A 122,473-nucleotide genomic window follows, 5' to 3' on the forward strand; every position below is an offset into this window, starting at 1 on the left:
CGGCAACACTGAGAGGTGAACAGCAACACTGAAGGTGAACAGCAACACTGAGAGGTGAACAGCAACACTGAGAGGTGAACAGCAACACTGAAGGTGAACAGCAACACTAAAGGTGAACAGCAACACTGAGAGGTGAACAGCAACACTGAGAGGTGAACAGCAACACTGAAGGTGAACAGCAACACTGAGAGGTGAACGGCAACACTGAGAGGTGAACAGCAACACTGAGAGGTGAACGGCAACACTGAGAGGTGAACAGCAACACTGAAGGTGAACAGCAACACAGAGGTGAACAGCAACACTGAGAGGTGAACAGCAACACTGAGAGGTGAACAGCAACACTGAAGGTGAACAGCAACACTGAAGGTGAACAGCAACACTGAGAGGTGAACAGCAACACTAAAGGTGAACGGCAACACTGAGAGGTGAACGGCAACACTGAGAGGTGAACAGCAACACTGAGAGGTGAACGGCAACACTGAGAGGTGAACAGCAACACTGAAGGTGAACAGCAACACTGAGAGGTGAACAGCAACACTGAGAGGTGAACAGCAACACTGAGAGGTGAACAGCAACACTGAAGGTGAACAGCAACACTAAAGGTGAACAGCAACACTGAGAGGTGAACAGCAACACTGAGAGGTGAACAGCAACACTGAAGGTGAACAGCAACACTGAGAGGTGAACGGCAACACTGAGAGGTGAACAGCAACACTGAGAGGTGAACGGCAACACTGAGAGGTGAACAGCAACACTGAAGGTGAACAGCAACACAGAGGTGAACAGCAACACTGAGAGGTGAACAGCAACACTGAGAGGTGAACAGCAACACTGAAGGTGAACAGCAACACTGAAGGTGAACAGCAACACTGAGAGGTGAACAGCAACACTAAAGGTGAACGGCAACACTGAGAGGTGAACGGCAACACTGAAGGTGAACAGCAACACTGAAGGTGAACAGCAACACTGAGAGGTGAACAGCAACACTAAAGGTGAACAGCAACACTGAGAGGTGAACGGCAACACTGAGAGGTGAACGGCAACACTGAAGGTGAACGGCAACACAGAGGTGAACAGCAACACTGAAGGTGAACAGCAACACTGAGAGGTGAACAGCTACACTGAGAGGTGAACAGCAACACTGAGAGGTGAACAGCTACACTGAGAGGTGAACAGCAACACTGAGAGGTGAACAGCTACACTGAGAGGTGAACAGCAACACTGAGAGGTGAACAGCTACACTGAAGGTGAACAGCAACACAGAGGTGAACAGCAACACTGAGAGGTGAACAGCAACACTGAGAGGTGAACAGCAACACTGAAGGTGAACAGCAACACAGAGGTGAACAGCTACACTGAGAGGTGAACAGCAACACTGAGAGGTGAACAGCTACACTGAGAGGTGAACAGCAACACTGAGAGGTGAACAGCAACACTGAGAGGTGAACAGCAACACTGAGAGGTGAACAGCAACACTGAGAGGTGAACAGCAACACTGAAGGTGAACAGCAACACTGAGAGGTGAACAGCAACACTGAGAGGTGGACAGCAACACTGAGAGGTGAACAGCAACACTGAGAGGTGGACAGCAACACTGAGAGGTGGACAGCAACACTGAGAGGTGAACAGCAACACTGAGAGGTGAACAGCAACACTGAAGGTGAACAGCAACACTGAGAGGTGAACAGCAACACTGAGAGGTGAACAGCAACACGGGCAGTATCACAGGCTGGGTGTCCTGCACGCTGAGCAGCTCTCATTACTGTATATGCTTCAGGCTCACAACTTTCATTTCCTGCAACTAACTTCATGAAAACAAGTTGAACTGGACTAGTCTAACGACCACAGATCACTAGAATCACACTGTGGGCCCCCGTGGTGCGGGAGACCCGGGTTCGGGTCCCGGCTGTGGTGGTTCCCCTGAATCCGCTACACTAGCTTTTCTCCACACCACGGTGGAGATCAGCTATTGCAACCACTGCTGTGTCGTATTCACTGTTGTGTTTGTGGCACAGCATCTCTTGTAGAGTTGTGTGGTGGGTGTTCGCCGTCCTATGTGGTTAGTTGGGATAATCCTGGTCATCAGCACTGTTGTTGTTTCCAGATCGAATTGAGAACTTGTGATTACTTCCCCTCACTAGCTGCATAGCACTGGGTTGGAGGGGAGAGTGGAGCATGTGTTCTGTTGATAATCAAATTTCCACAGGCAGCTGCTACACACTTCACTGTCCAAAGCAGAGTTGGTACTGACACGGAAGTTGCATAGAAATGCAAAAGTTACCGTTTCAACTCATCAAGCAAGAGCGGTAGTTGCGTATTGTATATGTCTAGACTCTAGAGTCTATGAGTATACATGCAGCCCTCTAAGGCTATCGCTAGCGGGTCTATCCCATGAACCCCCGCACAGCACTTCAAAAGCTTTAGTCCATGCCCACTTAATAATTGCAGGCCCCAACTATGGTCGTACTGGAGTTTCGATAAGGAATAGAGGCCATACAATCAGCGCCCATAACAGCTTTTCATTCAGCTCAGTCAACTCATGTTGACTGAGTTCAACTCAGTCCACTCCCAGATAAATGACAAGGGGAAGTGGGAAGTGGAGAGCTTTTCTTCCAGCTAATTGTGAAGCCCAGACTCGACATATGCAACACTAATACTGCTGTCTGCAAGGCGGCTTCCTCTCTGGAGTGGGCCAGCAAGAGCAGGTCATCAAGATAAAATAATACTCTCATCCCTTTCCTGCGTAACGGCTCCACAAATATGGGAAAAGTGCGAGGAGCCAGGAGTTAGCCGAACGGCATGTGGTCGTACTGATACTGTACTCCATGGAATAAAAACTGCAGGAATTTTCTTTGTTTTGGGATGGAGACGTGAAAATAGGTGTCCTTCAGATCCATGGATGTGAACCAGTCGCCCTGGTGAACATCTTCGAGTAACTTTTTGATTGTCAGCATGCAAAATTATCTGTTCATTATAAATTTGTTGAGCAGAGCAGATCTTTTTTAGGACCAAGGAATTGTAAGAATAAAATCCTAGCTTTTCCTCACCATGGGGAACCTTGGGAATTACGTCCTTTATTGGGAGGTCTTGCAGCTGCGATTGGAGAGCGAGGCAATGTTCCTGAGATGACAGGATTGTTTCTAGAAACCCGTTTAACCACATAGGGGGAAAAGTGAAGTGTAGTGAGTAGCCTGGTCATCCAACAGTTCATTGTAAAGGAGAAGTGGAGAAGTGCTCTGAGAGCAGGCGTGCAGGAGTCGGATGCAATGCAGTTGCAAGCGAGCCAAGCCAGTGACATTCGGCTTTGTGAGATCGATAACTGCTGTTTATTTTCTTACTCTCTTTTCTTACTTCTCCTCTATGTTCTGCTCTAACCTCTTCATTTGTCCTACTGATTTCACTATTTTCTGTGTTTAGTTCACTTTTCACAAGATTCGCTAGTTTTCTTTCTCGAGCAACTCTTGGGGTAGTAGGTAGTGTTTTGTTCCCAGTGTGTTTACTAGCTTCGAGCTTAGCCTAGCTTAGCAGTTAGCTTATCGCATTTGTAGCCAAAGCAGCCTCATTGGTGTTCCACAGTTACAGACGGGTTGTCTCTACTAGAGAGACGTGTCCGTGAGTTAGAGCAGCTTCTTTCGGCTAGGATTACGTTAGAGGTGACAAGCACACCAGATAGCCTTGGCCCCGGGCCTGACAGCACACCTGCTATTGTTAGCACTAGCTCAGCCTGGTCTGCAGTCACCTCTCCCGACTGCAAGCCGGTTTTTGCTCCTCTTCAGCCCTGTTAGTAGTCCTACTGGCCAGCGTACTGCTCTCGCTCTTTACAACAGAGTAAAGCAAAGCCCACTAGTAAGTAAGTAAGTAAAGTTCATTTGTACAGCATCTTTCACAGAAGTCACAAAGTGCTTCACAGTCAAATAAAAGAAGGATTAACAACAGATAAAAGTGTTTCACAGTCAATAAATAAAATAAAGATAAACAACAGCTAAAACACACCAGAGGGTAACAGGGATAAACACAGGTTAAAACATAATATACCAAAAGTGGGTTTGGGTTAGGGTTAGGGTTAGGGTTAGGATTAGGGTTAGGGTTAGATGGGTTTTTAACAGCTTTTTAAGAGTCCACACAGTCCACAGACCTAAGATTTATTGCGAGACTATTTCAAAGCGTAGGTGCTGCCGACTGGAAATCACAATCTCCCTGAGTCTTAAAACATGTCCGAAGGACACTTAGAAGACTCTGGTTAGAGGACCTAACAACTCAGCTCGTGGTGTGGGGGTGTAGAAGGTTCATGATTTAATGGGGAGCCTGGCCATGTATGGCTCTATAAGTGAGTGCCAACATTTTAAAATGAATTGGCTCTGTTGTCAAGTTGCTGAGCTTTTATTTACAGAGAGGCGGCTCAAAAAGAAAAGAACAACTAAAGTAGACATGTGATGAGAATGGCATTGCCTTTGTAAAACTAGGAATCTTTCACAACATCAGATGGTCTGCATGGAGGCAAGAGACTCTGTTGAAAATATGGCAGCTGTTACCTGCCATTCAAATTCAAGTGTCTACAAGTGATGACAGTGAGCTACAACATATCTGAACAGAGCGTTTTCAGTGTTTCCTAGCCAACATGCTGGACACTAGGACCAGTTTAGAGTTCACCTCCCTCAGGTTCCAGCAAGATAAACTGACTATTGGTGAAAGCAAAGATGAGCACATGGTAGCTGCTGGACAGCTGACACTACTGCTGGACAGTGACGACAAGTACAGGAAAGAGACTGTTTCAAATGCTGATGTTGACAGGGACAAGACTGATGTATTGAGAGGTTAAATTCACGAGTTTGAGCACAGATATGAACCCCTTAAGTCATGTGATCAATTTTTAATTTTTGATCCTTCAACTTGGCCTCAAGAAATGCAAGACCTCCATAGTTTTGGCAACACAACACTTGCTAACATCCCCCAGAAATATGAGGCCAGCTTGTCTGTTGACAGACTCCACTGTAAGAGAATGGATGTGTTTAAAGCAAGTAAGAAAACGTTTGGCGGCCTCCTCTGTGTATGACTTGGTCAACACAGTGAAGACGAGTAATCCAGATAGTTACTCCAACATTCATAGAGTCCTTCTGTTGTCTCTTACACTGCCCAAGCAGCATCTCCACGTGCTCCCTTGAGAACCAGACCAAAAAAGTTATGTGCACCCCTGCCCATGCAGCTCGGGCATATGAACAAGGTGGGGTGGTGCTTTAATATTTAAATCTATATTCAATTTAACTTCTAAGCTTAAATCTAAATTCCAATCTTTTGGGGCTCTTATACTAAGTCCATCTCCCTCAGACATGAACAGACTCTGCTCTGTCCAGACTGTGATACTCTTATCGATCGCCTGGCCCTTATTGCTTCTTGAAGAATTTGGGGAATTTGTCCCAGGTCTTGTTACTCATTCTCATGAGATTCTAATTCTTGGTGATATCAATATCTATTGAATAATGCTGGAGATTTTCTAAGTAAAGCCTTTCTGATGCTTGTTTATACTTTTGGGTTCACTCACTTTGTTCAAGAGTCGACTCATTGCAGTGGCAACACCCTTGATTTGGTTTTATCTAAAGGGATAGCTATTTCTGATCTGAATGTCTTGCCAACCACATCTGCTGTTTCAGATCATTCTATCATTAAATCTGAAGTATCATTGGCCTGTTCTGTTAATGTCGGCACAGATGTAACTGCCACTCGCCACATTGATCCATCCCCTGTAGCTGCATTTGGCCAGCAGCTGCCTGAAGTCTTGGCTCCTTTCACTGTGGTAACTGACTCTTGAAAATTTCACTAGTGACTTAAATGTGGTCCTCTCTAGTCTCGTCGATTCAGTTGCACCTCTCACTACCACAGCTAGGCAACTAAAGAGGCCTACACCCTGGTAACGAGACATGTGCTTTTAAGCGGGCCTGCAGGAAACTGGAACATAAATGGCGAAAATCAAAATTGGAGTTTTTTTTTCACCCATCTTGGCATGAGTGTTAATTGAAATACAAGCGTGCTTTATCTGCTGTGAAATCAGTGTATCTGTCTCACTTAATCAGTATTAATAAACATAATTCCAGATTTCGCTATGACACTGTAGGTAAATTTGCTAAAAAGAAGCCATCTATTAGCTGCTCACCATTCACAGCCCATGAGTTTCAAGACTTGCTCTGCCATAAGGTTGATGAGATCATCAACAAAATTAGTTCTTCAACTCCAGCTACTCCTGCAGATCCTGTCTTACCAAATTCATGAGTCACTGATAGTCCCTGTTATCACAGCTTTTGAGACCATCTCTCGATAATCTGAATAAGCTCGTGTCAGCTTCTTAACCAACTACTTGTCTCCTTCATAATTTACCAGCAAAACTTTGAAAGACCTCTGGCCTGCTAGACATTGTTAATTTATCATTTACTACTGGCACTGTTCCCAGCAGTTTTAAGACAGCTGTGGTCAAACCTCTACCTAAGAAACTGCACCTTGATCCAGGGTCTCTTAATAACTGTTGACCGGTCTCTAATCTTCCATTCTTTTCTTTCTTTTCTTTTCAAAATCTTTTTGACAAAAGAAATTATCAGGGTTGGGCAGCTGTATTCCACATACAGTATACATCAAAAAAGAAAGAAAGAAAAAGAAGCAATAACAACGACATTGATAACAGTGATAAAAGGAAATAAAACAGCCCTTCCTTCCCTCCCACCCCAATCCCCCCACCCCTTTCATTGTCCAGAGTAGTTTTAAGGCACAATATTTAGCAATAAGTAAAAAGTAAAGCTGCAGCTATTTCCATGGAGTCAGGTGTGCAGAAGTTAAATGCATGTCATGTTCTGTCATGTGGGTGTTACGGAAGTATGTTAAAAAGGGTTCCCAAGTTTTACAGAATTTCTTCTCAGAACCACTGACTGAGAAGTGCAACATCTCCAGGTCCATTCTTTCTAAAGTACTAGAGAGAGTTGTGTATCAACAACTTTCGACCCATATAGAAGAAAGTTGTCTATATGAATCTTTTCAATCGGCTTCCAGGACCTGTCACTCCACTGGAGCTGCTCTGCTGAGAGGGGTGAATGATCTTCTACTAGTTATGAACTCTGATTCCACTTCTGTGCTTCTACTACTGGACCTCAGTGCAGCCTCTGACACCACTGATCACTGTATACTATGAGACAGAATAAATTGTAATTGTTTTGGTGTATCGGGCTTAGCTCTGCCGTGGCTTAGGTCCTACTTATCTGGAAGAACACAATGTGTCTGTCCATCCATTGTCTTAACTGCTTATCCTGCGCCCCTGGACAGGCCGCCAGACCATCGCAGGGCCCACACACACACACACACACACACACACACACACACACACACACACACACACGATCCAAGATGGCGGCGCACTGGACGCAGCGGTTACTGCGGCCCCCTGTTCAGTGTCGTGGTTTCTTTGTTATTTACACGTTAGTTTTAAGTGTGTTTCCAAGTGTAGGTGCTGCGCTCTTCTACAGCCGTCAGGACCTGTTAACCCTCAGAACGGGTTACTCACTTCCCTCCTCCATCACGGACAACTCCCCCATCCATATGATCCGCTCACCGGCCTCGCAGTGGAAACGCTGCCCCCTGTCGGCAGCGTGAACAGAAGAGGCGGAAGCGGGGCGGGCTACATGCTAAGCTAAGTATATATATAGAAGAGGGGGAAGCGGGGCGGGCTACATGCTAAGCTAAGTATATATATAGAAGAGGCGGAAGCGGGGCGGGCTACATGCTAAGCTAAGTATATATATAGAAGAGGCGGAAGCGGGGCGGGCTACATGCTAAGCTAAGTATATATATAGAAGAGGGGGAAGCGGGGCGGGCTACATGCTAAGCTAAGTAGCGCTCCCTTCAGAGTGTCCCTCCCCAGCATCTTCATGGCTAATGTCTGGTGGTTAGCTAACAAAATGGATGAGATAAGACTCAGGCTGGCCTCTCAGAAAAGGCTGCAGAACTGCTGTCTGCTGATGTTTACGGAGACTTTGCTCAACAGCAACATGGCGACTCGGCAGTCGAGCTAGCGGGCCGCACAGCCTTCCGGGCCGACAGGCCAGCGGACTCCGGCAAGACCCGCGGAGGAGGTTTGAGTATTTATGTCAGTAACTCTTGGTGCAACAATATAAAGATGGTTGAAAGGCATTGCTCTGCTGATCTGGAGCTGTTTATGATTCAGTGCAGGCCTTTTTACCTGCCCAGGGAGCTAACGGCCATTACCATCGCCGCTGTATACATCCCCCATATGCTAATGCTAAGGTAGCACTGAAGCAGCTACAATGTGCCATCAGCACAACAGACCAAACACCCGGACAATGCCTTTATCATAGGTGGTGACTTTAATCAGGCTAACCTCAGGGCTGTATTGCCCAAATTCCATCAGCATGTCTCCTGCCCCACTAGGGGACAAAACACCCTGGACAATCTATATACAAACATCAAGGACTCATACAAAGCTACTCCCTGCCCTCATCTGGGGCATTCTGACCACCTCTGCCTGTTCCTGGTCCCAGCCTACAAACCCCTAATAAAACGGATCAAGACAGCAGTAAAGACAATCACTGTCCAGCTAGAAGGAGCAGTCTCTGAACTCCAGGACTGTTTTGAAAACACAGACTGGAGTATTTTTACACATTCAGCTACCAATGGCTCCCATACAGACATTAATGAACAGACATCTGCCATACTAGCCAACATTAACTTTTGCACTGAGAGTGTCACAACAAAAAAATCAGTCCGCACCTTTCCAAACCAGTAACCCTGGATGACCAGTGAGGTCCGGCAGCTGCTGAAAGTCCGGGATGCAGCGTTCAAGTCAGGTAACTGCGAGGCAGCGCAGCCAGATCAAACCTCAAAAAGGGCATCAGAACAGCCAAACATAAATATTCCCTACGAATAGAGGACCACTTTCACAATAACTCTGATCCTTGGCGAATGTGGCAAGGCATTCAGCCTATCACAGACTACAAAAGCTCTAATCGCGGTCCCACTGTCCATGATGCCTCCCTGCCAGACAAGCTAAATCATTTCTGTGCCCGCTTCAACAAGGACGATACTGACCCAGCCACAAAAATCCCCAGCTACCCAGAAAACCAGGTGCTCACTCTACCGATCGCAGAGGTCAGAGAATCACTGCGCAGAGTGAACACACGGAAGGCTGCCGGGCCAGACGGCATACCGGGTTGGGTCTACCGGGAATGCGCCGACCAGCTGGCTGAGGTCTTCACACCTGTATTTAACCTCTCACTGTCCCAATCTAAAGTCCCGGCATGCTTTAAGACCACCTCCATCATTCCTGTCCCCAAGAAACGAACATCCACATGTCTGAATGACTACCGACCCATAGCACTCACCCCCATTGCCATGAAGTGCTTTGAAAGTCTGGTTCTGGCTCACATCAAAAACATCCCCCCCCCACATTCGACCCACATCAGTTCACCTACCCTCCCAAAAGGTCTACTGAGGATGCCATTGCTACTGCCCTCGCATGTTGCTCTGACCCACCTTGAACTTAACAACACATACATCCGGATGCTGTTTATAGATTACAGCTCTGCCTTCAACACTATCATCCCCGCCAAACTAACCACCAAACTCCTCTCCCTTGGCCTCAACCCCTCCCTCTGTAACTGGACCCTGGACTTCCTGACCAACAGACCTCAGTTTGTTAGGTTAGGTGACCACTCCTCCTCCACCCTGACCCTCAGCACAGGTGCCCCTCAAGGCTGTGTTCTGAGCCCCCTCCTTTTCTCCCTCTTTACCCACGACTGCCTGCCAACTCACCCCTCAAATGCTATAGTTAAGTTTGCAGATGACACCACAGTCATTGGCCGTATCACCAACAATGATGAGACAGCCTACAGAGACGAGATTGAGCACCTCACATCATGGTGTACTACCAACAATCTTGTCCTTAATGTGCAGAAGACGAAGGAGCTGATTGTGGACTTCAGGAGGTCTAGAAGCTGCAGCCACTCCCCCATTCACATCAATGGGGTGGAAGTGGAGCGTGTTTCCAGCTTTAAATTCCTTGAAGTCCACATCAGCGAGGACAATTCGTGGACATTAAACACCCAGGCCCTTGTGAAAAAGGCCCAACAACGCCCGCCTTTCCTGGGGAGGCTGAGGAGCGCCCGTCTACCCCCCAAAATTCTCACCAACTTCTACCACTGCACCATAGAGAGCATCCTGACCATCTGCATCTCAGTGTGGTACGGCAACTGCACCTCAGTAGACCAGAAAGCTCTGCAGCGGGTCGTCAAGGCAGTCCAGCATATCACCGGTACCCAGCTCCCAGCCATAAAAGACATTTATCACAAACGCTGCCTTCGAAGGGGTCTGAGCATCAGCAGAGATCCCACCCACCCCAACCATGGACTGTTCTCCCCCCTGCGCTCTGGGAGGCGCTACAGGAGCCTCAGAGCCCGCACTACCAGGCTCAAAAACAGCTTCTTTCCACAAGCTGTTGTCCACCTGAATCTGGCCACCCACTGAATGTCTGTTGATATTTTGTACTCCAGCTCTCTTTTAACTTATTTTTAGCTTTTGGTCTTCATGTGTGTATCTCTTATATTGTGTTTGCTGTGTTTGTCTGTGTCTGTCTTGCACTGTTTGGTGAAGCCACAGCCCTCATTTCATTTTTAATATGTGCCTGCACATTGTTTTTAATGACAATAAATTGAATTGAATTGAATTCATACCTAGAGACAATTTAGTCCGGCCAATTCACCTGACCTACATGTCTTTGGACTGTGGGAGGAAACCGGAGCCCCCGGAGGAAACCCACACAGACACGGGGAGAACATGCAAACTCCACGCAGAGGACGACCCAGGATGACCCCCAAGGTTGGACTACACAGGGGCTTGAACCCAGGACCTTCTTGCTGTGAGGCGACCGCGCTAACCCCTGCGCCACCGTGCCGGCCACACTGTTAGTACAATGTGTCTGTTTTAATAACATTATATTGAAATGATCTTGCATTAAATATGGTGTACCTCAGGGCTCGGTTCTTTGGCTCTCTACTTTTCTCTCTATATTTCACCCCTTGGCCAAATAATACGCAGTCATGGAGTAAATTTCCATTGCTATGCGGATGATACTTAGCTGTATGTGCCTGTAAGTGCTGATGGCCATACTCAAATGATTAATTTAGAGTCCGGCTTGGCCGCTGTGGAAACTTGGATGTGACTACATTTCCTGCTTTTAAATTCAGATAAAACTGAGATTCTGGTTGTTGGCCCTGCTAGACACAGACACCAGTTTAATCAAATAATGATAACAATCGACAATGCTGTGATTTCACAAAGTGTGGCAGCCAAAAATCTGATGTTATATTTGATCCCAGCCTTTCCTTTGATAAGCACATTAAAGAAACCACCAACACTGCCTATTTTCTTTCTTTTCTTTTTTTCTAATTTTTTTTTATTTGGAATCACATATTAACAGCATTTTTACATAATCATCTTTAGTTGGATGCGTTTACAAAGTGATCCATCTTTTCCGCTTTGTACAGAGTAAGTATAGAACACAAAAATAGAAAATGGGGTGTTTTTCCATTTGAGATAAATGAAAAAAGAAAGAAAAAGTACAAAAAAAACTTACATAAATAAATTTAAACAAAAGAAGGACGTTTTGGGGAAATATACAATTTCCACTTCTCCCAAATTTCCTCAAATTTAGTTTCCTCAAGCCTCATGGAGAAGGTGATTGTTTCCATCACAAAATGTTCATACATGATATCATACCAGTCCTCTATAGATGGGGTGTCTGGCTTAAGCCATTTCTTTATAATTGCTTTTCTAGCAGCTACACTCAACAGTCCAAATAAGTAATATGTATTAATGTTTGTGGGTGTTACATGTAATAGACCAAAGAGAAGTTCACCCCAACTAAAGAAATTTTTGTCCCAAATATAGTCACTAATTCTTTATAAACCTTATGCCAAAAGGTATTTACTTTTGGGCAGGCCCAAAACAAGTGGTAGTGATCGGCTTCCTGGGAGCTACAATTTCTCCAGCAGCTGGAAGAGCCTGAGTGGTGAGATGTCTGAACAGCTGTGATAAAATATCTACCAAGACTCTTACAGCCAAACACTCTCCATGAAGTTGAGCTTGTTTTCCTCAATTGAGATTCACAATACTTTGTCCAAACTTCCTCTGGAATGGAACTGTTACTTTCCATTTCCCATTTTTGTTTTATGTAGGTGGTACTTGCTATCTTAAACTCCTTAAATTCCCTGTATAGCCTAGACATTATTTTAGCCCTGAATCCATCCTATAGACACTAACAAAAACTTTCAATAAATTATTTTCAAATGCCTTTTGACTCTCTGATATAAAACCATTAATGTGACGGCGTACCTGAAGAAATCTATAAAAGTCAATATTATTTAACCCGTGTAGTCTTTTCAACGTCTCAAAGTTGCTCAATGTCCCCTGATTAAAAAGGGTACAGTATGAGTAAGCCCATCCTTTATAACTCGCATCTAATTTGTTTGGGTTAGAGTCAAGGTCGTGAGAGCGCTATCTCTGAATTCTTATCTCTTCAAACCAGCCATTCTTAGTGATAGTATTTAGCCATGTTTTCAGAGATAAGTTAATACACTTATTACCTATTTCCATAAAGTTTTTAATTAGTCTTTTATCCCCTATCTGTGCCTGAATTGGAACTGCCCCGGGCATGTTTTCTTCAATTTCTTTCCATCTCGCTTGGTAATCAGAATTGCACCAACAAAACAAAATCCTCTCTTGGGCCTATACATAATAGTCCTTTAGGCAGAGGAGTGAAAGTCCTCCCTTGTTCTTCGCTAGCTGAAGAGTTTTAAATCTTATCCTTGGTTTTTTTCCCTTGCCAAATGTACCGCGATATTAATTTATCCCATTCACTGAATTGTTTATCAGTTATTTCAGTTGGAAGAGTTTGAAACAAATATAATACCCTAAGCAAGCGATTCAATTTTACTGACTCCATTCGTGACTCAAAACTTAATAATGGAATTAGATTCCATCTTTTTATGTCCTGCTTTATTTTATGACTTAACAGATTAAAGTTTAAGGCATACAACTTTGTTAATTCTTTTGGGATGTTTACTCCTAGATATCTCATGTGATCCAACTTCCAGTTTAGTTTGATTTTAGAGCTTATGATCTGGCTAGGCCTGCAATAGAAACTTCATATGAGTCTTTGGAATATTTAATTTATAACCTGAGACAGAACCAAAGTTATCTAAGAGTGACAATAATTTCAAAATTGAGCTTTCTGGGTTTGACAAGTAAATTAAAATGTTATCTGCAAATAGAGAAATTTTATATTCTTGACCAAGCATTTTTATACCTGTAATATTTTTTGTCCTGAATAATCCCCTGGCTTAACACTTCAATAAACATTACAAACAGTAATGGACTTGTTGGGCAGCCCTGTCTTGTCCCTATCTAGACTGCTTATTTTCACTTATGTAACATAGCTAAAATTCAGACTTTCCTCCATGGCTGATGCAAGCCAACAAGGAGAGGTTGTTTGCTGCCACCACTGCTTGGAAGGCACACTGGTGCACCCAATCCACCAAGCGAGCCATCACCTGGTCCCGGCAGGAAGGCGGTACCAGTCTCCAACCAACGACTGATCTGGCTTATTTTATTCCAAAAAAAAAGGCAGTCAGCTTGGGTGCCAGGGCAGGGCCAGGAGGAAAACCATGTTCAGAAAAGCCCTCCACCTTGGTGATGGGCATTTAGGGGGAGACAGGGGCCCGCAGGTCCCTGGGGTCTGCTGCCACCCCCTCTTGATACTTCTTGATGGCTGGGGAACAAGGTTAGGCAGAGTCTCGCCTGGCTGCTTGAACCAGAGGGAAAACCCTGCTCATCTCATCCAGAGAAGCGGTCTCCTACTCTGACGGCATGACAAGGCCGCTACCCTCTTCGTAATGTCCAGGAGCTCACAAACAATGCCTCCTATTGCTGGCAGGGCAGTGGAGGTGGAGAAGGAGACCCTAGGGTTCCCTGGGCATCCATTCAATGGGCCGCCATAGAGCTCTGGCTCCTCTGCCTGGAGGAGGGAGTCGGGGGGGGGGGGGTCCGCACAGTGATCTGTGAGTAGACAGAGTGGAGTTGTCCGACTCAAGCTCATTCAGCAGATCCAGCAGGTCTAGGGATAGGGCAAAAAAAGTGTCTTTCACTGGCCACACATCTTCGGCTGCAACAGCAAAGGTTTCCGGCCTGAGGCAGACATGCGTAATAGGGGCACATAGTTTGCCGGGTGAGCACCAGGCCGGCCTGCTCTCGACCCAGGCAGCCCTCGCAACGGCCATGTAGGTCAACGCCGGCGATGTGTCCTGTGTTGCAGACAGGACACAAGTGGATACTGGCTCTCATCTTGATAGAAGACATCTTCCTTTTCCTGTATTTTTTGATCCCCTGAAGTCTTCTCCAGTGCTTGCAGTGGTAGCTGAATAAAAATGGGAGCCATTTGTACAGCCTCGATTCAATATAAACTCAAGTACGGCCATAGGTGGGGCCCACAATAAGGTGGGCGTGGACTAATTTTTTTTTCCGTGTTGCGTGGGGGTGCAAGGGATAATCCCACTAGCGATAGTCTTAGAGGGTGAAGCCGATACAAAATAAAACTGTAAATTCTGCCTGTGTTTTTTGTATTGGCATACCGATAAGTTCCTTAGCATACGCATTGTCTCATTTACATAAAAAAGAAACTTGTTGCTGTGGCTGTCAGTGAACACATTCAGAGAAAACCACAATAACCACATTGTTTGTAATTAGCGTGTGGGCCAAAACATGGATAAAGCTCTGTGACATGGTAAAATCGGTTTTTAGAACACAATGGCGTCCAATGGCTTGCATAATGTCGCCTTCTCTGATGTTGGCCATAACGTGGCTGCTGGTGAGCAGGAGAAAATCAATGTTGATTTCGAGCTCCTCATAGACCATGTTGATAATGTTCGATTCGGGGTTGTACCGCACCACGAGGCGACATCGCTAACCGCTCGAGTAAAGGGGGCCAAACCCCTGGCAATCGGCCAGTGAGTCTTTTTGAAGGTTACAATAATACAAAAAACATGAAGATACATCGGCCTTATCCTTTAAGTTTGGCATATGTTTTATGATATGTCCAACTTATAGTGTGATTTTAATATTACACCATACAACAAAAAGCAAGCTCATGATGAAAACCATTTGACATTATAGTTTTTCAATATTCATTTACTTTTATATATTTTTTCTTCTAAGAATGCTCCGATTTATGAAACGGAAAACAATTCCCACCATTTTTTAAAGTGAAGTATTGGCTTACCGTTTTTTAATAAACTCTCCTTGTTTAAAAAAGAAAAAATCCTATTCCCTATTACAACAACAGACCAGTCACGGTTTTTTTTCTCATGAGGACACATATTTTATGGAAAAAAAACCCTTTATGCGGATTATAACGTGACACCTGATACATAATATTTGGATGACCGCCTCTGAGAACACCGTATCTTGGCATCCCTTAAACTTTATGACCATTTTATGGGGGACAACAACATGACCTAAGACACCAGATTTCTGATATGTCTGATCTTTTGGGTTCTCAACCACATCACAGAGATTCCTGGGGGGTGAACCTCTTGACCTCAAAGCCATAAATCCCTTTTTGACCCTTACTGGGTCATTATACTCCCTCAGTAGTGTCAAAACCACTGATTGGTGACCAAAACTAAAACCAACATATGAGCTGCATGGCTATTACTTAAGTATTCAAAAGCAACGATGATTTAGATTTCTTTTTAAATTTTAGACCTGTGATATAATTATTTTGAGAGTAACTAAATTTTGAAAATCACAATGGCTCACTAAGGCTAACCCTTACCCCAAATCATTTACTTATCCTATTACCTTCTGGTGTCAAAAACATTTTTGGGATGCAAACTTCTGGACCAAGTCATGCTTCAAAATTGTTATATCCAAATTCTTCATATATATTTGTGAATAAAATCAGATTGAGTAAATAACACCACTTGGGCAACAGTTTGTCCCCACTGGGAGACAGAAGTATGTTACGACGTGTTTCTTTCAAATCCCCTGGACAGTCAAACCTCTTGACAGTCACAGTACATTCCCTGCAACTGCCTACTGTTCTCATATTAGCTCAAACAAACTAAGAAACTGGTAGTTTGTAGTAAAACACTTTTGCTAGATCAGTCGTTCCTCTGGGGGAACCTTTAGCATGCTGTCCATCTCCAGGCGTGCTCCAGCCAACTCTTGGGTACTTGGGCTGTAGGCACCCTCAGACTGGCGCTTCTTCCTTGCAGTTAGTACCATAAAGGTCAGGCCGATGATGAGTATGAGCACACAGAAGCAGACCAGTGGGATAACCACAACTAGCCAGGGAACACGGTCCTTCTGTGCTTGTTTCTGTAAAGGGAAAAAGGCAAAGGTTCAATTTTACACAACCAATTAAGAATTGTAATAATTTTCATGTTTGTGGAAACTGACATGAAAATTTCATGCTTAATGAGTGTGTAAAACGTGTAGAATTTTTACAAAAATGAAATAGCATTTTTTTCCAGTAGTTTAAGAATGAAACAAGATAAGTGTGATTACATTGTGCAAATGTTAAGGAAATTGGGTCACTGGAAAAGTAGATAATTTATTTGGATATATCTTTGTCTCTAATGATTTACTAAGAACCCTTGGTAAAGAGTAAAATTCAAAACCAGGACAGAGATTTATAAGTTAGCTTGTTTGAACTGGTCTTCAGCATTAATACTCAGAGTGAAGTAGTGAATAAGGATTGTCTTTATGCATGCTCGATAATGCAGGTAAAGAAATGACAGAAAGTTAAATCAGTTCATTTGGACACAAAGTTTATTGGGAGAATAAACGTCGTGTCCAGATGAACTGATTCAATTTTCTGTGATGCATAAGGATTGTTACATCATATTTTCCGTTTTACTCCGAGTAGTATTGACCAGTCACGTTTGAGTAGGCAGCCATTTCCACAGGAACACGCCTCGGTTGTTTCGGACAGCCGATGATTGCTTATGGCATGAAACAGGCTTTTACTGTCTCATAAAGAATTTAGTTGATACTTGACTCACTGGATTATTTTGTTCCTTATTTGTTGAGCACTTTCCCGACCATTGAGTGTTTCTTTTAACAAAGTTATATATATATATATATATATATATATATATATATATATATATATATATATATATATATATATATATATATAGCGTTTCCATGGTGTTGTAAGTGCTCAACTAATGAGGAGCGGAATATCAACACAGATACAGGAAAAAAAGTTTTAATGCACTGCACTACAGGCCTGTTTCATGCGTCTCGCAATATATATATATATATATATATATATATATATATATATATATATATATATATATATATATATATATATATATATAAAATATAAGCAGGACGATTCTGAAGAGGGGGGTTTCCTTAAATTAGTGGAAGAACACTGGCCAAGTATTGGAATGGTTTAGGGGCATAGATGACAACAATAGGCATACGTTCATATGCTTTGATATTTGTGAGTTTTACCCCTCCATAACTAAAGAGCTACTAGACAAAACTATTGAATTTGCCTCAACATACACCAAAATATGGTCTCCATCATTCGTAAATGGAAGAAGTTTGGATCCACCAGGACTCTTCCTAGAGCTGGCCGCCCAGCCAAACTGAGCAATCGGGGAGAAGGGACTTGGTCAGGGAGGTGACCAAGAACCCAATGGTCACTCTGACAGAGCTCCAGCGTTCCTCTGTGGAGATGGGAGAACCTTCCAGAAGGACAACCATCTCTGCAGCACTCCACCAAGCAGGCCTTTATGGTAGAGTGGCCAGATGGAAGCCTCTGCTCAGTAAAAGGCACATGACAGCCCGCTTGGAGTTTGCCAGAAAGCACCTAAAGGACTCTCAGACCACGAGAAACAAGATTCTCTGGTCTGATGAAACCAAGATTGAACTCTTTGGCCTGAATGCCAAACGTCACGTCTGGAGGAAACCAGGCATCTCTCATCACCTTGCTAATACCATCCCTACAGTGAAGCATGGTGGTGGCAGCATCATGCTGTGGGGATGTTCTTCAGCGGCAGGAACTGGGAGACTAGTCAGGATCGAGGGAAAGATGAATGGAGCAAAGTACAGAGAGATCCTTGATGAAAACCTGCTCCAGAGCGCTCAGGGCCTCAGACTGGAGCGAAGGTTTACCTTTCAACACGACAACGACCCTAAGCACACAGCCAAGACAACGAAGGAGTGGCTTCGGGACAAGTCTGTGAATGTCCTTGAGTGGCCCAGCCAGAGCCCAGACTTGAACCCCATTGAACATCTCTGGAAAGACCTGAAAATGGCTTTGCAGCAACGCTCCCCATCTAACCTTACAGAGCTCGAGAGGATCTGCAGAGAAGAATGGGAGAAATACCCCAAATATACACTCACCGGCCACTTTATTAGGCACACCTGTCCAACTGCTAGTTAACACAAATTTCTAATCAGCCAATCACATGGCAGCAACTCAATGCATTTAGGCATGTAGACATGGTCAATACGATCTGCTGCAGTTGAAACCGAGCATCAGAATGGGGAAGAAAGGTGATTTAAGTGACTTTGAACGAGGCATGGTTGTTGGTGCCAGACGGGCTGGTCTGAGTATTTCAGAAACTGCTGATCTACTGGGATTTTCACGCACAACCATCTCTAGGGTTTACAGAGAATGGTCCGAAAAAGAGAAAATATCCAGTGAGCGGCAGTTCTGTGGACGAAAATGCCTTGTTGATGCCAGAGGTCAGAGGAGAATGGCCAGACTGGTTCGAGCTGATAGAAAGGCAACAGTAACTCAAATAACCACTCATTACAACCGAGGTATGCAGAAGAGCATCTCTGAACGCACAACACGTCGAACCTTGAGGCAGATGGGCTACAGCAGCAGAAGACCACACCGGGTGCCACTCCTGTCAGCTAAGAGCAGGAAACTGAGGCTACAATTCGCACAGGCTCACCAAAATTGGACAATAGAAGATTGGAAAAACGTTGCCTGGTCTGATGAGTCTCGATTTCTGCTGCAACATTCGGATGGTAGGGTCAGAATTTGGCGTCAACAACATGAAAGCATGGATCCATCCTGTCTTGTATCAACGGTTCAGGCTGGTGGTGGTGGTGTAATGGTGTGGGGGATATTTTCTTGGCACACTTTGGGCCCCTTTAGTACCAATTGAGCATCGTGTCAACGCCACAGCCTACCTGAGTATTGTTGCTGACCATGTCCATCCCTTTATGACCACAGTGTTCCCATCTTCTGATGGCTACTTCCAGCAGGATAACGCGCCATGTCATAAAGCTCGAATCATCTCAGACTGGTTTCTTGAACATGACAATGAGTTCACTGTACTCAAATGGCCTCCACAGGCACCAGATCTCAATCCAATAGAGCACCTTTGGGATGTGGTGGACCGGGAGATTCGCATCATGGATGTGCAGCCGACAAATCTGCAGCAACTGCGTGATGCTATCATGTCAATATGGACCAAACTCTCTGAGGAATGTTTCCAGTACCTTGTTGAATCTATGCCACGAAGGATTAAGGCAGTTCGGAAGGCAAAAGGGGGTCCAACCCGGTACTAGCAAGGTGTACCTAATAAAGTGGCCAGTGAGTGTAGGTGTGCCAAGCTTGTAGCTTCATACCCAAGAAGACTTGAGGCTGTAATCGCTGCCAAGGGTGCCTCAACCAAGTACTGAGTAAAGGGTGTGAATACTTATGTACATGCAATATTTCAGTTTTTTATTTTTAATAAATTTGCAAAAACCTTTTTCACTTTGTCATTATGGGGTATTGTATGTAGATTGATGAGAAAAAAAAGGAATTTAATCCATTTTGGAATAAGGCTGTAACATAACACAATGTGGGGGAAGTGAAGGGGTGTGAATACTTTCCGGATGCACTGTATGTCCCCAAAGCTGTTGAGGGAGGGGCATGCCCAGAACAAGTGTCCCACCGAGGCTGGACTATGGCTGCACCTCGGACACCCAGAGTCTGTGGTGGGAAAGATTCTGGCAAGCTTGTCCCCCGAGTAGTGAAGATGTTGAAGCACCTTAAATTGAATTAAACCATGTCGTATACACAATGAGGAAGTGTGTATACAAGTTAAGCTGTCCCGCCATGCCTCTTCAGAAAGCTCTACACCCAAATCTCTCTCCCATGCAGTTTTTGTTTTGTCCCAGGATATCTGTTTCAATCCCCGTATCAGTGTGTAAATTATAGAGACCCGTTTTTCCCAAAGGGATCCATCTCTAGAATAACATCTAATTGGCTCCTGTGTGGCAGATACGGAAATGAGGGAAACACTTTCTTGGCAAAACTATGGATTTGAAGGTATCTAAAAAATGGGATCTGGGTATGTTATGGTCTTTGGTAAGTGTTTCAAATGAGGTGAATGTTCCATCTTTAAATACATCACAGAAAAACACCAGTCCATTTCTATGCCAAAGTTGAAATGTGTTATCTAACACAGATGATGAGAAGAACTGATTATTTGCTACTGGAAAACGACTGCTAGCATGCTTTAATCCAAAATGCCTCCTAAACTGGAGCCATATCCTAAGTGAAGCTTTAACCACCGGGTTTGTTATTTGTATGTTACGCTTATGTGGTAGTGGAGAGGTGAATATCGGTAAAGGATTAGATAAGAGCTCCATGTGAACCCAATCTGTACCCTGTTGATTCTCATAGGTAAATGCCCAATGTAAAAGATTTACAATGTTCGCAGCCCAGTAGTAACAAATAAAGTTAGGCAAGCCTAATCTCCCCCCTGTCCCCGAGATTCCTCAGCAAAACCCGGGGAGATTCATCGCGCAGGTAAGCAGGATTCTTTAAAGGATAAAATGATCATTTAAAACGCGTATGAGGTCGTGCACTGACAACTAAGCGGCTGTTCACCCTCGGTCTCGCACTAGTTAAAGTGGTTACCTGGTAGGATCAGTGAACCTAGAAAAAAAAAGGGTAACAAGGGCAGCAAACTGCCCCCGGTAGATATGGAGGGTCCGGTCTACCAGATAATGATAAGGAAATATGGTGAAGACTCGGTAAAACATGTTTTAGACTGGATACAGGGTCATGAGGTTCCTGCTGAAGGAACTTTGAGCAAGAATAAACTAATGAAAGTCCGACAGTGCATGGAAAAGGGAAAAGCGGAGGTCTTAGAAAGGGAAAAGATTCCTACAACATGGTTAGAGTATGTGGCAGAGCAAGAAAGAATGTTGGGAATGTGGGAGAAAGAGTGTGAAAGTAGGGGAAGAAAAAAACTACAGAGGACTATGACACGAAACCATTGGTACCAAACCGCGCCTTGACTGACCCTGACTGACTTCTGTGTTTGACATGACTTGTCTGTGTGTGTGTTCATAGTTTGTTCCGTGGTGTTTGTCCGTCTGGCCATTTTGTGTTGTTTAGAAGTTGCAAGTCCTTGAGAGTGGCTTAAATGGGGATATAAAAGCTGGGGGAGGTTTTGTTTTGGCTTTTCCAAACCTTTGTTTTCCTGACAATTGGGGTGTGAGAGGGGTTTTTCAGAGACCACCTCGTTTAGCATCCTTATCAGACCCAACCCGGCTTTTGTTCCTGTTTGACAAACAACTGGCTTTAGAAAGTCACCGCCCTGAAGCATTGATTATTCAAATCCTTTCAAGACATCTACTTCTTTTCTTTCTGAGGTACCTCATATAAAATGGGATATATCCATTTGGTTTTTTTTTTGGAGCATTGAAAAAGTTCTTGTGTTTTTTTTCACTTTAAATTGATCCTGCCCTCACTTCTTTTAGGATTCCCCTAAACCGAAGGATTTCCTGTCCCTATTTCATTTTCTGAACTGTTAAGCAGAACTCTGTTATGTCCAACGCCACAGCTGCAATATTTTTAATTTTACTTGTTCTGTTTTTCTTTCTGTTACTGGGATTTTTTTTTAAAGAATAACTGGTGGGAACCAACTGCCTACCCACTTCACACCTTGGGGGGATGGATGGGGGGGTTGCCTTGAGAGTAACAGGGACAGTGTAAACCACAGTTATGTTGTTTTAAGCTGTTGTTGTTTTTCTTTCCATTAGAAGACACCCATTGGTTCATTTGTTTTTATGTTGACTTTCCTCTGTGTTAAATTGAACTTGTTTTGTTTTTCAACACTAAGGTGTGAATTTTAGGATTTTTTTTTTTTAGAGGGTATTAATTTCTTTGACAATTTCTTGTGTGGAGGACGATTACATTTTATTTGAATATGAACGGAACCTACTGAGTCCTGCGTTTTAAAGGTCTATGCTCTGGATATGTTTATGTTATTTTTTACCTTGAGTTTGAACCTCCTCATAAGACTCATTTTCGGTTTGATTTATTTGGTTTTAACTGATTACATCAATTTCTTTGTATTGTTAAACCCCACCCCCCCTCTTTTTGGGGCCTTGAAAGGGGCTTGTTGTTTCATTTAGTTAAGGTGGTGGTGGGCATTTGTTTTTTGTCTTCAAACAGCTCATTGTTTCAATGATTTACAAGATACCTTATGGTTTTATTAATTTAGGTTTATTTGAACGTTCAGGATGAGACAAGTATCTTTATAATCCCTCATCTGTTTTAGTTTTAAAGACAATTTATTTCAGATAAGTACAACATTACAGACTTCGGAACATTTGTGGACAGTTTGGATGAAATGAAAGTCCGATTCATTTCACTGCATGAAATTGTTTTTGGTTTACTAACAACTAACATACAAACTAATCATATCATAATTTCATTTTTTTCTTCATGGCCAAATGGGTTGACACAATGTGTTTTGTCCTTGTGTCAAAAGAGGGGTAGTGGGAATGAGGAATTGAAATCTAGAATGGTTGTGAGCCTTCTTCTGTACAGTTTCTTTGATTTTTACTTCATAGGAAACAAACGAATACAAACTTAGATCATGGCGGAAGTATCTGAAGAACACTGAATCAAGTGGACTACAAATCTTCAGTATCCTAGAATGACAGTGCTTTCAGTGTTGTGCAGTTTCATGCCTCTCCTTTTGTTTCTCCTGTTTCCTCTCCACTCTTGCTTTAACATCTGGATGCATCAAGTCCAGATGCAACTTTAGCTTCCTGCCCATCAGCATTTCACAGCTTTCTCGGCCATACCATTTGAGGCAGGATGGAACAGTGCTGTGCAGACATGGAGGATGCCGTTCCTTTCCATGAACTCCCTGAACAACTCACTGGTAAATGTTGCACCATTGTCTCTCACCAGCGTGTCAGGAAGTCCAAAAGTTGCAAGAACTTCATGCAGCTTGTCAATCGTCACTAGGGCTGTGATGTTGCTCATCAGGTGTACCTCTAGCCACTTAGAATGTGCATCTACAATGACTAGAAACTGCTGCCCCATAAAAGGCCCTGCAAAGTCCACAAGTAGTCTGAGCCATGGGCGGTCAGGCACTCCCATGGATGGAGTGGGGCGGGCAGTGTCATTTTTTGGTTTATCTGACACTGGGAACAAGATTTCACCTTGTTTTTTAGACCCTGGTCCATGTTAGGCCACCATGCATATGCCCTGGCTAAGCTTTTCATACGGGAGGCCCCTGGGTGGGCCTCATGGATCTCCTCCATTACTTGTGAATGCCCCTGAGGTGAGACCACCACTCTGGAGCCCCAGAGAACACAGCCATCTTGGATGCTCAGTTCATCTTTTCGTTTAGCATAAGGCCTCAGTCTCTCATCCTCTACCACAGGGGGCCAACCCTGCATGAGGAATCTTTTCACCTGAGACAGGACCAGGTCCCTCTCTGTCCACTGTTTGATTTGTTTGGCATTCACAGGGGAAGTTGACAGTCTCTCCAGCAAGAAAACTGTCTCTAGAGGCACCACGGTCTGGGTGGGTGTGTCAGGCAAAGGGAGACGACTCAGTGCATCCGCGTTTGCGTTGTCCTCCCCTGCTCTGTAGACTATAGTGTACTGGCAGGCTGACAGCGTGAGGGCCCAGCGCTGTACTCTCACTGATGCCATGGAATGAATACACTTAAGCTCACTAAAAAGGCTCATCAGCGGTTCGTGGTCAGTACAGATGGTAAATGCCCGACTGTAGAGGTACTGATGAAAATGATTAACAGCGAACACAACAGCTAGACCCTCCTTGTCTAGCTGGGAGTAGCCCTTCTCAGCTCATGTCAATGACAGTGTTGCGAATCCAATGGGTTTGTCTGACCCGTCCTTCATCACATGCGAAAGAACTGCCCCGACGCCATATGGCAAGGTGTCACAGGACAGGATGATCTCTTTGTCTGGGTCGAAATGAACCAGCAGCCTTGCTGAATGCAGTAGTGTTTTCACATTGGCGAGAGCTGTCTCCTGAGCAGACCCCCACTCCCAAAAAGAGCCCTTGCAGAGAAGTGAGTACAGGGGCGCCAGCCGTGTTGAGAGGTCTGGGAGGAACTTACCGAAGTTGTTCACCATGCCCAGAAATGACCTGACCTCAGGCACATTTTTGGGGCTTGGAGCTTCCTTGATGGCCCCTAACCTTGTCTTCCACTGGACGCAAACCCTGGGCCGTGATGGTGTGGCCCAGGTATGTCATGCTTGGTGCTTGGAAAATACAATTGCTATGCTTCAAGTGGAGCCCTGCCTCTGAGAGTCTCTTTAGCACTTGCTCGAGGTTGCTGAGGTGCTCCTCCTCGGTCTCTCCAGTGACCAGGATATCATCCATATAAACTGCTACATGGGGAATACCCTGCAACAGACTGTCCATTATCCTTTGGAAAATGGCCGGGCTGGAGGCCACTCCAAACACTAGGCGGTTGTACCTAAACAACCCCTTGTGGGTGTTGATTGCGGCGAACTCTTTAGAGTCCTCGTCCAACACCAACTGTTGGTAGACATGGCTCATGTCTAGTTTTGTAAATGTCTTAACGCCAGCCAGGGTTGCAAACAGGTCCTTCACTCTCGGGAGAGGGTATTCGTCTAGCTGGGAGGCCTGGTTGATGATGAGTTTGTAGTCTCCACAGATACATAATGTGCTGTCGCTTTTGAGAACTGGGACAATGGGGAACTGGACAGGATGCATGACTCCCAGCCTCTGCAATCTGTCCAGCTCCTCCTCCACTTTGTCTTTCATAGAATAGGCTACTCTTCTGGGCTTGAAAAAGCGAGGGGTAGCCTGAGGATCTACATGCAGTTTAACTGTAGTTCCCCACAGTGCCCCCAGATCATCTTTGAAAACCTCAGCATACTTTTGAATGACATCCTCAGTCACCCGTGTGTGTTTAATCTCACCCCAGTGCAGCTTAATTTCCTGGAGCTAGTCCCGTCCCAGTAGACTGGGCCCTCTACCTTTTACTACCAGGAGCTGTGCTCTTGCTACCTGGCTGTTATACTGAATGTCCTTTTAGATTGCAGTTGTGACACACTGCCTCCTTGAACTTGCAGTTGTTTGCATAATGTGCCCCTCCACACCTGAATCACTCCACTGCTCGAACCTATCTGCCTCCCTCCTACCCTGGTGCACTTCTCCCGCCTGCGCACCAGCACACGCTCTCTGAATGTCTTTTGCGTTGTTATCAGCCATTTCCATTCCTTGAGCCAATTCCAATGCTCTCTTGAAAGTTAACGTGGTCTCCCTCAGTAAACAACGCTGAATCTGTCGTCATTAATGCCAACTACAAATCTGTCACGGAGCACGTCCTCTGACGTCAGCCCGTACTCACAACGCTCTGGGAACTGACGTAACTGCCACAAACTGGGCTACGGACGGACCTGACTTCCGGACCAGAGTGTTGAATTTAAACCTCTGGACGATCACTGATGGCCTGGGATTGTGATGATCCTGAACGAGCTTGACTAGCTCCTCAAATGAAAGGTCGCCCGGTTTCCGTGGTGTCGCCAAATTCCTCATCAATATGTACGTCTTCGCACCACACACACTCAGTAGAACTGAGCGCTGTTTCTCCTCATCGGTAATTCCGTTAGCGGAGAGAAGTGTCCCAACCTTCCCACATATTCTGTCCAGTCCCCGTTCTCCTCCACAAACTCACGGATAGTCCCAAACGTGGCCCTGGTGCCGTTTCCTCCATTGGCGTTCTTATGCTACGTTCAGACCAAAGGCGGCGAGAGAGTTGGCGCCGCTTTGTTCGCCAGAGTTTGGCCACCAGCTCCGCCAGGTGTGTTCGAACAGAACGCGAATTCGTTGTGTTGACGTCACAACAAGCAGTCTAGTTACACGAACGCTGCTAGCAAGTTTGCTAGACCGCACACAACAAATACCACACACGAGCAGTTTGTGTTTACTTGTGATCATCATGGATGAGCGACAGAGATCAGTTGCGGTGGCTCTGCTTTATATCAACTTGCGCCGCCGAAACCGGCGTCAGCGTTCTGTTTGGGTTCACAGCATAAACCGGAGATGCGCCCAGCTTGGCGAATTTCACCAGAATTCTGGGTGGGGGGCGTGTATTCTTTCCCAACATGAAGGCGGGTCCTAACCCTACTTGAAGGTGATTGGCTGTCGCCTGGCGAAATATTCGCCCGAGTTGGACATTTTTGAACTCCCGCGAAGGCGCGTTCGTCGCTCGATTCGCCCAATTCGCGCCGCCCGTAATTTCGCCGCGAATTATTCCCGCCCATTCGCCTCCTCCCATTGACTTTGCATGCATTCGCGCCGCCCAAACAATTCGCGCCGCCTTTGGTCTGAACGTAGCATTACTTGAACTCATGACTGTAACGTTAGCTCAGCTAGCTAGCTAGCAAACACCGATCACATGTAGTTCTATTCGCCGAATCTCCAGCCTTCCATCTCCCGTGTTATCCAGAAATACAGTAACTTGGACGACACGTGCACTTTATAATAAGAAAGCTTTACTTAGCTGAATGGGACGGGTACACAGCCGAACTGCAGCGCCCTAACCGGGCGCCAACATCAACATGGCGCCTACACAACAGACTGACGGACACGACACATCTACTTCCTGTGCGACGCCCTAAAGGGTCCGGGGACCCCATTAAAGAAGAAGAAGAATACAACTAGTCCTGTTTAACTCAATAGAACACTCACAACTATATGTGTGTGTGTGTGTGTGTGTGTGTGTGTGTGTGTGTGTGTGTGTGTGTGTGTGTGTGTGTGTGTGTGTGTGTGTGTGTGTGTGTGTATCAGAAAACTCTTGATCTCGAAAAAATGGGATTCACGGTCTCTTTTCTAGAATGAGTGCTTTTCTTGTGCTTTATTCCCAAATTTGCCACCACAGTGTCTATGCTTGCTTGACCCGCATGTCAATCTAGCAAGAAGGGTCTTTACTGTTCTGCTCTTCCTGGGGTTTCTCCCATTTGTTTTGGGGTTTTTTTCCCCATGAAAAGGCTTTCTATTTTTCCTTTTCCTCGTCCAAATATAGGGTCTAATGATAAGTGTCATCCATTGTCATCTACTGTATCTACCTGTTTTTCATTGTATGAATGTGAAGCCTTCTGAGATTGCTGCTGTGTTTTTTTAATCAAGTTCTTCTTTTAGGCCTTTTATCATGTTTTAGGTTGTAGAGCCGAAGGAACGGAGAAGACCGTAGGTTCACACTTTAGCCGTGTAGGCAACTTTCTTTAATCCACGGTAAATCAGAGAGACAACCAAACCACAGCTCGACTGAGCGGAGGTGGCAAGAAGCCCCAGAAAACTGGCTGGACAACCATAACTTAACCCTGCGTTAACCTGCCAGGGCAACCATGACTTAACCCTTAGTTCCTGGGTTGAATTCTGTCCCCAATACGTGTCCACCACATGAGCCCCCCCAGAATTCGCCCTAGTAATCGAAGTCAGGCAGGCGCGGGGGGACGACAGGCCGTCCGCGGCGGCTCCGGATAACAGGGGCCGGAGTGTCTCCGGGAGGCATTGACGCGGGCCTGTGGAGGTCGGCCTGAGGAGCAGAAGAGGCAGCTCGGGCCTCCACGGGGGGAGGAGGCGGAGCCGGGGGACGACCGCGACGAGGAGGTTGGGCTAACTCCAACGGCTGCGTCAAGTCCAGGTGTGCGGGTTTAACTCGGTCCACTGAAACATGCTCGGCCGTGCCCCCAAAATCCACCACCAGGTGCTTAGTTCCCCGTTCCAGGACGCGGAAGGGGCCGTCATAAGGGGGTTGCAGAGGGGGGCGGTGTGCGTGGTGACGGATGAACACGTAGTCCGCTGACTGCAGACCTGGGGGCACCTGGGACACTGGAGCGCCGTGTTGGGCGGTAGGGACGGGTGTGAAAGCTCTGACCCCGTCCAGCAAGGAGGCTCGTTGGTCCACAGCTGACCAGGGACGCGTTGCATTGGGCATGAAATCGCCTGGGACTCGCAGCGGCGTGCCGTACACCAGCTCCGCAGAGGAGGCTTGTAGGTCTTCCTTCGGGGCGGTCCGCAGGCCCAGCATGACCCATGGGAGCTTGTCAACCCAGTTGCAGTCCTTGAGAGTAGCCCGAAGCGCAGCCTTCATGGACCGGTGGAAGCGCTCACATAGGCCGTTCGCCTGAGGGTGGTAGGCGGTAGTGCGGTGAAGCTTGACGGCCAGAGCCTCACCCACAGCATTCCATAGCTCTGAGGTAAACTGTGGCCCGCGGTCAGATGAAAGGTCGGAAGGCGTACCGAAACGTGAGACCCACGACCCAATAAAAGCCCGGGCCACATCAGCAGACGTCGTGGATGCCAGGGGAACAGCTTCAGGCCAGCGCGTAGTCCTGTCCACCACAGTGAAGAGGTAGGTGAACCCATGGGAGGGGGGTAGGGGACCAACCAGGTCGACGTGGACATGGTCAAATCGTCTCTCCGGCACTGCGAAGCGTTCCAGGGGCGCCTTAATGTGGCGGTGTATCTTAGCCCGCTGACAGGCAACACACGAGTCGGCCCACGGTTTCACGTCTCTCTTAAGTCCCTCCCACACAAACTTAGCAGAGGTCAGGCGCACGGATGGCTTACCGCCTGGATGAGAGAGGCCGTGCACAGCTTCAAATACGGGGCGTCTCCAGCTGTGCGGGACGATGGGCCTGGGCTGTCCTGTGGAGACGTCACACAGCAGGGTGACACCTGTGTCGCTGAAAGGAACGTCCTGCAGGCGGAGCCCCGTGTCGGAGGCCCGGAGACGGAGGATGCTCGGGTCCGTGGCCTGGTCAGCAGCCATCTGTGCATAGTCAAGGCCTAGGTGGACCGCTCCAATCACTGCCCTAGACAGGCAGTCAGCTACCTGGTTAGACTTACCAGCGACGTGCTGGATGTCGGTAGTGAATTCCGAAATGTAGGAGAGTTGTCGCTGCTGGCGAGCGGACCATGGCTCGGCCGTCTTGGACATGGCAAACGTGAGGGGCTTGTGGTCCACGTACGCAGTAAACTCGCGGCCCTCTAGCAGGAAACGGAAATGCCGGACGGCGAGCCAGAGACCGAGGAGTTCCCTGTCAAAAGTACTATACTTGCGCTCTCGGGGTGTAAGCTGGCGACTGAAAAAGGCCAAAGGCTGCCAAGCCCCCCCCACCCACTGTTCGTGAACCGCACCAACAGCATAGTCCGATGCATCCGTGGTTATGGAAATAGGCGCTGTAGGTGAAGGATGCGCTAGCAGGGTAGCCTGGGAGAGCGCAGCTTTAGTCTCGGTGAACGCACGGTCCCGCTCTGCTGTCCAGTCGACCGCCTGGTTGGGGGACATGCCTTTCAGCGCATCGTACAGTGGCCGGATGATAAAGGCGGCTCGGGGAATGAAGCGGTCGTAGAATGTCACCATCCCGATGAACTCCCTGAGCGCACGAGCTGTTTGGGGGCGCGGAAAGGCCACCACCGCTTCCACCTTTGAGGGCAGGGGGACTGCCCCGTCCCCAGTGATGCGGTGCCCGAGGAAATCAATGGCTGTCAGCCCGAACTGGCACTTCGCCGGGTTGACGATCAGCCCATGCTGGCTGAGGCGTGTGAAGAGGGCGTGAAGATGGGACAGGTGTTCTTCCTCGGAGGCGCTGGCGATGAGTATGTCGTCCAAATAGACAAAGATGAAAGGAAGGCCACGGAGCACTGAATCCATCAGCCGCTGAAAGGACTGGGCCGCGTTTTTGAGTCCAAATGGCATTCGTAGGAATTCAAATAGGCCGAATGGGGTAGTCACCGCTGTCTTGGGGATGTCTGAGGGGTGCACGGGAACTTGATGATAACCACGGACCAGGTCGACTTTTGAGAAGACGCATTTGCCAGACAGGTTTGCAGAAAAGTCCTGGATATGCGGGACAGGATAGCGGTCGGGCGTGGTGGCGTCATTTAGTCGGCGGTAGTCCCCGCATGGGCGCCAACCTCCATCAGGCTTAGCGACGATGTGGAGTGGGGACGCCCACGGGCTGTCAGAGCGGCGGATGATCCCCATGCGTTCCAGGTGCTCAAACTCAGACTTGGCAATGGCGAGTTTGGCGGGGTCGAGACGCCTGGCTCTGGCGTAGACCGGGGGCCCCTTCGTAGCAATGTGATGCTCCACCCCATGCTTAGCGGTGGGTGCAGAGAAGGTAGGCTGGGTGAGGTCAGGGAACTCAGCGAGGAGGCGGGTGAACTTGTCTGCCTCTGAGAGAGAGTTGGCTAGACCTGCATAGGCCGCTTCCCTCCGCGTACATGCGAAGGAGGAGAAGGTTAAGGCATCGACCAGACGGCTGTTCTGAATGTCCACTAGCAAACCGTAAGCGCACAAAAAATCAGCTCCGAGGAGGGGAAGTGTTACATTGGCCATGACGAACTCCCACGTGAAACGTTGTCCACCAAAACACAGTTCTACAGACCGCACGCCGTAGGTGTGGATAGGGCTGCCGTCAGCCGTCGCCAACTGGGGGCCCCGCTCCCCGCCCATGATGTCGACGTCAGTAGCAGGGAGCACGCTTCTCTGTGCGCCCGTGTCACAGAGAAATCGCCGACCGGAGACGGTGTCGAGGATGAAGAGTAGCCTGCTCGTATCGCCAACACTCATGGCCACTACTGAGTGTTGGCCCTCTCGTTTCCCGTCGGCCTGTAGTTGCAGGGGGAACGGCACCGTTTAGCTTTCGCACCAAATCGAGCGTGGTACATACAGAGTCCAGAGGGCTTGTAGCGGTCTGACGCTGTGGCGCCACCGTCGGGCCACGCCCGCGATGTCGGCGGGGGGCCAGTGAAGGTAGGAGCCAGCACCCCGGCATGGGAGGAACGTTGTGTAGCGACGAAGAATCGGTCAGCCTCCTTTGCCAGCTCACGGGGATCAGTGATGGTGGAGTTAGCGAGCGCGGTCTGGACGTGGGGCGGCATGTTGCGCAGAAACAGCTCCATAAACAGGAAACATGGCTTTTCTTGACCCAGTAGGTTTAACATCCTGCTCATTAGCTCCGATGGTTTGCCATCTCCCAAGCCCTGAATTGCGAAGAGGCGACGTGCTCTCTCCGTTGTTGACAGTTCAAAAGTTTCAAGGAGGAGATTTTTAAGTGCGGCGTATTTACCATCGGCCGGTGGGTTGGTTATGAAACCGCTTATCCTGGAAGCCGTAGCGCCCCCCAGCGCTGCCACTACGTAGTAGTATCTGGTCTCGTCTGCTGTTATGTCTCTGAGCGGCGCGAACTGTGCCTCAGCCTGCGCGAACCACGTAGCCGCGGAAGACTCCCAAAACTCCGGCAGTTTAATTGCAACGGCGTTCGTAGCCATAATGTGTGTGGTTTCAGAAAACTTATCCGAAAATCACGTCGGGGTCACCAGTGTAGAGCCGAAGGAACGGAGAAGACCGTAGGTTCACACTTTAGCCGTGTAGGCAACTTTCTTTAATCCACGGTAAATCCGAGAGACAACCAAACCACAGCTCGACTGAGCGGAGGTGGCAAGAAGCCCCAGAAAACTGGCTGGACAACCATAACTTAACCCTGCGGTAACCTGCCAGGGCAACCATGACTTAACCCTGCGGTAACCTGCCAGGGCAACCATGACTTAACCCTTAGTTCCTGGGTTGAATTCTGTCCCCAATACGTGTCCACCACAAGGTCATTTTTAACTCTGGTGATTTTATATTGTACCATAAAGAACTTTGTAACCTGGTTTTGACAAGCGCAATACAAACTAATGTAAACTACTAATAAGACCCGTTAGCCCCTAGCTAACGGGTCTGACCCTTTAGCCGAGCGGTTAATGATGTCGCCTGGTGGTACAGTACACCCGTATCGAATCCCGCACCGGGCCAGAAAATAACCGGTTACACTAGGTTTATTATTATTACTCGTATAAGGCTATATCAAGGAACTTGACATGTCTGGTAGATGCACAGTTAAATAATATTTCCTGAAAACAGATTATCATGAATATTGTGGATCCTTCAATTACACCCGCTGTGGAGGTGGAGTATGAAGTTGGCTGCAGACCGAGACCATACGAAAAGTTAGCTGCAGCTTGGCTGCAGTAATTGCAAGCAGTTAGATCATTCACAGCTAGACTGTCTTGCTGCATGCTCAATAATCCAGGTAAGAAAGTCAGAGAAGGCTGACTCGGTTCATCTGGGCACAACTTTCAAGAAAAGTTGTTTCCAGATGAACCGAGTCAGTCTTCTATTATCACAGCCAGGCTGTTTCTCTCTCTGCTTACGGTGGAACTGGGCCAGAGTTTTCTCCTGAGACCCAGACAGGCCCAGAGGATTAAGTCATCCAAGAAGTACTTAGTGAGAATAAGAAAAGCCTTTCGAGACTGGTGGCCCTGGTGTTGCATTAGTTAATAAAGGCCCAGTGTGCCTGCATCTGAGAGACAATCTTGGATAATCTGTCCATCCCCCAGTACACTCTTGTTACAGCGGTGGCCCTTAGGGGTGGCGTGGGGTGGGGTGGGGTGGGGTCGTTGATAAGAATCGTGATTCTTATCTTCTACGATTCTGAATAGATTCACAAATTCCAAAAATCAATTTTTAAAAAGGTTTTTTCCAGTCTTAAGTAGCCTCCTCGCTGCTGGCAATGTTGACTTTCCGCACGCCTCTTCTGGCTTCCGGAAAACACGACAGTGGCTCGTCAGTCGCTCTTGGTAGCCTTTCTAATCACGGAGCAGCGACACATTCAGCCGGTCTCGTCATCATTGAAGCCAAGCGAGGCGCCCAACTCGCTTGGCTTCAATGGGCCCAGCCATTTTGCACGCGCCCAAGCCATTGGGCGCATTTTTGATTTGACCGCCTCCCGGGGGAGAAGGAGCTTGACATGACTCATTCAATATGGAAGATGTGCAAAATGACAGTCAAGTATTTGGGGAACACTACACATGTTAAGTCTCACATCACATGCCACAACCCAGAGCTGAAAGACGTGGAACAATGACGTCCTGCAACATGAACACACAACCAGCACACACAATGCACCACTTTACCAAACTCCCAGCCAATTCTGAACGAGCAAAACTAAATAAAATAAAATAAAAACTAGATCCATCACCTGTTTCATTTCGATAGACCTGCGCCCCTACAGTGTAGTCGACAATGAAGGCTTTAGATTTATGATCCAGACAACTGAGCCAAAGTAGCACATACCATCACGTCGGGTTTTACCGAGGAAGGTTAGCTTTGCCTTTGTGTGTTCACATTATTGCAATCCATTGATTTAACTTTTCCGAATGTAAAAACGACATAATCTTGTACACACTTTAGTCTGCTTTCATGCCATAATTAGTCACACCGCCTTGCTTAGCTTGCAGCGAGCTGGAGTAGATCCTGAGATTAGCACCCCGGTGTACCAAATCTAGAATCGATTTTGAATCACAATTTCTTTTGAATCGAAAATTGATTTTGAATCGAACCGTGACTCCAAGAATCGAAATCGAATCGAATCGTGAGATTCCGAAAGATTCCCACCCCGGACAGCCAAGCAGGGGTGAAACGTATTAGAGAAGCTTCATTGGGACAAGGGCTTTGCTGTCTCACAGAGATGCAGGAGAAATGGACCGCCGGCCTTTCTAATGTAATTTGGGGGTAGGCGGAGGCCCGGGCTGCTGCAGCTCGCGACACCTCACTCACAGCCAGACCCTTGGGCCGCCAGGTTTTCCAGCCTGCAGATGCTAAGGATAGCATCTGGTGAAATGAAGAGGCATACCTGGCCACCTTGCAGTTAGCTGACGTAAGAATGGGCAGAGGGCTTGCTCCCCCATCTTGCCAGGTATGCCCCACGAGCAGTGAGATCCGTCAGCATACAGTCTGCCGGTGTCCTCTAAAACTACCTACACTGACATTTGGAAGGCCATCCTGGTTGGGTGGTCCTCTCACTGCCATTGCTTTGACGTAGCAATACAAATAGAGATATAGTTACTGAGACTGTCAAATCTGCAACCTGTTGTTAAATGATGAAAGAGAACAGATGACATATGAGTGGGCTGGACTGAGTGTCATGTGAGGATGAGATTGAAATGTATTTAGTACTTCAGAGAAGGTCTGACATACATTTGACTCACAGATTGGACCACTGTAGCCCGGTGGACATATGCACAGGAATCCTTTGAGACGATCCAAACAGGAACCCCCATTCTGGCAGGGACTAGACTCGCATTCGTTGACCTCTAGCTCACACCTTAAAGACAGTGCAAAGGTGAAATCCCCATACTCACGATAAAGGACTTCAGCTGCCAGAAGAAGAAATTGTATCATTTCATTCGCCAAATGTATATGAATGTTTATATTTGATCAAACGGACTTATCTTTTATTTGGGAAGTTGCAAGGCTGAGAAGAGTATTGAAGAGTTTACCTGGCGCCCGTAAAACCAGGCATGCAAGTGCAGTTGGCTCCCCACAGTCCGTCGTTGCAAATACCCTCATTTGCACACTGAACGTCCTCACCACACTGTATTGGAGGATACTCCCACCTGTTGGAGAAAGGCATTGAGCCATGCTTCAGTACTGATGCAACATTGTGTGTTGTCCTGAGTCGCACATGCTGCATCAGGAAAGTAGGACAGTTCTAGAATGTGTGTGCTGCATTATACAATAAAACAATGTTGCCCCTTTACTATGTTAAGGAGAGGTGACTGGTTTTACTCACTGGCAGAGTGGGCCACTGTACTCGTCAGGACACATACAAGTGTACATGTTTTGACCATCTTCACACATGCCCCCATGTTCACAAGCATGATGTTCGCATTCATCCAGATCCTCATCGCAGAGTTTACCAGCATATCCAGGATGACACTGGCACTCGAAATCAGCCAAGAAATCCTTGCACTTTCCATGAACACAAGGCCTAGATGCACAATCGTCTGTGTCTACCTGGCATAGTTGTCCCTCCCAACCAGCGTCACAGACACAGCCAAACTTATTAAAGAGGTCCTCACATGTACCCCCATTTTTACAGGGATTTGAATCACAAACTGGTGTGCTACTACAACCCATTTTAATGTTTTTATTTACAACCATATGAAACTGCGAGAGCTGCGGGGCCTTATGGTCATCGACAAAGGGAAGGTAAACTCCTCCTACCCTAATTGCGCCTAGACAACCTGTAAAACTCTCTGCAACAACCAACAAGGCCTCCTTCTCGTTGAGGAACTCAAGGCTTCCAGTGAACTCGGGCAAACTGCTCGCATCGGTGATTCCGTCCACACTGATGAGCCACTGAGAGGCTTTGCTCCCTTGTTCAGTCACTGTGATCGCTATACGATGCCAGCTCCCATCTGCCACTCGCAGTACTCCGGTTAAGACCAGGGTCTCCACACTGTTGCCAGTCTGGATCTCCACACGGACTAATGAATCCAGTAGTCCCACAATTAGCATATCAGCCCCGTGGATGGCACGCAGTAAGACTGCATTTTCTGAGCGAGTCCGGAGCTCGATGTAGATGGTGGTCACTGGCTCAGTCAGAGTGCCGCCAGCACTGTACTGCACAGGACTGTTCTCAAACGTGGCGTTGTACACACCTGGGAAGTGATGGGATAAGACATGAGACATACATGCTGACGCTATTTGAAGGGGTGTGCAAAAGACCGACATGACACCGTCGTAACCATGGCATAACACGACATGAACACGAAGGCGTCTTTATAAATGTTTATGACTGCTGTCATTAAGTGTCATTCGGCCAACTATGTCATTTTGAATGCAAAGTTGGCAGTGTTTGAGAGGCGTGTTTTCACGCTACAGCCCTGTGAAGTATACCACCCCAAAGAAGCTCTTCCCCCTCGGGCTGCTACAACACAGACATCTCAAGCAACGCCCACGTCGCGTTAAAAATGGCACAGTTGGGCGTCTGGGTGGTGTAGCGGTCTAGTCCACTGCCGACCAGCACAGGGATCGGCGGTTCGAATCCTGCAGACACAACTGGCCGTGTCTGCGGGTGGGAAGCCGGATGCGGGTATGTGTCCTGTTCGCTGCACTAGCGCCTCCTCTGGACGGTCAGGGTGCCTGCTCAGGGGGGGGGAGGGAACTGGGGGGAATAGCGTGATCCTCCCACATGCTACGTGCTCCTGGTGAAACTCCCCACTGTCAGGTGAAAAGAAGCGGCTGGTGACTCCACGTGCATCAGAGGAGGCACGTGGTAGTCTGCAGCCCTCCCCGGATCAACAGAGGGGGTGGAGCAGAGACCGGGACGGCTCGGAAGAGCGGGGTAATTGGTCGGGTACAATAGGGGAGACAAAGGGAGGGAAGGCAGGAAGGACATAATTGACCAAATGACACTTAATGACAACAGTCATAAACATTTTTAAAGACTCCTTCATGTTCACGACAGGTGTCATATCGTGTCAGTCTAATGCACAACCCTTCAAATGAAGTGTGACTACATAAATCAACGTCATTTGTTCAATGATACTACAAACATTACTGTTTATTCTACAGGACTATGAAAAACAATGGAATAATAATAAATACTAATCTCTGTGAAGATGTATTTTAGAAAGAAAAAATGTTGTCGTTTACTTCCTCAAAAGGGGCTTCCAATGTTCACTATGTGACAGACTATGGCCTCTTACTCATAGTATGTTTCTCCACCTCTGCTCGATTTAATTGGGAAGTTCTGCTGCAATTCTTACATTCATATCCATGGGAAAGGTCCACACAATGACCCCCGTTGACACAAGGATCGCTGACACACCACACTCTGGTCTCGCAGGTCTTTCCAGTGTACTGCTCAGCACACACACATGTGAAGTCATTGAATGTGATGGTGCACTCTCCTCCATTGTGACATGGCTCCACCTTTTGAGCAAAGTATGATGTAATCACAGAGCTTATGCATAAGGAAACAAGCAACTCCGATAAATAATAATATCTCTAGAGATGTAGAACGTAAACTAGAGATTTAGTCGGTGCTACTTAAATATCTAGAATCTCTAGAGCAGGGGTGGGCAGTCTTATCCAGAAGGGGCCAGTGTGGGTGAAGGTTTTTGTTCCAACCAAGCAATTACACACCTGTGTCTCCTACTCAAGTTCCTCCGCAAAGACTGCCCTGGTTGACTAGTGGGATCAGGTGTGTAACTGCTTGGTTGGAACAAAAACCTTCACCCATACTGGCCCCTTCTGGATAAGTTTGCTCTAGATATTTGAATAGCGTAAAAGCTCTGGATATTGAAAGTATCTATGGGATACAATGGTGTTGCTCCCATTTCAGTTACCGTGAATGCTTTTCTAATGAAAAGCTTCCTCGCGAAATAATTACAACGACTGCCCATTCTGACCTCACTCACTGCTCCTTAAAGTTTTTCTCGAGAAGTATGTGACCATGTTGGTGCACGTTGCACCAACATGAAGTGAGACTACTGTCACGTTGCACCAACATGAAGTGAGACTACTGTCACGTTGCACCAACATGAAGTAATACTACTGTCACGTTGCACCAACATGAAGTAATACTACTGTCACGCTGCACCAACATGAAGTGAGACTACTGTCACGTTGCACCAACGTGAAGTGAGACTACTGTCACGTTGCACCAACATGAAGTGAGACTACTGTCACGTTGCACCAACGTGAAGTGAGACTACTGTCACATTGCACCAACATGAAGTGAGACTACTGTCACGTTGCACCAACGTGAAGTGAGACTACTGTCACGTTGCACCAACGTGAAGTGAGACTACTGTCACGCTGCACCAACATGAAGTGAGACTACTGTCACGTTGCACCAACGTGAAGTGAGACTACTGTCACGCTGCACCAACATGAAGTGAGACTACTGTCACGCTGCACCAACATGAAGTGAGACTACTGTCACGTTGCACCAACATGAAGTGAGACTACTGTCACGTTGCACCAACATGAAGTGAGACTACTGTCACGTTGCACCAACGTGAAGTGAGACTACTGTCACGCTGCACCAACATGAAGTGAGACTACTGTCACGTTGCACCAACATGAAGTGAGACTACTGTCACGTTGCACCAACATGAAGTGAGACTACTGTCACGTTGCACCAACGTGAAGTGAGACTACTGTCACGCTGCACCAACGTGAAGTGACACTACTGTCACGTTGCACCAACATGAAGTGAGACTACTGTCACGTTGCACCAACATGAAGTGAGACTACTGTCACGTTGCACCAACGTGAAGTGAGACTACTGTCACGCTGCACCAACATGAAGTGAGACTACTGTCACGTTGCACCAACGTGAAGTGAGACTACTGTCACGCTGCACCAACATGAAGTGATACTACTGTCACGTTGCACCAACGTGAAGTGACACTACTGTCACGTTGCACCAACATGAAGTGACACTACTGTCATGCTGCACCAACATGAAGTGAGACTACTGTCACGTTGCACCAACATGAATTCAGACTACTGTCACGTTGCACCAACGTGAAGTGAGACTACTGTCACGTTGCACCAACATGAATTCAGACTACTGTCACGTTGCACCAACGTGAAGTGAGACTACTGTCACGTTGCACCAACATGAAGTGAGACTACTGTCACGTTGCACCAACATGAAGTGAGACTACTGTCACGTTGCACCAACATGAAGTGAGACTACTGTCACGCTGCACCAACATGAAGTGAGACTACTGTCACGTTGCACCAACATGAAGTGAGACTACTGTCACGTTGCACCAACATGAAGTGAGACTACTGTCACGCTGCACCAACATGAAGTGAGACTACTGTCACGTTGCACCAACATGAAGTGAGACTACTGTCACGCTGCACCAACATGAAGTGAGACTACTGTCACGTTGCACCAACATGAAGTGAGACTACTGTCACGTTGCACCAACGTGAAGTGACACTACTGTCACGTTGCACCAACATGAAGTGAGACTACTGTCACGTTGCACCAACGTGAAGTGAGACTACTGTCACGCTGCACCAACATGAAGTGAGACTACTGTCACGTTGCACCAACGTGAAGTGAGACTACTGTCACGCTGCACCAACATGAAGTGATACTACTGTCACGTTGCACCAACGTGAAGTGACACTACTGTCATGCTGCACCAACATGAAGTGAGACTACTGTCACGTTGCACCAACATGAATTCAGACTACTGTCACGTTGCACCAACGTGAAGTGAGACTACTGTCACGTTGCACCAACATGAATTCAGACTACTGTCACGTTGCACCAACGTGAAGTGAGACTACTGTCACGTTGCACCAACATGAAGTGAGACTACTGTCACGTTGCACCAACATGAAGTGAGACTACTGTCACGTTGCACCAACATGAAGTGAGACTACTGTCACGCTGCACCAACATGAAGTGAGACTACTGTCACGTTGCACCAACATGAAGTGAGACTACTGTCATGCTGCACCAACATGAAGTGAGACTACTGTCACGTTGCACCAACATGAAGTGAGACTACTGTCACGTTGCACCAACATGAAGTGAGACTACTGTCACGTTGCACCAACATGAAGTGAGACTACTGTCACGTTGCACCAACATGAAGTGAGACTACTGTCATGCTGCACCAACGTGAAGTGAGACTACTGTCACGCTGCACCAACATGAAGTGAGACTACTGTCACGTTGCACCAACATGAATTCAGACTACTGTCACGTTGCACCAACATGAAGTGAGACTACTGTCACATTGCACCAACGTGAAGTGAGACTACTGTCACGCTGCACCAACATGAAGTGAGACTACTGTCACGTTGCACCAACATGAAGTGAGACTACTGTCACGTTGCACCAACGTGAAGTGAGACTACTGTCATGCTGCACCAACATGAAGTGAGACTACTGTCACGTTGCACCAACATGAAGTAATACTACTGTCACGCTGCACCAACATGAAGTGAGACTACTGTCACGTTGCACCAACATGAAGTGAGACTACTGTCACGTTGCACCAACGTGAAGTGAGACTACTGTCACGCTGCACCAACATGAAGTGAGACTACTGTCATGCTGCACCAACGTGAAGTGAGACTACTGTCACGCTGCACCAACATGAAGTGAGACTACTGTCACGTTGCACCAACATGAAGTGAGACTACTGTCACGCTGCACCAACATGAAGTGAGACTACTGTCACGCTGCACCAACGTGAAGTGAGACTACTGTCACGTTGCACCAACATGAATTCAGACTACTGTCACGTTGCACCAACATGAAGTGAGACTACTGTCACGCTGCACCAACGTGAAGTGAGACTACTGTCACGTTGCACCAACATGAATTCAGACTACTGTCACGTTGCACCAACATGAAGTGAGACTACTGTCACATTGCACCAACGTGAAGTGAGACTACTGTCACGCTGCACCAACATGAAGTGAGACTACTGTCACGTTGCACCAACATGAAGTGAGACTACTGTCACGTTGCACCAACGTGAAGTGAGACTACTGTCATGCTGCACCAACATGAAGTGAGACTACTGTCACGTTGCACCAACATGAAGTAATACTACTGTCACGCTGCACCAACATGAAGTGAGACTACTGTCACGTTGCACCAACATGAAGTGAGACTACTGTCACGTTGCACCAACGTGAAGTGAGACTACTGTCACGCTGCACCAACATGAAGTGATACTACTGTCACGTTGCACCAACATGAAGTAATACTACTGTCACGCTGCACCAACATGAAGTGAGACTACTGTCACGTTGCACCAACATGAAGTGAGACTACTGTCATGCTGCACCAACGTGAAGTGAGACTACTGTCACGTTGCACCAACATGAAGTGAGACTACTGTCACGTTGCACCAACGTGAAGTGAGACTACTGTCATGCTGCACCAACATGAAGTGAGACTACTGTCACGTTGCACCAACATGAAGTAATACTACTGTCACGCTGCACCAACATGAAGTGAGACTACTGTCACGTTGCACCAACATGAAGTGAGACTACTGTCACGTTGCACCAACGTGAAGTGAGACTACTGTCACGCTGCACCAACATGAAGTGATACTACTGTCACGTTGCACCAACATGAAGTAATACTACTGTCACGCTGCACCAACATGAAGTGAGACTACTGTCACGTTGCATCAACATGAAGTGAGACTACTGTCACGCTGCACCAACATGAAGTGAGACTACTGTCACGCTGCACCAACATGAAGTGAGACTACTGTCACGTTGCACCAACATGAATTCAGACTACTGTCACGTTGCACCAACGTGAAGTGAGACTACTGTCACGTTGCACCAACATGAATTCAGACTACTGTCACGTTGCACCAACGTGAAGTGAGACTACTGTCACGTTGCACCAACATGAAGTGAGACTACTGTCATGCTGCACCAACATGAAGTGAGACTACTGTCATGCTGCACCAACATGAAGTGAGACTACTGTCACGTTGCACCAACATGAAGTGAGACTACTGTCACGTTGCACCAACATGAAGTGAGACTACTGTCACGCTGCACCAACATGAAGTGAGACTACTGTCACGTTGCACCAACATGAAGTGAGACTACTGTCACGTTGCACCAACATGAAGTGAGACTACTGTCACGTTGCACCAACATGAAGTGATACTACTGTCACGTTGCACCAACATGAAGTGAGACTACTGTCACGTTGCACCAACATGAAGTGAGACTACTGTCACGTTGCACCAACATGAATTCAGACTACTGTCACGCTGCACCAACATGAAGTGAGACTACTGTCACGTTGCACCAACATGAAGTGAGACTACTGTCATGCTGCACCAACATGAAGTGAGACTACTGTCACATTGCACCAACGTGAAGTGAGACTACTGTCACGTTGCACCAACATGAAGTGAGACTACTGTCACGTTGCACCAACATGAAGTGAGACTACTGTCACGCTGCACCAACATGAAGTGAGACTACTGTCACGTTGCACCAACATGAAGTGAGACTACTGTCACGTTGCACCAACATGAAGTGAGACTACTGTCATGCTGCACCAACGTGAAGTGAGACTACTGTCACGCTGCACCAACATGAAGTGAGACTACTGTCACGTTGCACCAACATGAATTCAGACTACTGTCACGTTGCACCAACATGAAGTGAGACTACTGTCACATTGCACCAACGTGAAGTGAGACTACTGTCACGCTGCACCAACATGAAGTGAGACTACTGTCACGTTGCACCAACATGAAGTGAGACTACTGTCACGTTGCACCAACGTGAAGTGAGACTACTGTCACGTTGCACCAACGTGAAGTGAGACTACTGTCACGTTGCACCAACATGAAGTGAGACTACTGTCACGTTGCACCAACGTGAAGTGAGACTACTGTCACGTTGCACCAACGTGAAGTGAGACTACTGTCACGTTGCACCAACGTGAAGTGAGACTACTGTCACGTTGCACCAACGTGAAGTGAGACTACTGTCACGTTGCACCAACATGAAGTGAGACTACTGTCACGTTGCACCAACATGAAGTGAGACTACTGTCACGCTGCACCAACATGAAGTGAGACTACTGTCACGTTGCACCAACGTGAAGTGAGACTACTGTCACGTTGCACCAACGTGAAGTGACACTACTGTCACGTTGCACCAACGTGAAGTGACACTACTGTCATGCTGCACCAACATGAAGTGAGACTACTGTCACGTTGCACCAACGTGAAGTGACACTACTGTCACGTTGCACCAACATGAAGTGAGACTACTGTCACGCTGCACCAACATGAAGTGAGACTACTGTCACGTTGCACCAACGTGAAGTGACACTACTGTCACGTTGCACCAACATGAAGTGAGACTACTGTCACGTTGCACCAACGTGAAGTGAGACTACTGTCACGTTGCACCAACATGAAGTGAGACTACTGTCACGTTGCACCAACATGAAGTGAGACTACTGTCACGTTGCACCAACGTGAAGTGAGACTACTGTCACGTTGCACCAACATGAATTCAGACTACTGTCACGTTGCACCAACGTGAAGTGAGACTACTGTCACGTTGCACCAACATGAATTCAGACTACTGTCACGTTGCACCAACATGAAGTGAGACTACTGTCACGTTGCACCAACGTGAAGTGAGACTACTGTCACGTTGCACCAACATGAAGTGAGACTACTGTCACGTTGCACCAACATGAAGTGAGACTACTGTCACGCTGCACCAACAGCCAGGCTATGACCATGTTGACCATGGTGGCTGACAGCAAATCAACTGTGACCGACACAAAAGGAAACACTCTCCTGGAGACATTTAAAATGGTCTAACCGGTTTAAAATGGTCTGACACAAAAAATGTACAGCTACACTAACTTACGGCACCTTTTTGTTTGCATTGAGAAAAACCCAAACAGAAGAGGGAAAAAAATGGGTTGCACTTCTCCAAAGTGAGCTTGAAGGGCAGTCTAGATACCGTCCAAGCAGCTGTCTGCACACAGACTAGCAGGTGATTCTCCTTGATACCATGACAGCAGTGCAATAACAGAGAAAGGGCATACTGGGCAATGTGATCCTTTGGTTGAAAATATATAGGATATTCTGTTTGTAAAAACTGCAGGGACGTTGTCATTTTCTACCATGCTCAAATTAGTCCCTCATCAGGAGGGTGTTGTAGCTGTAGTTTTATAGTCGTGTCCCCCGCAACACAACATTATCACAACTGAAATGTTGTGAACTTCGTCAGAGCCTACGATGGCACTCCTTAACCCCTTCACAATGAACGACCCAAGACTGGTAAGGATGAGCCATTTGCCCATCTGAGACGGCCCTACGACAGCCAATATATCGCACAGTGTGTGGGGGGAATAGGGAGTACACATTTCCCACCTGGCAGGTGTCATCACTGATACAGCCCATTTGTATGTTTTCAGCATCACTTGGTAAATAAACCTCCTCTTCTTTGGAATTACTCCATGAATCCACATCCAAATGCACTCCATCCAAACGAAGGTCCTGCAGACAACCTTTGAAGTGCCCCCCCCACACTTCAGAGTTCCACTTTTCAGGAAGACCTCCTATAAAGGCCAGATCTCCACTGCTAACCTCCACATCAGGAATCTCTCCTATTCCGTAGCGGAGACCTGCGTGCTCAAAAATGACTTGTCTGTTATGGACTTCCACTTGTAGAAGTTCCTTCTCACCACTCGTTACAAAAATTGGAGCTTTCAGCGGAGCACTATTGGGGAGAGAGCTGACGTATACCCTCCCCATTCCCATGTGTATTGAGAAATAGACCTCTCCTTCCTCTTCCTCCGAGGGTCTCCTCAACTGGAAAAGGAGACCATCTGGCTTTAATGACCGCAAAAATAAAGAAACACTGAAGTTGCCCCCATGATAGTTGTCAACACTGTAGATACTGAAGCTCGCTGTGTCTTCGTGACTGTAAGTCCATGAGGGGAACTCTGTAAGAGCAGAATTGACATCGGTTATCAATCAAGGAAAATTAAACAATACAAAGAGCTTCACCTTCACAGTAGCAATACCATGTGAAGAACAGGCAAGCTGTTCAACAGTGAACTTAAAGGAGAAGTAAACCCATGGTAGAAGCACAGCAGCTCGGACTTGATGTGTAGTAATGAGCCATGCGAGTTGATGAAAATAAAAAGCTCATACAACTCAGCTATCCATGTCCTAAAGTCCTATTTTAAGCAGATTTGGCAATGTCATGGACACCACCAATCCTTTTTTTCTTGACCCCTCATGATAATCCACCAGACTGCTCACAGAAATGCTGTGACGTCACATAGGCTAAGCACATGAGAAGAAGGCTCTAAGGAACGGGTTCACGGGCCATTAAAGCAAACAGTGTTACACTAAAAAAAGTGTTAGTCTATTTCACTCTCACTTCTTTGCTTCAATTACTGCCATCTTGTCTGTAGAAACTGATTACACAAGTTGATTATTAAGAAAATTTAAATTCATTAAGAAGTAGCGACTGTGCAGCAAGGCTTTGTTGAAGCTTTCCATGTGGAAAATGGGTCCATACTCGAGGCTTCAAGCATTCACCAGGAACACCTGCTGCTCAAATGACTTATTTTAGGGCAGGCAAGTCTGTTATGGATGAAGACAGCGCCGCGATGCACACAATATTTGGGCCAGTAATGGCCTATGAATTCACATCATTACTTATATTGTAGTGTGTAAAAAACACAAAACCGGATCGATAAGAAGAGCTTTCTTTCTTTCCTTTTGGATTTCCCCGCTTTTTCGCCCCAATTTTAACCAGCCAATTAACCCACTCTTCCCAGCTGTCAAACATTTCTTTGTTTGCATGTTACTGTGGTTTGTGTTCACAAGCATCTCCAAACAAACTGTCCCTATTAATAAATTGGTCTGTATCATATCGTATCGTATCGTGCCGCATCGTATCGTGTCATATCGTATCGTGCCGTGTCGTATCGTATCGTGTCGAGCCGTACCGCATCATATCGTGCCGTGCCGTATCGTGCCGCATCGTATCGTATCGTATCGCGCCGTACCGTATCGTGTTGCGTCGTGCCGTATCGTGTCGTATCGTGTCGTGTCGTATCGTGTCGTGTCGTGTCGTGTCGTATCGTGTCGTGTCGTATCGTGTCGTATCGTATCGTGTCGTATCGTGTCGTGTCGTGTCGTATCGTGTCGTATCGTGTCATATCGTGTCGTATCGTGTCGTATCGTGTCGTATCGTGTCGTATCGTGTCGTGTCGTGTCGTATCGTGTCGTATCGTGTCGTGTCGTATCGTGTCGTATCGTATCGTGTCGTATCGTGTCATATCGCATCGTGCCGTGTCGTATCGTATCGTGTCGTGTCGTATCGTGTCGTATCGTGTCGTATCGTGTCGTATCGTATCGTGTCGTATCGTGTCGTGTCGTATCGTGTCGTATCGTGTCGTGTCGTATCGTGTCGTGTCGTGTCGTATCGTGTCGTGTCGTATCGTGTCGTGTCGTATCGTGTCGTATCGTGTCGTATCGTGTCGTATCGTGTCGTATCGTATCGTGTCGTATCGTGTCGTGTCGTATCGTGTCGTATCGTGTCGTGTCGTATCGTGTCGTATCGTGTCGTGTCGTATCGTGTCGTATCGTGTCGTGTCGTATCGTGTCGTGTCGTATCGTGTCGTGTCGTATCGTGTCGTATCGTGTCGTATCGTGTCGTGTCGTGTCGTATCGTATCGTGTCGTATCGTGTCGTGTCGTATCGTGTCGTATCGTGTCGTGTCGTATCGTGTCGTATCGTGTCGTGTCGTATCGTGTCGTATCGTATCGTGTCGTATCGTGTCGTATCGTGTCGTATCGTATCGTGTCGTATCGTGTCGTATCGTATCGTGTCGTATCGTGTCGTATCGTGTCGTGTCGTATCGTATCGTATCGTGTCGTATCGTGTCGTGTCGTATCGTGTCGTGTCGTATCGTGTCGTATCGTGTCGTATCGTATCGTGTCGTGTCGTATCGTGTCGTATCGTGTCGTGTCGTATCGTGTCGTGTCGTATCGTGTCGTATCGTGTCGTGTCGTATCGTGTCGTATCGTGTCGTGTCGTATCGTGTCGTATCGTGTCGTGTCGTATCGTGTCGTATCGTGTCGTATCGTGTCGTGTCGTATCGTGTCGTATCGTGTCGTGTCGTATCGTGTCGTATCGTGTCGTGTCGTGTCGTGTCGTATCGTGTCGTATCGTGTCGTATCGTGTCGTGTCGTATCGTGTCGTATCGTGTCGTGTCGTATCGTGTCGTATCGTGTCGTATCGTGTCGTGTCGTATCGTGTCGTATCGTGTCGTGTCGTATCGTATCGTATCGTGTCGTGTCGTATCGTGTCGTGTCGTATCGTGTCGTATCGTATCGTATCGTGTCGTGCCGTATCGTATCGTGTCGTGTCGTGTCGTATCGTGTCGTATCGTGTCGTGTCGTGCCGTATCGTGTCATATCGTGTCGTATCGTATCGTGTCGTGTCGTGCCGTATCGTGTCGTGCTGTATCGTATCATGCTGCATCGTATCGTACCGTATCATATCGTATCGTGCTGTATCGTATCGTATTGTGTCGTATCGTGTCGTGTCGTGTCGTATCGTGTCGTGTCGTATCGTGTCGTGCCGTATCGTGTCGTGTCGTGCCGTATCGTGTCATATCGTGTCGTATCGTATCGTGTCGTGTCGTGCCGTATCGTATCGTGTCGTGCCGTATCGTGTCGTGCCATATCGTATCGTGTCGTGTCGTATCGTGTCGTATCGTGTCGTGTCGTGCCGTATCGTGTCATATCGTGTCGTATCGTATCGTGTCGTGTCGTGCCGTATCGTGTCGTGCTGTATCGTATCATGCTGCATCGTATCGTACCGTATCATATCGTATCGTGCTGTATCGTATCGTATTGTGTCGTATCGTGTCGTGTCGTGTCGTATCGTGTCGTGTCGTATCGTGTCGTGCCGTATCGTGTCGTGTCGTGCCGTATCGTGTCATATCGTGTCGTATCGTATCGTGTCGTGTCGTGCCGTATCGTATCGTGTCGTGCCGTATCGTGTCGTGCCATATCGTATCGTGTCGTGTCGTATCGTGTCGTATCGTGTCGTGTCGTGCCGTATCGTGTCATATCGTGTCGTATCGTATCGTGTCGTGTCGTGCCGTATCGTGTCGTGCTGTATCGTATCATGCTGCATCGTATCGTACCGTATCATATCGTATCGTGCTGTATCGTATCGTATTGTGTCGTATCGTGTCGTGCCGTATCGTGCTGTATCGTATCGTATTGTGTCGTATCATGTCGTGCCGTATCGTATCGTATCGTGTTGTATCGTGCCGCATCGTATCGTGTCGTGTCGTGCCGTATTGTGTCGTATCGTGCCGTATCGTGCTGTATCGTATCGTATTGTGTCGTATCGTGTCGTGCCGTATCGTATCGTATCGTGTCGTATCGTGCCGCATCGTATCGTGTCGTGTCGTGCCGTATTGTGTCGTATCGTGCCGTATCGTGCTGTATCGTATCGTATTGTGTCGTATCGTGTCGTGCCGTATCGTATCGTGTCGTGCCGTATCGTATCGTGTCGTGCCGTATCGTATCGTGTCGTATCGTGCCGCATCGTATCGTGTCGTGTCGTGCCGTATCGTGTCGTATTGTGTCGTATTGTGTCGTATCATAATATATTCTACTGTATTGTATTTGATTTGATACACTTTTTTCTTTTCTTTTTTTAAAAGAAAACTCTCCCCTTTTTCTCCCCACTTGTACTTGGGCATTTACCCCACTCTTCCGAGCCGTCCCGGTCGCTGCTCCACCGCCTCTACTGGTCTGGGGAGGGCTGCAGACTACCACATGCCTCCCACGCGCCACGTCCCCCGGGTGAAACTCCTCACTGTCAGGTGAAAAGAAGCGGCTGGCGACTCCACATGTATGGGAGGAGGCAGGTGGTAGTCTGCAGCCCTGCCCGGATCGGCAGAGGGGGTGGAGCAGAGACCGGGACTGCTCGGAAGAGGGGGCTAATTGATCGGGTGCAATTAAGGAGAAAAATTGTATTAAAAATGTTTTTAAAAGCCTTAAGTTTAACTGGTTGAGACCTGCAGAAACCCTGTTACAGTTTACACATTTCACCTCTGTATTTACATAGACACAGATGGTTCCCTTAGTATTTAGCCTATGTGATGGCATGCAACAAAACACATGGCAGTCTTGGAGTGGCAGTAGAAAAGTGGTACAGATTTACAATATTCTCATAAATAACAAAACATCCTTGAAGCCTCTCATGGGCTCTTAATATTACAGCGTACCAGCTCAGCATTTATTTATGTTACATTTACCATCCTTTTAATAGTTTTAGAGTGCTGGATTTCTGCTTGTAACAACAATAAAATGTGTTCAATGATTCTCAGATCTGATTTCACAAGATGTCTGCTGGTAGTACAAGTGCTTACCCTGAGAGCAGTTATCGCCATGAAAGGGACGGTGGCAGTCACAGAGATAGGTGGTCCACAGGTCTATACAGTGTCCATTTCCAGAACAGGGATCAGACGAACACCATTCAGTCTTACTACAGCCGAGCTCATGATGTTGGTCACCTGGAAACTCTTGGGGCAATACAGGCTTAAAATCTATCATAAGGTCTTCCATACAGCCAATGAAACTTGCGCCACTAACAGTCTGCTTGAGATGCTCTTCTGGGGCACCACCCACATAGATGTGAGTGAAAGCCTCAGAGGGGTGGGAATTTGACCCATTTGGGTCTTCATCTACAATTTTACATCCTTCACTGTTACAGCCAGGGCCCTTCAATACCAAAACCAGACTGCTTTTGGTCACAAATACATTAGCATCCCGCCAATCACCATCACTAACCAAACCTGGAAATAAGACATCTAGTTCAGAATCCTCCGAGAGTGCATTTGCATGAAGACCTCCACTTACAATCTCCAATAAGAGATGGTTATCCATATCACCTCTGTAGAAAAGTAACATGTTTGGCATTGTTGTTCGAAAACGTAGCTGTACCCCAGGCCCAGCTTGACTATGGTGCTCAGCTTCACTTTGTCCCTGCTCTTCTAAAACAACCTCAATATGAATGTATCCTGGAGTTGAGAAGGAGAATGTGGTTTTTGTGGAACATTGCTCATCATAGAATCCATTAGGGCACAGGCAAGTATGGCCATGTTCTTCATCCTTTAGCCATGGATAACAGGTGGCTCCATTCTGACATTCATGGTCCACACAGCCATAGAGTTTAACATTGCAGAGATCACCCCCCCAAGGAAGTTCATCCATTTCTGCCTCAGGGCAATGGCAAATGTAGGAAGCCACTCCATCTTCACACCATCCACCGTTTTGACAGGGTTGGCTCTGACATTCATCAATGTCCACTTCACAAATTTCACCTAGGAGATTGACATAATGGTTAGGCATGGTGATGGGTAGTCACTAGAGAACAAAATATCGTCACATGAGTAGTATTGTAAACGTGTGAGGAGTGGTACTGAAGACAAATATTGTAAACTTCTTCTTTTCTTTAAATATTGAGGAAGGGCAGGTGTGTGGAGGTGGGAGTCGTAACTTTGATTGTTGGTACTATGACTGGTAAAGGGAGAGAGCTGGCTGATATGATGGAGAGAAGGGAGTGGGATATACGTGCATGAGACCAGGAGTGAGGCCAGGAGCATCGGAGGTGGGTTCAAACTCTACTACCATGGTGTGGACGGGAAGAGAAATGGGGTAGGGGTAATTCTGAAGGAAAAGTATGTCAAGAGTGTGCTGGAGGTGAAGAGAGTGTCAGACAGAGTGATGAGTATGAAGCTGGAAATCGAAGTTGTGATGATGAACGTTATCAGCACATATGCCCCGCAAGTTGGGTGTGTATGAGATGGAAGAGAAAGAAGAATTCTGGAGTGGGTTGGATGAAGTGGTGGAGAGGGTACCCAAGGAGGAGAGAGTGGTGATTGGAGCGTACTTCAATGGGCTTGTTGGTGAAGGGAACAGAGATGATGAAGATGTGATGCGCAGGTATGGTGTCAAGGAGAGGAATGTGGAAGGACGGTGGATTTTGTGAAAAGGGTGGAAATGGCTGTGGTGAATACACATTTCAAGATGAGGGAGGAACACAGGATGACATATAAAAGAGTGGAGGAAAGTGCACACAAGTGGACTAAATCTTATGCAGGATCGTGATCTGAAACATATTGGAGACTGCAAGGTGGTGACAGGGGAGAACGTAGCTAGGCAGCATCGGATGGTGGTCTGTAGGATGACTTTGGAGACCAAGAAGAGGAAGAGAGTGAAGGCAGAGCCAAGGACCAAATGGTGGAAGTTGAAGAAGGAAGACTGTTGTGTGGAGTTCAGGCAGGAGTTAAGACAGGCACTGGGTGGTAGTGAAGAGTTGCCGTATGGCTGGACAACTACTGCAGAAATAGTGAGGGAGACAGCTAGGAAGGTACTTGGTGTGTCATCAGGACAGAAGAAGGAAGACAAGGAGACTTGGTGATAGAATGAGGAAGTACAGCAAAGTATACAGAGGAAGAGGTTGGCAAAGAAGAAGTGGGATAGTCAGAGAGATGAAGAAAGTAGACAGGAGTACAAGGAGTGAGGAGAGAGGTGGCAAAGGCAAAGGAAAAGGCATATGGTGAGTTGTATGAGAGGTTGGGCATTAAGGAAGGAGAAAAGGACTTGTACCGATTAGCTAGACAGAGGGACCAAGCTGGGAAGGACAGTGCAGCAAGTTAGCGCGATCAAGGATAGAGATGGAAATTTGCTGACAAACGCGAGGAGAGTGTGCTGAGAAGGTGGAAGGAGTATTTTGGGGGGCTGATGAATGAAGAAAATGAGAGAGAGAGAAGGTTGGATGATGTGGGGATAGTGAATCAGGAAGTGCAGTGGATTATCAAAGAAAGTGAGGGCAGCTATGAAGAGGATGAAGAGTGGAAAGGCGGTTGGTCAAGATGTGGAGGAATGGAGATGTTTAGGAGAGATGGCAGCGGGGTTTTTAACTAGACTGTTTAACACAATCTTGGAAAGTGAGAGGATGCCTGAGGAGTGGAGAAGAAGCATACTGGTACCGATTTTCAAGAACAAGGGCGATGTGCAGAACTGTAGCAACTACAGAGGTATAAAGTTGATCAGCCACAGCACGAAGATTTGGGAAAGAGTAATAGAAGCTAGGTTAAGAGGAGAGGTGATGATCAGCGAGCAGCATTATGGTTTCATGCCACGAAAGAGCATCACAGATGTGATGTTTGCTTTGAGAATGTTGATGGAGAAGTATAGAGAAGGCCAGAAGGAGTTGCATTGTGTCTTTGTTGCTTTAGAGAAAGCTTATGACAGGGTGCCGAGAGAGGTGTGGTATTGTATGAGGAAGTCAGGAGTTGCAGAGAAGTATGTAGGAGTGGTGCAGGATATGTATGAGGGAAGTGTGACAATGGTGAGGTGGAATGAAGGTGGTGGTGAGGTGGTTGGAATGTCAGCTGGGTTCAAGGTGGAGGTGAGATTACATCAAGGATCGGCTTTGAGCCCATTCTTGTTTGCAATGGTGATGAACAGGTTGACGGACGAGATCAGGTAGGAGTCTCCGTGGGCTATGATGTTCATGGATGACATTGTGATCTGTAGCGAGAGTAAGGAGCAAATTGAAGAGAGCCTGGAGAGGTGGAGGTATGCACTGGAGGGAAGAGGAATGAAATTTGGTAGGAGTAAGATGGAATACTTATGCGTGAATGAGAGGGAGGACAGTGGAATGGTGAGGATGCAAGGAGTAGAGGTGATGAACATGTGTGGATTTAAATACTTGGGGTCCGCTGTTCAAAGTAACGGGGAGTGCGTAGAAAGATGAAAAAGAGAGTGCAGGCAGGGTGGAGTGGGTGGAGAAGAGTGTCAGGAGTGATTTGCCAGCAAGAGTTAAAGGGAAGGTTTACAAGATGGTTGTGAGACCAGCTATGTTATATGGTTTGGAGACAGTGGCACTGATGAAAAGACAGGAAGTGGATCTGGAGGTGGCAGAGATGAAGATGATAAGATTTCCATTGGGAGTGATGAAGAAGGACAGGATTAGGAATGATTATATTAGAGGGACAGCTCAAGTTGGACGGTTTGGAGACAAAGCAGGAGAGACAAGATTGAGATGGTTTGGACATGTGTGGAGGAGAGATGCTGGGTATACTGGGAGAAGGATGCTGAATATGGAGCTGCCAGGGAAGAGGAGAAGAGGAGGGCCAAAGAGGAGGTTTATGGACGTGGTGAGGGAGGACATGCAGGTGGCTGGTGTGACAGAGGAAGCTGCAGAGGACAGGAAGAGATGGAAACGGATGATCTGCTGTGGCGCCCCCTAACGGGAGCAGCCGAAAGTAGTGGTAGTAGTAGTAGTAGTAGTAGTATTGCTTTTTTATATCTTCAGAATTTTGAAGATGTGATATCAATTTAACCATGAGCAGACAGGCATGAGAACTTTTTTTGATGTCCTTAATCTTGTTCATACCAGGTGGCACAAGACAGATTTTAGATCATTTTTAGTCAGAAATATGGTGTTCTGCTGAACATTTTACCAGCATTAGACAGGTAATAACATGACTAGAACGTAGTTAGATGACTTGCCTGTAAATCCAGAAGAGCATATACAGATGTACCCGTTGATTTGGTCTTCACAAGTCCCTCTATTTTGGCAAGGTTCTGACTCACACTCGTCAATGTTGAAAGAGCAGTTCTCTCCTATTAAAAAATACCAAAAAACACCCCAAATTCAATGTCAGTGAAAATGACCCTGAGAATGTAAAATAATTCAGAAATCTAAATTCTTATTGATGCTGACCTGCAAATCCGGACTGACATTGGCAAATATATCCCACAGCATCTGCAAAACCAAGCTCCCAGTCCATCTCCCAGTGAGACGGGTCTGAACGCTCAAAACACTCTCCACCGTTTTCACAAGGCTGATCCTCACATTCGTCAATATCAATTTCACAGCTCGCTCCTTCGTAGCCTAGAGGGGAAAGACAGAGATGTCACCTCAATGTCTTCAGCCTGCCACTTTTATGAAGATTTAGGCCCAATCCCAACCCCACCCCCCACCCCAAACCTGGCCCTACCCCTTATTTTGGTGTGCCCTCTACTGGGTAGTTGCCCCTCAGAATGGAGCTACCAGGGGTAGAGTTTGAAATCTTTACCTAGGAAAAAGGCTGCCCGTCGTTACGTCATCACCATCATTATGTCCGCTCCTCAGAACTTTATAAGTTGCCTGGTTTGCCCAGGACATGGTCATGATGTTATAGCGCTGAACATTTTATATCAACGCTTGTTGCTTGCTACCATTGCCAACTATCATAGTGAAAAATCTGACCACATTTGCAGGACAGAACAAGACAGAGCACTCTGTTGACAACAGCCAGGAAGCACGTTTACACATCGGCTATTTCCGTGTAGCCCTGCCCATAGAAATGTCTCCCCTGGGTCGCACCAACATGACCGAATCTGTATGAATTTTTACAGCTGTTGTTATTCAGTGTCAATTACATCACTCTTAATGCAAAGTTGATATTGTTTGACTGGGTTGTGGCAAGCCAAGTAGGACCGAGCCACTCGATTGGATCAATACTGAGCGTCTGTAACTTAAAAACAGAAATCTCAAACAATGTCAAACTTGCAGTGAAAACATGACATAATTGACCGAATGACAGTTAATGACAGCAGTCATACACGTTCATTAAGATTCCTTCTTGTTCATGGCGTGTCATGACATGGTTATAACGGTGTTGTGTCGGTCTTACGCACACCCCTTCAAATCAATGTAGATCTGATATCAGATTAGCGGGAAAGGGCAGACAATGTGTGGCTGGATCACTTTTTAAAGCTTCACGCGGGACTGTATACTGTCACTCACAACTCGTCGTTTACACAAAGTTCTCCTCACATTGTGAATCGCCATTTCTCTGAAATGCTTGTTATAACAATGCGATACACATTCATTTGCATCTATAGTAAACTAAGGTGTTCCAGCGGATTTTAACATTTTTGGAAATATTTGAAAATACATTCCTTGAGAAGAGACAAGATATTTTTTTGTGAAGATGTACACGTTTATGGGTTTCTCTCCTTGCACCGGTAGCCATGTTCCATGTTACACTGCCTCAGTTCGCAAAGCATTATGGGAATTTTCTTTCTACCATTCCAATTGGACCATGGATACATCCATGATTTGGCGGCGCCATCTTGCGCGCCCTCTGTAATATGCCTTTTTAAGAGCCGGGGGTTAAATTTGTGCAGAATATAGTTTTATTTACCCTTTACACAAAATAATGTATTGTTTTTAACTGCCTCAGGGCACATTGTCAGCGGTGTTTTGAGTTTTGAAAAGTATAGATCCATTTCGTCTTCATTTTAAACACGTTTACGTTTGCTGCCACGCTTTGCTAATACTCGCCTGCGAGTTAGGTTGACGTGCATCAGTCTTTTGCTGCTGAGATGCGGAGAGAGCTAAATCTTCCGGTCAGGTCAAAAGAACACTCAACTATGCATAAACAACTTCAATTGAGGACTCATCCGAAAAAATGATTTCTCCCCCGGAGACGCCGGTAAGCAGTCGTCTCCACAAAATGAGGCAAAATGAGCACAAGCAATGTGACGTGAGCAACTCCGTGCTCCTTGCCGCAACAGAACAGATGGGTGAAAGGCAGAACGCGTTTCTAGAGAGGCTGCAGTCAAGCCAAGCTACTGTGGAGGCCCATAGATACCAAGACCATGCAGGATCTTACCGCCTTGGTGTTAGAGCCAGCAAAGCAGGCAGGTGATGCTGGCTATGAAGTTGCTAGCTTAGAACAGAAAGTTAAAAAGTTGGAGGGAACGGACAAACAGCTTCAGGGCCGAGCGGACGAATTAGATGCCTACAAAGGGCGGTGGAACCTACGGATCTCAGGTATCCCAGAGCGCCAAGCAGAAACTGTGAAAACGTCTGTGATTGATGTATTTACACGTGTCCCCTGGACGAGCCGACACCCTTCAGGGATCCCTGGATGAGCCGACACCTTCCACGGATCCCTGGATGAGCCGACACCCTTCAGGGATCCCTGGATGAGCCGACACCCTTCAGGGATCCCTGGATGAGCCGACACCTTCCAGGGATCCCTGGATGAGCCGACACCCTTCAGGGATCCCTGGATGAGCCGACACCCTTCAGGGATCCCTGGATGAGCCGACACCTTCCAGGGATCCCTGGATATCGCTCATAGACTGGGACCAAAGAACGGCAGGGGGCCGCCCCGTCGCATCATCGTTCATTTCATCTCGGAAAGATGCCAAGAACTCTGAAGCACTCAAACAAAAGAAGATCCGGATCATGGAAGACCTGACTCAGCGTACAAAGGATGACTGAAGCAAAGTATGGCCACTCGTGGAGCAAGCGAGAGAGGGAGGGAGGAAGGGAGGAAAGCAGGCCGGCTGCAGCGGTCCTCATGCGGTCAGCGCCGGGAAAAGAGTCTCGGCAGACGATATCGAACCTTTTTACGGCTTCTGACTTCGAATGATGAATGAACGTTGTAGTTATTACTACTTGCTTGAGCAGGTACATTTTCAAAACCCATGCTGTTTAGTATGCCTTTCACATGCTAATGAGTTCCATGCTGTGATGGTTTGGGTTTAATTAAAGCAGCAGTTCTCTCTCCCCTTCGCTTGCTTGCTTTACCTCTTCAATGCAAAACAATGTTATTGTATGTTCAGTTCAATTATCACTTTAAAACAACATGTTTCTCCCTTTATACCGTAGCAGGCTCATGAACCCCCAGAACTGGTTGAGTTACTTGGAGGAGACTGGGGGCACTTGGGGAGGGGGGGGGGTGAATGAACTTAATTGTGTCAAGTTATGTGAAAGATTTCATGTGAAATGAACTTGGCGGGGTTGGATTCGTTTGCTTTCTTTTCCCGGGTGTGGTCGGTTTCCTGGTTGTTGTTTTTGTTGTTGTTGTTGTTTTTGGTGGACTTGGCTTTTGGAATTTAAAGTGTATGTTTTAGGGTGGTTCTTTTTTGGGGGGGGGGGTCCATGTTGCGATAGCCCACTGCTGACAAATGTATTAGTTTTTGAAAGGGTATAAGATTAAGCTATATTTTGCACTTTGTTTTTTTCTTCTCTCTAACTCTCACCCTTAAACATATTCCGTAACCCGGGTGGAACCCAAGCCTAATTCCTCCTACTAATTTCATAACTACATAAATATATGGAAACCACTTAAAAAGCAAGGGGTTGCAATTGGTGCCAGTTCAAATAAATGAATAAATGAGTTCATCAGTATTGTGTAAGGCCTGGTTTAAACTAGCTGGGAAGTGTAGTATTTATAGGGCTATCAGGAACTCAGTAATATAAAGTGGTGCTGAGTGGATGGCTCGCCAGCAACCCTTATGATTATTGGCTAATAGGTTCATGCGGTCAGGTATCAAGACGTTACATCGGCTGGGGAGGGGGAACGAGAAGCGAGGGAGAGGAGAGAGCTCCTCCAAGTGAGAGGCTGCCACAGTAAAAGGTGCATTTAGACGGAGAACACTTCGATGTTGTGTGCAGCTAATGTCCATAGAAAGTGTGTCTGTGTGAATACGGGACTACGGACACTTGTACCCTGTAGAGTTATGGTGTGGTCACTTTAAATTACAGGCGAGTACTTATGACGCACACAAGTGGCGACCTCACTGGTAACCTAGTGTAACCCACATGATTACATGTACCCTGTGACGTATGTAAGTTCCACGAGTAGCCTCTAGGAGGCACACTAGTTACAGAGTTTAAACCATACAAACAACCGTCGACAATAGAGAAGAGAAATACGGATATTTAGAAATACGGACAACTTTGACTATGGCTACCTGAATTATTGATATTTGAACTATGGATATTTGAGCTACAGGACAATTGAACTACGACAAAAAAGATCCCTCCCACGAAGCTTCCTTGGTGAGCCGCTAGCCAAAGCTAAAAAGTAAACAGCTTTCTGTGTCCCATGTAATCATAGCCATTTACGTAGGATATCTTGATTTTATCCAAAGACAGATGATCTCCCGTTGAAGGAAGAAGGAAGTCTCTTTTCTCTTGTGTTTTGTACGCTGCTGGAATCCTGGTGAGATGAGTTTAAAATCTTGAAATCTAAAGACTGACAATTTTCCATTGGTTGCTAAGCTAAGCTAACCCAGCTAAAACGTATATCTATGATCCTTAGCAGTTCCCATATGATTCAGAGCTTTAAAACCAGTCAGGACACCCGGTCCATAGGGTTTATTTGATGTAGGAATGTTAGACATTTTAATATAATAATATGCTTGTTGTTAAAAAAACTGTAAGCTCCAGTTGCCACTAGCCACCGAGCCAACTCGGGCTACATGGCATCCATGGAACCCATAGCAACCAGCTAGACGTGAATTCACGTTGATAGTGCCGCAGCCTGGCTGCGATGACATTGTTTTTAACTGTTCTTACAGCAATAGGCTGTTGTCATTCAGCCGCATATTAGTTATATGTAGGAAATGATTTAATTCTGAGAATTGACTCTAGATTTGGGTATTTTTATTTTGTTTGTAATTGTTTGATAGAGATTGCAATTAATAAGGAATCTGTACAATTTTGTGCAGACTGGTTTTTTAGTACCCTGAACAACCCCCCCTTGCTACACCCTTTTGGAACCCTTGGATACCCCCTTTGGATTGCCCCCATCATCGCCCTGGATTTGGATTCATCATCATCGCCTCTACATTAACTTGCCCCTGTGATTGTGGTAGAATCTGGACATTGCAGCTTGCACAGATTGGAAGACTGAATCATTCCCCCTTTTCTTTTCTTTATTATTTTCTTTGAGTGCACTCATACTTTATTTTGGATTATTTTCTTTAATTTGTTAGTGTAGAATATGGCTGCATAAGTAATATATTAGAAGGGTATAAAATAGAATATAGATAGATATAGACAATAAATAGAATATTAGGAAGAACTTTTAAAAAGTATAATAGAGTAATATATATATATATATATATATATATATATATATATATATATATATATATATATATATATATAACACATCTAATTTAGTATTGATATTGAAATAACTTTACTTTGAACTGTTGAAATAAATTGGTTTTTTTTATTGTAAACTATACCCACGAGTGTGTTTGTTGTCTTTGGGGTGACTACTAGAATCTGGTCTAGAAAAAAACCTACACCAATCTCCACTGAACTTAGACATTAGACTGTAAACTATCCCTGCGCAAGCATAGGCCCATTCCCCTGTCGTGCAGGTTACACTAGCACGAGGGGTGATTGAGGCAGTGGAAGTGTGTCGGTCTACTGTGGAGTTTATAGGCACGTCACATGGTGTCAGAAGTCAGATAATGGCTCAAGGGCTTCGTCGCATCGACCCCTTAATTTTCGATGGCAATATTGCCGATAACTGGCGGAAATTTGACAAGGAATGGAGAATTCATTGCAAAGCGGGTCTGGTGAATAAATCAAAGAAAGTGCAAGCCTACACGCTGCTAAACCTCACCGGTCCTGATGCTGTTGAAAAATCGGAATCATTCATTTACGAAGACGGAGAAAGTCACGAAGATCCAGAGGTTCTATTGGAAAAGTTTGCTGAATTGTGCTTGCCTGCAAAAAACCTCATTATGGACAGGCATCCTTTCAACACCGCTAGTCAAAAGCCTGGTGAGTCAGTTCAAGCTTACATCTCCACTTTGGAAATACTGGCTAAGACATGTGATTTTGGCGCGCTCCGTGACGAATTGATAAGGGATCGCATTGTGTGTGGCACAGAAAGTGACTTTGTCTGCAAGCAGCTGCTCCATGAAAAGAATATTACCCTGGAGTTAGCGATAAGTACCTGTATGCTCCATGAACAGTCAGAAAGGAGCTCCAAGGAGTCAAAGAAAGAGATGGATGTGTGCGCTATTCAGAAAACTCGCTGTGGCAACTGCAATGGACAACACGCTCCTGACCGTAGTAAATGTTATGCATTCAATAAACAATGCCATAACTGTGGCAGACTCGATCATTTTGCTAAATGCTGCAGAGCCACACCAGCATGGCCCATAGTTGGCGCCAAAGCTCCCAGTCAATACAGAAAAAGACAGCCAGATAGAGTGAATGAATTCACCACACAACCAGACAGTGCTTTGGATGATACTTTCTGTTGTGACCCAGTTGATTCACCCACTCAGAAAGGAGAAATCTTCACAACGTTGAAACTGAAAAGTGGAAAGGGGCAACTGAAGGTAAAAGTGGACACTGGTGCCAAATGCAATGTGATGTCCAAATGCATGTTGCATGCAGCTGACTGCACAATCCCTGTGAATGCAGATGAAAGAGTCAATCTTGTGGCCTATGAGGGTGAGACAATTATCACAGAAGGCACAGCAATACTACACTGTTTGCAGGGGCAGTTCACATTTCACATAGTCAATAGGGATGTGAGACCATTGCTAGGACTACAAGACAGTTTTGCTATGGGACTCATACACCTTGGACCTGACAACCACACCCTACAACAAGAAGCACCAGAGGTATGGGAATACAAAGACCTGTTTGATAGCAACACTATAGGTAAATTGCCAGTCATATATCACATGAGGCTAGACGACACTATTGCTTCTACAGTGTGTGCACCTCACAAGGTTCCAATAGCCATGAAAGAAAAGGTTAACGCAGAGCTTGATCGAATGACTGCACTTGGTGTCATAGTCCCAGAAAATGAAGCCACAGAATGGGTGTCCGCCATGGTTGCAGCCAAGAAAAAAGATGAAACTGTGAGAATTTGAATCGACCCAGTGCACCTGAACAAGGCCCTTCTCAGACCACGTCACCCCCTGAAATCTATCAAACAAATCATTGCAGACATGCCCGATGCCAAAGTTTTCAGTATTCTGGATGCCAAATGCGGTTTTTGGCAGATCCCTCTTGATAACGCTTCCTCAAAGCTTACAACTTTCATGTCACCCTATGGTCGCTATAGGTTCCTGAGAATGCCATGTATGAACACCTGTATGGTATGAACACCTGTATGGCATCTGTATGGCAGATGCCATACAGATGCCATACAGGTGTTCCAAAATGTGACGGATGGAGCAACTGTTCGCTGGACAACCCTGTGAGATTGTAGTAGACGCTATTTTAGTCTGGGGACGTACAATGCAAGAACATGATGATTGTCTTATACAGACAGGTATTGAACAGAATTCGGGCCATCAACTTGAAGCCCAACCCCGACAAATGCAAATTCAGAGTCTGCTGTGTCCACTATGTTGGCCACCTGCTAACCGTTGATGGTGTCAAGCCAAACCCTGAAAAAATTAAAGCAGTTTGCGACATGGCAAAACCGCAGGACAAAAGAGCCATGCAGCAGTTCTTAGGTATGGCAAACTATCTGTCAAAGTTTATCCCTCAATACAGTGAGGTTACTGGTCCCCTGAGACAACTGATACACCAAGATGTGGAATGGACTTGGCATGAAGCCCATGATGCGGCATTCAACAAGATGAAACAAGCAGTGAAAAATCCACCAGTTTTACAGTTCTTTGACATAATGAAGCCAGTGGTCATATCAGCTGATGTATCACAACATGGTCTGGACGCAGTGTCTCCAGCAAGGGAGGCCTGTGGCATTCGCATCACACCCACTGAGTCATGGTATGCACAGATTGAAAAAGAAATGCTGGCTCTCGTCTTTGCAACCAAGAAGTTCTATGATTTCATGTGTGGACGTCCTGTCACAGTTGAAACCGACCACCAGCCTTTAATAACAATTCTGAGGAAACCGCTTCACACCGCATCACCTCGCCTGCAGGGCATGATGTTGAAATTACATCGCTACAACCTGGATATGATTTATAAATGCAGTAAGGAACTTTTTGTTGCTGATGCTTTATCACGTGCACACCTACCGATGACTGAGCCTGCACTTACTGATGACCTGTTGGACGCCATGGCAGTCCAAGTGCTCTCCTCATGTCCTCCTCATGCCCTCACAGATGAACTGAGAAATGCTGTGGAGAGGGATGTAATGTGTCAACAGCTCTCTGATATTATCCTGCACGGCTGGCCTAACACCTCAAGAGAATTACCCCACGCTCTGCATCCCTTCTCTTCAATGAAGGAAGAGTTGACAAAGACTAATAATACCCCCAGTACTGCAAAAGTTCTATGTTGGACAGCTGCAGAGCTCGGGAGACCATGTACTGGCCCCCAATGTACACAGACATTAAGAGGGAGGTGTCTCGCTGTGCCGCCTGCAATGCTCTCACACCTCACCACACAACGGAACCACTGCACCTTCATGAAATCCCAGACCTTCCATGGTCATTCACTGCAGTGGATATATTCGAATGGCATGCCAAAATGCATTTAGTGGTTGTGGACTCTTACTCGGGGTGGTTGGAGCTGGACTACCTCCCTGAAAAGCACCACAGTCAACGCAAAGCCGAAGTGACACTTCGCAACACATTGTGTTCCTCATACCCCCATGACTGACAATGGGACCCAGTTCACTGATACGGACTTATCAGACGTTGCACGGACGTGGGACTTCAGACACACGCGGAGTAGTCCTCATTTGCCACAATCAAATGGCCTTGCCGAGCATGCTGTACGATCCGCTAAGCACCTCCTGGAAAAGTGCTACCGTGATGGCACAGACATCCAAGCTGCTCTCCTCCACGCTCGCAACATTCGCCGTGATGGACTCCCCTCTCCTGCTCAGCGCCTTCTGTCCAGGCGGACCAGAACTTTCATACCAGGGACCAAAGCCATGTTGCAGCCAGCCATCCACGTCCCGAGGGTGGACCGGTACCTGGTGGTAGCCCCGCACCAAATCTGCTTTGGAAAAGATGGTGGCCCCCGCCAGGTGGGTGGAGAAGTCCTGTATGTGTGGGGCGGGGTAACGGTCAGGGTTTGTGGTGTTGTTCAGGCGACGAAAATCGCCGCATGGGCGCCAACCGCCGTCAGCCTTAGAAACCATGTGCAGGGGGGAGGCCCACGGGCTGTCCGAATGGCGCACAATGCCGAGGCGTTCTATGGTGGCAGCAGCCTGAAGGAGCACAGGAAGTCCGCGCCCAGGAGGGGAACCGACACCGCGGCCATAACGAAGTCCCAGCCGAAACGCCGCCTGCCGAAACACACCTCCACATACCTGGTGCCGTAGGTATATGGGCGTGCCGTTCGCGGCATCCATCGGGGGCCTTGTCCGCCGGCCATGGTGTCCGCGGCCGATGCGGGCAGGATGCTACGCTGAGCGCCCGAATCGACCAGCAGCCGCCGGCCAGATGAGGCGTCCTTGATAAACAACAGCCTGCTGTTCTCGCCGGCGCTCATAGCTGCTATTGAGCGCCCCCTGGCGTTTCCCTGGACGCTGAAGCTGCATGGCGGGCGACACTGCTTGGTCCTGGCACCAAACCTGTTGTGGTAATAACACAGCCCGCTGTCACGCTGGCGGCGGCCAGCCACCGCAGCCGCGGTGCCCGCTGCGTCCTCCAGCGGCGGGGGCGAGGTCTGGGTGCGGAGCATCGCATGAACGAACTGCTGCCGGTTGGCGAGGAAAATCCTGTCCGCTTCCGCACCCAGAGCGCGGTAGTCTTTGGTGGAGGAGAGGGGGGGAGCTGGCTAGCGCTGTGAGCACAGGCGCTGGGAGCTGCCGCAGAAACATACGGGTGAAAATGAAGGAGGGGTCCGCCGAGCCCAAAACGGCCAACATCTTCTCCAGCAGCTCGGAAGGTTTGCTATCGCCGAGTCCGTTGAGTGACAGCAGGCGATCCGCCTTCTCCATCTCCGACAGCTGGAAGAGCTGCAAAAGGAAGCCTTGATGCGCCGTATTTCCCCACAGCCGGGGGGCTTCCAGTAGCCCCATAGCTCGGGCCGGACTATGCAGTCAACATGGGATTGCACTACATCTTCCAACACCTCGACTCCCCAGAGACATACACAAGGGTCCTGTTCGTGGACTTCAGCTCAGTGTTCAACACCATCGTCCCAGATATCCTCCACTCCAAACTCACCCGGCTCACTGTACCATCCCCCATCTCCCCGTGGATCAAAAACTTCCTGGCATGATGCTTGCGCATTCCTGGAATCGTGGCTTCCCGGGGCTCTGGGACTGACTCTCTGGCCTGAAACCTGTTGGAAACGGTCCCCCCAGATCGCTCATCATGACGTTTCTAAGCTACAAAGATGAACTTGGCGTCCAGAATGCTGCAAGACAAATGGGCCAAGTCCTTTACAAAGATCGTCAAGGGATGATTATCCCTGACGTCTCCGCAGAGCTCTACAAACAACGCCGTGAGCTAAACGTCTCCCAGCGTGACTGAGAGTTACATATGACGGACGGTCTCACTTTTTTGACAACCCATCGGAAATTGAGGTCTTCATTACAACGCTACCCCCCATGTCCCCCTCCCCCCCGAACAGGTGCCCCCACCGACCAGAGGAGGCGCTAGTGCAGCGACCAGGACACATACCCACATCCGGCTTCCCACCCACAGACACGGCCAATTGTGTCTGTAGAGACGCCCGACCGAGCCGGAGGTAACACGGGGATTTGAACCAGCGATCCCCATGTTGGTAGGCAACAGAATAGACCGCTAGGCTACCCGGATGCCCATGAAAGTATATATGTTGAATACTGTGAGGGTTGAGAGAAACAAAATAGCTAATTAATATGTAACTGATTACGGTACAGTCAAGTAAAAATCAGATTTAATGAACAAGCAGAAGGATTTGATGAGTACCACACTGAAGAAATCTTATCAGTTCAATGAAAAAAAATCTATCTTGGATTTATTGCACCACTTTTTTGAGTATATCTAGGGAGGAGATTTGATGGACGTGTATATTTGTCTCAGACTCATCCTCTGGCACATTTATAAACTTGAACACGTTCCCACCTGGGATTGGCCAGTAAAGAAAAGAGTTCCACAGCTGGCCACTGGGCATCTCTATCTGAGGGACTGGAGATTTGCGGTTCCGCTCACTTCGACAGTTGTTAGTTGTTGCTCATGTTGTTCCCTGTCTATCTGATGGAGCTTGCTAAATGTTGTATTCAGATGAACTGATTCAACTTTCTGTGATTACTTTGAATGACTCTCAGTGAGGAGCAGAGCCATAAGATTCAGCTTCCTTCAAAGAGTCTTAATTCCCAATACTAATGCCTTTAATATGCTCACTTACTTTGTCTTTTGGAAAATAAAGTAGACTTTGAATACAACTTAAACATCTTGCACAACTTGAGTAAACATAATGTAATGAGCATGAATGAATAGACTCGCTAGCCGTTGGCTAACGGGTCAGACACTTTAGTGGACTGGCTAACGTAGTTGTCCATGGTGCGGGAGACTCGGGTTCGCGTCCCGGCTTGGGTGGTTCCCGGTTGTCCCCCTGAATTCGCTACATTGGTGTCAGAAGTGGGATGGTGAGACCGTGAGGCCATCGGAAGCGTGTGCACCCAGAGGCGTGAGGGAGCTGATATGCTGAAGTGCGGGGACGCTCCCTGGAGGAGGAGGGGGGGTAGTGCATGAATGACTACACTCGCTAGCCCTTGACGAACGGGTCGGACCCTTCAGTCGACTGGTTAACGTTGTCGCCCATGGTGCGGCGGTTCCCGGGCTGCCTCCCGAATTTGCTACAATAATATCGCCAAGCCGTTGCTCAGTCTGGTTCACTGTATGGGCTGTATGTTTTTGGATAAAAGGGGGAACTGGGAAAGTACATTTTCCATCTTTATTATAATCAGGTGCAGACAGGAAGATACCAAATTTTGCGTACCCCTCGTTATAGGTCCCTACTTAATTTGATCCAGATTGAGTTGTCTTTCTCTTGATAATTATTTCCTGGAGGATTCTTACAGACTCACACCTGTGAGATAATTGCCCTTCCACATGCTAGCTGCTCTCATTTATACAAAGACCACCAAGCTCTATGGTGTTTCATCTTCATCATTAGAGCCAGTAAGTCTGTCACACTGTTGGGAATGACACTGACATAACCGTGTGACGTCACGTCATGTGTAGTTTGTATTCACTGTATAAAAACAATGGCTCCTCTACACCTTCGGAGCCAGTCTGTCAGAACCACCGTCAAGCTGCTGACACTCTCACTCCAAAAGGGCCAAATTTGAGAATTTGTTTTGTTTTAGGAGAGCTTTTCCACAATGTAAATATCATAATTTGGATAGAATTCAAATATAAGTTGTGCAGTTCCAATGTAAACTAAGTTGGTTTGTAAATGTAAAGTCCAGATACCTGGCCAGCACAAACAGCTGTACTCGTTGACACCTTCTACACAGGTAGCACCGTGTCTACAGGGGTCCGAGCCACACTCAGGGATGTCTTCTTCACACAGGTCCCCCATGAACCCTGTGTTAGCGCAGTCACACTCGTAGCTGCCAGACAGAGAAGATGGTGTTATTGTCGGGCGATAGGTGAAAAATCAAAAACAATTTGTTTAACGCCCCCCCCCCAACGATATCTTCCTGTTTCTTGTTCAGCTGATGTGGGTATTGTTTTGTTAGGGAGTATGAACAACTTGGTTTCTCTCTTCTGCCATGTTGTATTCTGACCCCAAGGTCAGCTCGCAGTCGCTAAACTACAAATGAGCTGACTTGGAAAAAGAACTGTCACTAATTTCTCCCCCCAGTTGTAGTTGACCAATTACCCCACTCCTCCGAGTCGTCTCGCTCGCTGCTCCACCCCCTCGATCAGAGGAGGTTTCTACAAGACAACAGGTGAAGCAGTGCTTCACCAAAAACAAACAAAAAACTTAACACATATCACATAAAACATCTCCTTTAGATGCCAACATTTCATTAGAATGACTATTTCCTCTGTGAACCAAACAAAAACAAGTGTTACTGTTCATAACAAAAATGTGTCGTGGGTATTGTGCAACACAGCGCCCTCCTCAGGTGACACAGGGGAGTGCTCTGCTTCACTAAACCCAATGTAAGTGAATTTAAGTTGCCGTATTACCTTACATGTTGTTGATTGGACAGTAATGGTTTATGACGCGTTTTAATGCCCACCCAGTGAAGCAGTGCTTCGCCTAGTCTTTCCTCGACCTGAAAATGATTGACACCTGTCCAACCAATCAGACAACACCAATTCAGCCTTTCCAATCCTTGATCATACCTTTGGCATTCGAAGCGTGGTGAAAGATAAGATAAGAAAGATAAGAAAGATAAGAAGATTATTAACCTAAGATAAATTAGTGATTACTATAGTAGTTTTTGGTTGTTCTTGTGTATATATATATATATATATATATATATATATATATATACCTCAGGGTATCAGCACCCCAGATGAAGCTCAGCTTTGCATAGACCCTCCAGTGGTCTCGGGCGGTCTGGAGCCCAGCCAGCCACAGCCAGCAGCAGAGAGGAAGATGGAAGGAAGAAAACTTCAAATCCTGTGGCCCAAGTCCAGCCAGAAGACAGAGTGTTAGACCATCCATTCTGACCTTGTCCTCTTGCTAGAAGGACAGAAGGGAACAGTTGAAAGAAAACTGGAGAACATGGGAGCCATCATTTACAGCTATGGCGTAGAGAGATTTGGGGAAAAGGAGAAGACACCCAGTAGGCAGAAGGGCCCTTCAACCCAGCCCAAATCCAGGGGGCAGCAGGAAATTGACAGGTTGGTGAAGGAGAGAAGACAAACCGAGGAAGCAGTGGAGGAAGGCCACAGAGGGAGAGAGGGTTGGGCTTGACGCACTGCAGGCTGAAATAAAGCAGCGTTTGACAAAGCTGTGAAGAGCAGAACACCTAAGACGACAGCATAAGCGGAAAGAACGGGCTAGGACTCGTTTCTACAGCAACCCTTACAGCTTTGTCAAGAGCCCTTTTGGCAGCGAGAAGAATGGGAGCCTCAGGGTGCCCATACGAGATCTGGAAGAGCACCTAAAGAAGACCTACTCTGATGATCGGAGACATGAGCCAGTCAACATCCCGGATGACATGCCACCAATTTACCCACCTGACCACCATATGGACACATCCCCCCCCCCCACACACACACACATGGAGCGAGGTGGAGAGGACGGTAAAGCAGGCAAGATCGACGTCAGCTATGGTATTCAGTATAGATTCTATAAGAACACTACTGGAGCCCGGAAATACCTCTGGAAGCTGATGAAAGTGGCATGGCAGAAAAGAGTCATACCCAGGGCATGGCAAAGAGCAGGAGGTATTCTGATCCCCAAGGAGAAGAACTCTTGCTGCATCAGCCAGTTTCGCCAGATCAGCCTTCTTAATGTAGAGGGAAAGATTTTCTTTAGCGTGATTGCCCAAAGGCTCTCCACATTCCTGCAAAGAAACAACTTTGTCGATACGTCAGTGCAGAAAGCCGGATCCATGGCTTCTCAAGATGTCTGGAGCATGCTAATATCATCTGGCACCAGATACAAGCTGCCAAGAAAGAACGGAGAGACCTGCACGTGGTTTTCTTAGACCTCACCAACGCTTTTGGATCGGTTCCTCACAAGATCCTGGGGATGGCGTTTGATTTTTTCCACGTCCCCAAAAACATCACAGAGTTGGTCAAGACCTATTTTCAGGATCGCAAGTTCTATGTCACAACACAGAACACCACCACCACTTGGCAACATCTGGAAATAGGCATCATAGCGGGCTGCACTATTTCCCCTCTGACATAGACCATGGCAATGGAGCTTGTCATCCGTGCATCTCGATGGGTGGTGGGAGGCGAAAGGTCCAGGAATGGCCTACGTCTTCCACCAACTTCGTCAGGATACAATCAGTAGCCTCAAGCAAATCAACAACACTGCGCTGCCCGGGAAGTTGAAACTCTGGTGCTTTCAGTTTGGGCTGCTACCCCGACTCATGTGGCCAATAACCATGTACGAGGTCTCACTATCTCATGCCAATCGCTTGGAAAGGCTAGTGAACTCGCAGGTGAGGAAGTGGCTCGGACTGCCAAAGTGCCTCAGCAGTGTTGGACTCTACGGCAATGGGGCCCTTGCACTGCCAATTTCCAGCCTGGTTGAGAAATTCAAATGTGCCCAAGTGAGGCTGGACATGTCCCTCACAGTATCCCGAGACCCGGTAGTGAGAGGAGTTGCTCCAACCCTAGCAACAGGGAAGCAATGGACCCCAGTTGCAGCTGTACTGGAGGCGAAATCGTAGTAGGCCACGTTCAACAAGGCAGAGGCGGCCTTGGCCTGGGAACAAAAACACCTACCTGGCAAAAGGCGACTACTACCGAACGGTGAACTATAGTGGTAGAGGAGGTTCGTCGACAGGAAGAAGCTGAGGTGGGAGGGTGTTGAAAAGAGGAACCTCACATGGAGTGAGCTCTGGAGCATGGAATCAAACAGGCTGAGCTTCATCATCAAAGCCACATATGATGTCCTGCCCTCTCCCACAAATCTAAATCTCTAGTTTGGAGAGAATCCATCTTGCTCCCTGAGTACAGCCCCAGCAAGACCAGCCTCAACCAAGGCAGATACACCTGGCGACACAGTCAGGTGCTCAGGTGCTTGGCAGCTGAACTCGAGCGCAAGAGGGTTTCCATCAATGCCCAATCCTTCAACAACCAGGAAGGGCCCCGGCATTTTCCAACTTTCGTTTGGGAGGGGGATAAACTGAAGGCCAACCCCTCACTTCCCGACTTAGGCTCACTAAACTCAGCCAGGGATTCAGAAATGCGGGTGGACTTAGGCCAGAAGCTCATCTTCCCGACCAGACCTCGACCTCTGGTCCACTTCTTGCCAGCTCACTTAACATCATCGAGCTGACAGTCCCCTGGGAGGATGCAGTCAATGAAGCATACGAGCGTAAGAAGCTGCAGTACGCCAACCTAGCAGCTGAAGCAGAGGACAGAGGCTGGAAGGTGAAGGTGCGCCCTGTGGAGGTGGGTTGTAGGGGCTTTGTTGCCAGCTCCACAGCAAAACTCCTGAGGGAACTAGGAGTCAGGGGGCAGGCCCACAGGAGAGTGATCAAAGAGCTAGCCGACACTGCTGAGAGGACTAGCCACTGGATCTGGATCGAAAGAAGAGACGCCGTCTGGGCTGCCAGGGTGAACAGCTAACCACAGGACACACACACAGGACCGATCAACCTGTGGTGGGCCTGCCTCAGTGGAGGGTGTCTTGTGATAAAAGACCGAAACACCCTGTGATGCTGCGGTACACAACTGACGATGTATCCTGGTGGTGGCAATGTCACCTCGGCAGCCATCTCCAGTTTATTTCCCACCGAAACTGTTGCAGTGCAAACACTAGGGATTTTAACAACCAGTCCTTTATTGAATCATTTGCGCTCTGCCACTCTTAGGCTCCGTCTGTCAGTACGTACTGAGTCGGACAGCCAAGGGGCTGGTGGAGTGGGGCGTGCAGGCCTGGAGGTGAGAGGACAGAGATTATCCAGAGAAGAGAAGAGGGTAGAGAGAAGAAGATCAGTAGCAGTGTCAGGGGGTAGGAGAGATAAAGATTCAGGTGTGGGGAGGATAGAGGTAACAGAGGAAGAGAGATCAGTGGTGGAGAGAGAGCGGGGGTGTCTATGGGTGGAAACCATGTGGGTAGGGGGAGGGACTGAGGGGGGTGAAGAGAGGGAGAGGGATCAAACCGGCAATCCCTGTGTTGGTAGGCGACGGAATAGACCACCACGCCACCCAGACGCCCTCCAACTGCCAATAATTGTATCCTTTTCTCCCAAAGATAAAGCTTATTTTACGGAAAATATAAAAGTTTAGTATCACCAAGGATTTGCTATGTTGTAAATTTGTATCATTTATTCACAACAGAGATATGCATGGTGTATAAAAGTAATACAGAAGTTAGAGGCATAAACTATCATTTAATTTGTTCCCTATTAAAAAGGAATGGGTTACAAACCAATACAACCTCAGCTATCACAGGATAAAACACATGTAGGGCGGTGCCATACCTGTTGATCATGTCATGGCAGACAGATCCATGTTGGCAGGGCTCACTGGCACATTCATCCACGTCCACCTCACAGTCTGCACCGTCATATCCGGCCACACACTCACAGGTGTACATGCCGACGAGATCACGGCAGGTGGCGCCATTGCGACAAGGATTGGACTCACATTCGTCTATTTCAGTTTCACAGTTTAACCCTGGAGAAAGTGGAGAGGATGACAGATTCAGATGACGTCATAGAATGGATTGATGAAGAAATGGGACAGTGGTTATGATCATAACAGGATATGGCATATTTGTGTTTGTGTTTAGTTCAAACATTAACGATGTAAGTCTTCTCATATCCACACTTTATGTTAACTATGCAAATGCAAGTGATCTATTGATCAAAATAGATCCTGTTTGCTCTTTGTCAATCAACCAATCAATCAACCAATCAATCAACCCTTATTTATATAGCACCTTTCACACAAATCAAATTCAAAGTGATTTACAAGCAACTGACAAAACAGGATGTTAAGAATGGATGTAGAGGAAGAGATTCTTTTGAAGTGGTATTGAATAAATATGAGACGATGCCGCCGTCACGTCTGTTGGGAAATGTGAGGGTTGATACTCGCAAAGCATGACGTCACGGGCCGGAGAAGGTTGACTGACTGACTGACTGGGTGCCATCAGTGGGTGGTCGGGAGCAGCATGTAGGGGGCAGGATGAGAGTGACGAGTCCGATAAGAAAGGACCCTACCGAGAGACGGCAAAAGCGTTTCCCCGCTATGATGCTGCTCTGGCTGCTCATCTGAAGTCGTCCACGGTGTTTCTGGGACGTCCAAGACCAGACAAGATGGTCTGGCTGAAGCGTTGCTGCTGCCGCCGCTCAGGAGGAGAGCAAAAGTGAGACTGCCGCTTTTTTCTTTCTTTTTTGGTCAGCAGCCGCCACTGAATACGTACATATGAATGTGCTATATAGTATCTATACACAATATCTATCTGTCTATCTATCTATCTATCTATCTATCTATCTATCTATATATATATATATATAGACAGTAGCGAATTCGGGGGACAACGCAACCACAAGAACTGCCGCGGCCGGGAAGCGAACCCGTATCGCCCGCACCGCAGGAGGCATCGCTAACCGCTCGACTAAAGGGTCCGACCCGCCAGCCAGCCAGCGGCCAGCGGGTCTTCTTATCCATGCACGTTACAGTATGTAACCCCGGTGTAAATACACCAGAGTTAAGTTTCAGTTAATATGTACATAGCAGCAGACATCCCATAATTTCTACACCAAAAGTCTATGTCACTTTAAGCATGTTGCCTCACAACAGTTGGGGGGCGGGGCTAAGGGGCCGCGCGGAGAGAGCGGAGCGGGAGACGAGGGCCTGCTGGCACTCGGCCATGAGGCTTTGAGCGTATTGGGCCCTAACGGTGTTTCTGCCTCCAGGTTTGACTGCTGACATCATGTTTAGCTGCCAGCTAACACGGCACTGGAGTCTTGCTAACCTGTAGCATGTGTTTTGGAGCTAGTCTCGTCAAGCGTATACTGCCACATGCTACTTAGCGGCTAGTTAGCGCCCCTGCTAATGTATGCTAACCCTGCATGCGCGGACATTGAGGCCGCACACAGCGTCACCAGACAGCGCCCCGTGTGGCCGGGCTGCCTCCCGAAAGCACGGCTGCTCCTCTGGCACCGAGGAAGCTCCACTGTTTCCCCTCTTCATCGCCTCTAGGACCGAGGTGGATTTTCCTTCACCATAGTCGTCGCCGGAGCAGATGACGTGAGAAGGCCGTCACCGGACATCAAAGGGCAGAGACCTTTGACCTTTCATCAGGGGTGAGTCACCCACGGTTACCGTGCTCAAACCCAGCTCCCATCAGGCCTGCTCCGGGGTTCCCATGCTCTAGACCTAGCACGACGCCTGCTCCGGGGTTCCCCTGCTCTAGACCTAGCACGAGGCCTGCTCCGGGGTTGTTTATTTGTTTATTGCCGCTTTGGTTTTTATTTGTATCACGTGGGCCCACACCAGTGAATACTTCATTGTTGTTAGGTTCGGTCAAGTGGTCACTGTGAATGTAAATTCATGCAGATTGATTATTAATGTTTCCTAATTGTGAATACAGGTTTAAAGGGTTAGTGCCTATATATTTGTTGTTGAGTGAAACTCCTTAGTGCCTTAAAAGAACACTAAAAAGGGGTCTATTTTCATTTCATTTGTTATTTTCTATTGTGAATAAAGAATACATCTTCATGAAAGGTCATTTCACTTTTCTCATTGTCCTGTTAATGAATATGTAATAAATAGAGGGGGTTAAAAGAGTTACAAGTATAGGACTTTATAGGGATAAGGTTACAGTTTAAGATACATTTGCATCATAACATCTTAAGTTGGCAGACAATTAATACTTTACTTACCTTTAAGGGGTAACCTACATAAAAACAAAACAGGGTTTATGTTAAAGGACCCAGGGCGTATGTATATATATATATATACATGTCAGTATATAAATACACACACACACACACACACACATAATACACATGCAATGCTTCTTGGCAGTAAATCTTATACCGTTGGAAAGCCTGTTTATTTGCCTTTTAAATGGCGCCACATGTGTAAGGAACATGCATCTGTGGGATGAGCAGCGGAGCTGAGTATTTGGGTTGCGCCCATGAAACATTTGCCAGATCTCCTCTGCCAATGCCCAACAGCTTATTGTGCTGCTGCTATTGACTCTTGTGTTGAGCTTCTGGTCCCCCAGGTGCTGCTGCCCATCAGCTGCCTGGTAGAAGATTTACTGCCAAGAAGCATCGTTTCAACAAAGACATGATCTACCCAACACACACATTTCCTTACTTTTTGTGCTAAGTTTATATATATACGTCAGTGGTAGTAGTAGTAGTAGATATATGTGTGTATGCAGGTATATGTACATGTATAGTGGAATGCAGTCTGAGGTGTAACCCAGAGGGGGGGAGACATGCGTACGTATGTCCATGAGGGATTCGTAGATGATTACTGTTCGTGTGCATTCTGTGCTACTGCAGTTAGCACGTATTCAGCAAGACTCTCGGCGCTGCTCGTCCGTCCCACTGCATTTAGCTGTGAAGACCAACTCTGACAAAATTAATACCCCACCAGAGCTCTACTATCTATTTCACTGCATACCTATTTTCTTCCCTCAAACTGTTTTGTTTCCCGCAAAATTGATAGCCTAATTTTGGAGTTTATTTGGAACAAAAAAGAAAAACACAAAAAGAAAAAGAAACAAGACTACAAAACAAAGTTGTTGTTGTTGTTGTTGTTGTTGTTGTACCTAAGGACATACAGAGAACAAAGCCTCTTGGAAGAGTGGCTTTGCCAACCGTTAGGCTTTATTGCTGGCCTGTTAACCTCAGAATGTTACAGCAGTGGCTCAGATCTTATACAGCCCCCCCCCAGCCTGATTGGCTGTGGGGAATCTTTCCTCTGAACATGTGTCGCTGACAGCTCTTGTACACTCCCCCATCAACTGCCCATTCTGCCTCTGTGTTGAATATATCATCGTTACACCATCCTTGAGGATTTGCAGCCAGTTTAAACATCACTTTGGTTTACAAATTTTTTACCTCCGCTCCACTAGTTGCAGATCGTGTTGTTCCTACTTCTACGTTGGATGCTGATTTTCCCATATAGTCCAACTTTGGAATTAGATAATTCAAGGATTTATATGTTGATAATATGTTTGCATCTTTTCAACAGCTCTTGGAATTGTTCTCTCTTCCTAAACATCGTTGTTGTTGTTGTTTTTAAACATTGTTGTTGTTGTTGTTTTTAATTTTGATACCTCCATGTTCGTAATTTTGTTTGAAATAAATATACTCAGTTCTCCAACCCCCCTGATGTTCCCTAACATCAGTTCTCTCACCCCACCCCCATGTTCCCTAACATCAGGGAGCTAACATCAGTTCTCTAACCCCCCTGATGTTCCCCAGCATCAGTTCTCTCACCCCCCCCCATGTTCCCTAACACCAGGGAGCTAACATCAGTTCTCTAACTCCCTGATGTTCCCTAGCATCAGTTCTCTCACCCCCCCCCATGTTCCCTAACATCAGGGAGCTAACATCAGTTCTCTAACCCCCCTGATGTTCCCTAGCATCAGTTCTCTCACCCCCCCCCCCATGTTCCCTAACATCAGGGAGCTAACATCAGTTCTCTAACCTCCCTGATGTTCCCTATCATCAATCCCCCCCCCCATGTTCCCTAACATCAGGGAGCTAACATCAGTTCTCTAACCTACCTGATGTTCCCTAGCATCAGTTCTCTAACCTCCCTGATGTTCCCTAGCATCAGTTCTCTCACCCCCCCCCCCCATGTTCCCTAACATCAGGGAGCTAACATCAGTTCTCTAACCTCCCTGATGTTCCCTAGCATCAATTCCCCCCCCCCATGTTCCCTAACATCAGGGAGCTAACACCAGTTCTCTAACCCCCCTGATGTTCCCCAGCATCAGTTCTCTCACCCCCCCCCCCATGTTCCCTAACATCAGGGAGCTAACATCAGTTCTCTAACTCCCTGATGTTCCCTAGCATCAGTTCTCTCACCCCCCCATGTTCCCTAACATCAGGGAGCTAACATCAGTTCTCTAACCTCCCTGATGTTCCCTAGCATCAATTCCCCCCCCCTGATGTTCCCTAACATCAGGGAGCTAACATCAGTTCTCTAACCTCCCTGATGTTCCCTAGCATCAATCCCCCCCCCCATGTTCCCTAACATCAGGGAGCTAACATCAGTTCTCTAACCTCCCTGATGTTCCCTAGCATCAATCCCCCCCCCCCATGTTCCCTAACATCAGGGAGCTAACATCAGTTCTCTAACCTCCCTGATGTTCCCTAGCATCAGTTCTCTCACCCCCCCCCCATGTTCCCTAACATCAGGGAGCTAACATCAGTTCTCTAACCTCCCTGATGTTCCCTAACATCAGTTCTCTCACCCCGCCCCCCCCCCGATGTTCCCTAACACCAGGGAGCTAACATCAGTTCTCTCACCCCCCCCCCCATGTTCCCTAACATCAGGGAGCTAACAGTTCTCTAACCTCCCTGATGTTCCCTAACACCAGTTCCATAACCCCCCTGATGTTCCCTAACACCAGTTCTCTAACTCCCCTGATGTTCCCTAACACCAGTTCTCTAACTCCCCTGATGTTCTCTAACACCAGTTCTCTAACCCCCCTCATGTTCTCTAACATCAGTTCCATAACCCCCCTGATGTTCCCTAACACCAGTTCTCTCACCCCTCTGATGTTCCCTAACACCAGTTCTCTAACTCTCCTGGTGTTCCCTAACATCAGTTCTCTCACCCCCCTGATGTTCCGTAACACCAGTTCTCTAACCTCCCTGATGTTCCCTAACACCAGTTCCATAACCCCCCTGATGTTCCCTAACACCAGTTCTCTAACTCCCCTGATGTTCCCTAACATCAGTTCTCTAACCCCCCTGATGTTCCCTAACACCAGTTCTCTAACTCCCCTGATGTTTCCTAACACCAGTTCCATAACCCCCCTGATGTTCCCTAACACCAGTTCCATAACCCCCCTGATGTTCCCTAACATCAGTTCTCTAACCCCCCTGATGTTCCCTAACACCAGTTCCATAACCCCCCTGGTGTTCCCTAACACAAGTTCTCTAACTCCCCTGATGTTCCCTAACACCAGTTCTCTAACTCCCCTGATGTTTCCTAACACCAGTTCCATAACCCCCCTGATGTTCCCTAACACCAGTTCCATAACCCGCCTGATGTTCCCTAACACCAGGGACCTAACGTCAGTCCTCTACCCCCCCTGATGACACACCTCGAGATGGTTTTCCCACTCACATCCCTGTGATGAAAGATATGATTTCATATATTTACAGTCAATTAGAAAACCTTATTTTCAACCTCTCTGAGTTGTGCAAAGGCTCCTTGGGAGGCTAAGACATCAGACTATTTAATGCCATGTTACTATCCCCACCACAGTAACATCAGGCTATGGAAGCTGCCAGGACACAGCATCTTTATTTCTCACCGTTAGACCCTTACTAGGCTTTCTTAGAGGGTAATTCGTGACACATTACATCAAGCAGGGTTCCTACGGCTTATGGCAAGATAGATTTAAGACCTTTTAATGCCACTCCAAATAAAAGTTAAGACCAATTTTACAATAACCAAAACTGAAAAAAAAATCAATTACTTGGGGTAACCCCCCCCCCCAAATTTTTACTGGAACATAAAACGTAACTGTTTTTATCCGGTGAAAAAGTTAGATAATTTACTTCAAATATTGAAAAAAATGTAACACGTTCTTGAGTTGAACACATGGAAAACAATAACATAAAACAATACAAAATCATGAATCATCAGTAGAAAGGCACAATTGCCTGACAAGTGAACTATAATTCCGTTAGCTTTTCTTTTTTTTCATAATTTATTTCTGATTTTTCCCTTTTCTCCCAATTTAGTGGCAAATCGATCCCTATTTTAGTTGAAACTCCAACCCTCGTACTGTGTGCGTTCGCCAACTGCATCTCAAAAGCAGATGCTGTACCCACCAAGAGCTTCAGGAGGACGAGGCCTAGTCCAACTCGAACTGACCTTCAAGACTACCATTATTGGGCTGGATGCATACCTGACAAAAACAGATGACCCACTCCTCCGAATAGTAAAACATCAGATCTGCTCCATCAATAAAGAAGCTGCACAATTCAAGAAAGAGCTTGATGTCCCAGAAACCCCACCAACAGAAAATGAGGCAACTACGAGTGAAGCAGAAGGCACAACACCATGGCCAGCAGCAACTGCAAAAAACCTGGGAGGACAAAGCAATGCACGGGAAGTACCCAAAAAGAATGAGAGACACAGACGGGGACCAACAAAAGACACACCAGTGGCTGAGGAGCACCGGGCTGAAAGCAGAGACGGAGGGCCTGATATTCGCTGCACAAGACCAGAGCCTGGCAACCAGATCCTATCACCGTCGCATCATTAAAGATGGAAAAGACCCAAAATGCAGAATCGGCGGAATGTACGAAGAAAGCATCGACCACATCGTCTCAGCCTGCCCAGAACTGCCAAAGACCGAGTACATGTACAGGCACAACAAGGCAGCAGCATACTTGCACTGGAAGATCTGCAGGAGTTACAAGATCAAGAAAAAGTGGTACGAACACCAGCCAAAAACGGTCACTGAAAACAATGATGTCACCATCCTCTGGGACACGCCCATCCACACTGACAGGGAGAGAAAAGCCAACAAGCCCGACATCGTTATCAAGGACAGGAAGCAAAGGAGATGCATGGTCACCGACATGGCAACACCATCCGAAAAATCACCTCACTGAAAGTCACAGAGAAGCTGACCAAGTACAAAGACCTGGAGACGGAAATCAACAGGATGCAGTCCAGAAGATCGCCCTACTCGGAACAGCCCACATATTACGACGAGTACTGTCAATCAAGTGACATCTGCCCTATAGTGCCTCAGGTCCATAGTTTGGACCCGGCTCTACAGGATGTAAAACAGGAAAGGTGAAAGAAATAATAATGATAATAATAATAAATGTTGTGAAGGTTATATAGTCGAACAGTTTTTTTCTTCATCCTCATTGCACCGGCCCTCCTCCATAAGACCACCTGTCAAGTGGCGCCCAGGTCATTTGAGTATGAGACCCCTGGTGTAGAGGAAAGAGGTATAAGAAAGTTATGATGGAAGTCTTTTCTTTCATTCTGCAGGGAAGCTCTCTCATGGAGGCTGACCTCGAGAGAAGATCCCTCTCAAGAAGCACCTTGACTTAAAGCGCATAAAGTACTCCTTGTGCTCTGTTTATCAGGAACAAACAGAACACTTTGGAAGGCACAACACATTGTCAAAAAATGAAGTATTAATAGATATTGCTGGACCATATTCTCTGTGAAATCTATAGTCCACATGCAGAAACTCCACCCAACCGCACAGTCATACTTGTATCTATATTTAGATGGTGATTATTACTGAGTTAATCTAATTTTAAAGAGATTTAGAAATGCAATAAAACCAATTTATTCAGCTTTCCTCAAGATATGCTTGTACTTGCAAAACTATGGACTCTAGTTGGTATTTCTTATGCAGAGTATTATATTTCTAGGCAAAACAGCACTTAGACCACATGTATGTTGTGGTTCATGATACAGGATTGGCACATCAGCTATTTATACACTACGGTACAGTGGTTTACATAATGGTGTGTGTGTGTGTGTGTGTGTAACAAATGACTTTAAGCTCTACCTGTAAATCCAACCAGACAGTCACACTCGTAGTGGTCCTTCTCGTTGATGCAGGTGCCGTTGTTCTCACAGGGGCGCGAGGCACACTCGTTGATGTCAATCTCACAGGTGTACCCTTGAAAGCCAGGTACGCAGAAGCAGTGGAATTTCGAGACTCCGTCGATACAGATAGCACCATTCTGACAAGGCTGTGAAGAACACTCATTCACATCGTCTTCACAAGTCTCCCCTTCAAACCCTGCTGCACACCGGCACGCAAAACCCTCAGGTACAAACACACAAGTCCCGTTGTTCCTGCAAGGCTCATCGATGCAGTCAGTGATATGTGTTTGGCAGTCTTGGCCACCATGACCTGGAGGACATCTGCAGAAGTAGCCGTTCAGCTGGTCTATACAGTGAGAAAGAGGCTCCGAGCACGGGTTACTCTCACACTCGTCCAGCTCCTGCATACAGTCGTCCCCGGTCAACCCATCTGGGCAGATGCAGGTGTAGTCCACCGTACCCGGAGTGCTAGTGCATTCCTCACAAGGGGCAAAAAAGCAGCCATCATAGAGTTGATCACAGCTTTTTCCCATGTAGCGTACCCCGTCTCTTGGGCAGATGCAGGCGTAATCATTCATGGTATCCACACAAGTGGCTCCGTTCTGGCAGGGTGCAGACAAGCACTTCTCTGACGTGGCCGTGCACAGTATTCCTATAGAAACAGAGAAAATGTGGTATTATCTTATATTATGTTCTATGCCATGTTCCAGAGGTCAGATATGGTATACAGTTTCACATTTTTGTCATAATAACCCAAAAAGCGACAGAGAAAATAGTGATATAAAAAACTACAAGTTGAAAAGAAGGTATTCAAGCGGCAGTGCTGTTATAAGTTGAGCAGAGTGAAGAAAACCAAGTAAAGGGAGGATGGGAAGGATGGGGCCCCGGTTCCTGGAGCCACTCTCCCACACCTTTTGACTGGCCACATATTGAAGAGTGGCTTGTCAGCCATTTAGGGTAATGCTGCAGTGCCGCATGTACCGACGGAAGAACGATAAAAGACATGGCTGCCAGCAGCGGCCCCGGGTCCAAGCATACACAGACCGGTAGAAGTGGAAAGTTTCAACGGCTTAATTAAAACTACCCACCGAGCTTGGTCCAATAATGACCCAACCAAAACTTGGTAGCATCGGTGCTGCTGTCCAGGAGATGTAAAAATGTGTTTTCAGAAAGATTCAGTTGGCAGAAAGTCTAGTCTGGCAGACTTCGTGGTTCTTGAGACAGATCTGTCGAGTGAGGATAGATGGATGTGCATAGTTCTGTGTATATCGGACTTACGGTGTAGTAGTTATGACTGTTCAAATGTCTAAATTTAGAATATTAGTTATAGCGTCCTCATCAGGCCATTGGGGTTATATTTCTTGGGCAGCATTTGGACACAACCTCCAATCAACGGGCAAAATCTCATGTGTCTGCCATTTACCATCTCACATGTCTGAAGCAGGAAAAGAACAACAACAACAACAACAACAACAACAATTAATAATAATAGCAGTAGTAATAATAATAATAGTAGCAATAATGATAATAGTAATAATAATAATAATGATAATAGTAATAATAATAATAATGATAATAGTAGTAATAATAATAATAGTAGCAATAATGATAATAATAATAATAATAACTTTAAGAAGAAGAAGAAGAAAAAACAAAACAATAGTGTGTAATCCCTTGGAGTTGGACTAATTATAGCCGCAAGCGGTAATTCTGAGGTTGAGGCCAAAACAAACTGTTATAAAGTGAAAGTTACAACATCTTAATTAGAAATGTCCACCAAGTTTGGTGATGTTTGGACAAATTGTCATTGATTTATGGCCACATTTGTGCCAGGTGCACATGGTTGGAACTGGTGGCGCCCGGTATTGAGTGATTTTAAAATTGTTTTACAAAAGGTTTTTTTGGGGGGGGGGTTTGAGATACGTTATTGATCCACGTGGGGCAATTCTTCTTCTGCATGTAAGCCATCCTGGCTGTGTAGCTAGCTAGGAGCAGTGGGCAGCCGCCGGCCAGCACCCGGGGACCGACTCCAGTTCTTCTTGCCATGCCTCGGCCAGGGGCCCAGACAGGAGTACCGACCCTAACACTCGTGTCTTTTTGATGGTGGGGGAAACTGGAGCGCCCGGAGAAAACCCACCGCAGACACGGGGAGAACATCCAAACTCCACACAGAGGACGACCCGGGACGATCCCCAAGGTTGGACAACCCCGGGGTTCAAACCCAGGACCTTCTTGCTGTGAGGCGACAGCGCTAACCACTGGGCCACTGTGCCGTTCACAGTTGTGGTTCAACAGTGTGATGAATTTAGGTGCGTTATTTTATCTTTTTGAGTGATTCAACAAGTTTTCATCCATCCATCCATTATCCGAACCGCTGATCCTGCTCTCAGGGTCACGGGGATGCTGGAGCCTATCCCAGCAGACACTGGGCGGCAGGCGGGGAGACACCCTGGACAGGCTGCCAGGGCCTGCCCACACACACACACACACACCAGACTAAAATCCAACTGTATACCCAACATAATCTACACCCAGTAAACAATAATACTGAAGCAGGCAACAGGCTACTACAATGTGAAAATGTAAATTAGCTTACTCCTGGTGATTACAGCAGGACACGACTGGGCCTGGTGTTGAAGACTGAAATTATTTCATCATAGTGTAGTGATGTATAAGGCTTGTAAGATTCAACTGTGCCATATATATGTATATGTATATATAATATATACATATATATATAAGTGTAGTTGTAATGGTCTATTCTGTTTGACATAGGCGTTTCAGAAACTATGAAGTGTGATTGGTCTTGGATGGGCTGGGCCCACCTAGTTTTGTCGGTGGCCACCCACACAGTGATTTCTGCTTACACCACAGGGCTAAAGTAGTCTGGTTTTCTAGGTGTTTCTGGGCTACTTGTCTCAAGCATGCCAGGGAAAGGCAGCTTTGGAGTCCTGCCCTGCTGCTGTCTCTTTGCACCATAAGGCTGTTGCCATTCCCAATTCATGTTAAAGTGCTTCAAGTAACCATGTTTGAGCTGATAATGTTCCAGCGGGCTCCGGTGGCTTTAGTCGCCTGTAGTGGAAAAGATCTCCGGCTGGCTGTGAAGTGCTGGAAGATTATGCTCGAGTATCCTTGATGTACCACAAACCTCAAACTGACATGGATGGTGATTCTTTCCTTGCTGGGTGAGCAACTTTTACCTGTATTGTACACATATGTGCAACTCTAGCACTACATTAAAAGTGCCATCCTGACAGTCCAAAACCATCTAGATGTGGTTATTATCATCCCCTGCCTACACATTTGAATGAAATTATATTTCCCTGAACATGATTTTAATTCAGAGAGGAAACATATGTTATAAAGTAAATTTCATGTTTGTGTTACAGAATATTTATAGAATTCCTATTCATAGTATTCTAATCAATTTGTCCTTTCCTTTCAGTAAAATCCAGTAATGAGCACATTTTCGCCTCGTTGGGAGCACATTTTTAAAAGTAGATCAACATGGAACGTGAGGCCCCTGGAAGTGTGAAGACATCAGGGACGCTTCATCATGAAGAGCTGTGGATAGGGATTGTTAAATGAGGACCATGCAGTTTCTAAACTCTTGCAACATACTTGGTAACATGAGCAGACGGTCTAAAATATATACAACCATCTTTTAAATATGGCATGGAGTGTTTTTGTTTTTTATGTTAACGTAACCTCCTCCACCGCCCCTGCATGGAGCTGCGCCCGGGCAGGAAACACCCAGGGCGGCCTGGCAGGAGGCGGAAGTAGGGCAGCCTAAGCTAAGTGCTAGGCCACGGTCCTCCTGGCCAGTCATCCGGCTGGCATTCGTTCTCTGGGCAGAGGAATTGTTTGGCCTGCGCTGCACTGAGTGGACTCTGTTGTTAACTGTTTGTGTTTCTGTTGCTTTGTTCTCTCTCTCTTTTTGGTGCTGTCGTTTTTGAAAGTTGAATGTGTGTTTTTTTGTGTTGCACTGCTGTGGGCTGGGAGAAACGAAATGTTGTTTCTTTGTGTATGCAAGTACATGTAAGAAATGACAATTGTTCCTGCTTCCAGATTCCTAGCAGCACTTAGCAGAGCAGACTACCCAGACCAACATGTCTGCCCTAACTTGAACTATTTAGGACTTGGTTCCTGGAGCTTCGTAAATGCTTTCTCATCCCATGACCTCCCAAATCAACATTTTTGAATTCATAAGATACCCTTCCCCTTCTGCATCTGCATAGAGATGGACCAGGTGGTCAAAAGACTAAACTGTTAACATTTCTGAAGCAGAGATGGAGATGCCTAGAAGTTTTCTTATCTAGCACCTCACCATTTTTCTTCTGCAAACGTGAAGCCTGTTGGGACATATGGGTTAGGTAATGGTCACGTTTTAGGTTGAGTTTAAGTATAGTGTAAATCTCTGTGGTCTCTGTCCAGAAGGGCACCTTGTGTCGTGGGATGAATATGCCTCTGGTTCAGAAATGTAGTGTATAAATTCTTATTTATCTGTTGTTTTTCTTTCTTATGGTATTCTTGCAGTTTTATTAGCAATCATTTAAAAGTCACCACACAATTAATATTTTTAACTCATCTGATGATATTAACAACTTATAAGTACCATGTCACTGATTTATTGATCAGTGCTAAAGATACTTATTACATGTATATCAAAACTAAAGAAAAAATCACTGTCCAAGGGAACCAACGCCAGCCAGGATGACTGTCGGAACCGCCGGTCTGCATGGGCTAGCAGTTAGCTTAGCCCGCCCCGCTTCCTCGTCCTGTCAGACCGCCCTCGGAGTTTCCTCCTTGGGCGCAGCCAGGCAGGGGCCGTGGTCCCGGGGCCCACCGGACGAAGCAGACCAAGCTTTCCCAGCCGATCCAGCACCAGCTGTCCCAGCCAAACACCCTCGACACACCTCCCCCCAGTCCTCACGACGACACCAAGAACACCACAGTCAACACCAGGTGAGGCCGCCGCCAGACCGCCCTCGCTGTCATCAGAACCGCCGGTCTGCATGGCTAGCAGTTAGCTTAGCCTGCCCTGCTCTCCCTGCTAATGTAGCGCCGGCTCTGCCAGCCATCAAAACGAAGACAAAACTTAGCCACAGACGTGGACAGAGACACCCAGTGCCGGTGTGGCACTGGGTGAGGCCGCTGAGGGAAGGAAGTGGAAGACGCTACAAAGCACATGTCAGTCGGTAAAGCTCTTGGTCAAGATCTTTTATACATTTTTCTGGGAAGATATAAAAGAACTATTATTTAATGCCCTAAAAGAAAGTACTGAAAACAAGAACTTAACGTCGACCATGAAGCAAGGTATTATTACTTTGTTACCTAAACCTGGTAAGGACAAAAGATTTATTGATAACCTGACACCAATAACTTGATTGAATGCGGGAAGTAGGTATAGGACAGATAATAAGTGAACAGAATAAGATAATAAGTGAACAGAAGAAGTTTGGATCCACCAGGACTCTTCCTAGAGCTGGCCGCCCAGCCAAACTGAGCAATCGGGGGAGAAGGGCCTTGGTCAGGGAGGTGACCAAGAACCCCATGGTCACTCTGACAGAGCTCCAGTGTTCCTCTGTGGAGATGGGAGAACCTTCCAGAAGGACAACCATCTCTGCAGCACTCCACCAATCAGGCCTTTATGGTAGAGTGGCCAGACGGAAGCCTCTGCTCAGTAAAAGGCACATGACAGCCCGCTTGGAGTTTGCCAGAAAGCACCTAAAGGACTCTCAGACCATGAGAAACAAGATTCTCTGGTCTGATGAAACCAAGATTGAACTCTTTGGCCTGAATGCCAAACGTCCCGTCTGGAGGAAACCAGGCACCTCTCATCACCTTGCTAATACCATCCCTACAGTGAAGCATGGTGGTGGCAGCATCATGCTGTGGGGATGTTCTTCAGCGGCAGGAACTGGGAGACTAGTCAGGATCGAGGGAAAGATGAATGGAGCAAAGTACAGAGAGATCCTTGATGAAAACCTGCTCCAGAACGCTCAGGACCTCAGACTGGGGCGAAGGTTTACCTTTCAACACGACAACGACCCTAAGCACACAGCCAAGACAACAAAGGAGTGGCTTCGGGACAAGTCTGTGAATGTCCTTGAGTGGCCCAGCCAGAGCCCAGACTTGAACCCCATTGAACATCTCTGGGAAGACCTGAAAATAGCTGTGCAGCGACGCTCCCCATCTAACCTTACAGAGCTGGAGAGGATCTGCAGAGAAGAATGGGAGAAATACCCCAAATATAGGTCTGCCAAGCTTGTAGCTTCATACCCAAGAAGACTTGAGGCTGTAGTCGCTGCCAAGGGTGCCTCAACCAAGTACTGAGTAAAGGGTGTGAATACTTATGTACATGCAATATTTCAGTTTTTTATTTTTAATAAATTTGCAAAAATTTCTACAAAACCTTTTTCACTTTGTCATTATGGGGTATTGTGTGTAGATTGATGAGGAAAAAAAGGAATTTAATCCATTTTGGAATAAGGCTGTAACATAACACAATGTGGGGAAAGTGAAGGGGTGTGAATACTTTCCGGATGCACTGTATATACGGGTTGTCCGTATATAGCGCCCGGGCCGCTATGTTGCGAGCTACAGAGCGGCCCGGCGCAGCGCCAACCAGCGGAGAGTGACGGCCCCAGCCTATCGACCTGGCCAGAGGGTATGGCTCCTGGCCCGGGACCTGCCCCTCCCTACCCTCAACCGGAAGCTGGCTCCCCGCTACGTCGGTCCCTACACCATCGACCGCATCGTCAACCCTTCGGCGGTGCGTCTCCATCTCCCTACCTCACTCAAGATCCATCCCGTCTTCCATGTCTCGCGCCTCAAACCGGTAGCCTCCAGCCCCCTGTCTCCCCCTGTCCAAGCTCCTCCACCCCCCAGGGTCCTCGACGGTGGTGACATGGTCTGGGATGTCGACCAGCTGCTCGCCGTACGCCGCCGGGGGCGTGGGTACCAATACCTGGTGGACTGGGTTGGCTATGGGCCCGAGGACCGCAGCTGGCTTCCCCGGTCCTACCTGGCCGACCCCGCACTCCTGGAGGAGTTCTATCAGGCCCACCCCAACGCCATCGGACGGTCGCCCGGTGTCTCCCGTAGGAGGGAGGGCCTGTTGTGGTTACACCACCCCGAGCTGCCTCCCCGGCACGTTCAAGCCACTCCCCCAGCTCGGACGTGCCGGAAACATCCGAGCACTTGGCTCGCGCTCTGAGGAGACGAGCGCTGCACTGCACCAGGTGTTTGCCATCATCCATCAGGCACACCAGCGGCAATCAGGCAGCCTTCTACAAGAAGTCTCCCAGACCACCACTCCGGGCTGCGACGTACTGAACCCTGCGGTAAAGCTCTGACAAGCCCTCTTGCTATTCCCTTTATTCCCAGTGTTTTATATTCCTGTCTCTCTTTTCCCTCCCACGACTCTCCCTCCGCCACTTCCACGGCTCCCTGCGTCTCCCTCGCTCCTCGCCCCCAGCGGCCTTCACATTTCCCCCGGACTTCTCCCGCCATCTCCCTCCGTGTCTCTCTACCTGGACCCCTCCTATTCGGACTTGACTTCCTGGATCTCGACCCGGACTTCCTCAGACCACCGCTCGCTCTACGGATTCGGACTTTGGTAGCCAGGCGCACATCGTCTCAACAAGGCCCACCTGAGACTCGCCTGTCATTCTCCCCTGTGGCAGTGCTGCTTGTTTGTCTTGCCTGCATTAAACCGCCCTCCGGGTTACCCCGGTGCCCTGTTCTCTGTCTGTCTGTCCTTTAGGGTTTCGCTACGCTGGCCTCTGGTCTTCATTCGAGATACGTAACACTTTATTTGGAAAAACAAACATCATTATACTAGAAAAGGAGATGGTAAAATCATTAGAAGAAAGGGTCTTAAACGTAATGAGGCAATGCATGGAATGATACAACTAAAATGGTTACAACAATTCACACAAAAGCTTAATGGATTCTGGTTTAATATTCCTTCTAAAGTATTCAATAAGTGCGGCGGGATAGATTTTCTGTTAAGATGTGATTTCTGTATTGCTAAACTACCTGTTAAGCTGTCTACTCGATTTCATCAGCAGACTCTCGTACTGGAGAGTGGTTTATAAGCAGAGTTTCTCTCCACACAGCTCTCCCGTCTGGACTAACAGATGAAGAGCATCTCTATGGTACTATGGCTGGCTGGAGAGAGGGATTTGGGCTAATTTACATTTGATGGATTCAAGAGGAAATCTTCTAGAGTACAATGAATTCATTGATAAATTCAGTGTGACATGTACAAAAAACTAATACTCAGTACTATCATACTATCAATACTCAGTACTATCATACTGTCAATACTCAGTACTATCATACTATCAATGCTCAGTACTATCATACTATCAATACTCAGTACTATCATACTGTCAATACTCAGTACTATCATACTATCAATACTCAATACTATCATACTGTCAATACTCAATACTATCATACTACCAATACTCAGCACTATCATACTATCAATACTCAGCACTATCATACTATCAATACTCAGTACTATCATACTGTCAATACTCAGTACTATCATACTGTCAATACTCAGTACTATCAATACTCAGTACTATCATACTATCAATACTCAGTACTATAATGGCAATGCCACAAGTAAGGGTGAATATGATAAAAGGACCTTTGACTTATGACGTGTTAGTACCACGGATGCCTTCACTTTACATAGAAAATGTCGATTTTACGGGGGGGGGGGGGGATGCACAGACAAAATTGTAAGGGGTGCCCTTACCTCCCAACTCTTTCCTCTACCATTACAAAGAAAACCATCTATTAGAAGATCACCCTAAAGAGGTTATAGGCAGAAGTACAGCCCGATTCCTCACTCTCCCCACTCCACCGAAAGTGAAAAAACTCCTTTTAACATGATAAATGATGTGTATCCTCTTAAGGAGTTTCTGAGACAAAGATTTAATGTTGATAAAAACAACTGTATGTTTTGTGATTCTGTTGTCGAAACGTTAGAACATTTGTTTTTTACTTGTAATTTATACTGGAGCCTTTTGGGAATTATATCAAAACTGGATATCTGAACGGGACTTTCCTTTGCCCAACTTAGAGTGTAAGGGTATTAAATTTGGAGATATAATGGAGGGTAAAAATATGGAAATGTTGTACAGTAGCCTGATTACTATGGCTAAATAATGTATGCATAGACCTAGAGTTGTCGGTGCCAGGCCACTCTTCCTAGTCTCCATGAATGAGTTAATACATTTTAGGAAAGCACTGAAATGTATACAAACCCCCCCAGCTTTGGATGTTTACAGAAATACACTACATATGGTGGCGAACTCCGGGGACAAGCGCAGGAAGCGCCGCAGCCGGGACGCGAACCCGTGTCTCCCGCACTGCGGGCGACATGGCTAACCGCTCGACTGAAGCCTCCGGCCGGCCCGCCAGTCAAGGGCCAAGGGCCAACGGGTCTACTTACCCGTGCACGTTACAACATGTTGGTCTCTGATTAGTGCGCTGCCTTTTTGTCTTTTTATTATAATATTTCCCTTATTTTTTATTGTTTTGTGAAATACTAAAGGATGTGTAATAGCTCGGTCTGAGTTGTACTGCTAATTTGTTATTGTTGTGGTCAGATTTTGTTTATATAATAAAGGTATTAAAAAATCTTCCTACACCGGAAGCAGAACTCTTTTGTTGTTAATTATCATTTATAACAGTGCACGTGCAATAAATGACTGCTGTTTACGCGGATGTGTTGTTTTAATGGCCTTGGTGGTTGGTCTTAGACTCTGTGTTCAGTGTTTAAAAGATGCTATTAAACACTAGTATTTGACTTTAAAGGTACTTACTTCGTGTTGACTCTACACTGATAAGTCACGTTTTCATCCAAATAGCCATTATTACAAGCTTCAGTGTTAAGAAGGATAAAAGTGATTCACTGGGATTAATCACAGCACACGGTGCAATTAATTATCTATACAACTTTTCCTGTGTTTTTCATCATCTGCCTCTCTCCCTTTCATTCTGTCTGTCCTGTCTGTCCTGTCTGTCCAAGTGTCCTGTCTGTCCTGTCTGTCCTGTCTGTCCAAGTGTCCTGTCTGTCCAAGTGTCCTGTCTGTCCTGTCTGTCCTGTCTGTCCTGTCTGTCCAAGTGTCCTGTCTGTCCTGTCTGTCCTGTCTGTCCAAGTGTCCTGTCTGTCCTGTCTGTCCTGTCTGTCCTGTCTGTCCAAGTGTCCTGTCTGTCCAAGTGTCCTGTCTGTCCTGTCTGTCCAAGTGTCCTGTCTGTCCTGTCTGTCCTATCTGTCCTGTCTGTCCTATCTGTCCTATCTGTCCTGTCTGTCCTATCTGTCCTGTCTGTCCAAGTGTCCTGTCTGTCCTGTCTGTCCTGTCTGTCCAAGTGTCCTGTCTGTCCTGTCTGTCCTGTCTGTCCTATCTGTCCTGTCTGTCCAAGTGTCCTGTCTGTCCTGTCTGTCCAAGTGTCCTGTCTGTCCTGTCTGTCCAAGTGTCCTGTCTGTCCAAGTGTCCTGTCTGTCCTGTCTGTCCTATCTGTCCTGTCTGTCCTGTCTGTCCTGTCTGTCCAAGTGTCCTGTCTGTCCTGTCTGTCCAAGTGTCCTGTCTGTCCTGTCTGTCCTGTCTGTCCTATCTGTCCAAGTGTCCTGTCTGTCCAAGTGTCCTGTCTGTCCTGTCTGTCCTATCTGTCCTGTCTGTCCTGTCTGTCCTGTCTGTCCAAGTGTCCTGTCTGTCCAAGTGTCCTGTCTGTCCTGTCTGTCCTGTCTGTCCTGTGTGTCCTGCGTGTCTGCCTCCCCAGCAGGATGGGATGGTGGCCTAATTGACCCCTACAGCCGTCTCCAGGCGTAATCTCCTCCAGGCCAATCCCCGTGTCCCGCTAAGCTCCAGGTGGCAGGGCACCTGGAAGGGTTAGGGCTTTAGTCTTTGATTCCTAGAGTGTGCACTCTCACCCCCTCTTCACACGGGGCGGAGAAGACGCCCTCGCAGGATACTGCTTCTGCACGACGGAGTGGCCACGGAGTTAGACTTCCAGGAATTAGACGTGGACGGATCATATGATAATGTATTGTCCACTAACCAGGGGCAGGTTTGGGTGTATAAAAGATCACCGTATCAGTCTGTTCAACGTTTGACGGTGAATGTGTCCTTTTTGTCATGTGAGCCCACATGGCTACAGCTCTTGATCCCGCCATGAGAGTGTGGAAGTGCTAAAGTCAGGGTATTCAGGATGACCGCAGGCCTCTCCTCGTACAAACCTCACAGCTGTGTTGCAGTCTATGTTGGCAGAACTGCAACATAACAAGGCTCACAAATCATTTCAAAAAATAACTGTCACAACGTACACTTTACACACCAGACACACAAACACACACACAAACACACACGTTCATAGACAGGACCATCACAAGCGGCCACTAGCCGTGTTCCTGCACAGATCAGCAGGTGCCGCTGAGCCTTTAAGTTGTACAAACTTGTCAGGATTAATTAGTGGAGCTCGTTATGGGAGAGGTAGCCGGCAGAGGCTGCCCAGCTGGGATCAGACCAGTGCCATGGCGGCCACAGGCTGCAGGGCTGCAGGCTGGCTGCACTCTGCAGACTCTCGCCCTAACCCTGCAGCACCTGCCCTGCTGTGGGATGCGGACCACCGAGGGGTGTAGCGATGCGCGACATGACGCAGCGGCTACACCAGGGTGGGGAAGCTACGCTGTCGTTTCACAGGAAGCTGGAGCTGTCCTACAGGAAGTGTGTCACACTTAAAAGACCGACAGCTGGGCGGTCTACAGTCACGGAACCAGGCTCGCTAACAGGACTACGACTGCTTTGTCTTTGCCAGTGTTAATAAGTCATTATAAGCTCCTCTGCTCCATCTTCAGACCAGTAACCTCCATAAGGGTTGCCTTTGCTTGATACATTGATGGTACGTTGCACAGAAACGACAGGCTGATCCGGACAGCAAACCTGCTGTGGCCCGGACCCGGACCCGTCCCACGCCCGACACGTCATCCGGCCCACATACCGCGCGCATGGGATGATGCCGCCGCTTGGGCGGTCCGTGCCTGTTTGCCAGATCTGGGCCAGAACCAAGCCATGGCAATGCCGCAGGTGCCCCATATTGGCCAGAGGTGGCCCACATGTGTTTTGTGATATTTGATTCATATTCACCGTTCGCCACATGGGGCCACTTCAGGGCCACATCCATCTTGTTAGGGCCATCAGTGCCACGTCGTTGCCTGAAGTGGCCCACATCCGAATGCGGTCTGGGGAAAATCGACATGGGGTTCTTGGCGTGGCCCTCCCCGTAGAATTCCTGATGTTTGGGGGGGTTCAGCAGGTGTGTGTTGAGCAGGTGTGTGTTCAGCAGGTGTGTGTTGAGCAGGTGTGTGTTGAGCAGGTGTGTGTTCAGTAGGTGTGTGTTCAGCAGGTGTGTGTTCAGCAGGTGTGTGTTGAGCAGGTGTGTTCAGCAGGTGTGTGTTGAGTAGGTGTGTGTTGAGCAGGTGTGTGTTGAGCAGGTGTGTGTTCAGCAGGTGTGTGTTCAGCAGGTGTGTGTTGAGCAGGTGTGTGTTCAGCAGGTGTGTGTTCAGCAGGTGTGTGTTCAGCAGGTGTGTGTTCAGCAGGTGTGTGTTCAGCAGGTGTGTGTGTGGGCCTCTTCGTCTTGTGTGTCACGCCGAGCGGCCAGGTTTACACACCGTCAGGAAGCTGCTGTTTGTGCGAGTATTGGATGTTACGCTTGAGGCTTGTTTGTGACAGGGCTCTTCTGGACAGCCAGGGACTTGGAGGGGCATTGCAGTTCCTGCCAGGGACTTGGAGGGGCATTGCAGGTCCTGCCAGGGACTTGGAGTGGCATTGCAGTTCACGCCAGGGACTTGGAGGGGCATTGCAGTTCCTGCCAGGGACTTGGAGGGGCGTTGCAGTTCCTGCCAGGGACTTGGAGGGGCATTGCAGTTCCTGCCAGGGACTTGGAGGGGCGTTGCAGTTCCTGCCAGGGACTTGGAGTGGCATTGCAGTTCATGTGAGGGACTTGGAGGGGCGTTGCAGTTCCTGCCAGGGACTTGGAGGGGCGTTGCAGTTCCTGCCAGGGACTTGGAGGGGCGTTGCAGTTCCTGCCAGGGACTTGGAGGGGCATTGCAGTTCCTGCCAGGGACTTGGAGGGGCGTTGCAGTTCCTGCCAGGGACTTGGAGTGGCATTGCAGTTCATGTGAGGGACTTGGAGGGGCGTTGCAGTTCCTGCCAGGGACTTGGAGGGGCATTGCAGTTCATGTGAGGGACTTGGAGGGGCATTGCAGTTCATGTGAGGGACTTGGAGGGGCATTGCAGTTCATGTGAGGGACTTGGAGGGGCATTGCAGTTCATGTGAGGGACTTGGAGGGGCGTTGCAGTTCATGTGAGGGACTTGGAGGGGCATTGCAGTTCATGCTCAGATGGGTCTTGGTGAGGGTTTTGCTCTTCTGATTTTATGCACGACTACCAGATTGATTCATGCATGATTTGTGTTGGAACTTGCAAATCTACACAACCGACTTAGCAGAAATAAAAGAATGTTTACTGGAAGAAAAGGACGCACCACCGACAACAGCTTCATCATTAGTATTATTATTATTATCTTTTTGCTGTTTTATTTTATTATTACTTGTAGTTTTAACTCTAATCACATCCTTGATTGTAATTATCTTAGATCATTAGAACTCCTGTCTTTCAGTGCACTGTGTAAAGGAGCTGTAACGCCGGGCCCACAGTGAAGGTACTCGTCCAGTCAAGTCATTAAAACATCATTAAAACCAACACTAATTACTCGTCCCCCACTTGCTTTCCTTTTTCAAGTTCATTTCTAATTCTCTGGAATTTGTCCATGCTGTTGTCATGGTAACGAATGACAAAGGACGTCCCCTCCCCCATGTCACTGCGCCTAGTGGAGGTTGCGATAGGGGGGCAGCGAAGTGGGTACAAAGCCCGGACTCTTGTTGCAGCCCTGAGCAGCTCTGCAGGACGAGTCTGCAGACCGCCCGCACCCAAACCCGCACACCCCGCTTCCTCCTCTGGACTCCGGTCTTACAACTGGTCTACAGACTTACAACTGGACTCCGGTCTTACAACTGGTCTACAGTCTTACAACTGGTCTACAGTCTTACAACTGGACTCCGGTCTTACAACTGGTCTACAGTCTTACATCTGGTCTACAGTCTTACAACTGGACTCTAGTCTTACTACTGGACTCCAGTCTTACAACTGGACTCCGGTCTTACATCTGGTCTACAGACTTACAACTGGACTGCGGTCTTACAACTGGTCTACAGTCTTACAACTGGTCTACAGTCTTACAACTGGTCTACAGTCTTACTACTGGACTCCGGTCTTACATCTGGTCTACAGTCTTACAACTGGTCTACAGTCTTACAACTGGACTCCGGTCTTACAACTGGTCTACAGTCTTACAACTGGTCTACAGTCTTACATCTGGTCTACAGTCTTACAACTGGACTCCGGTCTTACAACTGGTCTACTGACTTACAACTGGACTCTAGGTTTACATCTGGACTCCAGTCTTACTACTGGTCTACAGTCTTACATCTGGTCTACAGTCTTACAACTGGTCTACAGTCTTACATCTGGTCTACAGTCTTACAACTGGACTCCGGTCTTACAACTGGTCTACAGACTTACAACTGGACTCTAGTCTTACATCTGGACTCCAGTCTTACTACTGGTCTACAGTCTTACAACTGGTCTACAGTCTTACAACTGGACTCTAGTCTTACTACTGGACTCCAGTCTTACAACTGGACTCCAGTCTTACATCTGGACTCTAGTCTTACATTTGGTCTACAGTCTTACAACTGGTCTACAGTCTTACTACTGGTCTACAGTCTTACAACTGGACTCCAGTCTTACAACTGGTCTACAGTCTTACAACTGGACTCCGGTCTTACATCTGGTTTACAGTCTTACAACTGGACTCTAGTCTTACTACTGGACTCCAGTCTTACATCTGGTCTACATGACTACATCTGGTCCAGAGTATTATATCTGCTCTACAGTATTTTATCTGGTCTACAGTATTACATCTGGTCTACAGTGTTATATCTGGTCTACAGTATTACATCTGGTCTACAGTATTACATCTGGTCTACAGTGTTATATCTGGTCTACAGTATTACATCTGGTCTACAGTATTAAATCTGCTCTACAGTATTACATCTGCTCTACAGTATTATATCTGGTCTACAGTATTACATCTACAGTATTACATCTGGTCCACAGTATTACATCTGGTCTACAGTATTACATCTGGTCTACGGTATCAATTCTGGTCTACAGTCTTACATCTGGTCTACAGTCTTACATCTGGTCTACAGTCTTACATCTGGTCTACAGTATTATATCTGCTCTACAGTATTACATCTGGTCTACAGTATTATATCTAGTCTACAGTATCATATCTGGTCTACAGTCTTACATCTGGTCTACAGTCTTACATCTGGTCTACAGTATTATATCTGGTCTACAGTATGACCCACAAATGTCTTATGAGGGTCACACATGACCCACAGCTGTCTTAGGAGGGTCACACATGACCCACACATGTCTTAAGAGGGTCAAACATGACCCACACATGTCTTATGAGGGTCACACATGACCCACACATGTCTTAAGAGGGTCAAACATGACCCACACCTGTCTTAGGAGGGTCACACACGACCCACACATGTCTTAGGAGGGTCACACATGACCCACACCTGTCTTAGGAGGGTCACACATGACCCACACATGTCTTAGGAGGGTCACACATGACCCACACATGTCTTATGAGGGTCACACATGACCCACACATGTCTTAAGAGGGTCACACATGACCCACACATGTCTTGGGGTCACACACGACCCACACATGTCTTAGGAGTGTCAAACATGACCCACACCTGTCTTAGGAGGGTCACACATGACCCACACATGTCTTAGGAGGGTCACACATGACCCACACATGTCTTATGAGGGTCACACATGACCCACACATGTCTTAGGAGGGTCACACATGACCCACACATGTCTTAAGAGGGTCACACATGACCCACACATGTCTTAGGGGGGTCACACATGACCCACACATGTCTTAGGGGGGGTCACACATGACCCACACATGTCTTAGGGGGGTCACACATGACCCACATATGTCTTATGATGGCCACACATGACCCACACATGTCTTAAGAGGGTCACACATGACCCACATATGTCTTAGGAGGGTCACACATGACCCACACATGTCTTAGGAGGGTCACACATGACCCACATATGTCTTATGAGGGTCACACATGACCCACACATGTCTTAGGGGGGTCGCACATGACCCACACATGTCTTATGAGGGCCACACATGACCCACACATGTCTTAGGGGGGTCACACATGACCCACATATGTCTTAGGAGGGTCACACATGACCCACACATGTCTTAGGAGGGTCACACATGACCCACACATGTCTTATGAGGGTCACACATGACCCACACATGTCTTAGGAGGGTCACACATGACCCACACATGTCTTAAGAGGGTCACACATGACCCACACATGTCTTAGGGGGGTCACCCATGACCCACACATGTCTTAGGGGGGGTCACACATGACCCACACATGTCTTAGGGGGGTCACACATGACCCACATATGTCTTATGATGGCCACACATGACCCACACATGTCTTAAGAGGGTCACACATGACCCACATATGTCTTAGGAGGGTCACACATGACCCACACATGTCTTAGGAGGGTCACACATGACCCACATATGTCTTATGAGGGTCACACATGACCCACACATGTCTTAGGGGGGTCGCACATGACCCACACATGTCTTATGAGGGCCACACATGACCCACACATGTCTTAGGGGGGTCACACATGACCCACATATGTCTTAGGAGGGTCACACATGACCCACACATGTCTTAGGAGGGTCACACATGACCCACACATGTCTTAGGAGGGTCACACATGACCCACATATGTCTTATGAGGGCCACACATGACCCACACATGTCTTAGGAGGGTCACACATGACCCACACATGTCTTAGGAGGGTCACACATGACCCACATATGTCTTATGAGGGTCACACATGACCCACACATGTCTTAGGAGGGTCGCACATGACCCACACATGTCTTATGAGGGCCACGCATGACCCACACATGTCTTAAGAGGGTCACACATGACCCACACATGTCTTAGGAGGGTCACACATGACCCACACATGTCTTAGGAGGGTCGCACATGACCCACACATGTCTTATGAGGGCCACGCATGACCCACACATGTCTTAAGAGGGTCACACATGACCCACACATGTCTTAGGAGGGTCACACATGACCCACACATGTCTTAGGAGGGTCACACATGACCCACATATGTCTTATGAGGGTCACACATGACCCACACATGTCTTAGGGGGGTCGCACATGACCCACACATGTCTTATGAGGGCCACACATGACCCACACATGTCTTAGGGGGGTCACACATGACCCACATATGTCTTAGGAGGGTCACACATGACCCACACATGTCTTAGGAGGGTCACACATGACCCACACATGTCTTAGGAGGGTCACACATGACCCACATATGTCTTATGAGGGCCACACATGACCCACACATGTCTTAGGAGGGTCACACATGACCCACACATGTCTTAGGAGGGTCACACATGACCCACATATGTCTTATGAGGGTCACACATGACCCACACATGTCTTAGGAGGGTCGCACATGACCCACACATGTCTTATGAGGGCCACGCATGACCCACACATGTCTTAAGAGGGTCACACATGACCCACACATGTCTTAGGAGGGTCACACATGACCCACACATGTCCTAGGGTCACACATGACCCACACGTGTCTTATGAGGGTCACACATGACCCTAAGACAATCTTATCACCCTAGTGGTGTACAGCTTTCATGGAAATATGAACAAAAACCATGTTTCACGTTTTCTAATGTGGGGTCCCTCTAGGAAAAGCCATCATATTTCTAATGTTGGGGTCCCTCTAGGAAGAGTCATCACATTTCTAATGTTGGGGTCCCTCTAGGAAAAGCCATCATATTTCTAATGTTGGGGTCCCTCTGGGAAGAGTCATCACATTTCCAATGTTGGGGTCACTCTAGGAAAAGTCATCACATTTCTAATGTTGGGGTCCCTCTGGGAAGAGTCATCACATTTCTAATGTTGGGGTCACTCTAGGTAAAGTCATCACATTTCTAATGTTGGGGTCCCTCTAGGAAGAGTCATCACATTTCTAGTGTTGGGGTCCCTCTAGGAAGAGTCATCACATTTCTAATGTTGGGGTCCCTCTCGGAAGAGTCATCACATTTCTAGTGTTGGGGTCCCTCTAGGAAGAGTCATCACATTTCTAGTGTTGGGGTCCCTCTAGGAAGAGTCGTCACATTTCTAATGTTGGGGTCCCTCTCGGAAGAGTCATCACATTTCTAATGTTGGGGTCTCTCTCGGAAGAGTCATCACATTTCTAGTGTTGGGGTCCCTCTAGGAAGAGTCACCATATTTCAGGTTGAAAAAAGACCGTTTGGAGGCTTTCCTCTGCTGTTACACAGTGTTATGGGTCATTTTGAGTGGGGAGACGACAGACGGGGTAAATATGTCTTTGCTTTAAACATGGTCCTGAAAAATAAAATGGATCTTAAAGGTTCCTGGAGACGGGGGAGCCAGTGAAAAGCAGCACATGTTCTACTCACCCCATTTGAACATCATCATTGTCAGCAACATGGTCTTGAGGTTTAAATGAACTTGGCCACACTCCATGTTAAGACCGGAGACCAGGGTCTTCAGAAGGGTGAAGAAGAAGAAAGACGGGACCGCTACCAGAGTCCTGGCATGCTGAGGTCTGCTCACTTTCCTCAACTTGAGTTGTGCACCTGACACACTACAGGCAGCCCCTGCCTGCGCTCTAATGAATGGTGATAATGAATGCAGCACACACGGATTTCCCCGGACTGGAGGGGGAGAGTGTAATCAGCCATGAGACCGAAGGGAGCGCTGGAAAACATGAAGTGGATCGACGTTGGTAATGAAGATTAGACTAACCAGCCTTTACCCCCACCCACAGCATTGTTTAATCGCTGTAGAGGAGGGGTGTCAAACGCCAGGCCTCGAGGGCCGCAGTGTCTGCAGGTGTTTGTTGCAGCCGTGCTCTACACCACCTGATTAAACTACTTCCTTTCCCTCCTTGATCCAGGAGGTGAGCTAATTACTTAAATCAGGTGGTGTAGTGCACGGTTGCAACAAATACCTGCAGACGCTGCGGCCCTCGAGGCCCGGAGTTTGACACCCCTGCCGTAGAGGCTGTAAGGTACACGAACCGAGCCTCGATGAGTCACTTGATAATTTATTAAAGTCTGCATTACTTTGCAAAAAAGAAAAAAAGCCCATACTGTACCTTTTGTTATTCCAGTAACTAAGTTCTCTTCTTAATCAATACTGAGTCCACAATTCAAGGTGCTGTCAGTGTAGTACACTGTACTGAAGATGTACTTGGTTGGTTATATAATAAAAGATAATCGGTGTCCTTGAGTGAGTTTAGTGTTCTGGAACAGTCCAGGTCGTGTAGAGTCGACAGTGCTGGTGGGTCGTGATCACACAGAGAAGTGAGCATGCTAAGATCTGGTGCCAACTGGACATCCAAACCCTACACAGACTGAGTGTGAATTTGATGGAATATAGCAGGTAAAAACAAAGTTTAAACCTTCACTGTGAGCAGAGTTTTACCTTGTGTGAGTGACTGGAAAGACACATTTGCCATTAGCAACTTCATTTACAACCACTGGTCCTGCTCCGTCTAATCCAGCCCAGGTTTTACCTACAAGTTCAATCGCGTCCTCAGCAGCTTTGCTGGCTCCTTTGAGACACAGGGCTTAGCACTCTGGTGTCCAACACACACACACACACACACACACACACACACACACACACACACACACACACACACACACACACACACACACACACACACCCCGCCCCTCCCACTCCAGCACACAGTTGTAAGTGTGTGTGTGATTTAAAGGAGCAGATGGTACCAGAGAGTCTCAGGAGTGCAGAACATCATGATAGTCTTCATCACTGGGTGCATGTGTATGTCTATTTGTGTATACGTGTGAATAGTAACCACAGCTGACTAGTATGTACAGTATTATGACATGGGTGACTAGTATGTGCAGTAGTATCACATGGGTGACTAGTATGTGCAGTAGTATGACATGGGTGACTAGTATGTGCAGTAGTATCACATGGGTGACTAGTATGTGCAGCAGCATGACATGGGTGACTAGTATGTGCAGCAGCATGACATGGGTGACTAGTATGTGCAGTAGTATGACATGGGTGACTAGTATGTGCAGTAGTATGACATGGGTGACTAGTATGTGCAGTAGTATCACATGGGTGACTAGTATGTGCAGCAGCATGACATGGGTGACTAGTATGTGCAGCAGCATGACATGGGTGACTAGTATGTGCAGTAGTATGACATGGGTGACTAGTATGTGCAGTAGTATGACATGGGTGACTAGTATGTGCAGCAGTATGACATGGATGACTAGTATGTGCAGTAGTATGACATGGGTGACTAGTATGTACAGTAGTATGACATGGGTGACTAGTATGTGCAGTAGTATGACATGGGTGACTAGTACGTGCAGTGGTATGACATGGGTGACTAGTATGTGCAGCAGCATGACATGGGTGACTAGTATGTGCAGTAGTATCACATGGGTGACTAGTATGTGCAGCAGCATGACATGGGTGACTAGTATGTGCAGCAGCATGACATGGGTGACTAGTATGTGCAGTAGTATGACATGGGTGACTAGTATGTGCAGCAGCATGAAACGGATGACTAGTATGTGCAGTAGTATGACATGGGTGACTAGTATGTGCAGTAGTATGACACGGATGACTAGTATGTACAGTAGTATGACATGGGTGACTAGTATGTGCAGTAGTATGACATGGGTGACTAGTATGTGCAGTAGTATGACATGGGTGACTAGTATGTGCAGCAGCATGACATGGGTGACTAGTATGTGCAGTAGTATCACATGGGTGACTAGTATGTGCAGCAGCATGACATGGGTGACTAGTATGTGCAGCAGCATGACATGGGTGACTAGTATGTGCAGTAGTATGACATGGGTGACTAGTATGTGCAGTAGTATGACATGGGTGACTAGTATGTGCAGCAGCATGACATGGATGACTAGTATGTGCAGTAGTATGACATGGGTGACTAGTATGTGCAGTAGTATGACATGGGTGACTAGTATGTGCAGCAGCATGACATGGATGACTAGTATGTGCAGTAGTATGACACGGATGACTAGTATGTGCAGTAGTATGACATTGGTGACTAGCATGTGCAGTACTATGACATGGGTGACTAGTATGCGCAGTAGTATGACATGGGTGAGTAGTATGTGCAGTAGTATGACATGGGTGACTAGTATGTGCAGTAGTATGACATGGGTGACTAGTATGTGCAGCAGCATGACATGGGTGACTAGTATGTGCAGCAGCATGACATGGGTGACTAGTATGTGCAGCAGCATGACATGGGTGACTAGTATGTGCAGCAGCATGACATGGGTGACTAGTATGTGCAGTAGTATGACATGGGTGACTAGTATGTGCAGTAGTATGACATGGGTGACTAGTATGTGCAGTAGTATGACATGGGTGACTAGTATGTGCAGTAGTGTGACATGGGTGACTAGTATGTGCAGTAGTATGACACGGATGACTAGTATGTACAGTAGTATGACATGGGTGACTAGTATGTGCAGTAGTATGACATGGGTGACTAGTATGTACAGTAGTATGACATGGGTGACTAGTATGTGCAGTAGTATGACATGGGTGACTAGTATGTGCAGTAGTATGACATGGGTGACTAGTATGTGCAGCAGCATGACATGGGTGACTAGTATGTGCAGTAGTATCACATGGGTGACTAGTATGTGCAGCAGCATGACATGGGTGACTAGTATGAGCAGCAGCTTGACATGGGTGACTAGTATGTGCAGTAGTATGACATGGGTGACTAGTATGTGCAGTAGTATGACATGGGTGACTAGTATGTGCAGCAGCATGACATGGATGACTAGTATGTGCAGTAGTATGACATGGGTGACTAGTATGTGCAGTAGTATGACATGGGTGACTAGTATGTGCAGTAGTATGACATGGGTGACTAGTATGTGCAGCAGCATGACATGGATGATTAGTATGTGCAGTAGTATGACACGGATGACTAGTATGTGCAGTAGTATGACATTGGTGACTAGCATGTGCAGTACTATGACATGGGTGACTAGTATGCGCAGTAGTATGACATGGGTGACTAGTATGTGCAGTAGTATGACATGGGTGACTAGTATGTGCAGTAGTATGACATGGGTGACTAGTATGTGCAGCAGCATGACATGGGTGACTAGTATGTGCAGCAGCATGACATGGGTGACTAGTATGTGCAGCAGCATGACATGGGTGACTAGTATGTGCAGCAGCATGACATGGGTGACTAGTATGTGCAGCAGCATGACATGGGTGAATAGTATGTGCAGTAGTATGACATGGGTGACTAGTATGTGCAGCAGCATGACATGGATGACTAGTATGTGCAGCAGCATGACATGGGTGACTAGTATGTGCAGTAGTATGACATGATGACTAGTATGTGCAGTAGTATGACATGGGTGACTAGTATGTGCAGCAGCATGACATGGGTGACTAGTATGTGCAGTAGTATGACATGGGTGACTAGTATGTGCAGCAGCATGACATGGGTGACTAGTATGTGCAGTAGTATGACATGATGACTAGTATGTGCAGTAGTATGACATGGGTGACTAGTATGTGCAGCAGCATGACATGGATGACTAGTATGTGCAGCAGCATGACATGGGTGACTAGTATGTGCAGTAGTATGACATGATGACTAGTATGTGCAGTAGTATGACATGGGTGACTAGTATGTGCAGTAGTATGACATGGGTGGCTAGTATGTGCAGTAGTATGACATGGGTGACTAGTATGTGCAGTAGTATGACATGGGTGACTAGTATGTGCAGTAGTATGACATGGGTGACTAGTATGTGCAGTAGTATGACATGGGTGACTAGTATGTGCAGTAGTATGACATGGGTGACTAGTATGTGCAGTAGTATGACATGATGACTAGTATGTGCAGTAGTATGACATGGGTGACTAGTATGTGCAGTAGTATGACATGATGACTAGTATGTGCAGTAGTATGACATGGGTGGCTAGTATGTGCAGCAGCATGACATGGGTGACTAGTATGTGCAGTAGTATGACATGGGTGACTAGTATGTGCAGCAGCATGACATGGGTGACTAGTATGTGCAGTAGTGTGACATGGGTGACTAGTATGTGCAGTAGTATGACATGGGTGACTAGTATGTGCAGTAGTGTGACATGGGTGACTAGTATGTGCAGTAGTATGACACGGGTGACTAGTATGTGCAGTAGTATGACATGATGACTAGTATGTGCAGTAGTATGACATGGGTGACTAGTATGTGCAGTAGTATGACACGGGTGACTAGTATGTGCAGTAGTATGACATGATGACTAGTATGTGCAGTAGTATGACACGGGTGACTAGTATGTGCAGTAGTATGACATGATGACTAGTATGTGCAGTAGTATGACACGGGTGACTAGTATGTGCAGTAGTATGACATGATGACTAGTATGTGCAGTAGTATGACATGGGTGACTAGTATGTGCAGTAGTGTGACATGGGTGACTAGTATGTGCAGTAGTATGACATGGGTGACTAGTATGTGCAGTAGTATGACATGATGACTAGTATGTGCAGTAGTATGACATGGGTGACTAGTATGTGCAGTAGTATGACATGATGACTAGTATGTGCAGTAGTATGACATGGGTGGCTAGTATGTGCAGCAGCATGACATGGGTGACTAGTATGTGCAGTAGTATGACATGGGTGACTAGTATGTGCAGCAGCATGACATGGGTGACTAGTATGTGCAGTAGTGTGACATGGGTGACTAGTATGTGCAGTAGTATGACATGGGTGACTAGTATGTGCAGTAGTGTGACATGGGTGACTAGTATGTGCAGTAGTATGACACGGGTGACTAGTATGTGAGATACTGCGACATGGATCACTAGTATGTACAGTAAAAATGCTCAGGGTTTTGTTACACAAAGTTCAGTAACTACTAGCAGATAAACCATTTTTCTTGTTCTTTAACAGTTCAGTTAATTATCTCTGAGTTTTTTGTGTTCTATGTTTAGTCTAAAAATGATATATCTCTCATCTCTGTTAATGCGAGGGGTCTAAGAAACATGAGAAAAAGGAAAAGCTTCTACTTATTCTGTAAAGGGGAAAATGCAAATGCTGTTTTTCTACAAGAAACTCACTCCAAGATTGAGGATACTTTATTTTGGTCTAAACAATGGGGAGATGACGCTTTCTTCAGCCATGGCACTTCAAGATCAGCAGGGGTCGCCATCCCCCTAAAAAACTTCAGAGGTCAGGTTATATCCCACAAGGCAGATGAACATGGCCACTGGTTGATTCCTACCCTTAACATAGATGAATTGAAATTCATCCTGATTAATGTTTATGGCTACAACAATAGCACAGAAAACAGAAGACTATTTGATCAAATCAGCTCACAATTAGACAACTTAAAATTATCATACTCAACTGATAATATTATAGTTGGAGGGGATCTGAATTTAGTCCAGGAGGATTTCTTTGATAAATATCCTCTTAGACATTCTGCAAGTCACCCTAATTCCATATTTTCTAACTTCTGCAATGAACAAAATCTGATTGCTGCATGGCGATATTTAAATCCAGGAATCTTTAGATACTCATGGTTCAGCCCAAATTCAAATTTAAAATCTAGAATTGACTATTGGTTAATTGCAAGCCACTTCAACTCTGATATCTCGGCTGCTCCGCTTACTGATCACAGCATTATTTCTCTACATGTTAAACCTAAAAACAGGAGTACTTATTCTCACAAATATTGGAAATTTAACTCCAGTCTAAATAAAAATTCTGATTACTGTAGAAAAATTAAACTATTGATTCAAGAGATCATAAACTCTGAAGAACTAACAATGCCTGTCAAGAAATGGGAGTTCCTAAAATATAAAATACGCCAACTCACCATCTCATTCAGTAAAAAGATTAAAAAAGATCTTGAAAGAAAAGAACTAGATATATTTAAACAGCTTAATGTTTACTGCAATAAACCTAATCCCACTGACGGCGATAAACAGAAAATATTAAACCTCCAACCCAAATTGGATGAAATCTACACTCAGAAAGCAAAAGGAGCCTTTATTAGGTCTAGAGCTAAATGGATAGAGGAGGGGGAAAAACTCAGCATATTTCTGTAACCTTGAAAAAAGAAGGCAGGAAAAAAATAACATTAAATCCTTGATAATTGATGATATAGAAACCACAGATGAAACATGAATCTCCTCGGAAATCCTTAAGTTCTATAGCCAGCTTTACAGCTCTAAATGTCCTAATGAGGATTGTCATGCGTTCTTAAAGGATACAGCAAGTTATGTTCCCAAAATTGAAGATGGTTTCAAACAAACTTGCGATCATCAAATAACAATTGCAGAACTTGATGCAGTTATTAGTCGCTTGTCTTTAAATAAAGCCCCTGGGTCAGACGGCCTCACAGGTGACTTCTACAGACATTTCTGGGAAGATATTAGAGAACTACTACATCAAGTTTTCAGGGAAATATTTGAACCTTGCACATTTCCACCTCCAATGAAACAAGGGATTATTATCATTTCAATTCCAAAACCTGGAAAAGACCCCAGAATTATAGATAATAGAAGGCCCATCACTCTTAGAAACTCAGACTACAAACTCCTAACCTACATTTTCACTACTCGTCTTCAAACAGGGATTTCGAATCTTGTTGCAGAAACACAATCAGGTTTTCTAAAAGGAAGATCAATCCACAACAATATAAGGCTGGTAATGGACATTACTGAATACAGAAACCAAATGGAAGATGATGGGTTTCTCCTCTTTTTAGATTTTTATAAAGCGTTTGACTCTGTGGAGCATCCATTTATCATCTTGGTACTTGAACATTTGGGATTTGGAGTTAATTTTAGGAATTTTGTCAGTGGACTGTATCAGAATATTACCAGCTGTGTCATCCTACCTGCTGGCACCACCCCCAGTTTTAAGGTTAATGTAGGGATTCCTCAGGGTTGTCCGGTTTCTCCATATTTATTCACACTAGTTACAGAAATGCTAGCAATTTACCTCAAAAACTGTGATGACATGAAACAACTAAATGTATTAGGTACAGATATTATCATCAGCCAACTAGCAGATGACACAACAATTTTCTATTGAAAAAGTTGAAAAATTCTCTAATGCTTCAGGATTAACACTAAATTAAAAAAAAGTGAACTATTGGCTGTACATGACACCCCACTAAAAGAAATCTGTAATATTCCTATTAAATCAGAAATCAAATACCTGGGAATTTTCCTTTCAAAAGACCAAAAACGAAGTCAGTCTTTGAATGTAGAAAATAAGTTAAAGGAATGTAAACCAAAGCTAAACATCTGGCTCCAAAGAGACCTGTCAGTTCTTGGCAGAATGTATTTAACTAAGATGGAATGCTTATCAAGGTGTATTTACCCAGCCTATTCTCACGCCACTCCAAAAAATTAATCAAATCAATCAATCAGATTAATCTAAATTTCATTTGGCGAAACAGACCACACTATATAAAGAAAAGCCGTGTGGTTAAAGAAGTAAAGGATGGAGGACGAAAAGTTATTGATTTTGATTGCCTTAATGGAACTTTAAAAATAAATTGGCTAAAATCTTGGATCAAACATAGTAACTCCTTCTGGTACTGTATTCCAAATCACTTATTCAGTAAAACTGGAGGATTGACATTTATACTCAGATCTGACTATCATATTGATAAACTTCCTGTTTCATTATCAGAGTTCCATAAACAGATCCTGTTGTATTGGAGAATGTTATATGGACATGACTTTCCACCCCACATCACTTGATTTCTTCCCTTACCTGGTTGTCCCGTCTGCTTTTGGGTTCTTTCCTGATATGTGACAGTACGTTCCAGCCACTATGGGCCCAGCAGACCATTCCACTACAGACCTGGCCACGGTCTGCCAGGCTGTAGCCAACCAGGAATCGGTCCTCGGCCAGCACAGCCAGGTGCTACAGGGGATGGCTGACGCCCTCCCGTGAGCTCGGCTCAAAGATCTCCGGAATCCAGACCCAACTTAGAGCCTCCACTAGCCCGGGACCCGCCCCTCCAGCTCCGCCACCCTCAGCGCCATCAACTTCGGCTAAGGAACCATGGGTTGCCCCGCCCGATAAGTATGATGGAGATTTTGGACTTTGTCGCCCTTTTTTGATGCAGTGTGAGATTGTGTTTAACCAGCAGCCCCAGTCATATTCCACGGATGGAGCCAAAGTCGCTTACATCATGGGTCTTCTCCGGGGGAGCGCACTGGATTGGGCTACAGCGGTGTGGGAGATGCGGGCCTCCACTTCCTCATCCTACGCTGAGTTCACCACTGCTTTTCGCCAGGTTTTTGATCATCCCGTGCGGGGAAAGGACGCTTCTAAAAGACTGATCTCTCTCCGCCAGGGTTCCCGCAGCGTCGCTGACTACTCAGTTGAGTTCCGTACGCTATCAACGGAGAGCGGATGGAACAACGAGTCCCTCCAGGCCGGGTTTTCCAACGGTCTAAGCGAATCCATAAAGGACGAATTGGTTTCCTACCCCGAGCCTGGAGGGCTGGAGGAATTGGTTACCCTGGCCATTCGTGTGGACAACCGTCTCCGGGAGCGGAGGAGAGAGAGGACGCGCCGCTTTCCTGGTCACAACAACTTACCACGGGCCACACCTCCAAACTCTGGGGGCCGAGCTCGCTCGACTGAGGCTGACGTTCTCCGAGAAAGCCCGAGGCGTGACTCTTCCCCAGCTTCGGAGCCGATGCAACTCGGCCGCTTCCGGCTGTGGTCAGCCTGGTCACTTTCTCGCCTCCTGCCCTCACCGTTCCGTCAAGACTAGCCGGCTCACGAGGGAGGGGGAGGATCCTCGTGAGCCCAACTGTCTGCCCTCTGTCTCCTCGTCCACGTACCCAGTTGCAAGCTACCATCAATTTTAAAGGTCAGTCCACTAAACTTTTGGCTTTAATTGACTCTGGAGCTGATGAAAGCTTTTTGGATGCAAGTGTTGTGAAGCAGTTAGGTCTTGCCACTGTGAGTCTGGACCAGCCTCTTGAAGCTAATGCCCTGGATGGACGTCTCCTGGCCCGGATAACCTCTAAGACCGAGCCTGTGCGCCTCCTGTTGTCGGGAAACCATCAAGAGGAGTTAAGTTTTTTCGTTATCAATTCTCCATTTGTTCCCATTATACTTGGTCATCCCTGGCTGGTTAAGCATAGTCCCCATATTGATTGGTCATCGGCCAGAATTTCAAGTTGGAGTCCTGTCTGTCATGCCATATGCCTCCAGTCTGCTCTGCCTCAGTCTGTCCCCTGTCAGGTGTCAAGCTCCGAGACCTCTGACCTGTCACTGGTGCCTCCAGAGTACCATGACCTCCAAGCCGTGTTCAACAAGCAGCAAGCTCTCTCCCTGCCTCCTCATCGCCCCTATGATTGCGCTATTGACCTGCTGCCGGGTGCTCCCCTCCACAGCAGCCGTCTATATAGCCTCTCCAAGCCTGAGCGGGAGTCCATGGAGAGGTACATCAAGGACTCCTTGGCGGCTGGTCTTATTCGCCCGTCATCGTCACCCCTTGGTGCAGGGTTCTTCTTTGTGGCCAAGAAGGACAAGACCCTCCGGCCGTGTATTGACTATAGAGGCCTCAATAACATCACAGTCAAGAATAAGTACCCTCTGCCCCTCATGACTTCTGCTTTTGATTCTCTTCAGGGAGCCACAGTGTTCACTAAACTAGACCTCCGCAATGCTTACCACCTTGTCCGGGTTCGAGACGGAGATGAATGGAAGACTGCCTTCAACACCCCCCTGGGGCATTTTGAATATCTGGTGATGCCGTTTGGTCTCACTCATGCCCCAGCTGTCTTCCAGAGTCTGGTCAATGACGTCCTACGTGACATGTTGGATCGTTTCGTTTTTGTTTACCTGGATGATATCCTGATTTTTTCCAGAGACCTGTCAGAGCATGTCATGCACGTCCGCCAAGTCCTTCAACGGCTTCTGGAGAACCGCCTTTTCGTAAAAGCAGAGAAGTGCGAATTCCATGCCCCTTCAGTCACCTTCCTGGGCTACATCGTGGCAGATGGCCGGGTGAGAATGGACCCCGCCAAGGTCAGAGCGGTTCTTGAGTGGCCAAGCCCGACCAGCCATAAGCAGCTTCAGAGGTTCCTCGGTTTTGCCAACTTCTACAGACGGTTCATCCGCAACTACAGCCGCGTTGCGGCCCCACTAACCGCTCTTACCTCCACCTCCAGACAGTTCCTGTGGACCCCTGTAGCAGAGGCAGCTTTCCAAGCCCTCAAGCACCGCTTCACCACAGCTCCTATCCTCATCCAGCCGACCCAACCAAACAGTTCGTTGTAGAAGTGGACGCCTCTGAGATTGGGGTGGGGGCGGTCCTTTCTCAGCGCTCCAGTAAGGATGGCAAGACACACCCCTGTGCCTTCCTGTCTCGCCGTCTCTCCCCAGCTGAAAGGAACTATGATGTGGGGAATCGTGAGCCCCTGGCGGTGAAATTGGCACTGGAGGAATGGCGACATTTTCTGGAGGGGTCGGAGCTTCCTTTTATAGTGTGGACTGACCATAAGAACCTGGAATACATCCAGTCAGCAAAGCGACTCACCGCGCGCCAAGCCAGGTGGGTGCTCTTTTTTGGTCGTTTTAATTTTTCCTTGACGTACAGACCTGGCTTCAGGAATGCCAAGCCCGATGCTCTGTCTCGTGTGCATGGGGAGGAGTCTGAGCCCAAGCTCCAACCTGACACCATCGTTCCCTCTACCTGTGTGGTTGCGGCTGCGGCTGTCACCTGGAACATTGAAACGGAGGTCATGGCAGCACAACAGACTCAGCCTGACCCAGGTAACGGTCCCCCTGGGCGCTTGTTTGTTCCAGATGCTGTTAAATCTAGCATGTTGCAGTGGGCTCACTCTTCCAAACTTACCTGCCATCCTGGAGTAACCCGTACCCTAGCCTTCCTCCGCAGGCGGTTCTGGTGGCCTTCCATGACGGAGGATACTGGGTCTTTTGTTTCTGCCTGTCCTGTTTGTGCCCAGAATAAGCCCTCCACTCGGGCCAGTGCCGGTCTGCTGCGCCCCCTGCCTGTTCCACACCGTCCCTGGTCGCATCTGTCCTTGGATTTCATCTCTTGGCTGCCCGCCTCCGACGGGCTGACTGACTGTTGTTGATCGCTTCAGTAAATTTGTTAATTTTTTGCCCTTGTCTAAACTGCCTTCGGCTCGAGAGACTGCGGATCTGCTGATCAGGGAGGTTTTCCGGGTCCACGGTCTTCCCCGTGATATAGTGTCTGACAGTGGCCCCCAGTTCACTTCTGCTGTCTGGAAGGCTTTCTGCTCTGCCATCGGTGCCACCGTCAGCCTGTCATCGGGGTTCCATCCTCAGACCAACGGCCAGGCCGAGAGGGCCAACCAGGCATTGGGGACTGTTCTCCGCTGTCTGGTGTCTGCCAACCCATCCTCTTGGTTCTCACAACTTCCCTAGATAGAATATACCCATAACACCTTGCCATCGTCTGCTACTGGGTTGTCCCCTTTTCAATGCCTTTACGGCTATCAGCCTCCCCTTTTTCCTTCTCAAGAGGTAGACATTCCGGTTCGGTCTGTCCAGGCCCATGTCCGTCGGTGCCGTCGGACCTGGCGGCGAGCCCGTGCTGCACTGCTCAGGGCCTCCGGCCATTACCAGCACTTGGCGGATCGTCATCGCACCCCTGCTCCGGACTACTCCCCCGGTGACCAGGTATGGCTCTCTACCAAGGATCTACCCTTGAAATCGGACGCTAAAAAACTGTCCCCCAGGTATATTGGTCCCTTTCCCATTGTCAGAGTCATTAACCCCTCTGTGGTCCGTCTGAAGCTGCCCCGCACTCTCCGGGTTCACCCTTCCTTCCATGTGTCCTGCCTCAAACCTGTCTCTACCAGCCCTCTAGTTCCTCCGGCCCCCCCGCCCCCACCTCCTCGTATGATCAACGATCATCCGGCTTACACCGTTCGTCGTCTCCTGGACTCTCGTCGCCGCGGTCGCGGGCTGCAGTATCTCGTGGACTGGGAGGGATATGGCCCGGAGGAGAGGTGTTGGGTCCCTCGTCGCCTTGTCCTGGACGCGAACCTCATCCGGGACTTCCACAGGACGCACCCTGACGGGCCTGGTAGGTCGCCCGGTGGCGCCCCTCGGAGGGGGGATACTGTCACAGCCTCTCGCCCTTGACATCAAAGCGATCGACCTTGACACCTGCTACACCAGCTGACACCTGCTACACCAGCTGACACCTGCTGACCCCTCCTTCACCCCGGCACGCCAGCTGGCCATCAAGCAATCGCCCTCACCCTTAAAAGGCCTCCACTGTGGACCAGTCTTCGCTGGAACGTCGCCATTCATGGACTTCTGCCTGCCTGCCTACCTGCCACTGAGCCAACTCCTGCTCTACCCCCGGGATCGGTCACTTCAATAAAGACTTGATTCTTCCCTTACCTGGTTGTCCCGTCTGCTTTTGGGTTCTTTCCTGATACGTGACAGACAATGTATCTAACATTTCCTATCCCCTCCAAAGCGAAGGAAACACACTTCAAAATTATGAATAACATATATCCCTCCAAAGAACTACTTAGATCACGGTTTGGTTTTGACGATAATATATGTTCATTTTGTGAAAGTGACATAGAAACTAGGGACCATGTATTTTTCTCATGCGGTGTGGTGCTTGTGTTCTGGCTTGACGTTCACAAATGGATAAAGCAAAGGGTTTTGTCCTTTCCAACTTCGATTTCTAGAGACAATGTAACATTTGGTAGGATTTTGCAAAACAAAAACGATGAACTCTGTTGTAATGTAATCCTCTGCTTAGCCAAATTCTTTATTCATAAAAATAGATACTTAAATTCGTCCCCCAAATTTGTTGTTTTTTTAAATGAATTTAGATTATACTTGAAATCTTTAAAACTAATGACCGATACAAAAGCTCTAAAGATTTATGAGGTGTTAAGACATTTTCCCACTGAATCAGAAGACTGATATCCTTATTAATTCCCCCTTGTATGCTGGACTATGTTTTATTATTTTCAATTAGTGTATGTCACGTATTTAATTTGTTATTGTTTGTACCCTTATTTTCGTAATACATTACTGTAATATGCTGTATAGACATGTTTACATACTGTTCCCTTTGGCACTTTGGATATATCTATGTATTTTTGGATGGAATGTATATTTGCCATGTTTGTTTTGTAATGAACTTTTTTCAAGAATCTGTACATGAATATGAACAATGTTCAATAAAAATATATTTAAAAAATTAAAAAAAAACCTAACCCCGCCCTAACCCTAACCTTAACCTACCCAAACAACGGAGGCAACGAGTACTTGCGCATGCTCAGTTGACCGTTCTCTGCATCGATGGGAACTAGCCTCTACCACAAAGAAGCGTGGAAGGACACAGGGGCGCATGTGTTCAGCCTGGCATGCTGCATGCCTACATTTACAAAGAAACACGACATTAACAAGGATATAAGATGGAGCATAAAAACACATGGGGTCTGTAGTGATATAACGCCAAGTATATCCACTGGAACTACACTAGGTGTTATGTACTACCCGGACTGTTATTATGGTTACACCACTACCATGTATGGTTGTTACATCTGCCTACTGAGCCACGATTAAACCTGAGTTCTATAACCCGGTGTGGTCATTGATCATCGACCAATACTACCCCAAGTATTACTTCATGGTGGCAGCGGTAAAGTACTCTCTATGAAGAATGAAGATAGACTGATAAAATTGTCCATGGATAATTTCTGTCATCATTCAAGCAAGAGTGCGCCGGAGCTGAGCTAGCCGCAAAGCTAACTAGCTAGCTAGCAACAGGAGACGTCATGGCATCGCATCTACCGACGAATTGGTCCGACCCGGACCTGGGTGAGGCAATTTCACTGTAGAAACAGAAAATGACTCTGTATTTAGAAGATGAAGAAATAAATGGCGCAGCTAAACAGGCTAGGAAAATATGTCGTGGAATCGGAGATGAAGGATTAAAAAGACTGAACGCCAGTGGTCTCACCGATGATGAAAAGAAAAAGCCTGCCAAACTATGGGACTTCTTTGAAAAACAGCTGAAGTTGAACGTAAATTTCAGAATCCATAGACTGCAACTGATGCAACACAGACAGAAACCAGATGAGAATATTGATGATTTTGTGACCAGAGCCAGAACACTAGCACAGAAATGTCAGTTTTCAGACGAAGAGCTTAACGAGCGTATGATTGAGCTTATTATTGCGAGCACTCCCCATGATGCCCTGAGGAATGATCTATACAGCAAACCAAAAGGATATTCCTTAGCAGAGGTTCTGGCCGAGGGACGAAAATATGAAGCCCTGACAGCAGGCAATGAACAGTTAGACAAACTTAGCCTGTCACACAATGAGAGAATCCACGCTGTGGACAGGGACCGCATATGTCGTAACTGTGGGAGAAGCCACAAACCACGTCGATGTCCTGCATATGATGATGAATGCAATGCGTGTGGTGCAAAAGGTCACTGGGAGCGGTGCTGCAGGAAGGCCAAACGAGAGTGCCAGGAACACTCCAGCCAGAGCAGGAGCGGGGGAAGTAAGTCCTACTGATTTCAACGCCGGCCACATGTCCGCCGGCCGACCTTATGCCACCAGAACAGCAGGATTACGAGACACGCTTTGGTCAACGGTTCTCTACTGACAGCATGCGAGACCGACTGGCCCGCCGGTGTCACCAAGAGGGCGAGACCCTGGGAACCTATGCAGCAGATGTGCACTTCTGTGCATATCGTGGCTACCCCACCTTTGATCCAGCAGCTCGTGACGAGTTAGCCCTAAGTGCCTTCATCCAGGGGCTCACTCCAGAGAGGTTGGAGAGCACCTTCGCATCACGGCACCTACAACCTTCAAGACTGCATTGGAAGAGGCAGAGAGGGTGGAGGCTGTGATGGCCCCACACAACCAACCAAGACCCAGAGTGCGTCAGGCTGAGGTCCACGCAGATGAAGGAGACGTCGAAAGAGGGGTCGTCTGCCAGGCTCGTCCGTCACCACGCCGAAAGCAACTAGGCCGACGCCAACCACCCTTCAGACCTTGGTCGCCTCGTGATCCATGCTACCGCTGTGGAGAAGCGGGGCACAAGGCCCGTGACTGCCCTGCCCCTGCACCACGACACCGTAGCGCTCCCCAGTCGGAAAACTAGAATGGGGTGGCACCGCGGGGAGACTGCCACCCAGCCAACCGACCATATCCCCCATTGAGAACTCTTCCCAGATCGGCAGAGTGGGCCACGCACACGGTCTCTCTCTTTGTTGCTCCATTGGTGGTCACTGCTGCTGGGCCCTTGTGGACACAGGGTCCACCATCTCCATTGTGCGTCCAGGGGTGCTGCCAGAGACAGAGTGGAGGCCCACCACCTGTACAATAAGAACTGTGACTGGAGAACTAACCAGCATGCTGGGGAAGAGAGCACTGCAGGTGCGGGCAGGGAAAGCTGCAGCCATCCACGAGTTTTGGTTGGCTGAAATACAAGACCCTTGCATCATCGGGCTGGACTTGCTGACTTGCTGGGGGGCTCTGGTCGATGTGTCGAGTAATGCCATTCACCTCGGCACAGAGACCCTGGCCCTCCAGCGCCGTCCAGAGAGGAAGGTGGGACGTATCCACATCCAGCCAACTCCACCTGTCACCATGCCGCCGCTGCCCCCAAAACATATGCAGTTGATTTATAAAAAGTGCTAGAGCTTGATCAACATGCATTTGTAACCGCATAAGGTCTACTTCATACAATGAATATGAAGTTCACTGGAAAATCTCAGCTTTTTCTTTTGGAAATTGGGAAGTCTCAAAGGCACTTTATGGTGATATTGACTCATGTACACTACATTATGAACAACCAAAAACTGTTCATGCCAGGGGTACATACACAAAATATTTTTTTTAAAATGCAAAAACATATGAAAAGATTTTTTTTGTTCAACATAAAGTGTGTCAGTCTGTTAGAAATTTATCAAAAACACAATTATTTCTAATTGCCTTCTTGTGTTTAAGTCCTCTTGGTACCATATTGGTGCCGTTCTTGATGAAGATGTCCAAAATTTGGTTTGGAGTCCGTCCATCTCATCTTATGAATGTGGAATTTTTCCAATAATAAAATTAACAATGTAAAGAAAACAACATCGTTTCCCATCTCATTATCTTCAAGACAAGTAAAAATGTCTTTATCTTGAAAGTGGGTTGTTTGTCCACTTTTTCTTCTTACATAATGCTGAACATCCACCCAACATTTTCTGGTATACATACAGTGATAAAATTAATGACAGACTGTTTTCTCTTTGAGTTCACAAAAATTACAAGAATATTCAATATCAGTTTTAAATCTCTCTAAGGTCTTCTTTGCTGAGTATATACGATGCATAATTTTAAAGGAACCCTCCTTAACTTTATTATTAAGACATGTGTCCCCAACTAGCCAAATCTTGTAGCTATTGCAGCCTCTCACACTCCAGCACCCACCGGGTGACGTCAGTTAAATCAGGGCTTACACTTTATGGAAAAGGCTTGTTGTATTCCAAACAATCATTGTACTGATAACAAAGTGAAAGGAGTGTCCTTCAAGATCTTATATCGAATGTACCCTTCTAAAATAGGTCTGGGGAAGATTTAAGCTGAATATGGAATTGTAACTTGTGTAATAAACCAGATCCACTTATCTGTATGTCCACTAGGTGGCAGTAGCAGTAAATTGGTTTACCCACATTACTACCTAGAACCTTCCCCGGATGTAGTTCTGTTGCCTGCCTGCCGAGATGGCTGTGCTGTGTTGTGCCCCCGAAGTTTTCATCAGTACACAAGTAAACAAATCCTGTTTGTTCGAGGTTCGAGCCGGGCAGCGCTGCTTATACGTGAGGAGCGTGTGGGTAAGGAACTCCCCCCCCCCCGGAAGAACGAGGGGGGAGGAAGAAACAAGAGTTAACTTTGTTGAACATGGCCGGGACAACAGGAGCTCTGGGAGCGTTTGATCAAAATGTCCAACCCGGGTCAGAGCACTGTGAGGCCGCTGTGGAACATTTCTCTATGGCAAACGGAACAGAGGATGCGGCCAAACAGAAGCCGGTTCTCATAAGTGTTGTCGGTGCACAAACGGGTGGTCTGATGCGCAGCTTCCTAGGGCCTGATAAGCCAGGAGAACGCACCTTCCCGGAGTTGGAGACGCTGCTGAAAGACCACTTGAACCCCAGACCCAGAGGAACCGTACAGCGCTTTAAGCTGGATCGGCGCATGAGAAAGCCCAACGGGTCTGGTGCTGAGTCTGTGGCAGAGCCGCAGAGATTGGCTCAAGGCCGCAGTTACGGACAAAGGCTTTTCCAAAAGCTCCGGGATCGACTCGTATGCGGAGTAAACAGCGGACGCCTTCAGAGGAGGTTCCTGTCGGAAACCCAGCCCACATCTGAGGACGCACGTACAGCAGCAGCAGCCACATGGAGTCCACCGACTAACAGGCTCAAGACTTGCCAGGGAGACTTGCCAGGGAGACTTGCCAGGGAGACTTGCCAGGGAGACTTGCCAGGGAAGCGGCAGGCAGCAGAATGGGGGGACACGGTAGTGAGCTGCTGCCATCGCAAAGGAGAACCGAGACCCACCGCGCAGAGGGCGGATGAAAGACCGCTACCGCTGCAAAGGCAGACATGCACCGTTGGGTTGCCGATGTAAACACAGACCGGTCGCCTCCTCTTTACGTGTCTATGGACACGCTTCTGCAAGTCACTTATACGTGTTCATTGACACGTATCTCACACATGCCGCTAGGGGCGCCCTGTAGCCTACTAGGTCTGTCATGACCATGGTCATGACGCAATAGAATGTGAAAAATATTGATCAAAGATGGCGGAGCGATGCGAAGCGAAGCGAATGTTGTTAATATGTGAGTCGTAGCTACATTTGCTATCTTCAAATTATGTTTTGAAGCAGATATGTACCCATTATTGAACTAACGTTATATGTATGGTGTTTACAATTTAGGAAACTCCGCAACCCATAGAGAAAGAATTCACGTCTACTCAATTTGGCTGGCTGGAAGAGTAACGTTAGCCGAAAAACAATCGGAGTCTGGTAATGAGGAGTTTGTAATCCGGTAAAATGGTGCGCAAATCTCGCTATGGGGCAACAGCCAATTCTATAAAAAGGATGTCTAAATTAACATTTTACTTAAATATGTATTAGATGTAACATTACCTTGTGTGGTGGAGAAATTGTGGTGAATCCCGACCGATACAGCTCTGCCTAGACCTAGAAGACAGGATTGCGCCCCCAGTGGCCAGAAGACGGGATTGCGGCCCCAGTGGCAACTAATACGTGTCCATATACACGTATTTCGCTCTCGCAAAAACGTGTCCTCTGACACATACACTACCGTTCAAAAGTTTGGGATCACCCAAACAATTTTGTGTTTTCCATGAAAAGTCACACTTATTCACCACCATATGTTGTGAAATGAATAGAAAATAGAGTCAAGACATTGACAAGGTTAGAAATAATGATTTGTATTTGAAATAAGATTTTTTTTACATCAAACTTTGCTTTCGTCAAAGAATCCTCCATTTGCAGCAATTACAGCATTGCAGACCTTTGGCATTCTAGCTGTTAATTTGTTGAGGTAATCTGGAGAAATTGCACCCCACGCTTCCAGAAGCAGCTCCCACAAGTTGGATTGGTTGGATGGGCACTTCTTTGAGCAGATTGAGTTTCTGGAGCATCACATTTGTGGGGTCAATTAAACGCTCAAAATGGCCAGAAAAAGAGAACTTTCATCTGAAACTCGACAGTCTATTCTTGTTCTTAGAAATGAAGGCTATTCCATGCGAGAAATTGCTAAGAAATTGAAGATTTCCTACACCGGTGTGTACTACTCCCTTCAGAGGACAGCACAAACAGGCTCTAACCAGAGTAGAAAAAGAAGTGGGAGGCCGCGTTGCACAACTGAGCAAGAAGATAAGTACATTAGAGTCTCTAGTTTGAGAAACAGACGCCTCACAGGTCCCCAACTGGCATCTTCATTAAATAGTACCTGTTAGAGCCTGTTTGTGCTGTCCTCTGAAGGGAGTAGTACACACCGGAGTACACACAATGGAGGATTCTTTGACGAAAGCAAAGTTTGATGTAAAAAAAATCTTATTTCAAATACAAATCATTATTTCTAACCTTGTCAATGTCTTGACTCTATTTTCTATTCATTTCACAACATATGGTGGTGAATAAGTGTGACTTTTCATGGAAAACACGAAATTGTTTGGGTGATCCCAAACTTTTGAACGGTAGTGTACGTATTGTGATGTAGTGTTGCAGTGCTTTTGCACAAGATGCCTGATGGCACAGAAAAACCACTGGGGTTTATGTCAAGGACACTCGCTTCTTCTGAGAAAAGGTACTCTCAGCTAGATAAAGAGGGCCTGGCCGTGATCTTTGGAATTCAGAGATTTCATAAATATCTCAATGGTCGTAGATTCATGATCGCCACTGACCATAAGCCCTTACTATCCTTATTCCATAAGATGAAGCCTGTTCCCCAGATGGCTCCCCCAAGAACTCAGAGATGGGCAGTTCTACTTCGAGCATACGAGTATCAGATAATCTACAAGCCGGGCAATTATCATAGTAACGCCGACGGTCTACAGGATCAAGTGCTGATGATGGATCATATGGACGATGTACCGGTGAACATGTCACAAGTCGGATGCCACACTGTCCCTGGTGCACAGCTATGTCTTGAATGGCTGGCCAGAGGTGAAGGATCCTCAACTCATGCCATATCACACCCATCGTCTGGAGTTGAGTATGCAAGATGGGTGTGTCCTGTGGGGAGCCAGAACGGTGATTCCTCCACAGGGGCAGTCTGTTCTCTTGAAGATGCTCCATCAGTCACATCCGGACATGTCTCGTATGAAAGGTTTAGCAAGGTCTTACATGTGGTGGCCGCGGATGGACGAGGATATCGAAAAGGAAGTCAGCATATGCGTGGAATGCCAGCAAAACAGAAAATCGCCACCTAATGCACCACTGCACCCCCGGGAATGGCCCGAGCTGCAATGGTCTCGCATTCATGTGGACTACGCAGGGCCGTTCTTGGGCAAGATGTTCTTGGTGATAATCGACGCACATTCGAAGTGGCTAGAGGCTTATCCGCTGAATGCCTCTACAACACGTGCAACAATTGAAAAGCTACGGCAGTGCTTCGCAGTCCATGGATTGCCACAGATGTTAGTGTCTGAAAATGGCAGTTGCTTCACAAATGCGGAATTCAGCCATTTTATGTCACAGAACGGGATTCAGCATGTCACCTCAGTGCCGGTCCACCCCTCCTTTAACGGTTTAGCGGAGCAGGCGGTGCAGACCTTTAAAGAGGGGATGAAAAAGATGAGAGGAGATAGCATCAAGACCAGAGTTTCCAGGTTCTTGTTTAGCTGCTACATCACCCCTCAGGCGACGACACTGTCGTCGCCTGCAGAAATGTTGATGTCCAGACGACTGAGCTCTGCGTTTGACCTAGTGAAGCCTGACCTAAAGTTGAAAATTCAACAGAAACAGCTGAAACAGAAAGAACATCATGACAAAACGGCCAAACTGAGAAGATTTGCGCCCGGGGATGCCGTATGCACAAGGAATTATGGTTTAGGACCAAAATGGATTCCAGCTGCAGTAGAATCGTCTTCTGGTCCTGTTTCCTATACAGTGACTCTTGGCAGTGGACAGAGGATGAGGAGACACGTTGACCAGGTGCGAGCACGTCACCCGGAGTCCTGCCAATCTCCAGACCAACCTATGGAATCTCCAGAGTAGCTGGAACGCAGTTCAGAAGTAGCTCCTGTGAGACTATCAGAGAACCCGGAGGTTGAACAGCGGCCTGCGGTTGAACCTTAGGGGCCAGAGAGGGTCACCTCTGAAAGAGTGGTCTTACCTGTTGCACCACCGCCACAGGAGGTTCGTCACCTGGCAGAAGCGTTCCCCAACTTATCTGAAAGACTATGATAGGTAGTGGTGAGATCATGTTCCAGGAAAGGCAAGAATGTGCCTTGATCTCACAGGAGTCAGGTAGTCCACCCTGAACTTCCTAGGTAGCATTGAAAACATGTTATAACAAAAAAAACCAACAACAATTGTTTCCTCGAAAGTGACTGTTAAATGTTGACTAGAATGAGTCATGTTGAATCACATTACACTAGTTGGAGGTCAGGTTTGGCACATGCCTACTTTGTTTCATCGTTATTAGTATTGTTGATCCCTGTGGAGGAACTTCTTGTTAGCCTAACGGTGGGGGAGTGTAGTAACTTGTGTAATAAACCAGATCCACTTAACTGTATGTCCACTAGGTGACAGTAGCAGTAAATTGGTTTACCCTCTACTACGTAGAACCTTCCCCGGATGTAGTAGTTCTGTTGTGTAATGAATGCCTGCTGAGATGGCTGTGCTGTGTAGTGCTCCCGAAGTTTTCATCAATATACAAGTAAACAAATCCTGTGTGTGTGCTTGTTTCATGTAGTCAAGATACTACAGGAATATACCTGTGGGTTTTTTTTAATCCAGATAGAGAAACTGTATTTCATTTGTTTTTTCACTGTGCCCATTCAAAGTTATGTTGGATTGATTTGCAAGACTTTATCAATGGGAAAATGGGTACTAATGCAAAGGTTAATGTATTTGATGTGATGTTATATTCTTGTGTTCTATGGACAGCAATATTACCTATATAATTCAGCTTCTGGTTATTTTTGGTAAATTCCATATCCACAAAACTAAATGGTCTGACTCCAAACCCTGCTTTCATCGATTTCTTGTTGAACTCCAGCAGTATGGCACATTCACTGAAAATATGAAAAACAAAAAAATTATAAAGACTTTAGAGAGAGTACATTTTATTTGAACTCTGAAAGGACTTAAAACGGAGGGACTTTGAAGTTGCTATTTTTTCTGTATGACAATTGTACACCTCTTTGTTGTAAATGTTTTTGAAAAAAAAGTTAGACTGGGGGGGCATTGAGATTGGGCCGAAGGAGAAGAAGAACAAGAACAAGAACAAGAAGAAGAAGAAGAAGGAGGAGGAGGAGGAGGAGAAGGCGGAGGAAGAAGAAGAAAATTAATCGATTAATTCTAGACTTGATTGACTATGATGAATACATCACAGACAACAGTCATATTTTATCTGTAGACTTCTATCAAGTGATTGACTCTGTCAGTCACAATTTTATGGATGATTTTTTTTTTACCCTGTTTTAAGTGTGCAATAGAAACCATGTATAAATAATGTAATAGTACAGTTAAATTGTCTTTTGGCACCACCCGTAGATTTAACATCGCCAAGGGTATAAAACAAGGAGACCCCCTGGTCCCCTTTCTTTTGTGGTTAGTTACACAGTTGATGAGGTTACATATTAATAACGACCCTTTCAAAGGAATACAACTATCAGACACACAGATCAAATGTACCCAGCTAGCGGATGATACCACTAAATTTCCTAAGAAATGGAGGGATAAAAAAAGCTACAGTTTGCCTTGCTGTTTTTTCCCCAAGGTATCAGGTCTGGCTTTAAATATGAAAGCATGTGAACTGTTTTCACTGAAGGAAAACTCCAGTCAGTTAAATGAAGTAGTAGGTATTCCAGTTAAAGAACAAGTTTCATACCTGGACATTAAGATCTGCAACAGACAAAGAACAAAAACAGACCTAAATTTAATTCCCCTAATAGATTAGATACAAAATAAATGTAACACGTGGTTGATGAGCGACGTGTCGCTCAGAGGGCGTATTGTGTTATCTAAAAATGAAGGTTTGGCTCTCCTGGTTTATTCTGCTTTGGTGTTAGAAGCTCCAAAATCTTCTGTCAACAACACTGACAGCCTCGTGTTTAAGTTTATTTGGAAAATAAGATGCATTATCTTAACAGAAAAGTATTATGCAATCCTTATAAACATGGTGGGTCGACTTTGACTCATCCAGTACAATATGTAAGGTAACCTGGATAAAGAATTACATCTTAAATAAAAACAAGCCTTGGTACCTCATCCCAAATATAACTTTTGAAAAGATGGTGGGACAGATTCCTTCTTAAATTTGACTTCGATATGAACAAAATTCCTGTCAAGTTATCCAATTTTCCTAAGCAGGCCCTGTCATGGCTTATCTTATTATCTTATTATTATATGTATCTTATCCTGGCTTCTCGTTTACAAACATCATTTCTCTCACATAAACATTTAATGTGGAATAACAAGCTCATTATATTCAAAGACAAATCTTTGTTTTTTGGGTTTTGGTTTTTTTTACCGTTGGATTAATACTAGCATATTGTGGGTGACACAATGACTTAATGAAAATGGACACCTTCTCACATATGCAACATTTTTAAGGAAACGGGAAATTCTGGTCACTCCTAGGGAGTTTGTTATGGCTTGTGATGCCATTCCTTCAGGCTCAGTAAGATTATTACAAGGCAGTAATATATATAGTATATAGTGTGTGTGTGTGTGTGTATATATATATATATATATATATATATATATATATATATATATATATATATACACACATTGTAGCGAATTGGAGGAGCAGTTTGGGAAGCGCCGCCATGACCGGGGCGCGAGCCCGTGTGTCCCACTCCGCAAGCGAGGACGTTAACCAGTCGATTAAAAGGTCCGACCCGGTAGTAAAGGACCAACGTGTCCACTTATCCATGCACCTTACACTATAACGAAACGCCTGCCTCTACCATGAAGGTTATGTTAGATGGTATGGACATTAAGGAAACAATATAATAACAGATATATTAGGAACGTACTTATTAGTCATACAACTCCTCGTGCTAAACACGTTTGGGATTGTCCATGTGGAAACATTGGATGGGATGTAGTATATGGGCCTCTAATGAGGAGTTTGGTGTCACCAACAAAGTTAAAGATGCCTGTTTCATAATAAGTCATCTTGTGTGTACAACAAATCACATTTAAAAACACAGACGTGACATTGATGTAAAATGTGTTTTTGTGATTATGCTGTTGAAACAACTTTACACTTGTTTTATGAATATTTATGTGTGAAACGTTTTCTGGCTCCAGGTTGAACATGTGGTCGAAAGAATATGTGGGGGGG

General features: G+C 46.8%; 1 protein-coding gene across 1 annotated transcript; it reads right to left on the reverse strand.

Moving 5' to 3' along the window:
- Positions 1-16,200: 16,200 nt before the first annotated feature.
- On the reverse strand, positions 16,201-97,803 carry LOC130122033 (protein crumbs homolog 2-like). Its single transcript, XM_056291052.1, has 13 exons — positions 97,737-97,803; positions 78,935-79,627; positions 70,659-70,854; positions 66,001-66,140; positions 53,561-53,731; positions 53,347-53,460; positions 49,194-50,147; positions 44,153-44,727; positions 36,992-37,157; positions 35,011-35,881; positions 34,718-34,834; positions 34,416-34,542; positions 16,201-16,422 (listed from the first exon to the last, which is right to left on the reverse strand). Exons 1-13 carry the CDS (start codon positions 97,801-97,803, stop codon positions 16,201-16,203), a joined length of 4,413 nt encoding a protein of 1,470 aa, XP_056147027.1.
- Positions 97,804-122,473: the final 24,670 nt, after the last annotated feature.

Source organism: Lampris incognitus, chromosome 12 (assembly GCF_029633865.1).
Source record: "Lampris incognitus isolate fLamInc1 chromosome 12, fLamInc1.hap2, whole genome shotgun sequence".
In the NCBI taxonomy this organism is placed as follows: domain Eukaryota; kingdom Metazoa; phylum Chordata; class Actinopteri; order Lampriformes; family Lampridae; genus Lampris; species Lampris incognitus.

Bases quoted from the DNA above. Each gene is read 5' to 3' on its own strand.
- LOC130122033 (XM_056291052.1), bottom strand. From the start codon at position 97,803: ATGGAGTGTGGCCAAGTTCATTTAAACCTCAAGACCATGTTGCTGACA. The intron at 53,732-66,000 runs GTATCTGGACTT...TTTCCCCTCTAG, and splicing joins CAGCTGTTTGTGCTGGCCAG to GCTACGAAGGAGCGAGCTGT. The intron at 34,835-35,010 runs GTGAGTAAAACC...TTTCTCCAACAG, and splicing joins TACAGTGGCCCACTCTGCCA to GTGGGAGTATCCTCCAATAC.